Source organism: Mustela putorius, unplaced genomic scaffold (assembly GCF_011764305.1).
Source record: "Mustela putorius furo isolate JIRA1106 unplaced genomic scaffold, ASM1176430v1.1 tig00000174_pilon_pilon_pilon, whole genome shotgun sequence".
Lineage (NCBI taxonomy): Eukaryota > Metazoa > Chordata > Mammalia > Carnivora > Mustelidae > Mustela > Mustela putorius.
The window spans coordinates 17,374,125-17,501,967 of record NW_025421304.1 but is presented as its reverse complement, the minus strand read 5'-3'; the positions used below and the strand labels follow the sequence as shown (position 1 = coordinate 17,501,967).

General features: G+C 43.3%; 1 protein-coding gene across 4 annotated transcripts; it reads right to left on the bottom strand.

Annotated features, from left to right (window-relative positions):
* Positions 1-14,684: 14,684 nt before the first annotated feature.
* NUP93 (nucleoporin 93) lies at positions 14,685-124,252 on the bottom strand. 4 transcript variants are annotated; one of them, XM_004744218.3, is made up of 23 exons: positions 124,135-124,220; positions 122,213-122,283; positions 105,032-105,224; positions 90,984-91,101; positions 52,387-52,449; positions 47,325-47,453; positions 37,727-37,801; positions 35,591-35,680; positions 33,937-34,076; positions 29,351-29,483; positions 27,747-27,904; positions 26,163-26,328; positions 25,801-25,894; positions 24,827-25,018; positions 24,125-24,251; positions 23,939-24,011; positions 23,606-23,650; positions 21,904-22,020; positions 21,006-21,124; positions 20,051-20,168; positions 19,523-19,606; positions 17,941-18,069; positions 14,685-14,950 (listed from the first exon to the last, which is right to left on the bottom strand). In XM_004744218.3, the coding sequence occupies exons 3-23, from the start codon at positions 105,208-105,210 to the stop codon at positions 14,840-14,842; spliced, it is 2,460 nt and encodes an 819-aa protein (XP_004744275.1). In that variant the 5' UTR covers positions 105,211-105,224; positions 122,213-122,283; positions 124,135-124,220; the 3' UTR covers positions 14,685-14,839. The 4 variants fall into 4 exon arrangements, 3 of the variants coding, with proteins under 3 accessions (XP_004744275.1, XP_004744274.1, XP_004744276.1); XR_006605578.1 differs by lacking the exon at positions 122,213-122,283 and having other exon boundaries at positions 17,817-18,069; positions 124,135-124,252; XM_004744217.3 differs by lacking the exon at positions 122,213-122,283 and having other exon boundaries at positions 124,135-124,252.
* Positions 124,253-127,843: the final 3,591 nt, after the last annotated feature.

Here is a 127,843-nt window from a genome sequence, read left to right as displayed (position 1 = left end):
AGTTGAAACCTGAAAGTCGACAGCAGAGTTGAGTTACTGGGGTGGACGTCTGCTGTACCACCTGGGGGAAGGCGAGCGTGCGCTGATGGTGCTGCTGGGAGCATGGGGGACAGGACATGGAAGCAGCCCAGCCTAGCTGTGGAGTGAGGGCAGCAATGGGAGAGACACCCCTGGAGGAGGAGCAGGGTGGGGACGGCAGGGATGGGACAGAAGCCTGTCTTGAAGGATGAGTCACTTCTCCGGAGGCTGGGGATGGATGGAGGCCACGGCCAGCTCCAGGCTACTGAGCTTGGCTTATGCTCATGTGCCAGCCATCCTCAGGAGGGACATGGAGGGACACACTTTCTCTCCCTCTCTGCCCTGCCTCTCAGACTTGGGCTCTCCGAGATGCCTAGAGTTCTCTGGACTCCATGACCTCCAACACCAAGTCAGCCTTAGTTGACTGAGAACTTACAGAGGGGCCTGCCTGTCCCCTCATGCTCCAGTCCAGAGGGGCCCAGGACAGGTGTGCCCAACTGTAGGTCAGGCAGAAGGAGGCAGGTGGAGATGCTTGGACTGTGTTGGAGTAGCAAACCGTGTTATGGAGTTACCCGCCAAGATGACGGTGCTTGAACTGGGGCCAAGAGCCCCACGCAATTGTGGACAAGTTTTTATATCTAAGTGCATTTTTCTGGGAAGGGGGACCTAGATTTTGTCCAGCTGGCTAGAAGGCAAGCCCATGGGTGCAGGGATCTGGGCCTATCTTGTTCACTGAAAATCCCAAGCAACTGGAACAGCACAGGGGAGGTACCCAACAAATGTTTGTTGAATGAATATTGAAGGGGAGTCAGAAGCAAAGAGGACAGAGAGAAGCTGTGATAGAAACCCTCAGCTGACAGAGGTACCCCAAGTCAGGGCTGCAAGGGGAGGCTCCCGGGCCTTCTCCCAGCTCAACCAGACACAGAGGGGAGCTGGGGATGACAGGCCCTTAATGACAAACCCAAAAGGTTATGATCACTGTGTAGCTTTTTGTAAAGTTCATGTATCTTCATGTGTTCTCCTTTTTTAAAAAGACTCTTCTTGGGGCTCCTCTTAATGACCCCTCAGGCCTGCCTACCCCCTTCGCAGGATCTCTAGCCCCACTCAGAGAGGCTTCTGGAGAAGCGTGTCCTCACGCCCCCACTGGCTGACAGTGGGGCGGAAGGCTCAGAGGTGAGGACTCCAGGTCAGTTTTCTACCTTCACTGTGGCCCTCACTCCAATCCGGTCAGAGAGAGGCCGGCAAGTTACTCATTCCCCCACATGGCGCCTCTGGGCTGATCTTATCATTCTCTCACCTTTCAGCTGCCACTTGATGGGCAAAAGTCACAGTGGCCCAACACCCCCTTTCACCAATCCTATACACCCTGTCCCTGGAGCAACTGTGGAAATTTCCTGATTAGCATCTCAGGAAAGGAAGGGGCCAGAAGGGGCCAGGGCTGGTTTCCAGCAGCACTGGGGTCACAGAGAGAGGGGCCACAGATTTGCGGGGTGACCTTGGACAAGTAACTTCCTCTCTCCATGAAATGCAGACCCGGGTCAGCTCCAGGGTCCCTTCTGGCCCCAGAGGGAGAATCTTGCTGCTTCAAAAAATCTTTTCTGTTCCTCCTCTTCTCTCTGGGGGTGAGGTGGGAGTTTTATAAACAGGACCCTTTAAAGGGCTTAGCAATGTAACGAGCTGAAGAGACCGTCAGGATACCTTGCCCCAAAGCCCAGACCCCAGGGAAGGGGATTCTTGCATGTGGGAGGCATGTCATCCAATCAGAGACACCCTTCCAGGTGGGGGCCATGGTGATGGCTCAGACTTCAGCTTCCACAAGGCTCCCTGAGCCCTGCGGGGCCGGGAACCAGGATTCAGAGTCTGGTGGAGCCCGAACTGATGAAAACCCTGGGACTGAGTCTCAAGCTCACTCAGGCTTCAGTCTCCGTGTGACTTCGAACAAGTCACCTGCCTGGGATGAGCCTCAGCAGCAGAATGGAATCAATGGCTGCATCGGTGTGAGGTATGACTCAGCTCGTCAGTGTCACTCCCAGCTGGAGCAGTAGGGGTCCCTGAGTCTCCCCCTTCTCAGGGGGAAGGGGGAACAGAGGCAGGAAAAGGAACTAAGGGCTCAGTGGTCAGGAAACTCCGCAGAAGTGAAAACCCCAGACACAGGGCTGAAATGGTCAGGACAGGGGGTTTCTGCTATAACCTCTGGACCTCAGGGGCTCCTGTCTTCAAGGTCACAGAGCCACTTAAGCATGTATTGGGCTCCTCCTGTGTATCAGCACTGGAATTCATAGCCTTGCCTGGAAGACAGGCCAACTAGGTGATCATGGCAACTGCCCGGGAGAGGGAAGGGATTCTGGTATCTGGGATCAGTGCAAGGGAAGGCGTGTCCAGGTCTGACGCACACAATGCCATGGGGATCAGGGGTGGAGGGAAGAAAGGGGGGAAATATAAGGTGTTTCTTCATTCACACACATTTATTGAGTGCCTACTGCATACCATGCCCTGTGCTAGGTAAGGGAGGCACCACGGAGAACAAGACAAAGACCCTGCCCTTCTGGAGCTCACATTCTAGTGGGGAGACAGACAGTAAACAATACTTATAATACATTTAGTGATAAGTGCTATTAAGAAAACTAAGCTTAAAAAAAAAAAAAGTTAGGAGGGACATTTAGGCCTCTCTGAGAATGAGAAATTTGAGCTGAGCTCCAACCATGAGAAGGAGTCACCCATACATGATAGGTATTAGTTTGGGGCTTCCAGATGGAGGGTAGAACATATGCAAAGGCCCTGGGATCAGAGTGCAGTTGGAGCTTCAAGATAGCATAGAGGTCGTCGGAGTGGTGGAGCAGAAGGACCCAGGAGATGGGGTGTGAGACATGAAAGGGGGAACATAGGGCCTCGGAAACTAGGGTCAGAAGTTTTTTACTCTACTATGGGATGGTCAGATTTCTAATTGTCAAAGATCACTTTGGCTGTTGTATGGAGGATAGATGGAGGGAGGCAAGGCTGCTAGTCAGGGGCCACCGCAGGTGCCCCGTGGTGGTGGCCAGGCCAGGGAAGCAGCTGTGGGTGGTGGGGTAGTGAGGGGTGTTGGGAGATGAAGTATATTGTGAAGGCAGAGCTGACAGAACCAGCACATAGATTCACGAAGGGCAGGCATTTGACAGAAGAAGGGGCCATGTGGGGGAAATGGCAGCATCATTCCTGAGCAGGGAAACCTGGTAAAGGCCAGGGGAAGGAGCCTGGCTTTTGTCCCAGAGTATTGGACGCCATCTATTTCTGGAAAGCTGCTGGGGAGCAGCAGTTGTGGTGTGAGCCGTGCAAGGTGGGAAGAGCAGGGCCGGGGAGGGCATGGAGGGGCCATGGCAGCAGCCCAGCGAGGAGCCCTGGGCTCTCCCCTGACTGCGCTTGGGCATCTCACGGGAGCCCCTAAAGAACACAGACTCTCTTGCTCCACCCTGGAGAACCTAGGGGCCTGGGGCAGAGGAAGGGGTGAGGGGCTGGGCTCCGGGTTTTTGGAAGGCTCCCCGGGTGATCCTGAGGGGCAGGCTGACGGAGACCCAGGGAACCAAAGGGACCAATCTTTCACACACAGACCTTCCCCCCACCCCAGCCCACCACACGTCGCCCGACACCCGCATCTTTGGCCGCCTGGTCCCACGAGGCTCGCCCGGAGAGGATGGGTATGATGCAACCCTGGTGTCGTGAAATAGCCGGGTAAGAGGATGCGCTGCTCGTCGGCCTGATTCACAACACCAGCTGCAGCACCACACCAGCAGTCCGCCGGCTTCCTGCTCTGGATGCGGCTCCGCGGCTCAGGACAGCCTCCCCGGCAGGTGGCCAGTGTAGAACCGGGTTGGAGCTGCGAACAAGGGAGGGAGGCCGGGTCCCTGCCCGCGGGGGGCTTACAGACTGGATGGTCAGGGAAGGGGAGAGCACACACACACCCTGTCCCGTGTGAGGGCAGGGCAGGGGGCAGAACAGCTATGGAGGTGCTGGGCCCTGGGAAGGCCCTGGGAAGCCAGAGGCCAGACCGCAACCCCTCCAGCAGCCAGGCCCAAGAAACAAAGATTTCTCCCAAGCCCAAGCGTGCCTCTGGCAGGCCTGGTTCTTCTACCAGACAAATGTTCTTAGCAGTTGGATACTCAAGTACCATGAAGCTGCTGGCAGCTAAAGCAAAAGAGATATTTGATAAGATATTTCCATTGTTAAAGGAGACTCCTTGTTCTTTTCCTTCATGGTCAGACATGCCTTTTTTTTTTTTTAAACTGGTTGAGTCAACATTTGTTCTACAAGTAATTGTAGAAATTAATAATGTATTGGACACAGTCTGACTAGTTTGGAGGATGCACAGAAGGACAAGGCATGATCACCATCCTCAAGAGGCATATAGTTCATCAGAAGAGGCAAAGCCAAAGGCATGAGGGCATGAATCCTGGATTCAGAGGAGGGACGATTGCCTCTGGTTGGGGCAATGGAGTGGGATATATGTAATAGCATAGTCAGAACAAAGGTCAAAAGAAATAAGCAATCATTTAAGGAGGGAGGGTGTTATATGTGAGCTTGGAGCTTCCTGGCAGGCAAGGCAAAAAGCTCGATTATGATCAATAGTCAATGAAAGAGTGAGATTTCATTTTTCCTCCTCTTCCCTTTCTCATAAAGAAGAGGAATCTCTAGCAACAATTTACCCCTCCGTCCAGGTTTAGCTGAGCAGATCACCAATGCAGGGCTGGCCCAAGGTCAGTCCAGTCACACCAACACAAACAACAACACAAACAATTTTTGTTATTCTAACAAAAATTCAGTCCTGTAGTAACAGATACAACTACATGTCCTTCTAACCTGATGGCTCTGCCAACATGCTCCAGGAGACCAAGAAGCCAAACCCATTGTCTCTCCTGCCCCCAGCTTCTCTCATAAGACCAGTGTTCCAACCCCTGAGCTCTAGAGACTAACCTTTCATTTTTAAATACATCTTTAGCTTTCCTAAGTTTACTGTAACCCCTTTTGCTTTTCTTAAAAGCAATATGAGAATCACAGTTATTCTGATGGATTCTGGATTCCACAGTGTATTTCTAATCAGAATACTCTTCCATGGGTCTTTTCAAGGAGCCCAGGAGCTCCCAGAGCCAGGATCAAGGGCCCTAGAATCAAAGAGCTGCCTTTCAGTGCTCAGCTCCTCCATCCTGCCCCCCAAGCTGGGCCCAGCCCTAGACACATGGAGGTAGTAGGGAGGATGTGAGCCTGGCCAGGATGAGACACCTGGCCTTGGCTCTGCACCAGGATGAGACACCTGGCCTTGGCTCTGCACCACCTACCTTATGACCTCAGCCCTGTATGCCTTAGTTTCATCATCAAATGGTTAATTCCTCTCAGCCAGTGGGCTTTGTGATGATCAGGAGAGGGAATGAAAGACGGATTTTAGAGGACATTAATGGAGCTCTGCAATGTAAATAATAATGTATATAATTTTATCCCAGCTCTTCAGGTACCAGGAAAGAAAAGGGGGAGAAAACCAAACCACCCCCCTGCCTGTTTACGACAGTGCTTTCTGGTAAGGGTAGCTGCTAAAGCTTATTAAACAACAACAACAAAACTGGGGTGCAGGAGAAGTGATAGGAAGAGTTGCTCAGGATTAGGACTTAGAACCCCAAAGAGAGTTGGCTTTGGTCTTTTGCAGTCATCAGAGCTCAGGCTTTGACAAAAGTGGCATGTAAAGGCAGGACACATTCAGAGAATCCTAGAAGCTCAGAGTGGGACAGGCTCCTCCCTCCACCATTGTCTCTTCACGAATACTTCAAATAAGCTGCTGACCACCTTCAGGTCTCAAGGCAGAATCCCGAGGGATCTCCTGCCTTGGTTACCCTGCCCCCAAGGGTTGGGTGCAGGGTGACAGTTGCCACTGAGGCTGCATTTGTGCCAATGAGGGGAGAGGAGTTCCATCCCAGGGCAATCTCCCCTCCAGATTGGGTCCTCTGGCTGGGTGGGGGTCCCGCAAGGTATGGAGCCCCAGAGCAGGGAGTTTGAGGGGCTAGGAATGGAAGTTGCATCCTGACCCCTAGGGAGAGGTTAGCAGAACCATGGAGCATATGCACTAGAGAGGCTCGGGGCAAGCCCCGTCAAGGCATGTGTCTGCCGATGGTGGACGCAGGAAGGCTGGGGACAGTTGGACACTCACAGGGATTCAATCACAGTTGTCAGAAGGTCATTCACTTGTGCTTTCCTGCGAAACGTGTGCCCTACCCACCTCCCCAAATCTGCTCTTCAACGGATGTTAATTTTCTCTGGTTAACTACCTAACATGAAAGACTGTGCTGGGCAGCTGCCCTTGACCTTGTCCATGATGGGCAAGCTGACCCGAAGGGCTCGAGTGCAAAGTTTATTTTCCCCAACCAGTCAGAGTTTTTATCTTCCTATTTAGTACACCTTAGACATTCTAGGATTTACTGAAAACCTGTGTTGAGAAGTGGGGGAGGGGCTTCCATACTTAGAAAGGCCTAGAGTTTGACTACTCTCTGCTTTCAGCCAGAACAAGGGTTCTTGACCCAGGGAAAATAATCTGGGGAGCTTTTTAAAGAAAACGTCAATCACTGTGTAGGCCTCTCCCCAGGCCAACTAGTGCAGAAGCTCAGGGTGCAGGGCCTTGAAGCAGGGCCTCAGGTATCAGTAGTTTTAAGAGCTCCCTGGGTGATTTTAATGCATAGCCAGGGCTGAGAAGGGCAGAGCCAGAACTAGAAGCCTGAGGAAAGATGCGTTGACAGAGGCCATGTGCAGCACAAAGTGTGGCTCTTCTTCATAAAGGTAAGGCTGATTCAGAGTTTGTTAAAAACTATCTTCTGCATTGTAAAGGTTTTTAAAGAGCTGTTTCTCCTGGGTAGACATGGGATTACAAAAGCAAGCCTCCAGGCTTTTGGGCTGAATTTACTGCCCAAGGCCAGCAAGTAGCCTTTAAATGACTGATTTGTATACAGAAGTGTGTGCCCCCAAATCAGACCACCCCCCATCTCTTAGCCTTGGGACCACACCTCCCCCAGGGGCCCCCCAGTCCCACATACTCACCTCTTGATCAAGATGCTTGGCCAGGAAGGGCTGAAGAGGAGGCCTGGCAGGTCTCCACTGGGCTCCAGGGCCCTTCAACTCACCTGAGTCTTGCTGTTGTGCCTGCTTCAAGAGGGTGGGAGAGATTAACAGCTGCATGACCCGGCTGGTGGGTGCTGGGCTAGAAGGGGAGCCAGCGGCGTTCACTGTGTCCTGGGGTAGCATGACAGCCACAGCCACACCCTCCCCCCATGTCTACGGGTCTGAATCCTGGTCACTTGCAGATGGCTCCCGCATCCCCCAGCCACAGGAAATCCTGCCTGGGACCTTCTTTAGCTGGCTTTGTCTTGCGGCATTTCTTAAAGCTTCCTATTTCATTATGGTGGGCCTGTGAGTGTGTGCACACACACCTGCTTATCTCTTTCCCCAACACACTGTGAGCTCAAGCAGGGACTGAGCCTCAGTCTCAAAAATTGCTCCAAAGCTCTTAGCCCCAAGGCCTCTGTTGGGGGTTGATTGGCTGAGGGAAGCTACAGGAAAATGATCTTTGTTATGGGTCTCACTCCAGTAAAATGCAACCTCCTTGAGGGCAGGGACCTGCGTTCATTTCACCACTGTGTGCCTGGGGCACAGGGTAGACGCTCCGACATTCTCCACTTAGCACTGAAGTCACTGAATCAATACGAATAACAAGCTGAACTTGACCTGTCAATGTCTGTCACCTAATAGCAAAGTTTTAGCCTACCAATTTTGACCTAATTTTTTTTTTTTTTTTTAATAAAGGCCATCCCTGAAGTAGGGGTAATTGATCTACCCCACACCCAAGTGAAGAACCTGTTGAGAAGGACAGAAGCCAATGGCAGAGGATATACCTAGAGCCCCAGAGACCTGTCTAAAGGAGGCTGGGAGCAGGGCAGCCAACATTAACTTTTCTGGAGGGTCCACGCTGTGACCAGCAATAGGAAGGTGAGTTCTAAGAACTCTATCCTGGCCTTCTACCTGAGCAAACTGGTTTAGAGCCGTCAGACAACTTGTCCTTGGTCATTCTATCACCCAGAGGTGAAGAAGGGGCTTGGGGCTGCTTTCCCATCTTCCTTGCCCTGCTCTCTCCCTGCCTGCCCTGGTGCTGAGCTCTTTCCCTTTCCCGACAGAGCTGTTTTTGGAGTTCTGGAAATCCTTCTTGGGCAGTTTGTGCTATTGATAGCTGCTGGCCACCAGAGGGCCACATCCCAAACATCTGTATTTGAGGAACAGAAGTGCCCTCTATGGTTTGGTTTAATTTTCCTGAAAAGACAAGCCAGTTTATCTGTCAGGCAGATAGCAAGATGGCTCACAAGATGGACCCACAGTGGGTCCTCATTTGGGTGGCATTTTACAAGGTTCCACAGTAGAGCCTCTAACTCTGAGACCCAGACAGACAACAGGGCCACTATCTGCCTCCAGTACCCTCGACAGTTTCCCTCACTTACTTCCTGCTCTGGGAGGTGCTGCAGGGTCCTGGGAGAGACCATTAAACCCAACAAGGGGGTGTGTGGCACTTGTATGAGGCCCCAATTCCCAGGTGACTCATCAGGAAATGGCTTGCCATAAGCTCCAAGGACCAGAGCAAGTTGAGGGACCCCATGCAAACGGAGTGGGCTGAAACTGTCCTGGGAAGCCCCTTCAGGGACAGAACACCAGGCCACTAAGCTCCTGGAGCAGAATCACTCCAGAACTTCTCACCAGGACAAGGTCGCCCCCTCGTGTAGAGAGATGAACACCTCCCACCTCCTCGGTCATTTGCATATTCCCAAATGGAATCTCAAGCCCAGACCTTGGAAACACACCTCCAGGTCAAAAACGCAGGCAGATACTGTCCAAGAGAGCAAAAAACACCTGTCCTGGGGCACCTAGGTGGCTCAGTTAAAGCCTCTGCCTTCGGCTCAGGTCGTGATCCCAGTGACCTGGGATCAGCCCTATATGGGCTCTTGGCTAGGCAGGGAGCCTGCTTCTCCACCTCTCCTCTCTCTGCCTGCCTTGCTGCCTACTTGTGATCTCTGTCTGTCAAATAAATAGATACAGTCTTTTAAAAGTAAAGAAAGGAAAGAAAGACTGAAAGAAAGAAAGACAGACAGACCTGTCCTGTGACCAGGCCTAAGTCTCTCCCACCATCTGACCAAAACATAGCCTCTAATCCTGCCTCCCCTTCTCCCAAGGCCAATAACTGGCTCTCAACCCCCCTTTCAAACGCTTTCCACTGAGAGTCCCAAATAAACAGTCACAGACTTCAGCAGTTCCCAGTCCCAGAACATATGCCACATGCTGGGATGATCACCAAAGGCTCTTATCATCACCCCACCACACCTCCAGCCAGACACCTCCAGCCAGACTCTGACCTTCCTCAGATCCCTGACCAGGGGACTGAACTCGTAGACCAGCAGGGGAACGCCAGACTTCGGAGTTGGGATGGGAGTGCTGTACTTACACAGACCCTTGGGATCTTCACAGACCCAGGGACCTGAGTAGGCTATAGCCTTCCGTGCAAGGAGTGGAGAAGGGGTCTGGCTCAGTCACCCCCAAAGGCAGGGAAGAGGCACTTCGGCCACCTTGTGAGGAGCCCCAGGCTGTGTCTCAGCTAAGAACATTCCCAGGAAAGGAGGCCCAAGAAAGGCTTCTGCTCTACTGAAGGACTGAACAAAGGGAGCACATGGCATTTTGGGAGAACATGCCAGAAATTTACTGGCTTTAGACAGAGGTGGTGGTGAAAGAACCATCCTAAACAGAGTAAATGCAGCACTTACTTTACAGAGAGGAACATGCAGAACACACACTCTCTCCCACCTCTTCCTTCTCCCCACAAACACCACACAGCGACAATGTCAGAAAAGCAAAGACAAAAGGAAATAGAGGAGTAAAGAATTCTCCTCACTGCGTTTCTAATGAAAGTTACTGACCGAGAGAGAAAAGGCTGTTACTTTGCCTCCTTCTTCTCTATTTATATAATACACATTTGAAATTCCTGATGGAAAAATACCCAGTAGATGATAGCAGCTGGGGTCAACGGGGGCCCACAGTCATCCCACGCAGCCAGCCTGCCTGGCTCTTCAAAACTGAATTCCGGTTACTGCCCTCTCTCAAGTGACTCCATATCGGACTGTCATTTCCACGGCCCACAGAAGCATAAACAGTGCAACAAATCGGTGTAATCCAATTTAGCTGGAGATCTCCTGGAGCCTTGGCCAAACCTGGACGCCTCCAGGCAGCAAAAGCCAGCAGAGGCTAGCTTGGATAGGACAGCCAAGTAAAATTGGGACATCCTTGTAACTAAGAACCTATTGTTTATGGGAAATTTAAATTTAATTGGGTGTCCTGTATTTTTGCTAACTCTGGCCCAGATGAAGGGGACTTCCTTAGCTGTCGACCCTGCAGTTTGGATGCCACTCAAGAGCCTGTCGAGCCCAGGTGGGCTGGGGCCTCTGCAGGGGCCATGTTATGTCTGTTTCGCTGCTAGAAATCCTCTCTGGGATCGCTGGCTCCCTGCTTCCTGCTCAAAGAGAAGCCGCTGTCTGAAGCAGTCTTTTACCCTCCCATCCCCCCAGAACAGATTCTCAAAAATCCCAAGGGTAAAGGCAGCAAGGAGGAGAGTACGCCAACGCAATGCTCGGTTTTGGCCAGCCCTTCCTACTACTCCTTTTTTCCTTACAATCTGGTCTTTATTGTTAACAGTAAATCAGTTTTCTACCCTCTTCTTCTCAACATCTCCCTGCATACTGTGCAGCTCTGCACCTTTCCTTCTTTGAAATATCAGCTCTGTGTCGTCTGACCATAAAAGACATTCCTTTCCACCTTCTTTCAGGTTGAATGCCTACTAAAGGTCCTTAACTGGAAAAAGGGAGTCTGAATCCAGGCATGTGGATGTGGGGAAGGAGCTGGCACAGGAAGCCAAAGCCAAGAATTTGCTTAGCAATCCATTGTGGGCTATATACCCAGAAGGCACACAGAAGTAATTTCAAAAATCAAGGTTAGGACAAAAAATTCTTCTCTCTTCCTGGCTTAGCAACTTCAAATCACCCATATTTCCACTTAGGTGATCATGACAAAGAGAGGAAGTGGGGGGAGCCCAAATTCTTAGACTTGTGAACAATTTTGGGAGGGGAACATGATTACCCTGTCTATCCCGAGCGATGGAGCAGGGCCCAGCACATGCAGGGGCTCTGGAGCTGCTGAGCGGAGCCTGGGCTGGCACACGGACACCTGGGCCTTATTCAGCCAGGCCCTGGATCCTAGCCAGCCACATCAGCCGTCTATAAGGCAAGAAGTGCAGATCATTTGAGTTTCATTTTCAGAACATTTTAGTTATTGGTTTTAAGTTTCTTTCCACCAACCTTTCCAGTTAGAAACAAGTAGCAGGAAGACAGATGTCTTTCCCTCTCTTCCTGCCCTGTGAGGGTTATTAGTTTACTGAGAAAAGGTCAGAAGATGGGCTGGACACAGGTAACTTCTGAATTCAGCCTAGAATGAAGAAAAGGGGGACATTCAGGAACCCCACCCCCACCCTCCAAAGCCTCATTTTTCTTGAGGGCTACACAATTCCTATTTAATGAGTTGCTGTCTTGTTCCTGACATTTCCAAAATGCAGGTCCAAGAGCCTTATTTTGTGGATATACAGTGAGCATTTGAATGATAGTGTAACATGCACATTTTCTCCCAGTCTTCTGGACACAGGGCCCAAACTCTATGGCGGACTAATGCTGAATGAGAGTCTAGTCAGTGGGGCCTGTCAGCACTTTGGCAGGCCTCGGGCAACCCACCAGCCTGGGGTTTGATTCAGGCATCTGGCATGCTGGAGTCACTTCCTGAGCGGCGTGAGGAAATTTGGCAGTGTTGCGAACTACCTAATGAGCTAGACAAAAGTTCTGATGCCTAATGGAGAAACAAGGACTGTGGAGAGCCAGTCTATGGTGGTAGGATGCTGGCAGATGTGCCCATAATTGCTAGATTTAGTGTTAAGGGTTTGGCCATTAGAGTTTGCTCAAACAGAGCAGGCAGTGGGGATAATCCAGAGTAAACAGTCCTTAATCTGGGGGGGTAAATCTGCAAATATTGGGTACTGTGGGGGAAAAGTCTACAATACTGTACATAAAGTAGCCCAAACCCTATTTAAATGCTGTATCAAGAGTCACCACAAATAGCCGTCCTGCCATGAAGTCTCTAAGGAGGCTGGTCAGTTCCAGGGGGCGGGGGGGCAGGGCCTGTACTTTTCTGCTCAAGGATGAGGCCATCCAGCTCAGAAGTGCTAAAACCAAAGGACCCCCTCTGAGAGAGCTCACCAGTTCCTCTTGTTTTCCCTTTGAAGTCAGCAGCCAGAGCTGTTTACTTCAAAATAAACAGATAAATAAAAGGAGCAGAATCCTTGAAATCCAATCTCAAGGCCTGTGAAAAGGACCCTGATTGAGTCAGTACTTCCCTTTGAGTGTCTCAGTGAGTTGATTATGAGCCACTCTGAGGTAGACACTAACCCTGTCAGTATCCAAGTGCCCTTGATTTTGTTAGAAAGATTGGAATCTCATCCCTGCAAAAGACTGGAATCTCTGTGTCTCTCTGCATAAGCGATCCTAAGATCATGGACCACCCTCAAGGGAAAGGCTTTAGTTCCCTGAATGGGTGAGCGGAAAAGGACTTTTACCTAATGACCTGTCACAGGATGATTTCTGGGCACAAGCTGTAACCATGGATACGTGGGAACCTGTTATGTTGTGGCCTTGCAAACTCAGCCTCGGACTCCTGCGTTTCTACACCAAACAGGCCATGCATCACCACAGAACCAGCCCGTAGGACAAGCACTGGGATTTGCTTTGGGAGTCTGGCCCTTCTGGTATGAACCCAGTTATCTTATTTCTCCTACTGACAGCTCTCTCTGGGCAAGTCCTCAGTGCAAACCAGAGACAGCATTCCTCTCAATTCCCCACAGCTCCCCCAGGAGGGCAGTTCAAGGTCTCATCCACAGGTGGAAGGTCAGAGGACCCAAACCCCTATGCAGGGCTCACTGGCTGTTCTCAGGTCTGGAGCTAGCAGAAGGGCATGATGCAAAGAAGGGCAAATTCACAATGAATTCTCATGGTGGGTGTGACGAACAAGTGGTGAGCCGGGGAGCAAATGCGTATGTGAAGGACTTGAGCCTCCTCTCGGTGGCACTGTCACAGGTCTGTAAGGAAGATCTAATATTTAAAAAAAGAACTTGAGGTCACACTTTATGCAAAGTCCAGAGTACTCTTGTTGTAAAGCACGGTTGAAGCAATTGTAGAGACTTGTTTAAAAGATAACTCAGCACCTATCAACAGGGTACAACTTGCTACATCAAGTCAGTCTCCTGCGGGGCTCATCTTCTGAGACTTTCTTAGAGAAGCTCAACTGGAGGCAAGTGCTCTAGGGGGAGCAGGTGGGACAGGAGGCAGGCAGACGCAGCCCCTGCCGACCCTCAGGCCACGTCCTTGATGGATCAGGGATTTCAAATGATGAAGAGCAGATGGTCTCATTATTATTCTGGGAAAGATTTAACAGTTTCCCAAAAGGCAAGCTAACAATTACTTTAACCACTACAGGACAGCGAGGGTATCCATGCCCCGTGATGAGAGAGAAACTTCTCTCCAGGTGGAAAAGCACCTTTGGAGACTCTGGGATCTTAATATCGTCCTGAGAGTGCCGGCCTCAGAAACAGTTGGTAAAACCAGCTCAGCTGACCGCTGCCTGATTTCCTGCAGCTCGCCTGGCCCATACAGGAACAGTCATCCTTCTCTCTAGTTCAGTACGCGGTTCAGGACTGGTGGCGGGAGAAATAGAGCCCATGATGGGGGACAACCTCTGCTCAGGGACCAGGCACCCTCAGTACTGACGCCCAACAGTGGCCGGATTCTGTACATCCGTATTCAGAAAGCAACCTATGAGCTCACCTGGCCGGTGGCCCTCCTGAGTGAGAAAGTGGGAAGGATGGGCTGTCCAAGTAGAGAAACCGACCGCCAGAGAAGGGAAAACCGAGCTCTGTGAGAAGTCTTCTGGAAGAGGGGAGTGCACAGGCCCGCGCAGGCGCCTCAGCAGGGCAGCTGCGGAGGGAGAAGCTCCGAGGTCTGCCCTTCCTCACACTCTAGCTGAAATACCTGTGATGCTCCTCTTTAGAAAAGTGGTTTTCCTACGTCTGTTTCCATCTCCAGTGGGATTTCTACAGAACAGCAAACTAATTAATCCTGGAATCAGAGCAGATGATTTGGAGGATGGTCTTAGCCTCCCTGGACCCCAAGGCACACCCAAGAGAAGACGGGGGCATGGAGCTTGTTAGTTCACATGGATCCTAACTTGCCCAAGGCTGATGGTGGCTTTCACAAATGAAAACGTAAAAAATGAACCGTGACCCTGCCATATGGAATACTGGGTCTAAACAAAAGCAACTCCCAAAGGCTTCATTTCCTTGCGCATTTTGGGTGAATTTTTAATCATTTAAGGTCAACTTTAACCAAATCACAGATGCCTATATAAGCCTATCATTCTCTGGCCCAAGCACTAGTGAAGACATTTCCACCCACACAAATAAAAAGTTTTAAAAAAATGTCAAAGTAAAAACAAAACAAAACAAAATAATGAAAATAAAAGAATGTGAAAAGAAATACAAATCAAAGAAATTTATTAGTGCTGACAAAAATACATAATACAAAACAAAACAAAACACAACAGAAACAAAACCAGAAACTCCACCCCAGTGGGCCCGTGCGCCTGAGGTACTGACAGCGTGCAGTCCCAGAAGCCCCTCAAAGCATGGCACTTAATTCATGAGGACCTCCATCTGCACCAGCCTTGCATTGGTGTCTCCAGACGTCCGGTAGGGTATCATCCCAGCAAAGGTGATCAGGGCTCGGGCTTGGCTTCGGAGTTGCTGAGAGAAAGGGAAAAGAAGAGAAGAGTACTAATGAACTTCCAAGTCGGGGCACTACCTGGGGAGCAACCACCATGGTCTTCCATGTTCTACCCCTTGGTGTCAGGGCCAGATTTACCCTCAACTGTCACACAGCCCGCACGGTGTAGAGGAAGCAAAGGTTGTCCGCTGGGGCCCCAGTCCCCAAGCCCTTCTACTAAGTAAAAGACAGATGTGGTTGCCAGGCAAGCTGTCTCGCCTGCCACGTGCGACTGTCTCTGGACACAGCTCTGAGCTTCAGACGGCCCGCTTTACTGCTCTGCGTCTCTCACTCTCTCCTGGCTGGTTTCTGCCTACCTGCCTCCAATCTGAGGTTTTCAGGCCCCCACAGAAGTATCCAGTCCCATTCCAGCTCTCTTTCTCTCCTGCTTCTTCCCTTTTCTTTCCTTTCACTCCTCTCATTTGCTCTCTCCTGACATAAGTGCTGGGCCCTTATGCTGGGCAATAATATTCATGAGATTCTTAGATGTTCCAGGAGGGAAAAAGATTTTAATTCAAGTCATTCCAGTAACAAAAAAAAACAAGACAAAACAAAAGGGGATAACTTTCACTCTGATTTGCAAATGATAAAACACTATCTCTGGAATAAAGAAACTTAGAAGAACAGCTTCAGGTTGTCTCCTGTTGAGACATGTTCCATGCTTATAGCAGCAAAAAAGGAGACCGTATCTGGAGTAGAAAGGGAGAGTCTACAAACACCTTTTAGACCATTAACATGACTTTTAAGGAAAACCCAAGGGTCACTTACTAGGCTTCCTAAAGATCACATAAGAAGAAAAATTGAAAGCCAAGGTGTTTTTGCCTGATAACGTGAAATAAACTGACAACAAGGATATGTCTTAATTAATATCCAAACCAAAAGAAATATTTACTTTATGATGAAGAGTACCCATCAGATTTTCTTTAAAAGTGTATAAAAGGGGGCGCCTGGGTGGCTCAGTGAGCTAAAGCCTCTGTCTTCAGCTCAGGTCATGATCTCACGGTCCTGGGATCGAGCCCTGCATCAGGCTCTGAGATCGAGCCCTGCATCAGGCTCTCTGCTCAGCAGGGAGCCTGTTTCCTTCTCTCTGCCTACTTGTGATCTCTGTCTGTCAAATAAATAAATGAAATCTTAAAAATAAATAAGTAAGTAAATAAGTAAGTAACAGTGTATAAAAGTGTATGAGCTTTCATGCCTGATTTGGAGTGACTTTACATAAACTTTACAGGTGTTCAGCAAAGGGGCTCATCCCCTTACCAAGCAGCACTGCACAGTAAGTCAGGAAGCCACTCCTTGGGCAGCTTTTACACAAAAGTCTCTTCTTGACCCTACTCATCCCTATCCCTCATAAAAAAGGAGTAACGGGTGAGAGGAAGACAGAATGGCTTTATTCGCGATACTTAAAAGACTAAGTGCCTAAAAAAGAGAGATTAAGACACACAGAATGTGAGTTCAGCTGGTCTTGAAACAGTTCCTTTCAAATATGGGACAAAGGCCTGCTAGGCCACGGCTCTACTCTGCAGCAAAGCCCTCCTCTGGCCTGTGGGCAGCACAAAGAGCACCAGAAACGCCCACCACTTCCAACACTCGCCTGCCAAGGTCCAGGCACGGTGAGCCCACTTATTTCATGAGGACCTCCTGACATTTACTGTCAATGTGCTTCAGGATCCTGCCTGCCAAGGGGGGATGGCAGACTGGCGGCTGCCTCAGGGCACGCATGGATGGGCCTACCACCAGCGGACCACTCCAAGCACCGTTCTCCACGCTGCTGAAGGTGCAAAGTTCCGCCCTCACTCACTAGACGGCAGTACAGTGACGACAGTGCCTGTGGAGTCACAGCTGAGAGCCCAGACACCCTTGGAGGTAGAAGACTAGATGGGGAAGTCAAGGGAAAGGGACTGCTAATTGAGTCAAACACCTTTTTCTTTTCATCAAATCAACCGGACAACACATACCATGAGTTCCAGGCCTCTACCCGGACTTGGCTTGACCCTCAGGCAGTGGAAAGGGACACTTACAGATACGGCTCCTTCACCTCCCCCTGAGGGGACCACAAAAGCAAACTGCTTCCTGACTCTGGGCCTCAGTTCCCTCAGCTGTAAAATGGGGATTAACAATTGCTACCATTGAGACCTCTCTGAGGTCACTGTAAGGCTCAGAGGAGAACAGAAGCAAGGGTTTGCATCAAATTCGTGTGTTGGCTGGCCAAAGTATTTATAGTTCTGGGGAAAGTGCTAAGACTCATAAAATAACCTTCCTATTTTAAAATGCATAGGACATTCCTATGGAATCACTACAAACTAGTATTCTGTTTGCGTTTTTAAAAGGTGATATTTGCATGGAGCACTTGGGTGGCTCAGTCGGTTGATTTCGGCTCAGGTCCTAATCTCAGTGTCATGAGATGGAGCCCTGCATTGGGCTCTACGATGAACACAGAATCTGCTTAAGATTCTCTCTCTTGGGGCGCCTGGGTGGCTCAATGGGTTAAAGCCTCTGCCTTCGGCTCGGGTCATGATCCTGGGACCGAGCCCCAAGTCTGGCTCTCTGCTCAGCAGGGAGCTTGCTTCCAGCCCCCCTCTCTCTCTGCCTACTTGTGATTTCTGTCAAATAAACAAATAAAATCTTAAAAAGAAAAAAGAAAAAAAGATTCTCTCTCTCCCTCTGCCCAAGGTCACCCCCCTCAACCATGGCTTACATGTGTGCTCTTCAAAAAAAAGAGTGATATTGGCAGACACCTGCCCCCCTCAAACCCGCTTTACCCAAAAAAAAAAAAAAAAAAAAAAGCTTAAGAGCAGCAATCCCATTAATGTTCAATTTCTTTAGAGAGACTCCTGACAAAGGGTTTACCCAGCTGCTAAGTGTAAGGAAAAGGAGCATCTGGGATCAGGAGCAAGCGTCTCATGAGGTGCTATGGACGGCAGACCAGAAAGGTGGTTCTCAGCGATGGTTCTGATCCATGCTGGGATCTTACAGAATCACGGTCCTCGATGACTCGCTGGGGCCTGGATGCCGAGGATGGACTTGTCCCCTTGAGCCTCTTAAATTGTGTGAATAAGATGTTCATGGTGGCAAGAAGTACTTCTGAGAGGTTGTGCCTGATCTGCACAGAGAAAAACACATAAAGTAAAGGAAAAAGAACCAAGTCTTGGGGACAAGAAAAAGTGTGTGTGTGTTGGGGGAGAGGGACACACTTCAGGCAGGCCTGGGCACACCACTTTCCATAGCTGCCAGGTAGAGAACTACAGAGTCACCAAAAAGTAGCCAAAGGCACTGAAATGTCAAGTGTGAGAGCAAAACTCAGGCAAGGCTGCTCTGGTGAGGTGGGTCACTCTTCTGCTCCTTTCTTTATGCCACCTCTCCTAAGTGAAGGCAGGAGCCAAATGCATGCTGACATGATCTGACCACCATGTACACTTGGACTGGCCAGAAGAGTGATTACCAAAAGCAGTCTGGATTTCAATGTCAGTAGGTAGGGAGGCACACATTAGTTCTCTAGTCCCCACCACTCCCTACTATCTTACACCTGCCAGAACGTTTCCATCTCAGGTGCACAGCCCTAGCAGAGTCCTTGGGAGTGCCTACAAAGGCAGTGCCTAGGAGGTGTACCGCTTCAGTCCCCAGTGCAGTGAACGATCCATCCTGGGGGAAGGCAAGTAACAAAAGGGCAAGGGTCTGGGGCGGAACTGACAGCAGGTATGAAGGGCAGGTGGGAAAGGGGTAAGACCTAAACTGGGAGCACCACAGCTGGCAAAATGGGCAGAAGCTGGCCTCCCTTTTTCTTCTGAAACAGAAATATGCTTTCACAAAAGGTATTTGCTTAGGGAGTAACAGCTTTAAATGGAAACACTATTCATGACACCCCAGAACCAGGCAGTTGCCCTGAGTGTCCATGGTTCTACAGAAGAGTTTTATCTCAGCTGCATGGAGAGGCCAGTCTGGATCAGAGAAACCACAATTTCTGGGGGTAGGGTCTGGGTATGAAGATTTTTTTTTAAAGCTCTCCTGGTAATCCAGTGTGCAGCCCAACTGAGTACTCTTGAGCTAGATGATGGCAACGTGCTGGAAACCCTTCAGAGGGACAGTGGCTCTGGGTGTCATGTGCTCATGATAACTGAGTCCACGGTCACTGCTCTGCTTCTCAAAACAAAACAGTTCAGAGCAGGGAAGGAAGGAAGTACATCATGGAGCATGTGTCAGACACTCAAGGGAACTATTTAAAGAAGGTCAGAGTTCAGCACCAAGACACCCTCTAGAACAAGTCAGTAATATGGAATTAAAACAAACCTCACAGGACCAACCAGAAATCTGTTCCCCCGAGAATGTCTAATCACTAAAGCGACTGTGTTTTCTGAGTCAGGAATTTGGACAATAATCTGATGGAGACAGGTGAATTCACAGAAAAACCAACCCAGGATATCTGAAATTGGACTTGCCTTTGAAAAGTCAGTCTAGGTGGTTACAAGGACTCTTACCATTATCAGCTATATTAAAACAAAAGCTTTCAGCAGAAATGGAGGGAAAAAAATCCATAATGCAGGAAGAAAATGACTCACTTCATCACTGAAATTTCTGAAAGCAGCCACTCTCTCTTCCACACTTTCCTGATTCAGGGGCACCAGCTTCAAACGATCAATTATCTGTTTAAAACAAAACGCCACCAACCGCTTATGATACAACCATCACAGTCATTTCATCTCCTTAAACACAGTCAGCAGCAAACATGTTATAAAGGGCTTCTTAGTAGAAAATGCTGCTTCCCCACCACACAAAGGCTTTGATTCTAATTTGCTAACTTAATTCCTAATCTCATTTTCTGAGGCAATTACAAAATTCAGAGATTTCAAGTTACTTTCAGAAGCCTCTGTTTTCAGACTAATGGGGAAAGGAATAAGGGAGAAAAGAGGAAGAAAAAAGAGCAACACAAAAATTCCCTTCCAATTCCTAGGATCATGCTTGTCTTCTTTGCTTAACAGGCAAAGAATGTGGTAACATTTCCTTTGTTTTAAATGAATCCCATGAAGTGTTTTGAATTTCTAGGGCAAATATTAACCTGTACTTCAAACACCCCTCTTGAAACTTACATCAAAGGCTCTGTCGATATGACCACTGTGATACTCATCAAAAAAGGTGATCAAGTCCAACAGAAGATAGAATGTGGAGTCCACAAATTTATTTGCACTGATTCCCTGAGCCCTATACCTGAAAGACAAAAGGGACAGGGGTAATTATGAATTTCTGCGCAACTTCTAACTTTAGAACAGCATTTGAAAAGTGTCAAAATCTATTGAAATCTCTAGATGAGGTGAATTAAGGAGTAGAAAGTAGTGTTTCTTTTCAAATGGCCAAGAAGTTGACAGTGGATTTGCAAAGAATCCATCTATAAATATTCTGCATGAAGCACACTTCTCTGGCCTCAGCCCCCACCTCAAGCATCCAAATCTCCAGAAAGGATGAGAGGTTCTGATGGGCCAAAAGCCCAGCAGCTACCACTGAGGGGCTGTTTATTAAATGAATTGTTTGATAAGGAGTGTTCTTCCGTGCTCCCCCAGGAAAGCATCTCCAACCCAATTTTCTCTGGGACACTTTATCAGGAGTATCTGTAGAGGGCACAAAAAGTAATGACTGTTACCTCAGCCTGGGAGTTCCATCAGTTCAAGTCCGATAATCCAGTTATCTCACCAAGGAAGGAAGGTACCTTCTTAAACACTGGCCACTACCACCTTTAAGAATTCCCTATCGAGCCATCGCTAGCTTTGTCCCAGAATGTCTTAGAGACGGCTGTTAACAGGCAATAGAGGAGTACAATGCCTAGAATTAAACACTTAGTGCAGGATTAGAATGTTGAGATGTGCTTTCATACCTGCTTTCCGGCAAAACTCTGAAAGTCTGATAGTGGGAAAACAGAATTCTCAACAGTCCTGGAGGGATGGAAAGTCTCTGGGAGACTACTTGATGTGACTAGTAGAACTGAGGGTGCATTTGGTGGGCACTGTCACTGGGCCCCCGCAGAGCCTCAGAGCCAGCTCTCAGCCTTACCGTTCCGCAATGGAGAGTGCCATGTTCTTCAGCCTCTCCTTGTTGGACTGTGGTGCGCTAATCTGGGGCACGACGGGGCTGAGTAGCTTGTTCATCAGCTCCAGCACCTTGTCAGCATTCTGTCCAATTGTTTTAAAATTAAAGAAGGAATTGGTTAAATCATCAGTAAAAGAGAAAAGGAAAAACAAAATAACCTGAAGAAGGAACTTTCTGATATGATGGATAAAAACGGTTCTGTATCTTATTCTGGATGACGGTTACAGATATATACCCACGGAAAATTCGCCAAGCTGTACACTTAATGTTTGTATATTTTTCTACATCTTAATTAGAACCCAATCAAAACATCTTTAAATTTAAGAAAATGAATTATAAACCTTCTTTTGGCCTACTTTTCTCAGTTTACAAAAAAAAAAAGAACATAATCTTTTTTTAGGCCACACAATGATCAGCAGTCACCATATGTTCTTAATGTCGAAATACTTATTCTAGTTCTCTCAAAACGCCTCAGCTGTCATTTCCTTCCTTAACACACAGTGTTCACCAGCATGTCTGTGGCTACCAGAAGGGTAAGCAGGAAGGCATTTTCACCCAAAGTTTCACCATCGAAATGTGATGGACGTTTATTCTGCTGCCAAATGAGACTAGAGCTCACAGCCTGCAGGATATCCTTGCTATATGTTACTCCTGTTTGGCCAGAAATACCTTATGGGCAGAAATAATTCTGTAAAATGGGAATTTCACCCTGACCAGATCACTAGCTGCCTAAGCACTAGGAGACAATGCCTCAGCAGGACAGTGGTATGGTACAGCAGTGCATCGTCAAAACGTTTGTGCATTTAATGCCAAAAGGCTGACAAATCTATTAAGTAAGGAGAAGGAAAAGGGCACATTTTACCTTGGCAAGGTCATAGAGCTTTGCTGCTTCTTCAAAAAGTCCTTTATTTTCTGCCACGGAAGCAACTTTGTTGATAATAGGCTTTGTGTCACTAGTAAACTTATCTATGACTCCAGGCTGACAAGACAAATTATGGAGGGGAGGAGGAGGACAGGAGCACAGAGCTGTTATTTTAAACACAGAGAAGCAGTTGGAATCTGAAAACTACTTTTACTGAAAATGCTCGCCCTGGGCAATGCATATATGTCATCAGCTAGACTCTGGCTTTCTTGAAGATGTAAGATCCTATTAAACACATGAAAGGAACCAAGGAAAGGACACATGGAGCAGGAGACTCACAGGCAGCACAGAGGAGCCTGCAATAAGACATCTGTGCTTGTTAATTGTCCAAAATGATCCAGAGGGTAGGTGAAATAGCCAATGATCTTACATTTGCTGATGAGTAGGCACTAGGTGGAAAAATCAGGAGACTCACATAAAATATCGGAAAGATTTTGGATTTCCTTTCTAAGACAGATGGCAAGAAACTCAGCGCTGAAAAAATATATGGCAAGGGGTGTCAGGATATTTTTTAAAAAGATCGCCATCCACAATCACCAGCAGCCAATGGTCAGGAGCATGTAAGAGGCCTTAGGAAGCACAGAAGAGCTAGGGTGGCCTCTCCTTCTACCAGGGAGGCAGCACAGAAGAAGAGTGAAGAGCATGGGCTCTGGGGTCAAATTCCAGTTCCCCTTCCTACCAGCTGTGTGATCTCAAGAAAATGAGCCTCTTTCGCCTCCATTTCCTCACTTGAAAAGCACCTTGTTGGATTATCATCATGGTGGCTAAATCAGAAAACACCTGTGCAGCGTTCAGCACAGTGCCTGGCAAATGTCACTGCTCAAGAAGCATGGCCATTGTCACCGGCACGGTCACTGGCCTTTCTTCTGAGCTGGAGAGTGTGAGCCCTGTGAGATCATCCTGAGATTGCTGGGTCCAAGCCACCCATTTTTACCAGTGAGGAAAGTGAGTCTCTGAGAGAGGCCGGTGTCTCCCCAGGGCCACAGGGAGAATGTCCGAGGCAGATGAGGACTGGTTTCTGACACCCAGGCCTCTGCCCCTCCTCTAGGCCTCCCCAAGCGTGTGACTCGGTGCAGGGAATCACTAAGGCTCACAGGCACAGCTGTATCTCTGGGGTCTGTGTGAAGTTCTGAGCCCTCACAACCACCTTCTGAGAGAGGTCAAGCACATTGCTAACTTTGCTATCTGGGGACAGGAGGTGCACTAAACAATTTCTTTCCTTGCATATCTTCTGAGCCAAGAATGGCAGAAATGTGGTCTTCTCGGCTCAAAAAATGGCAGGTATGAACAAATGAGTCCTTGGGACTTAAAAAAGCCATCTAATCAGAGCACCTGGCTGGCTCATCAGAAGGGTGTGTGATTCTTGATCTCTAGGTTGTGAGTTCAAGCCCTCCATTGGGTGTAAAGATTACTAATGACAAAAAGCTACCTCATCATCAATTTATATATTTTACAGAGAAATACAAATGTGTGTTAAAATCAAGGGCATTATTTGTAGCCCGTGATTTTCATTCTTCGTTTTTTAAACTAAGTAATTTCATTCAGATTTGCATCTTGAGTCCTGAAGTCTAACTACATTCTTTTGACAATTATACAACCCTAACTGCCAATTAACATATCACTACGGGTGCATTTAACCCACCTTTCTACTTCCATCATTCTCTAGTTTCCCAAGGATCATATCGAACTGTGGAGACAAAAAGTTTACTCAATTTACTGGGAAAGAATATATGCATAAGCCCCAATTCTCTGGAGATGTAGGAGGGGGAAGAAAAGAGGGGAGGTAGGAAGAGTTTTACATAAACCAGGACGCAGTGAGATTGAATCAGTATTTTCATTATCAGAAACCAAGAAACCCAAGAGAATGGAACCCCCCCCCCGACCATATCCAACACAGCCATGCTGTGGGGACCACACAGTAGCATGCGCATGTGCACTGCAAATTGTGGGTGGGAGAGAAGAGGGACTGACCTACCTCTCGACTTTCTATCACAAGCTCACTCACGCAGCGCAAAAACATGTTTTCTCCTTGACTATCTTTCTCGTCCCTGGAAGGAGACAAAAGCAACGTGGTTCCTGGCATGGCCTTGAGGCTTCTGATAGTCCTCAGGATGCCAGAAACCAAAACCAGCTCAAGTAAATGGTCAAAATCAAGTTTTACCTGAGGAAGTAGAAGTACTGGAGTGCCTCCCTCGGGTCTGTAGACTCAAACTTGCGGGTGTAGAGCATAAGCAACCTCACAAAGTTCAGCCGCCGGACGCAGGGAGGGTCGCCGGGCTCGTGGCTGACTGCACCATGGGGGACAGACACGGTCACACCCACTGCCACTATGACCCAGAAGCCAGGGGCTACAGGAATCCAAACCCCCAGCAGCATCTAGTCCTGCAGCCTGGCCAACACTTGCCAATAAGCTTCAGTACCCTGCACTCCATTTCTTTCCACAGAGTGTGGGAAATGACATTTTACAGTAAATTGCTAGAACACTGGTTTCAGGTTATGGTGTGTGCTCTGGGGCGATTGTGCTGCACCACTAAGAAATCTGCAGGCATTCATCCACATTTTTCTCCTGCCTCTCTTCTGACTCTCCCCTCCCACCCAGGCAGTCATTCACAGAAGGGGGCTGCTGGGGTGTCCAGTTAGGGCCGTAACGGGAACATGACTCCCGACTCTAGGGACTGTGTCTTCCACTCCCATTGAACAGAGAGCCTGACTGGCCACAGGGCTGGCACTCTGTACAGTGCTGTCTACAATGTTCCAGAAGGATTCAGACTGTTGGCCCAGATCCCTGCCGGCTGCAGTTACGTGTCTGCTGCCGCCTGATGCGGGGTATGTTAGGGTGACGCCATTGCGGACAAATACTCACGGAGCTGAGCACTCTGTCCTGAGGATTTTAGAAGCAGCTTCAGCTCGAAGAGCACCAGTGCCACGTGGACAGCATGGCAGCGCAGCCGCTCCATGCGGAAGAGGAAAGCAATGGCAGCTTCGAACTGTGCCGTCAGGAAGAGGACTTGGAAGTAGAGGAAGGGCTGCTGGTTCACCGTGAAGTGGGACTCGCCTGCGGGCCAGGAGACAAAGCGGACTCAGGAGTCAGACAATCAGCAGCCCCGATCCCAGCAGAAGCCCTTGCTGGAGGGATGAAGGGGCCCTGGCAGACACAGTGGACTGTGGACTGCCGTGGGAACCACGACCTGGCTCCACAACCTTCTCCAGCCTTCACAACACAACTGTCAAGTAGGGTCATGCTGTAAAACCCAGACCACCTGCACTAGGCGGGAGAGCAAGAGAGTACAGGCCCTAAAATGCTACATAAAAGAGGCTGTTGCTCCCCTTAACCCTGGTAAGAGTCACTCAACAAGGAGAGGAAGGAAGATTTCAAAGAGGCTTCCATTCACTCAGATTCACGGGTGTGGGAATTCAACAAATGCTCACCATAGGTCGGGATCTTTTCTTCCCCAAATTCTTACCCAGTAAGGAAGGGGAGCTACTTCCCCCTCATCTGTGCTCAGATACGGACATTACGAGACCCACAAGGAAGTAACAGCCAAGTCCTCGCTGTGTCTGTCCCCGAGCAAAGCTCTACCGGGGCAGTTCAAAGAACTAGGGAGAAGAGCTTACGGTATGTGACTGTATACACTGCTAAACACTGTATACACTGCTATACACTGTATACACTGCTAAAAGCTCACATGGCCTCTACCTGAATTCAACAATCACTGTTTTGTTGTGTTAGGCTTTGAAGATCCAGAGTTCAGAGATGAAGGACCTTCCCAGAGGAAAGCTAAGTTGTGACCTTAGGGTGACCAGACAGAGAAGGTGGTTCTGTTCAGGATATCTTACCATAGTCTTCCAACAACTGTTTCTGGAACTGTGAAAGCGTGAGTCTGTCTTGTGGGGAGCTGGTGCCATCGTCATCGAAACACACTTGGTTCAACTAAACCCCCAAGAGAAACACACACATTGGTACAAATTACTTCCTGAGCCAGGCGTGCAGAGCTGTGGCTGCTCGGCAGCTCAAGGCTGTGCTAATGGCTGTGGTGACTAACGGGGAATCAGACAACAGAAAACGGGGTCAGGAGACAGGAAGTCTACTAGCCCTGGAGCCTGCTGGCATCACATATTAAGCAGGTACGAGCTGCATGCAGAACGTGAGCAGAGGGAAGGGGTGAATGCCCTGCTCAGGCAAGGGAAGCAGCGCCTGCCTTCAGCCACAGGTAGTCCTCGGTCTTATCAGCTACTTCGCTCTGGTTGTCAGTGATGTCACATCTGCCAATGATGCAGTACACAGCCCGCTTGTAGGGGTCCGTGTTGTTCCTGAGGGCCCTGCGGTAATGCAGTCGGAGCTTGTTCTCCGTGGCGGGAGACAACCTAAAGACACAAAGGCAAGGAACACATAGATCCACATAAACACTAAAGACCCTCAAGGGCATCTGAAAGCACCCAAGGCCCCAACCATGTAACAGAGCTAGGAAGGCTTCCTTCACAGACACTGTCCCCAACTGTAGCCCCTGGGTACCACACTATTTTGACCCGCCATGCCGCTACCAGCACTTGCATCTCCTTGCCTACCTACCATCTTCCTCCTGTCAAGACCTTCAGGAAAAGGTGAGAAATGCTGGGGAATTAATATTCCAGCCCACTGTGCAGCAGTCCTCAAGCTGTGACAGACATGAGTGAGCCCTTCCCTTACCTGTCTTAGCTCCCCTCTGGCCTCTTCACTCCCTTGTACATGTCAGATCACCTCCCAAATAAACTAGTTACACTCAAATCCTTGTCTCAGGGTCTTCTTCTAGGGAAACCCTAAGCCATGAACCCTGCACTAGGGTTCTCTACTATAAGCAAGACAGGGGCTTATGGTTTAAGATGATCTCTGGACATGGCATTATTGACCCTACCTAAAAAACTACTTGAAAAGTAACTCTAGGGACGCCTGGGTGGCTCAGTGGGTTAAGCCGCTGCCTTCGGCTCAGGTCATGATCCCAGCGTCCTGGGATCGAGTCCCACATCGGGCTCCTTGCTTGGCAGGGAGCCTGCTTCTCCCTCTGCCTCTGTCTGCCATTCTGTCCGCCTGTGCTCGCTCTCTCTCCCTCTCTCTCTGACAAATAAAAAAAAAAAAAAAAAAAAAGAAAAGAAAAGTAACTCTAGTATTCCACAGGAGAAAATGGAGTGACCACCATTTTCTCCTTCAGATACATGTACGTATATTTAAAATTGGATTTGAATGAGTAACAACTAAAGTCTAATTACATTAACAAAACCCAGAGAAAAATTAATCCCTAGCAGTTCCTTAATGGAAGAGAACTAAAGACAAACAGAAATAACCCCCTGGCTTAGTTTCAGTGATTACATTTCAAAATTACTAACTTCTCATTCTAGCCTTCGAGCTACAAAGTATGTGGCAACATTTTCATAGTGGGCCAACTGGAAAAGCACCACATGTTAAATGAAGTGGAATACAACAGTTTCATTTTATAAAGCACGCTTGAAATGCCTGGGATCCACAGAGTGGTCAAATCACTCTCCCAACCACAGTCCCTCCCACTGGGGTACAGAGAAATGCCCAACACACACACACGTAAGTCTAGACAGCAGTATCAGAACGGTGCTCTTTTAATGTTCTCAACTGCTATTCCCAAGACAGCTCCACTTGCTTTCTAAACTTCATTTTTTTTTTTCTAAGCAGGAGCTTATTCTGAGTCATGCACGGGTCAAAGGGCGATGCCAGTGGGGGCCGCCCTGCTGACTCCACATGGCTTCTTCTGGATGCACCATCTTATTCACCATACCTTCTGTCCTTGCTGTTCATGTACTCCTGGAACCAGGTTTTAAACTCTCCCAGCTGGTGCTGGGCTCGGTTAACCACCTGTGAAGCGGCAAACAGGTCCCCACAGCGCATGCAGTAATAAATTAATGCCCACACAGGATGGCCTTCCACCTCTCCATCCTAGAAGAGGAAAGATGCTCAAATAAACAAGCAAACGAAGCTAGCTGGCGGCTTTCTGATGCACTCACCTCTCCTCACATTAAAGTCATTTCAATTTCAAAACAGCCCTGCTAGGTGCGGACCATTAACAGCATCCTCCCTTCCTGTTTTACAAACAAGGAAGCTGAGGCAAAGGGATATGAAGTAACCTGTCCAAGGTAAGCTGGTAAACGCAGTCTGGCTGTAGAGCTTTTCTTCAAGAGCATTACGTGCCCCACGTGACTGACAGCCAGCCTGTGGGTTCAGCATAGAATTCTAGTAGCCAGTATCTGGGTGACATGTTCTGTGACAATTCACAGACACTCATCCTTACAACCCCCGCAGAGCAAGGGCTGAAGATGTTTACTGAGCAATAAGAGACCATCAATATTGCACTTGAGTTTATAATATGTTCACTACTGAGACCAGTCAGATGGATACTGGCACTCTCAATCATTCCTCAGTTCATCCACTGATTGAGTACTTTGGTTCTGGACACAGTATTAGGCAGACACTGGGGAGCTGAGAAGGCAACCCCATTCCCAGTCTCCCTGAACTTGAGCTTATCTATCCTCAAACAGGTTTTGTCATCATCTTGGCAGACTGTGATTACTTTTCTCTCCACTTCTCCCCAACTCCTCCGGACAGGTGGGTCTCAGATTTCCTTTCTCGGTCCCTCAACCACTCCCCCCACTGGACTCTTTATAAAACCGGATCCAACTGTGTCACTTCTAAACCCCTTTGAGCTCTTTACACTGGTACTGCAGACCTACACCTGCTGGCCAGATGTTTGCCAAGCCCTGCCACACGACTGAGATGCGAGATACCCTTTCCTGCCTCCACGTATGTGTTCATGCTGTTCCTCCAATTGAAATACCCTTTTCCAAGACCTCTGGCAGATAAACCCCTATCCTTAGAGGGCACTGCGAACCCCATATCCTTTACAAAGATAGCCTCTTCTGTATCCCACCACCCTTGGTACAAAGCTCCAGTTTAGTGCCTTGCACATGGTATAAAAATGTAATTCCCCCAACTGGACTAGGAGGGGCTGAACAGTCATATTCTAGGAACTATATCTAACTCCAATCTTTCAGATGTCTGAGCCAGCAACCTCAACAGTCATCCCTGATTCTGCCGGTCACACCCACATCCAAGTCTTCAGTAAGTCCTACGGGGCCTCCTTTCCCAATACATCAAGAATCTAGTGACATCCTGCCCGTCCCCCCACCTGTGCCTTCCCCCGCTCTGAGTTGAGCAGCCAAACCCAGCCTAATACTAGCCTTCCAAGGCTCCTGAGCCTTCCTCCTAGCCCCATACTCTTTGCCATACAGCAGTTTACACATGTCCACTTCATTTTAACTGCAAATGCCTATCTGAGAGAGACTGCTGCAGGTGTATAACTCAACACACGGAGAAAGATGCCAGTACCTGAAGTCCAGGCAAGGGAGCCGGAAGTTTGATGTTCAAGAAACTTCGAACCAATTGGTAAGTCCCAGGCACCCCGCCTAGCTGGGCCTGATGCAAGTTTCCAAAGACAGTTACAAGGGTATAATTCTTATAACTGGAAAAATTGAAAAGAAAAAAGAGAGGTTGAAAACACATATACATATCTGTGTACCCGCTACATCCATGCCATTAGACTGTGCACTGCACAGGCAGGGCCCGGACTTCAAACCTCACACAGAAGAGGAAACCACACATGTGAAGCAAACTGTATCATTTGTTCAGTGGGGAGCAACCCATTGTAAAGATTTCTCATCACTGTGGATACTCAGAAGAGTCCCTAGAGGAACATAACTGTTGGCTTCCAATGCATTAAGGCCTAATATGCAGATTGCTTCCGCTCACAGCTGAATGTTTTGGTGGATTCTTTTAAAATTTTTTATCTTGAAAAATTTCAAACCTACAAAAAATTAAAAGAACAGCCCAATGAATGCTCCTATACCCTTTACCTAGATTCAGCACTGTGAACATTTGTGTACACATTTTTTTCTCTAAGTAGATTATGTACATATACATACACACACACATATATATACCACTTTTTTCCCAAACCATTTGAAATCCATAAAAACAAAACAAAACAAACCCTTCTGCAAAAATACAGAAATAAGGGGCTACCTCATCTGTAAACACTGCACCATATATCTCCAAAGAATGAGAACATGTCCCTACCCAACCTCAACACCATTATGACACCAAGAAACCGAAGAGTAATACAACATTATTATCTAAAATATAACCCACACTCAAATTTCCCAGTAACATCCTTCATAGTGTGTGTGTCTCCCTCACATCCAAGATTCAAGCGAGGAAATGCGTGGCACATAGTTGTCCTGCTACTTCCAGTTCCTTTAATCTAGGGCAACCCTACAACCCCTTTTCACAACACTGACCTTTTTTTTTTTTTTAAAGATTTTATTTATTTATTTGACAGAGGTCACAAGTATGCAGAGAGGCAGGCAGAGAGAGGAGGAAGCAGGCTCCCCGCTGAGCAGAGAGCCTGATGTGGGACTCGATCCCAGGACCCTGAGATCATGACCTGAGCCGAAGGCAGTGGCTTAACCCACTGAGCCACCCAGGCGCCCCAACACTGACCTTTTAAAAAGAATCCAGGCCAGCTGTCTGGTGGCATGTCCTATAAGCTGGACAATTTCCTCATGATCTGATTCAGATTCAACTTTTTTGCCAAGAATCTCACACAGCAGATGCTGGTACTGACCACGGAGCCCCACCACGAGGCAGGTAATATTCGGTTTGATCACTTGGTTAAAATTGTCATTCACCAGACTTCACTGCTGTAAAAGTACCTTTCTCTTTGAAACTGGTAAGTACCCTGTGGGTAATACTTAGGAGTCATGTGGATATTCTGTTTACCAACAATCTTCTACCCAATAATTTCAGTTTCATTTGCTGCCCCTACTGAACCAATTATCACACTGATGGTTGCCAATGATTTTCTATCATTCCCTCTTTGCTTATTTGCTAGCATGCATTTTTAAACCCTGCAGATCCCTAAAATCTGTACCATCTTTAAAGTGCTTCCACACTAAGATGAAATGGTTCTAGTTATAGATACCCAAATGTGGGGTTAATATAATAAAGAACTTTCTAAATATATTTCTTATCCAAAGCAAAACAGACTGACTCAAAGTCAGGTGCTCCATATGCACAAAGATATTCAATACCGGATTAAGTAAAATAACAGAATGAGAGTATGTGAGAGAGACACAGTGAGAGAAACATCTAAATGTCAATTACCGCCCCCCCCAAAAAAAGACTCAATGGAATTTGACAGTTACCAAAAATTATACTGACAAAGAATTAAAAAAGCAAACTACATAAAACCATGTATTGTACACATTTGGCTCATAAGTATAAAAAGAAAATAAAACAAAATATTCATATATCAAAAATGGGGGAAAAGGAAATTGAAAAGGTACAGGAGCCTCTGGATGTGGTATAGGGGGCCTCTCCCCTTTCTGCAGGCCTTTTGGCATTTCCCTCAATTTCTATAAGCATGTAGCATTCTTATAATGAAAAATAGACAAAATTCAATTTAACAAATGTAGTGGGTTCCCCCATCACTGGAAGTATTTAAAAGCAGAGGCTGGAAAAGAGATTAGAGAACCAAATCCTGTGGCAGCTGGGACAAACGGATACCCACTACAGTCTCTTCTGACTTAAATTAAAACAACCCATGTGCTGATAAAGGCCTAAGTTAAAGAAGCAGTCTGAATTCCTTTAGGGCTTGAGAAAAATATAGCCTCCTGTTTCAAATTTGGAATGCAGCAGGGAACAGATCAACCAACCCTGTATTTTCTCAGTATTTTAAGCCTTATATGTAAAAATCATTTGGGACTGGGTCTACTTTGCCATGCTGTCAGTAGATCTGCATTGGCAAAAATTCTTTTAAAAAGGGAGTATAACTGGAGCACCTGGGGGGCTCAGTCTGACTCTTGATTTTAGCTCAGGTCATGATCTCAGGGTCGTGGGATCAGGCCCCACATCAGGCTCCACACGAAGTATGCTTAGGACTCTCTCTCTTTCCCCCTCTGTACCACCCCCCAAAACTCATACTCTCTTAAAAAAAAAAAAAAAAAAAAAATCATCTTGAAATAGTCCTTTTATCAAAAGAGAACAATGAATTCTTAAAAAGCCTGGGTGGCTCAGTGGGTTAAGCCGCTGCCTTCGGCTCAGGTCATGATCTCGGGGTGCTGGGATCGAGTCCCACATCGGGCTCTCTGCTCAGCAGGGAGCCTGCTTCCCTCTCTCTCTCTCTGCCTGCCTCTCCATCTACTTGTGATTTCTCTCTGTCAAATAAATAAATAAAATCTTTAAAAAAGAAAACAAAAACCATGCCTCGGAGCACCTGCGTGGCTCAGTGGGTTAAAGCCTCTGCCTTCCACTCAGGTCATGATCCCAGGGTCCTGGGATCGAGCTCTGCATCTGACTCCCTGCTTGCGGGAGGCCTGCCTCCCCTCCTCTCTCTGCCTGCTTCTCTGCCTGCTTGTGATCTCTGTCAAATAAATAAATAAAATCTTTAAGAAAAAAAAACAAAAACAAAAAACATGCTTTGAGGGAGTGATGCCACTAGAATGAAAGGACCATAAGGTTACAATAATTGTGGACAGGAAACTTGCAAGCAGCTCCAGTGCTGCCGAAGGAATTAAGGGAAAAAAATAATTATAAAAAACAAAATTAAATAAGTGAAGTGAAAAGAGTAATAAATGAAATGGGATGACTTACCAGACACAAAACCAAGGAATGCTCGATACCTCTGGTAAAGTCAAGCATGAATGTTAAGGAGTAGATTTACTAAAGAAAAAGTGGTCACAAGCAGTCATATACCCATTAAAAAATAAACAACAAAAAACAAACAACCCTAAAGATTCTTATATATACTAAGAAATTTGGACTCTTTTGCTACATGTAGCAGTACTATAATATACATTAGGATCTTTATGACTGCAGACCAATAACCAAAATTTACATTACAAACATTTAGCAAAAGCCTAACAGAATACTTTATAAACTCTTTTGTACCAACGCAAAAAAGAATAAAAACAAAACAAAACAAAAACATCTGGAGGTCTGGATTTTTCTTAACAAGGGAATGGAAGCTAGTGAGTTTATGTCTGATGGTGTTCATCTCAGGTAGCAACTGTATAATTACTACAGCATTCGGTATAAAAACCTATTCTCTGTGGTACCAATTCTGAACTAACTCAGCTCATTGACAAGGAAATCTGGGACTTTCTAACAAGGATTACTTTATTGCTAAAGGGCACTGGCAGCTACACAGGCTCACTGGAAAGAGCCGCCATATAGCAAGTGTATTCAACCCTGCTTTCTCTTTTCCAATGAGCAGAGAGGGGCCCAGCAGCCCGCCTCTGAAATAAAGAGGGTCTGTTGCACACTCATGACAACCCTGCTGGCAAATTCAGAGCTGGAAGGAGTGTCTGCAGGGAGGAAGGAGTGGCACGGGCCCTACCAGTGAAGGGGACAATAGTTAGAGTACAAGAGCACAGGCACAACCCCCTCGGTGACCAATTCCAGTGAGTGAAGAGGTGGCAAAGTGACCCAGGCACAAATCACAGGCATTAGCAACTGGGAAGGATCCAGAAGCATAGGGATTAATGGAATAGAGCCAGAAGGAAAATAAAGGTTCATGGACTGTTCCTAAGGCGTGAAGGTGGTAATACTGCCAGGTGTAAAACTTAAAATGCTCAGAGAAAACATTAGGGAATAGGATCCTGACCTAAGGCTGTGGCCTAATAATCCTGATGTCTCCATACTGAGGGCCAGAGAGCAGAGAAAGAGAAAATGAAAAGTCTAACAGCACTCCCACTGGCCATGATTTTATACTACTACAGACCCAGCGCTGGCAAAGCAGTGCTTCTGAAAGCAGGACTGGCTCTCGCTATGGAGCCCTCAGCCCGAGACTGCGGAAGGCCTGAGAATGCGCTGACTTGTGGGGACTGTGAAGCCAACCGCGCCCACTGCCACCTTACCTCTGCTCGAGGTATGCCAAGGCCTGCTTCACAAACTCCATGCGCACCTCCACGCTGTTGCGGCTCTTCAGGGCATCACTCGCCGGCACCAACAACACATCTGTCATTTGTTTCACCATGGTCCACAGGTCAGAGATGTTCTGCACGTAAAAGAGACTGCACATGACAATGCTGCAGGGCCGGAGAAGCAGCCTGGCTCTTCACGGCTCTGAGCTCAGAGGTAGAGAAGGCAGGGCAAGGGAGAGGTTACCAGTTTCTATCTGAGGCCCACAGGCTCAAGCTCGCACGCAAGACACACCTCAGCCCTGCCGCGCGCCCCTGTCCCCAGCCGGCTTTCAGAGCACTGACTGTGCCAGGTCCACCATAACCATCTACAGGATGAAGACCGCACAACAGTAAAAGCAACACTGAATTCCAGGGGGTCATCCCTCACAGAGGGTGAATACATGTATGACTGTCCAAAGCCCTAGAAGTATCAACTGAAGTAGCTGCATTTCAGTCCTTACAAGGTTGTTTGAGTTTCTTAAGGCTTAAAATACAGAGTTTAACCTAAATAATACAGGTTTTGTCTCCCAGAGACTCTCCAGGGGCCACTGGTGTGACCCCACCTTTGTGTCTCAGCCTCCCATCCTCCTCCCACCCACTCCCTTCAAGAGACGCCTCCGTGCCAGCCTCCCAGGACAGCAACGCCATTCTCTCCATGTTATCACCACACAGATGGGACTCCCTCTCCCCAGAATCCTCCTGGCTGTAAATCTCTCCTTAAAAATGGATTCCCTAAATGCTCTGCAATATTCTAAAGTTAAGAATCCTGGAAGACAGCACTGACTGGAGAAAAGCAGGTGTACACTTTTTCCAAAGGAGGAGAGAAAATCCTGTTCTGTCTCCCACAGAAACTAAAACTGTAGAAAATCCACCCAAATGTGGCTCTTTCTAGGTGGAGATGGTAGATGGATTCTTAACTTTTTTCTTTGGATTTAGTTGCACTGCTTTATATTTTACTGTCTAAAAAAAAAAAAAAATCAGAGGCATCTTTAAGGACCATAATCTTTCTCCTGCTCCCCATTGCTTCCATTTTATCCTTCCCTCTTTTTCCCATTCCTCCTGGCCACCTACCCATCCACCCATCCATCCACTTTCTTCCCCCTAGGGGGAGAAAATTGGCCACAGATTAGAACTGGGGGACAGGAATAAGCAATAAAGATGGGGAGTCAGGGCGGAAGGGAAGCAGCGGCCTATAAGCACGCACCTAAAGACCACGCCTGAGTAACGTTGAAGGGGCTCCCTGATGTGAAAACCACATCACCTTTACAGTTCAGCTCATGCAGAACGGTCTGGTAGTTTGAGGAGAAAAACTGGTGAGGGAACAGTTGAGTCCTGACTGGACTTCAAAGCAATACAGCTCAGGGAGACCTCCTGTGACCATTAATTGATCCCGGCTGGGCCTTCTAAAGATGCATTAAAAATACATGTACGTGGCATCATCATCAAAATCCACCCAAAGTTATTTAAAATAAAACTCTGAAGGACAGTTAACATTTTATTCCACGGAGCAGGGCGTCTCTTGAGCACAGCTCTGCACCATCAGCGAGCTGCTAATCCCATCTGAACAGCTGACAGCAGCATTTCTCCCTGGGTTAGCTCCGGGCACTACCTTATCATCCAGCTCCGCCACCGAAGCACAGAGTTCCACCAGGTTAGGCTGCAGGTGTCCATTTACAATCTTCTCGTTATAGATATAAATCTGAAATAAAAGGCAAAATAAATGGCACAATTTCTATTTTCTCCTCTCCTTTTTAAAACCCCTTGAGGCAGTTCTGAAGCCGGTTTCTGCACAAAGATCACGAGAAGCTTCAGCCAACCTTTCCTTCCTCAGTATGGCTGAGCCATCCATTCTGCCTGGAGGGCTAGGCCTCTGGCCAGCTTCCCAGATATGCCTTTGAAATTCATGCGGCAGCACCAACACAACAAACAGAGCTGCTACCCTGGCCTTCCTAAGAGCTGAAGAGTGGAAGGAGGGTGGTCTTGGTAGAAGAGGACCACAGGCAATGCCGGGCCTCTCTGCCCACCAGACCCTCTGCCCCAGCAACTGAGGGCCAAAGGGGAAGATGAGATATTGGGAAGACTTCCATTGCTGCTGCCAAAGAACCTGAGGCAGAGTCTGGTAATCCTTCTGGCAAAAGGACTGAAAGGCCCCAAGCCAGGGCTGGTGGACTGAGAGAGTAGTGTCAGGCTGCAGCCCTCCACGCGGGTTAGAAGAGCAGCTGCTGCATGTCCGGGATACCAATTTTCTCCAGGAAAGAATCCCTGCTCCTTAGGAACATTTTCTTTAAGAAAAAGTAACTACGTGATGTTTAAGGTATGGGAAAACCACTCTTACTTTGATTTTTATTTAAAAAAAAACTACAATAGTGATGGTAAAAACTTGTAGGTTCTATACTCTTTGCATCTGAAGTCCCTGTCCTACCAAGCACTGAACAAGGTAGTGAGATTAGACAAATCAGGACCCCACTGAACCTTATTTCCCTCTACTTTATCTGGGGGGATGGTATCATGTAGCCTCCAGGAGCATTACAATGATGAAATAAAATGGTTTTTAAACTACAACGTGGTGGTTATTTACTCAATGTGCATTTATCAGGAGCCTTCCCTTTGCAAAGTACTTTGTTCAACACAAAGATTCTCTCTCCACTGAAGGGGACAACCCTATAAAGAGATATATGACATGGTATCCTAAATCTAGAAAATGTTAGTTTCATGGAGTCTTAATTTCAAAGATACAGAAGAGACAGTTTCTCTACTCACAAGCTTATTATTTCATTAGACCTGAGCTCTGATGGTGGCTGTGGCAATGGGAGGAGTCATCCACATAACAAAGGTGAAATTTAAAGGATGGATGGGCGCCTGGGTGGGCCAGTCGGTTAAGTGTCTGCCTTCAGCTCAGGTCATGATCCCAGGCTCCTGGGATCAAGTCCCAAATCGGGCTCCTTCAACCTGCTTCTCCCTCTGCCTCTCTCTCTCTCTCTGTCTCTCATGAATAAATAAATAAAACCTTAAAAAAAAAAAAAGATGGAGATGCAGCAGGGAGAAAGAGAGAAATCTAAATCTGTTTTCCCTTCAATCTTGACACTATTTTGTGCAGAAGAACAGCAAATGATAATGAAACACACAGGCAGCCAGCACGGTTTTACTCAAAAAGTCAATTCCAGGTTTGTCCTGTCTCCTCAGGGCAGTTTCAGTCCAACAGCCCCTATGCTTACCACTAAGCATCTCAGTCCATCTCTATGCTACTGCATAACCATGATATACAACCAGAACCACAACCCCCCAAATACATGAGCTTCTCCAGGACCATATCTGAGAATGGTAAGTGCACCATGCTTACCAAAGCAGAAAAGCATTTAGAAAATTTCTATCAACAAGGGGTGAAGAAAGATTTCTCATAATACCATCAGCCTACCAGGTAACTCAGTTAATAGAGAGCTCCATTCGCTAAGAAGTGCAATTACCTGAGGCTTTACTGTACATGGGCTACTGCCAAATGCAAAATGTGATGCGTTGGTCAGTGTAGAGGGCAGATTTCCATTTCCCTAAGTCAAATGTGAGGCATTTTGTTACCCAATTTGATGGAATTCTCCAGTGACCCAGGTAGTAAAATATTAACCATCCTCTGAAGGAAAACCCAATTTGTTTTCAAGGTCTGACTTTCACATAAAGTCTTGGTTCTCTTTTACTCCCCAGAGTGCTCACATAAAACTTTCCTGGGTCTGATCTCTGAGAGCATGCTCACCTGCCGGGCGTAGGCCATCTCAATGCTATCCAGAGAACTTCGACCAGGGGGTCCCACATCACTGATGTAACTTGGCTGTAGGTAAATAAACATGCAGCGTTGTGATTAAGAACATCATTTAATCATGTAAAGAAAAAAAAAATCTTACACTTGTCTTTAACAAAGCTATGAGAAGTCTCTTTCATACTAAGACTTCTTCAAAATGAGGAATTAGGGGGTTTCAATAGGACAAAACTCTCATCCCATGAATACACAAGAAGAGAGCAGACATGAGACCCAACTCAAAAAAAATGGGAGGCTAGAAAGGCCGTAAGGATATCTCAATGACTGCTCCTGGAAATTCACATCTTTCCAACAATCGAATCAGTTTCAAGCCCCATTTCCACCCCATCCTCTCCCTCCATGTCTTCACACCAATGAAGCCATTATTATCTGTGGGCCTCCTGTTTCCATCAGTCATATCAGATAGCTGAGAGACTAAAGTGTAAAGGGTTACAAATTCAGACATTTCTTTTTTTTTTTTTTTTTAAGATTTTATTTATTTATTTGACAGACAGAGATCACAAGTAGGCAGAGAGGCAGGCAGAGAGAGAGAGAGGAGGAAGCAGGCTCCCCGCCAAGCAGAGAGCCTGACGCGGGACTCGATCCCAGGACCCTGAGATCATGACCTGAGCCGAAGGCAAGAGCCTCAACCCACTGAGCCACCCAGGCACCCCAATTCAGACATTTCTAATCTAAAACCCACCCTAAGAGAACAGCTGCTGATTAACTTTATATATCTGAAGACACAAAGCTGGTCTAAGTTGGGCAGTCATTGATTCATTCAGCAAACATTTGCTAAGCGCCTGCCACATGCAGAGCTGTGAGCAAGTCCATCCCCACAGGGATGACAACAGGGCTGCCCATGGAGCCTGGTCCCAAAGAGCTTCCCATCTATGGGGAGAGTTAGACACAAACATATGGAAAATTTTATTAGACTTTTTTTTAAAGAAAGACTAAAGTTAATCTTGAGTTAAGCCTCGTTTCCTACTGTGAACAAGTATGGGTCAAAACTAGGTATATCCTATTAGGTATATTCTTAAATTTCTACATTAGTTTATACTATACTATAGCAAATTCTTTTATGTTTCTTCCATTGAAAGAAAATTCAATGCTGTATTCTCTAAAACAAAACGAAACCAAAAAAAGGAGTTTAAAGCAAGCAGGTTTTCTGGGAAACCAACAGAAGACAGCAGGAAAACTTCTTGGCACTAGCAAAGCTGGCAAAAGGAGCATTTGTGTGGGCAAGTGCTGGGAGTAGGGTGCAGAGGAGAGGGGGAGGAGGCAGAAGGGTGAAGTTCTGAAGAGTGGGTGCTGAGCTGGCAGGACACCTGGGTTCCGGGAGGGCCACTTTACTCCCTGATTTGGGGCTCTGGAGCAGAGCGCATTCTCTTGGAGCCTCAGCTTCTCCTCAGTCGAATGAAGCAGGTGTCCCAGACAACCTCAGACGGTCCTCCTTGGCTCTGATTTTCAGCAGTCACTGCTATTAAAAGCCTGAAACAGTTTACTGACCTTGGCAGATGCTGCTATTGACTGACCCAATGATCATTTCAAATCCCCACCTCTTACCTCCACTCCCTGCCACCTTTCCGTCCAGCGTATGGGGTTTAAGACACCTAATGGTGTGTTGGTCAATGTTTTACCACCGGCTTGGGGAAGGGGCCTGAGGTGTAGTGAGTGTCTGCTGGTTTCCGTGATGTACAGATTCCCACCATGGCAGATGTCAAGCTATCCCAAGGAGTATCAGCTAGACTGTCAACTTTCTGGAAGTTTACCTCTACACACTATTGAATATACCCTTCCCCGGCTTCTGCTGCAGGTGGGATCGGCAGTGAGCCCTAGTTGTGGCCTATGAGATGAAGTACAAGTCTGCCGTACATTTTGTGGACAGCTTCTGCTCTTCCTGATGAAGGGAAAATGAAGAGCGTGGAATGGCCTTTCAGGCCCCCTCGGCACTCCCCAGTGTGACAGGACACACAGAGCTGCGGCAGCCATCCTGTGAGCTAAAGCACGTGAGGTGCCACGGAGGGTGGCATGCACAGACAGCCAGGCGCTGGGCCCAACAGCCGCACACAACAACTGAATGAAGGCCCACACTCTCTCCACACCCACAGACTTCTTGTTAGGCGAGAAAAAAGAAACCCTTATTCAAGCCGCCAAAACTGGTCTTCTGTTACTCACAGCAGAAAGCATTCCTGTCCGAAATACAGAATTAGTGAGAAGCACCAGGTGACAATGACGGCTACAGTTACCGAGTACTACTGTGCACCAAGCACTGTCTGAATTCCCACAACCCTTATAATGCACTTTTACTATGTCAACTTTACAGATGAAGACACTAAAGCAAAAAGCAGCTTGCCACGGTCACTCCAACAGGAGGCGAGGCAGCCATGGTCAGAGCACAGTCTGGCTCCTCCGGGTCAGTCAGAGCGCCCCAGGGCAACTTTCCAAGGACAGCCATCAAAGACCGAGAGGGCCGTGGGTAGCAACCCTGGCTCCACTACTCACTACCACGTGATCTTGCTCACACACAGTGCTTCGTTGGAGCCTTGGTTTCTTTAGCTGCAAGACAGGAGCGGTAATGGTAACCACCTCGGGTTTGTGACCAAGATGAAGCAAGGAGAAAAACAGTACTTACCTCACAGCACGGTTGTGAGGAATAAGTAGAAAGAACTCAGCACAGGGCCAAAAGCTGGCCCCAAAACACTATTGCCATCTTTTAAACAAAAACATAAACACAGGAATAAACCCTACTGGACCGATGTGGACACTATAGAAACTAACCTAAAATATTTTACTTTGTGCTGGCTGAAAATTCTCATCTCATTTTTCTAAAATAAACACATATTCCTTGAATGAACAGAACCCTCCAGCAGCTCATCCTCTCCTTCTGTACTAATTCTGAGTGTTCCCAGTAACACAGAGTCGAGGACTGTTCTATTAGCCAGACAGCCACCCTTCTGGAACAGAACCAACCATATGAAAGTTGATGATCCCAAAGTCTTTTCAAAAAACAGAGCACTAAATCTATTAACTTCAGTAGCCTAATTGACTAGGAGGATAAAAAGGGGAACACAACACTAAAACACTTCTGCAAGGACATAGTTGTTTCGCAACATATACATAAACAGCCTTGAGAAATATGTTCCAGTACTAAAACCTAACTTTTAAAATTATCCATTTAAAAAGTAGTTGGTTTTCAGCCTTCAAATTTCCATTTAAATTAATTTTGCCTAATGTTCTTGTTTTCAAAGTTACCTTTCCTTCATTTGCCCTTGGCCACGTCTCCATCACACAGCACAGAAAGTCAATTATCCCAGCCACAGGATGTGTACACGCACATTCCTGAGCCCAGGAACCAGCAAACATTCACTGGAATTTCAAGCCCAGGAGCTGCTTGAAAGCTGGGAGAGTGAGTAGCTGCCAGTATGTCGCGTGGGAGTAACATTCCAAACCCCTTGGACACTTGGGTCTCTTGGCACTGGGGCCTGATGGCACCACGATAGGAACAACTGGAGCAGGGAATCAGAGACCAGAAAGGCAGGGAAGATGGGAGGGCAAGGCCACAGAGGGCAGCAAGGGGCTCACCCAGGAGCCTGGAGATACAGTAAGTGAAGAAAACAGCAGGGAGCACAGACATGAGAAGAGTCTTCTCAGAGTAGACAGCAACTCCAAAACAGTAAGAGAGCATTCCAGATCAAGTAGGAAGTGGCTGGAAGATGGCAGCAGGGAATCATTAAGTTTTGTTAACCAACCACTTTTGTGTAAAGAATATCCAGGTCGGTTAAGTGTCTAATTTTTGGTTTCAGTGCAGGTCATGATCTCCCGAACAGAGCCCAGCATTGGGCTCTCTGCTAAGCAGGGAGTCTGCTTCCCCTCATGCTCTCTCTCTCTAATAAATATATAAATCTTTGGGGGAAAAAACCCATCTACTGCCTACATCTAATACTAATGCAGGCATCAGATAAAAACTGACTTTTAAATACTGTTTTAAAAGTTGGCTAAGATATATAAAGGATTCCCAACACTGTTCAAACCCCGTGTGCTATCATGCGAGCAGCACAGCACTGGGGGTGTTCCTTCCACTAACCACAAGCAAGGATGGCACAGGGGTTCCAGAAGTCTTTCTTGCTTCAAAGCACATGGTTTTTATTCAGACCACAACTTGAAAAGTTATTAACAAATTTTCAATTCCTCTCTTCCTTTAAAAATTACACCTCTTTCTTCAATCATATCCTAAGGAAAGCAATTTCCCAAACTGAATTTGTGCTATAGAAGCATTATTTCCTTTCTGAAAACTTGTTAGAAACAGGTATCATTGACATTTTGTTGCTCTTCTCAGGAGGCTTGGAGGTAAATGTTTTAGGAACTCACCATATCCTAGTTCATTTTTGCTTTTAAAAAAAGTCTCAAAGGGTGCCTGGGTGGTACAGTTTGTTAAGCCTCTGACTCATGATTTTGGCTCAGGTCGTGATCTCAGGATCATGAGATCAAGCCCACATGGGGTTCTGGGCTCAGGATGGAGTCTGCTTAAGACTCTCCTTTTGCCCCCCCACAAACCCTGTTGCCACACTCTTGCTCTCTCTAAAATAAACAAATCTTAAAAAAAAAAAAAAAGTGTCAGCTTTTCTTTATATTAAATTATCCAAATGTGAACATTTTCCTTCAAATGTAAGGTCAATTCAAAATGATCAAAAGCCTCCTTCCTAAGTAATGACACTGGGTGCCAACAACCTTACTCTTGACAACAGAGTGCCTGGAGAAGAATGGTTTAGATGGCAAGTCATACTTCTTCAGTTATTTCTTCTACTTGTACACAAAAATTCCTTTCATTCCTAAAGGTTCTTTATAAATTGAGAGAAAGCCCCAAAAAGGGACAGGTCCCTATTGAAATGATTAAAATAAATTTCACGTGTAGCTTACCAAGTACTAGCAGCCACCATAAATACTGCTCACATGTGCAGCGTGTGCACTCTCTGCCGTCACCCGGCGAGCCCCTTCACCCAGGTTCTGCTTTCCTTATGACACTTCTTCCAGAGTGGCCATTTATAGGAAAGACACCCAGACCCAGAATTCCCAAGCCTCTGGCCTTCACACTTTGTGATCTCCTATAAATAAGGTAGAGGAAAATGCCTGCCCAAGTAGAAATAACATCACCTTTCCATTATTTTGAAGATTATAAGGGAAAAGCCTGTAGAAATGGCTAAATTGTAAAAGGGCAAAAAAAAAAAAACCAGGTATGGCAAGGATATGGAACAAATGGAATTCTCACCTACTGCTGGTGGGAGGGTACATGGATATAACCATTTTGGAAAATTGTTTGGCAGATTCTACCACTGATGAACACACATATATCCTCTGACCCAGCAATTTCCCTCTGAGCTGTACTCAACAGAGATACAAACATATGTTCACCAAAAGACACGTACAAGAACGTTCACAATAGCACTATTCATAAAAGCAAAGAACTGGAAACTATCCAAATGTCCATCAACCCAAGGACAGATACGCAGATTGTAGTGATACTGCTCAGCCATGAGAATGAATGGTCCGCAGCTACATGCAATGGTAAACAGAATGTTCAGCAAAAGAAGCCAGAAAGTAGAGGACATACTGCAGGATTTCATTTACATGAAATTCAAAAACAGCCCACATTAATCTATGATGTTAGAAGTCAGGACCAGGGTTCCCCTGGTGGTGATGGTTGAGAGGTAGTGACTAGAAGGGCACACAAGGAGGGTTGTCCGGGTACTGGTAATAACCTGTTTCTTCATCTGAGTGTGTTCCATTTGTGATACTTCACTGAGCTGCATACTTGTAATGTATACACTTCTCTTTATATATGTTATACTTCAGGAAAAAAGTTCAAAGCAAACAGCAACAAACAGCATAGGTCCAGAAAATGGTACTTCCTTAGAGGACCTGAAAGGAGAACCATCTGCATCCCTTGCCAGCTTTTACAGCAAAGCGATCCATTCTGCTAGGTGTCACAACAGAGAAGAGCAAAGTATTGATAACTCTCTTCCAAGGGGACTCGAGGTCAAGGAAGAAAAAGTCTACTAAATAGACTAATCTATTTTTAAGAGAAGAGCAATCAAAAAAGAACATCTCATTAGCAGCTTATAATTACTTCCAAATCCCAATACAGACCACAACCTATTAACACCATTTTAAAAAATGAAGTTTATAAAACCATGAGCTGTTCCACTTACCTGTCCAGACTCACAAGAAATTGGGAAAGAAACATTAGGCTGGCCAAGGGTTTTATACAGCTCTTCTTTCCCAAAGATCTGATCTTAGTCTTGGAACCTAAGAAGTGTGCCACCGTGTCCTTAATGAGTAATTTCCTAAGACAAATGTCTTTAGTGTTTATATGGAGGCCAAATTAAATAGAAAAAGCTGGTTTTTAAATCAGGAGCACATGTGTGGATACGGGATGTATGAAGTTATCCTGTAGGCATGACAATGCCAAACTTTTCACATTTGATCCAGACATCAATGGAACGGTGGTACAGAAACCAATAGTCCTGGGTTTCACCCGTTTATTATGTGTCTCTCTGAGCCTCAGTTGTCCTAGTTCTTGTGAGAAAAGAATCTAGCTAGCCATGAAACAAATTCCAAGAAAAATGCTTACCAAAAAACATTGAAATGTCTTACACTATAATTTTTACAACATTGTAATTTTTAATCTGCACCTCTAAATCATCTGAAATGACTTGTTTTTATAACAATAGTAAGGGATGACCATTATGCGTCAGGTGTTTACATTATCACTAATCTTCCCAATAATCCCATTTTACCAGTAAAGATACTGAAGGTCCGCAAGGTTAAGTCCCTTGAACAAGGTCTCAGAACTAGTGAGTGCTCAGAACTAGAGCAAGGATGTGACCCCAGGTCTGTTTACTCCTCAACACCAGAGTCATAACTGCATGGCAAGTCATAGCTCCCCCTTGGCATAAAGGCAGACATGACAGATCAAGCAAGATGCTCTTTCCTGCCAATCCTGCGATGCAGCCTCAAAGTCCCTCTCAGTGAGGGTCTCCAGGGTACATGAAGTGAAAAAAGCAAGATACAGAACAGAGCGTAGAGAAAGCTAACTTTTGTATAAGAAGGAGTGGGGAGGATAAGAATGCACAGTCTCCTATATCTGTGTTCATATGAAGAAACACTGGAAATACACATAATAATAAGTAGTGATTACATCTGGGGGAGGCAAATCGGGGAGGGAAACAGCTTTTGGGGGACAGGGTACTTTAATTCTTGAATCACATAAATATAATGCCTTTTTAAAAATCATATTTTAGGGGCACCCGGGTGGCTCAGTGGGTTAAGCCTCTGCCTTCAGCTCAGGTCATGATCTCAGGGTCCTGGGATCGAGCCCCGCATTGGGCTCTCTGCTTGGTGGGGAGCCTGCTTCCCCCTCTCTCTCTGCCTGCTGCTCTGCCTACTTGTGATCTCTCTGTCTCTGTCAAATAAATAAATAAAATCTTAAAAAAAAAATCAGATTTTAGAGAGGAGAAAACCCTCAACACTACCACCAATCAATAAACACTGGCAATTAAAACAAACCCTATTTAACATACCCTCTCTAAAATCAGTTTCAACATATCTCTAATACTTCAGAGCCCAATGATTTGTTCAGCAAGTATTGCCTGAACATCTGTTCCAGGCATTCATCTAGGCACTGCAGGGATGAGTAAAAATAAGACAGACAAAATCCTTACCTTCATAGAGCTTACCTTCTACTATGAGAAACAGGCACTAAGCAGTATAAAGACATGAAACATACACAATGGTACGTGGAAGGAAATGCTGAAAAGAAAAATACAGCAAGAAAAAGGGCTACAGGAAGTGTGGAAGAGAGAGGGGCTAGGTTAGAATTCAGATCTCAAGGCCTTGAAGGCCTCAGTGAGATGGCACTGAGTAAATATCTGAAGGAAGTGAGGGAGGTAGCCACACAGCTATTTGGGGGGAGAACATTCTCAGCAGAATCCAATAGGAAGAACGGAGGACCTGAGAGAGGAGCAAGCCTGCCAGCTCTGTTCAAGGAATCTGTTAAGGAGCGAGCATGGCTGCAGCAGAGAGAGCAATGGGAAGAGTGGGATGAGGTGAGCTCGGAGAGAAAACACCACCAGGTCACATGGGGACAGAGAGGTCATGGTGAAGACTTTGGCTTTCACTCCAAGGGAGGTAGGTGTCACTGGAGAATCCTAAGCAGAGGAGTGACCTGATCTAACCTGTGTTTTAACACAGTCATTCTGGTTGTGCTGAGAAGAGACTGCACAGGGCAAAAGGAGGAAGACTAGTGCAGCTGAGCAACTCTAAGCTGCCCCCATCCCCAGCCAATCGCCACCTGCTCGGATTCAAGCTCTTGTATAATCTTCTCCCCAGGAGTATAGGCTGGATTTAGTGACTTACTTTGAACAAACAGAGGGGTTAAGATACCACTTTCATGATTAAGTCATAGAAAGACTGGTTTCTATCTAGAGAGTACTTTAGATCTCCCTCAGATATCCCATTCTTGCTCCGGGGTAAGCAAGTTATTATGTTGTAAGCAGCACAACAGAGAGACCCATGCGACAAGAACCTGATATCCCAGCCAAGGGTCATAGAAAACCTGAGGCTTGCCAAGAGCCACATGGAGGAAGCTTAGGAGTAGATCCTCCTGGAGTCGAATCTTGAAATGAGTAAAGCTTCAGCTCACACTCTTAAGAAACCCTGAGCCAGAAATACCCAGCTAAGCTAAATGCTTGTTTGCAGCCACTATGGTTTGGAGTAATTTGTTGGACAGCCATGGAGTAAATAAAACCAGCAGTTAGAGGCTAGTTCAATAAGCTGAGAGAGGTGATGGTAGTTTGGACCAGAGTGTTAATGCTGGAGGTGTAAGAAGTGGGTGGAGTCTGGATGTGTAGGGGAGAGTCAGGTTAATTGGACTTGCCAACATGTGAGACAGACTAGATGGGGAAAGGAGAGGACAAAAGTGAGTCTGAGGTTTTTGATCCAAGTAAGTGAAAAACTGGAACTGCCCTTTATAAAGATGATAAACTCTGTGAAATGAGAAGGCTGGCAGGCTGGCATGGGAAGGAGGTGGTGTATAGTTGCTCTCATGACCCAATTACAGACATGGAGAGCTTGAGATGGCTAGGACGCATCCAAGGAGAGCCAAGGACACTAGACAAATGAGTTTGGGGTATAGGCCGGCAAGGTAGACCTGAATCTTCAGCACCGAAATGGCATTTAAAGCTACAAACCCAGATGAGATCAACCGGGCAGTGGCAGAATGAGAAAACACAGGTCAAGGATTGCGCCCGAGGATGCTCGAACATCTCGAGGTTGAGGAACCCGAGGAAAACTCAGCAAAAAAAGCTGAGCAGAAACAGCCAGACAGGCTGGAGGAAATCCTGGCAAATGTGGGCATCCTGGGGGCCAGGGGAAGAAAGTGTCTTCATGGGGAGATGGTGATCATCTGTGCCAAGACTGCCAGTAGTTGAGTTTATAGCTAAGCATTCCTGACCTCACATTTTTACTGGTAGTGGCTTATCTTTTGGATTCAACTTACCTCACTTTCTTGAGTGAAGTCCAAAGCATCTTCTCCTGATGCCAGCAGAGTGTGGAGAATTCGCTGTTTTACTTGCTCCCACTCGACCAGCATGGACTCTCGATGGTACTCCTCAGCCATGCCAAAGGTCTGTCAGAGAGGAACAGAGGCAGATGACTCATACAGGAAAACAACATAACTTCAAAGTTACTATTTCCTTCAAAGTTCAACAGAAACTCAAAGCCCTTCCAATGATCATCTTTCTGTAAGCAGAGCAAAAGCAACCAACTTAAAAATTATTCTTAAGAGTTTAACGCATTAAAAATAATTGTTTTAATAGTGGTAAACACTTGTAAGATTTACTTCTTAAACCACTTTTGAGTGTACCGTTCAGTGCTATTAGTACACTCAGACTATTGGGCAGCTACCATGGCCATACAATTCCACAGCTCTTTTCATCTTGTAAAACTGGAATCCTTTCCCTAGTAAACAGACTCTCCACCCTCTCCTTCCCCCAGGCCCCAGGAACCACCACTCTACTTTCTGTCTCTCTGTTTTCAACTATTTCCAGGCTCTTTATAGAAGTACAATCAAACAGTGTTTGTCTTTTGGGATTGGCTTGTTCCATGCAGTATAATGTCCTCAAGGTTTGTCCGTGTTGTAGTATATGCAGAATTTCCTTCCTTTTTAAGGCTGAAAAACATTCCATTGTGTGTGTACCACATTTCGCTGATCCATCCATCTATCATGGACACTGGAGTTGGTTCCACTTGTTGGTTGTTTGAGTAATGTTGCTATAAACGTGGATGTTCAAATTTCTCTCCTAACTCCTGCTTTCAGTTCTTCAGGGTATATATACTCAGAAGTGGAACTGCTGGATCACGTAGTAATTCTGTGTCTAATTTTTTGATGGATTGAATAGTGTTGCCGTACAGGATGTACCCTTCTACATTTCCACCAACAGTGCACAAAGGCTCCAGCTTCTCCAGCTTCTCCACAGTTTTTCTTGGTTTTTTCTTGGGGGGTTGCCATCCTAATAGGTGTGAGTTGATATCTCATGGTTTTGATTTATTTACATTCCCCTAATGATTAGTGCTTTTTATGTGCTCATTAAGATAAATACCTCTTTAAACCTCTGAAATTAGGCTACATTTTACAAGTGATTAGCACATCACAGTTTAAAGTGAAGTACTTTTCCTTGGATTATAACAATCAGTGGTTTTTAGTAAACATCTAAGAAGAGACAAAAACAAAAGATTGTCTCAATGTCTTTATTTTTTAAGAGACAGTAATATTTTCATAAAAGGAAGTAAACCAGTAAAAGAGAAGTGGCACCTTCTACGATTAGGTCTCCTACCACTCTACTCAAAGTGATCACAGAAAGTCTGGCAAACCTCGAGCCTGTCTAATGCTAATACTAAAGGTTGCTGCCAAAACAAAGGTGCTCAGAAAGAAAAGGAAAAAGAAGAAGAAAAGAAAGGAGGGAGGAAGGGAGGGAAGAAGACAAGACAAAACAAAGCAAAACTTTCTTGAAGGAATGAAAGCGACTTATAGATACACTTATTCTTACCCTGTTACTCTTTAACTGGCAGACCAGGTTTCCCAACAGCTTCAGCCCACTTCCCAAAAAGCCATTTCATTTACAGTCAGACTGGCATCTAATTAGGCAGCACCAGGGGAATGAGCATTAGTAATGCCTACTTTATTTTTGGCAACGTAGATAATTTATAATGATAATATCCATATACATGAGCCCTGGGAAACTGTCAGAAAAATCACATACACTCTTCCTACAAATGGGATGTTTGAGTATGGACAGTTACTTATTAAAATCTGGAAAAGACAGATAGCAAACACATAAAAATGATTGGGAAGAAGGCTAAGGTCGCCTGCAAGTCTGATTTTGGTCCATCTATCAACGAATCCCTTCTCTAGTTATGTATTTTGAAGAGACAAAGAGAAATGACAATCACAAACTTTAAAAACAGTCTTCTACCTGGTTTGCATCTCGCTGGAGTCAGGCAGAATGGAGTGTTCCAGTCAGTTAGACGGGAGTGAAAAAAAATACCCCGGGGGGGGGGGATCATTTTCTCTTATTACACTAGTGAACTTCAATATGAGAGCTATGCATTTTGCATAGAGAGAAGTATACCAGAACAGAAAGGCGGTATCATGCATAGGAGAAGGGGTGGTTTCCCTTGAAGATATCCAGAAATGGTGCACAAGTGAACCACAATTTCTTCTCAACTCTTCCTATTTAGTGGTCAGACCAACAACCTCTTCAGCTGGGAAAATGAAGGGCGATGTGGCACGAGGACAAGGGTGGGCAGAACTAGGGGGGTGGGGGGAAGGCTGGCAGACCACTTTCTGAGCATGCAACAGGAGGGGAGGCACGGCCTAAGCTGTGGTACTGACCCAGGACAGCAGAGTGACACAGGAGTTTTTCTTAAGGTAAGTCCTCTGGCTGGGTAAAGAATGGCCTAACAGTAAAAGTAACTGAAGGAAACTGTTTACTATCCAGACACGCTGTTGATGAGACAGTGGGCTCAGACTTCCAAGTGTCATTTAAGGGTTAGACTGACAAGAGTGGGAATTAACCAACACCTGTTAATCAGGCTGCCTACCTATGTGCCAAGAACTGTTGTTTCAAGAACACAGGAAGTACTCTGAAAACTGGCAGCTTTCTGGGCTCAAATCCTCAGATATATCTGAGCAGTGCCAGGCTACTCATTTAGAAACAGCCCACAACCTGAATGAACAGCACTGTGGTTCCTTTCGTCATTAGTGTGATAAGGAGCTTCAAATAAAAATAAATGGGCCAACATTAAAATTCTCTTCCTTTGACCACACAACCCCTAGCTTATCTTAATTACATTCGAGCTAATGAACATCTAATTTGTGGGCTAATCAGAGATGATCAGCCACCCATCTGCCCTATTCCAGCCTATTCCCTTCAGACCCACAACCGAACCACCAGATTAGGTGCAAAGAAGAATGCCAACTAGGAGAGCTAATGAATGAGATTCAACAGAGCTACTCATTGACAACGAAGAGTGAAGTTCTGAGGCAAGATGAAAGGTAGGAACAGCAGGGACAAGGAGAGGGATCCAAAGGAAGAGAAAAGGGACAACCTGGAAGGGTGTGTGGATGTGTAAAAATTAAAAGAAGGAAAGACAAACCACAGAAAATGACAAAGCAGTAGAGAAATTATAAATTACATGGGACTCTTTCAGGTTAGGTGTGGACATCTACCTCTCTGCAAACAGTGAAGAAAGGAAGGCAGGAAGAGAACTGGGCAACTGAATTAAAAACAGGTGGGGAACACTCAAACCCCTTTTTCATAAAGGGAATAGGGAAATATGCCTTGACTTCACACCCACTTATTGAGCTGTTGCTGGCTTTTAGAAACTCTACATATGTTCTGATAATATTGTTCTGTTTTTGCTGGGACGCACCAAATGGAAAAAGATAGGACACATTTGTGGTTTTGAAGCTTGTTTTCTTGGCATTTCAGCAGGACATTGGCAAGTTATTCAAACATGAAATTACCACCAAAATGCCAGGAAGCCGCTCACCTTTTGTTTGAAAATAATTCTTGCTCAGTGGTAGTGTCCTAGTGTCCAGACAGGTGAAAGGTCTCTCCCACAGGCCAGCTCCCAACACCGGAAAATCTCCCTCACAAACACATATGCACACATTTTGCACTGTGGTGTGTCACTTAGATGTTTTGGCTGGCTGCACATTTAGTCTCAGTATGGTACAGTGTTCAGAGACTGCCAATTCCAGAAACACATTCCGCAGGGTAAATGGATTAATAAGGCTCAGTGGCATTCGACAATCCTAATTTAATTTCACTGGTCCTTTACAGCAGGAGAATCGATGTTGGTGAGTAACTCACTCAAAGTGTGAAGAAAAAAGCCTTAAAAAAATTTTTTTTTTCAAAACTGAATCAAGTGAATTTCTCTATTTCTAGGAATAAATACTATTGCCAAAAATGTACTTAATAAAATTTTAGTGATTTTTTTTTTACTCTGATAATTAAACATACCAATCATTTAAATTAATGCCTTTGGAACCTCTTCTTATAAATTAGAGTTGGCAAGCCTCCAGCTGCCCTCTCTCTCTCACATCGGCCATCCTGAGACAGTCCCCCACCAGCACAGAACATTTTAATAAAGCACACTGACAAACAGTTTTTTATTTTATTATTTTAAACTACATAAGTAATACATAAGTATATTTCACTTGATATAGGAGTTATAAAGTAAACAGCGGGACAGAGGTTTCCCCTTCACCCCTATTCACTTCTACTGCAGACAGACTAGAGTGAACCCTCCCCAGCCTCCTTCCTGGGGAGAGCTGCATTTTTCAGAACCAACTTCACAAGACTGCTAACCTTCCTCCCCCACTCCCCAAAGGACTCCAGTGGCCTTAAATAAAAAAAAAAAAAGAAAAGAAAAAGAAAATCTTACTCCGTAATGGGATCTTTTGGAAAAGTTTTATCTTCTAAATCTTGTCAGAAACAAATAGAGATAATGCATGTTAACGAACAATCTTTGAGTATCTTGAGGGAATGCCTGATGCAAAAATATTGCTCCACATATAATGGCTGCTCTGGCTGACTTCTTTATCATCCTTTGGAGAGCCAAGCTGGTTTCCTTCTTATTTTTTTTTTAAGAGCTTGGGAAAATTTTTAATATAAAAGGTAACAGAGAAAGTCAAATTGTATGAAAAAAGGAAAAATTAAGGATAATTATCAATGATCATAATTGCTTTTCTGAACTGCTGATTCAACAGAAATCAAAATACCGTTTTATATACCCAAACGATGAAACGAAAGAATTGTCTGGCCTTCCATAAGATTAATTTGATAATTAATTGGCAATTCTGTTTCAGATGCATTTCAGTCACTAAATATAAGTAGAATTACAAGCATGATTATCTTCCTCAAAAACAGTTCCCATAGAACTCCCTCTGGTGAATTAGTACTAAGTAGGAGAACTGGGCCTAGACACAGGCTCCTGCTTCCAGAACACTGCTGCCCTCACAATGGTGTCCATCCTCATTTGGGTTCCTTTCTTACCCTCTTCCGGGACTCCTCAATGGCAGACAGCAGGGCATTGTCCTTCTCATTCTTCAGGAAGCCCTAGGAAAGGGGGAGATATGACACAACTTAGGTTAAAATCAAGCTTCAAATAATCAAAAGTACACTGGAGGGGAAAAAAAGCCATTAGGATATCTGCTATCCTGCCTACCTTCACCCTGACAGAAATTTCTTGACCCAGAAACATCAAAATAGATGGTTTTTCCAGGTGTTTCCCAATTTTTCTTTCATTTTTTAGAGCACATGATGATTATTAGAGGCTACAGTCTCCATGAAGCAGTAGCTCAAGTCCCACATCCTGTAAACATACAAAACGTGAACTAACAAAGACTGCCCTTCAGTATTTCTGAATGGCCCAGATTATAGACACAACTTTGACTACACAACAGTCATAGTTCTTCTAACTACCTTTAGTTTATATTTCTCTGTTGCTTTTTCAATTCATTCTTCAGTTTCTTCCTAACATTACAGAAGCAGCACCATCCACTTGTCTGGGTATTTTCCACTTGTTGGTCAATGACTGGGATACTCCCCAAAACCAACCAACCAACCACACATTTCTGAGGGAGTTTTGCCATGTGCATTCTCTATTTCAGGCCTGATGACATTCGCTGCTTGTTTAATACAGATGGGATGACCAGAAGACCAAGACTGGTTTGATATGCACAGAATAAATGCCCACAAAATGCAACTACAGAGTAATACAATGACAGACTTAGTTCCAAATCATGGTGCCTCTGTTTACTGATGGCATGAATTTAGCCAAGTCACTCAAACTCTCTCAACTTTAGTTCACCTATATATAAAATGAATATTAAATGAGATATGCAATCAAGCGCTTGACTCAAGGTTCGATACACTTATTAGAATCAATCAGATGTAGGGGTGTCTGGGTGGCTCAGTCTGTTAAGCATCTGACTCTTATCTCAGCGCAGGTGTCAATCTCAGATCATAAGTTCAAGCCCCATGCCCAGCATGGAGCCTATTTAAAAAAAATAATAATAATCAATTAGGTTTAGATCTATTGGTGACATCAAAGAGGGAAATGCCCAGGAACATGAACTCTCTAGGGGAATATAAAACAAAGGAGAATTCAGATAAAGTTTTAAAGACATGCTAAATTTTAAAATCATCATTTGACAGTTTTGAAAACTTCCTGTCATGTTTAGTTAATTTCTGATCACCTAATATATATTAACAACTACAACATTTTAATATTATGTTATTCAAGCAGTCCCAGATATGAAATTGCCGAATCTCTAAAACAACACAAAACAAACATGGGGGGGCACCACAACTGGAAATATAAATTTAAATAAACTATTAATCTTCATAGAGTCCCCTGATTTCTTATGTACTGACCCATGATTCTCCCACACCTGCTGTCACACCCCAACCTGGCGTGCTCCTCCAGGGCAGTCCCTGAGGCAGCTCTCGGACAGCTCTGAGGGCACAACATTAGGACTGCTCCAAATACCCACAGTGCTATTTGGTGGTGGGGTAGGGTGGGGAGAGGCGTTACTCACTCACCTACTAATAATGCAATAGCCTCAATAAAGCAGAGCACATAAAGTTAGGACCCCATATGGTCCACACAGAAGGAGGCGGCTTGTTATCACATCCTTGCTTCTGGCCATCTCTTGGGAGCCAGACAAAAGATGGGGAGGATTTTAAAAGATCCCATTTATACCCTTTCACAGCAAATCAATCAAGTCAACAAACCTTCATTATAATTTTACTTTCACAAGGCATCTTTAATGACTAAAGCTAAAGGTTTTAGAATCACAGTTTGTAAACAAAACTATGGAACTATCTATCATTGCATGCTGCTCCCAAACAAATGGTAGGCACAGATTATGTTTTGTGGCACCTTTTCCTGGCTGCTTCTATGGGAGGTGGATTGTCTCTGCAAGCCACCTTTGGGGTAAGGGTGGTGGGTGATAACCACTGCCCAACAAGGCCTAGTCCTATTTTTTTCTTTCTAGTTGGGGGATGCTGTGCCAAGTGGCCCATGCCCTTTCTGGGCTTCCTCTGCTCTTCCCAATGATCAGCCTGTCCCATTCCTTTGAGGTACCCATAGATACATGTAACCAAGAGTGCGCGCGCGCACACACACACAATTAAAACACAAATGCAAAGCAATAACCAGACACGTCTGTTTAAAAGCAACTTAAGAAACACAATTCAAAATTTTCTAAGAAGTGAAATATCAATCAGTGATGAAATAGAGAAAAAAGATATTGCTTTAGGGGCAGATGATTCTTTTTGAAAATCCTCATTATAAACCCCCATTTCAAAAATCTCATTAATAAGTAAATCAAACACCTGTGCATGAGAATCAGTCTTTAGACAGCATCTACCTATGAACAAAGACCATGAGCCATTATGTACCTCAGAAATTGGGCTCTCTTGGTAGCACAAGCTGGGCCCACAAGACATACAGAGTTTGGATTTCAATTTTTTTTTAATTGTATTTATTTATTTGACAGACAGAGATCACAAGTAGGCAGAGAGGTAGGCAGAGAGAGGGGGAAGCAGGCTCCCCGCTGAGCAGAGAGCCCGATGAGGGGCTCCATCCCAGGACCCTGGGATCACGACCCAAGCCGAAGGCAGAGGCTTTAACCACTGAGCCCCCCAGGTACCCCTGGATTTCAATTTTTCACCCTTTATTCCTCTCTAAAATAGGCCACATATCACATTTTATTTAAAAAAACAAAAAACAAAACAAAACAAAAAAACCCACACACATTAGTGGCCTACCTTTTGAAAAGAATCTTTAACAGAACGTATACAGCCAGAACAGTGCCGGAGTCTGGGTGCCATCTAGTGGCAGTTACTCTCTTTGAAAGAATACACACCTTGAGGGAAAGTAACAAATTAAAGAACTAAATAGTTGGGCAGAAAAATACCTGCCAACACCCAAGTTTCCCATGGATCTCTCCCTTGACTTCCCTCTTCCATGTGTGTTTCCTTTCCTTCCCACTGCTTCTGGGAGGTGCCTCTCACACCCCACATCCCAGAGTATATTTTTAATAGCCATCAGAAAATGGGTTTTCCATAGGACTGAAGGAGTGAAGGGGAACCTGGGAGGTGCCTTTCTCAATGAAGATCCTGGTCACAGACAAGACCCAACACCCCACCTTCACTAGGAGATGCCAGCTGTCTAACTGTGACCCTCAGAGCACCGCATCACTAACATCCCCTCTTCTTGCCAACAAGCACTTTTAAATTGTTCATAGTCTCCCACCCAACCCGTCTACTGCTGGCCCGCTCAATAAAGAACATTCCATAAACATCTGCAGGCCTGCTAAGTAAGATAACCACTCCTGACTTCCCCATCTGTATACTTCTCCTCACTGCCAGAGTCCTGGAAACAGATCCTCTCCTAACCAGCTCCTTGAATGGGTTTTGGTTTCAAGCTTTCTGGAACATATAATAGCTCTCATTCAGGAAGCAATTAAGGGCCAGATACTGCTCTAAGCAATTCAAAGACATTACTGCTAATCTTTTAAGAGTATGAAAGAACAGACATGATCACTCCACTCTCCTCTCACCTACCCCCTCTTCATTTTACAGGTGAGAAACAGAATCTCAGCATTTAACTAATTGGACCACAGTTTCCTAAGCAGGAAAAGGAAGACGCAGAATTCAAAGAGTTCCGACCCTCAAGAGACCCATCGTTTCCAAGATAATAAGGGAACACTACACTTTCCAATCAAGAAAATAAGGAAAAACTTCCTTTTCTCTCTAAAAAGAGAGAATCTGGAAGGAAGCAAAATACTTTAAATTTGTTTTCTTCATTATCAGTTCCCCTTTACAAATGATGAATTTGAAGGCTCAGAGAACACTAACTCTTAGACCAGTACTAGTAAGGACTAACCCTTTCACTGTTACAGGGATCACTCTGCGCTAGACGTGCAATACACACATCTGCTTCTAGTCCTTGCTTTTAGGTCAGTACTAAACTGTTTCTCAGTGTTACTTAACTGGATCATACATTAAAGTATGTCCTTAATTAATAGAGGTTTAAATGTTGAAAGGGCCATTCAAGATGGTTTCTAGAGCTTTTACCAACTCCATAATGCTGTAGGGCCACACTAACATCATCTAGTTTGTAGACTCCAAATTTTCTGACCTCTTTTCTACCTTTCTGCATTCTATTATATTGTCTCTATGACAGCAAATCAAGGTAGAATAAACAGATATTTTATGATTGCATATTTATTCCTTTCTTCCTCCAGCCTCATATAGTTAGGGAAGGAATGAAACAATAAATATTGAGTTCTTGGCAGTCCTTTAGAATGATGTTTTTCAAAATGTGGGTCAGAACTCGTAATTGGGTCATGAAATCGATCAGCATTTTTTTAAAGAAATGACATGCAACAGAGATATGTGGTATAGGTAAATACTGTTTTGTGAAACTTTTCTTCCAATTATGTATACATATTTGTATGTATGAAGTGGGTCCTGGTATAAAATATACCTCTTACTACAGGTCACAGACAAAAAGCAGAAATCACTGTTCTAGATGTCAATTCTTTGGCGTCCCAAAATAATATTACTATTTATTGCTGTGGAACAAATAAACACCATACATCTGCCCAAGCAGTAGCTCCAGCCATGTGTTCCATCTTTTTTTTTTTTTTTTTAAGTAGGCTCCTCGCCCAGCATGGAGCCCAATGCAGGGTTTGAACACAGGACACTGAGACCAAGACCAGAGCTGAGATCAAAAGTCAGATGCTTAACCAACAGAGCCACCCAGGCACACCCCATGTGTCCCACCTTTAACAGAAGAAGTGGGTTGCCCTGTAATGCACAAAGGTTTCTTTCACTATCTGAAAGTAGAACATTCCTTTGAAACTTTTCATAAGCCAAAAAGACATAAAGCAAAGAAGCAATTGCCATGAATACATAAGAAAAAATTTTTGAGTGTTCCCAGACCCCCCAAATAACCTCTCTTTAGCTTTTCTGACACCTAGAGTACATCTTATTAACGGGTGCACAAAATAAAACAAGATAAAGCACAGATGCTCACAGGTAGAGTTCAGAGCTATGGCGGCTTCGGCTGAGATGCTCAGTGTGGCCGTCAGTAGAGGAGCTTGGGTGCTGCCACTCTCCCTGCCGCCGCTCTCCCTGCTACTCCTCTCCCTGCTACTCCTCTCCCTGCTACTCCTCTGGGCATGTGCTGCTTCTATGCTACAAAACAAAAGCAGAAGGCTTTTTTGCTTTTCATCTTTTTCGTAAAAACAGAAGTCCACTTTGGATTTCTTTTGGTTAGCAAAAACAGGTACTAACGTAGGTCTTCTGCAAAAGCAAAGTGGCATAACACAAGCTTTTGTAAAGTACAGGGGATACCTCTACTAACCAAGAACAACCCAGAACATAACCACAGGTAACCCAATTCTCCTATCAAACGTGCGGTTACATCTCAGGGACCTGACAGCCACATTGGCTTTTAAATGGCTCACGCTGGGAAAGAAAGGCATGAAACGGCCTTTTTTTAGTCACCAGGCAGGCTGGGTTTCAGAATACAAGTGGCAGCTAACTCCTACTGCAGAAGAAGGGAGTGGGCACAAGGATGTTTGTTTTTGTCAAATGGCCAAATTCTCTTAGCTTATTTGCTTTCCAAAAGTGAAAACTGTAAGAAATAAGGGTCTCTGTGCGAAAAATTTCTGTATCCACTTCAGCTAGGAAAGTAAGATGGCAAAACAAGAGCTTACAGTGACTCTTTCACAGTTCTTTGCTTCCCACCCACAACAAATAAGTGATCTGCTGGACAGTTAGTTACATAAACAGTTTGAAGATTTTGAACACAGATTTCCTGACCATTAAAAAATAAAACAAAAAAGATAAAATAATTAGTCTAGCTTGGCCCCACAAAGCGAAAGCCATATTTTATATGGTCCTCAAAACACAAAAGACAATTCTGTGTCTCCACTCCTTCAACAGATCAACTGGGAATCTACTCTGACAGAATTTAAAGTGAAGCACAGTGGGCCACAGTGGGCCAGACTTTCTGTGAGAAGGTATCTGACATAAGACAAAAACACACAGTGAGTGCTTTAAAAGTTTTGTATCTCTCATTTAATACATAATGATATACCAACATTCCAAATCAAACTAACCCAAGTTAGCGGTGACAGCAGAAAATGGTCATCGTAGATGCAAAAAACATTGCCAAGATACAAGCAACAGCTAGGAACGCAAGGAAAAAGTAAAAGAAAACCAAGCAGACCAAAAAGGAAACTTAAAAACCAGAATAATCAAGAGGGTCTGCTCCAAGGTGGAAAGAACACTTCTGAAAGGCACTGCAAGTGGCCGTTAGAACTTGAGATATTTTAGGGTCTGATTTCTAGAAACAACGGGGTGTGAGCTATATCCACTATGTGCTTCAGCTCATTCTAAGGAAAAATACCTCCTACTCCCTTAACCTTGCCTAAATGTCCCTTCTTCCCAATTTCTGAACAAACAACCTCTTCTGAAACCTTCTCTTGGGTGAAATGTATAGAAGGTAAAGCTGCTACTTCAGGAGAAAGTGAGGAAGGACAAAGCGAGATGCTGTGTTCAGACGGGCACAACAGAAGCCCTGCCAGTGACTCAGAGGAGCCGCGGGCTTATCAGATGGTGCGGACACGCTTTTCATTAGCTCCCTTTGTGGCGCCTACAGAGAATGCCTCAAGGAATTTTCAGGTGCAGAGAGATGTTCATTACTGATAAAGCCTAAAAGATGAACAGAGAAATTTTTTAATTTAAATTTAAATTCTTAAATTTAAATTTAAACATTTTCAAGATTTGGGGGACTTTCATATGGTTTTATAGCATGTTTGGTTATTTTATCAGAGTAGTATTTAATGTAATATAGTAAGAATGCACAGAATGTCAGTCTAAAACACCCAAGAGACAGTGAATCTCCTTTTGCAAGGAATACAGACAGAACAGCAAATCCAGGCTTTATTTTGCAACTCAGGTATTTAGAGTAAATCCCAAGGCGTGTTTTCTACAAAAAAAGTTTACTACTTCAGACTGTTTCTTCACAGACTGCATTAAATTTTAAAAAGTAGATACATTAGGGGCGCCTGGGTGGCTCAGTGGGTTAGGCCTCTGCCTTCAGCTCAGGTCATGATCCCAGGGTCCTGGCATCGAGCCCCGCGTCAGGCTCTCTGCTCAGCCGGGAGCCTGCTTCCCCCTCTGTCTCTGTCTGCCTCTCTGCCTACTTGTGATCACTGTCTGTCAAATAAATAAATAAATAACTTAAAAAAAAAAAAAGGTAGATACATTGGTATCTTAAAAAAAAAAAAAAATAGTGCTAAGCCAGTGGCTGACATTACCAACTGTAACATATTTTTAATGCTGTTGTATGATTTCTCACTGTGTATTTATGCAAAAGCCTAGCCGCTCTCCTGCAGCAGGTGGCAGCAGACCCTGCAAGAGTGGCTGTGGAGTGCCACCATTTGCCAGCTCAGGAGATCCAGAGGCCTGCTGGCAGCTCTGGAGCCACAGGTGGCAAACCTTGTCACTATAACATGGCACTGCATGGGCAGCAGGCCATCTGTCACTGTCAGGCTGCAGGGTCCCATTTTGTACATGGTTTCTACTACTGGGCTAAACAAAGGGTCACACAATTAGGTGATGGATTTGGGCCCATTAAGGCAAAATAAATCACTTGCTCCCAAAATTCACATTGGTTTAAAGGATGGTCTACAAATTCGCACAGGTTAAAGCTAACCCAGTGTTGGTCCAAGGGGATTCTAAACCTATGAACACACAGCTCTAAGAAAGTGCCTCTCTCTGGACACACCCAGGGCTTTCCGGGCAGCACTGACTTAAGTGTGCTGGCACATCTCATCTTTTCAAGGGCGTGTCAGTCCAGGAGTGATGAAATTCCATCTAACTTGTATCTTCTGCAAAAGCCACAGGCCTCTGAGAGAGCCATTCATACAACCCCACCTAATTTCCTTTTGTGGTCCCCTTCCTATTATCCTCCCCAACCCACAAAAAGAGGAGGAGGAGAAGGAAGGGAGAAATAACTATTGCGTAACAAAACCCCAAGTTCCAAGACTTTCAGTATTGGGTAAAGAAAGAATGTAAGAGGCAGGACTCATCACGACCCAGAAGGGGAGGTCTTTGAGGACGTGGATGTGCCATTCCTGTGTGTGGCAGTGAGGGGTGCAGAGGGCACAGCACACATCCCTTGTCAACACATAACTACAACAGATGCCTCTTCCTAGTTCTCCGCCAAGCCATGAAGCTGGTGTCCTGCCCTGAGGAAATAAGGCTGAGGTTAAGAGCTGGATCCTTTGTGAGGTCAGTTACATATCTTGTGCTACTGCTACAAAAACGGTTGTACCCTGTTAGGGAGTCCGGGGTATTCCCGTTATTTGTTCCCTATCTCTGGCCTTCCAGGAAAGGAAAGCAATCTGTTCAGCTCAGTCACTGGGAGACTACGTGCAGAGGGTAAGAGCATGATATAAATGACTAAAAGAATAAACGATGGCCATTTAGGCACTAGTGAGGAAAAAAACATCTTCAGCAGAACTCTCCCTTCTTTCCAAATCCAGCAAAGCCCTGCAGTGACCTTTTGGGACTGCATAAATAACTTTCCCCTGCTGGTCCCAAGAGGTCTGGGGAGAGGATGTGGCTTGCTCCGTGCTGAGTTTCACCACTTCATGAAAAACAAGCCCCAGCCTGCGTGCTAGGGAGAGGGCCCGTGATGCAGCAGGATGCGCGGCGCTGCAGTGGTTGGGCCTCTGGCGGCCATCCTTTCTCTCCGCTCCTAGAAGTGAGGCAGGGAGGAACAGGAACACTGGAAGCCAAGGCAGAGGGACAGAGGGCAGCCAGCCAACTGTTCTCAGACTGCTGAGGTGGCCCCATGGGAGAAAGCAAGGACAGCAACTCTGAACACTTTATCTTCCTGCCCCACCCCCTGCCCCGGTAAAAAACTGGTACACTTGTATGGCTAACCTTTGAGGACACAAGAACAGGAGGAATCTAAAGGGAAAACTTCAATTTAGTTTTGCAACTGGGATAAAATAGTATGTCTGGCTTTAAAAACCAGCACCAGAACCCTCTCCTCACCCAATGGTACGAACAGATCTAAAAAATACTAATGCTATAGTTATTTGAAGTGATGGTAAGAGAAGGAGAACATATATTAAGGGACAAGAAAAATGTTTTACTATGTGTTTGGGGAACTGATTTCCATCTTGGAGACATCAGTCCACAGTCAAAGAACTTTGGGTACTAAAACCGCACTGCAGTATAAAACGGGAATGCATCAATATTGGCCTTTCATCCTGGCCGACACCCCCTGCCACTGTCCCTTAAACCCACCCTAAAAGAACGCATTAAAACAACCCTGTATTTTATCAGAAAACACAGATCCCCTGCTTTCCCATCTAGTGTCTTTTCCCTTCGGAAATAAGATTTGGGGGCTATGAGAACAGACAGCAGAGGTGTGTCTCCAAGCTGGTCAGGTGGGAACCAGGCGGTTTTTGCCAGGGTGGTTTCCACAGATCTCGGAATTAAGTTCTACTTAGCAAGCGCAAGGAGCGCTGTTAGTCAAGACAGTGTGTGGGAACCACGTGTCCTATTAATTCCCTGCCGGCACACGGTGTCAGTCATTCACACTGCAGTCGAAAATCACAGCTCCTCCTGCTCTGCAGCACTGCTTATGCTGACGGGACTGGAGCACTGATCATCATGGCTGTCAGGGAAAAGGGAGGTCTGGTTGTGCTGCAGTTTCTTCTTATTCAGAAATTCTTTTCTAAACATTTGTCTAGAGTCCACTAAAACAAGCAAGAGACTCATCTATAACTTCCGGTTGTCTTACACAGAGTTTGTCACGGTACGCCTCTGCTCCGCTAACAGTACTTGGGATTCTACTCTCTCTCTCAAACCTTAAGTTTGGAAACATTTTGACTTTACCCTGTCAGAGCTGAGGGAATACCACAGGATACACCACTCACCGTTCATCATCATGGCTACAGAAAGTAGAAAACACCGCCTAGCTGGAGTGGCAAAAGCAAACTACAGAAGGAGAGAACAAGACCATTTTACGAATACAAATAGCCTGAAACTGACATGGAGCTAAAACCTTTCGGCCAGTCCTTCCATACTAGGAAAAGGGCAACCCTGCACTAGGGGACCCCTCATACCTACAGCTGGAGGAGTGATCTGCTGGGAGGGCATGTCAAAATGCCCAGCTCCATCCCAGCTCAGGGCAGATGGATGTGATGTCCATGCCTACCTCAGGAGATGAGTACTTCCTTCTTGGAACTGAGCCAACATGATGGACGACCGAAAAGCTCAATTTGCAGAATGTGTTTTATTTTTAAATGTTTGTTTATATATGGTAAATCTGTAAATACATTATTGACTATAACACAGGCCCAGGAAGACTCCAGGCACAGCTCAATTAAGTCATTTCTGGCAAGACTGAGAAGGAAGATCTCTGTGAGTTAGGCTGCTCAAGTAAAGACAGGCTCCACTGAAAGATCAATCCATTAGGCCCATCAGTCACCAGCGAGCCCACAAAGAGGAAGATATGGAGTCAGATGCAGACAGAGGCACAGCACAGCACAGATAAGGGAGTCAGGTGGCCTGAATTTGGGCCAAAATCAACTGCTTTGCAGATGTATGACCTTGAGAAAGTTGTTTAACTACAGAAAAGCCTTGCTTTATCTAACTGTAAGATGAGCTAATTACCCTTGATCAACTTTGAGGCCAGCTCTGAAAATTCCAACTCCAGGAGAGAAGGGAACAGGTAAGAAATTAGCACAGCCATTACCACTATGACTATAGGTCACTTCAAATTAATCCATACCTGAACCATAAAAGAAATACAATAAACTTTGTTTCTGAAGGCGGCAACATTTATTTTACATATCAAATAACCTAAGCCCACGTAGAATCAAAGCCCACCCAGAATCAAAGACAAATAACATCTTTTCATAGGAAGACTAGTTTCATCTTGCCATAAAGGAGACTCATACTGTCCTCTATTTTCTAAAAATCCACCTTATATTGGAAGGAGTTACGTTTCTAAATTAAGAAAAAAGAAGAAGAAAACAGAGCAAGAGATTTCAGAAATGAGGATATAAAATAGCTATTTAAAATTTATTTTATCCTTATCTCACCAATTTCTTACAAGTAACAACCGGAAGCTATTGAGATATAAATGCTAATTAAGTCTTTACTTCAGGAAAACCTCAAAATTTCTCTCTTCTAACAGAATAAAAAGTAACTGCAAACTGCCAAAGCAGTGCTACTAGAGGGGTCTCCAAACTTGACTGAAGAAAGATGACTGGTGCGGTGCACCTCTTATCACAGCGTTCCTGGGGACGCCATTTTACTCCTTGCTCACTGCCATCTTAGTGCCACAGAATGCTTCTAGCGGGCTGGCCGACATGCTTGCTTATCTACATTATGGCACTGCCAGAGCGTTCAAAGGTTTGATATGAATACATTTTTTTTTTTTTTTTTTTGTAGCATAAGAGCCCTCCCCTGACTCTTTACTACCAGCCAGGCTAAAATTCCATGAGAAAACAGAAGAATTTGCAGATAGTAGAGATTTGGGAATCCCCTACAAGTACCAGAAAGGAGAGCCTCTTCCCAGCAGCCAAACTTGAGTAGACCACGGTAGAGGCAAAGAAACTGGAAAGCAACTGGGTCTCTGCTATCTCCCCAGAGTACCACATATACGGCTTCCATAAAGCCAGAGAGAAAGAAAACAAGACCAGAATCTTCAAGTTTTACTTTAAAAATTTCAAAGGGAGGGTTTGTGACACCTTTCATGCCATCCAACCAAACATTTTATGCAAGCAAAGCTGCAGTTAAAATGGAGTTCTAATCTGTTGCCCTGAAACTCTTCCATTTCAAAGAGCAAGCCTTATAAAAACCAAGGGAAAAGAATCCCTTTGCATTCTACCATACACCCAAACAATGAATATAGTGAATGTCCTTCCCAGGGTTAAAATAATTATATTGAGATCTAGGTTTTTATACTACAACCCTAAGATTTATGGAATCTTTGTAGGATTCTGGACCGGGCTTAGGATAACTGATCCTTTTTATTTCAGTGAAAAGACTGATATGAAAATCTTCCTCTCCCTTAGTTTCAAAAACATCTATTAATTAAAGAAAACCAGCATTCAGTGAGTAGGATGAATAACAGCTAGTGCAACAAGACCTGGGAGAACAGCTGGCTTTATAAATTTGATATCAAGTAAAAAGGATTCTCAGACACTCAGTTCTGTAAGATTCAACTCCTGAAACGGCTACTAAAGGATTTTGAGCAAATTCTTCATGGTACAGTTTACTGTAAAATACACTTACTACAAATTCTTCAGGGATAAGTGCCGTTAAAAAATAAACACAAAAATCAAAGTTAAAATCCACTTATTTCCTCTCAGTAACAGCATAAAGGAACAAAGGAATAAGCCAAGTCAAATCCAATTAATTCTAAGAATCAAGAATTATAAGCTTACAATCACAAACAAGAGTTTTCCATAAGTAGCTTTGAAGTCACAACTATTAATTAACAGAAGGCACTAAGAATTATCCCCATTAATGAGAGCGAAAGTCTCAATCTATTGATTGTTTAGGACAAAATCTCGTTTTGTTACAACATCTTTTCTTATATATTTCAATCAGCCACTAAAGATCATTAACACGGAAGGGTTTTCTTTTAAAAACAAAAAACAACACAAAATCTAAACTAAAATCTAGCAATTTTCTTCAGGACTGGAAAATAAACTGTTTGTAAAAGACAGTGGAAAAAAGCCTAAACTCTTAAATATATCACATTTGGATTTTTTCTTCTCTCAAGTATCATTTTCACCTTCTGACTGGTGATAAACTCATACCTTTCATTAACTTAAATTACCAGAGAAGAATTAATCAAAAGCATGTGTTAAAAAATCACTCCTAGAACCTCTATTTTAAACATGCACGTACCACACTTGGTTTCTGACACACACATAAAAACATACATCCAAGAACCTGTCTTACACCTTTAATATCTGCAGCATTCATTCTAAAGTCTATTCTGCCCATTCAACCAAAGACAAATTTTCAACCTCTCCTCGCTATAGGAGTATATGAGAAATACTTACTGTAGACAAAAGGATTCCATCTTCTTTCTGGGAATATTCTCCACCCTCCTAGAGAACTCTTCTATGCAGTGTGCAAATTCATTTTCTGAGTTTTACAGTCACAAAGCTCTTGTGCCACAGAACCGAATGTAAATGAAATGGCCCTGCAGCTGCCTTCAGAGCGCAGCTCACCTCAACCATGATACAGCTAATTGTTAAAAATGGTGGCTGAGACATTTTCCATACATTAAATTAAGGAGCTCTGATGAAGATGCTGGCATCCACCCACTTCAGACAAAGGAAAATAATTTGCAACTGTACCAAGGCACAGATAATTGAGTCATCTCCCATACAGGGTCAGTGTTAGAGGTTTCCTCCATCTTTACAAAATGCAAACCACAGCTCATTGTCTCATCTCAGAAATCAATTCCTTGCAATGCTGCACTGGGTCAGAGTTTTAAAGGAATCTTAGTCGTGGGTAAATCCAGACCTTCAATGCCAAGACAAGAAAAATTCTCAGTACCTCTCCCTTCCCTGAGCAGCTCTCCTCCATTCCCTACTTGACAGCTCCTCAAGTCTTCCTATTGTTAAGAGTACAGAAAGTCCCCCACCTCTGAAGGGAGCTAAATCTCTCAACTAGGTGAGCAATTTCCAAGTCCCTGCTTCAGAAAAAAGTCCAGACCCTACAGGTCCCATGATACAAATACATTCCTTGGGATAAAAAGCTATACATCACTGCCTTCTCCTGTTTGTAAGGGAAGACAAAAAGCAAGCTGCTTTTCACTGAATCAAAAACACTTTCATCTCTGATATTAATCAAGGTATTAAAAGTGTTATAGGCAACATTTATAATTTCATTACCCTCCAGATAATGCTTACACGACTTAGGAAGTTTCCATCTCATGTATAGAAATCACATTCTCTACACCAAAAATGTGAAATATACTTAAAGGACTTATACTCTTTTGAGGATAAATTTAAGAAAGAAAAAGTAACTATCTTAACTGAAATTGCCTACATTTGATAATACTTAAAAAGTCCATATCTTGGGTGTTACTATTTAATTCTTCTCATTTAAAGCCTTATGCTAAAGCATTTCCTGTGAGATAATCCTAAATACCTCCAATAGTACTTTTTCCCTTCAACAAAATATAAATGACTGAAATAAGGCATCCTACACACACACACACACACACACACACACACACACACAAACACACCCCTAAAAATCCCAAAGGATCTGATTTTAGAAAAGAAATTCTATTTTAATGCTTTATCTCATATGAGAATTCTAAACTTTACATGCATCTTTCAAAAAAATCCTAAAGAAAGTCCATACTACTTACTAAAGATGAAGTCTGCAAAAATCCAAAATAACCAACTATTTAAATCTTTAAGCAAATACCTCTGCCCCACCCAAAAGATTTTTTTTTTAAAAGAAAAATATTAGAATGACAAGGCACAAATCTGAAGAATTCTCAGGAGAATTGAGTACTTTTTCTATCAAATAAGTTAAATCCTCTGAATTTACCTTGAAATTTTAAACAAGCCAAGCCCTTGTCTTTCAAAGGTACTGCAACAACATGCCGTCACTCTATTTACTAAGGTGCATTTATCTTAATTTCTTTACAGAACAAACAATCCTACCTGCAGCTCTCAAATTTTAGGAGTTACAGACCAGTCGATGCTGTTGGTCACGGCAGCTCTTCCATACCTTCTCTGTGGGATGAGCTCTGATGGAACCAGTGCTCAAGTTTTTCCCATTCCAGATAGCCAGAATTGAGGGGGTAGGGGGTGAGAAAGAGGAAGGGAGAGAGGAGAGGGAGAGAGGAGAGAGAGAAAGAAGAAAAAGGAAAAGAGAACACTCTGCAAATGATGATATGACCGAAGCTTTAAAGAGTCCAATTAGACAATGAGATGGCAGGGTCCCCTTATAAAGGGTACACTGCAGCCCCTGGGGCACAGCATAATCATTCGTGCTGCTCTACACAAATTCAGAGAAGTCAGCCTTCAGTTTGAAAGCACAAACTGATGGGAGTAACAGTTTATAGGTTACAGAAGGGTATTTTATTGTTAACGGACTGTACCAAGTTAAGATTTAAGAGGGGGAGAGACAACATGAGCCAAGGAATGCTATGATACTTTTTTTTCCCGACCCAAGCCACTGCAATTACTCTGATGTGAATTTTTGATGACTTCCGACATCTTGCATGGTTAATAATCGCTTCAGCTGTCATGTTTGGTTAATGTGGAAAATGCATTTGCTGCATTGTGATGCAGTGCTGTGGCCACAGATTGTAACACCAGTTGTGAAGCTGGTCCCTTAACTGAGCAGCAGGAATTTGCACATGCCATGATGCTAAAATAAATGGTAGTTAAAAGATTTTATACAGCAGCAGACAGATTCTGCCATTTTAGCTTACAGAATGTGTAGATCCAACATACACAAGCATCTCAGATCGCTGTGCCCTCGTCAGTTGTACCGTCCTTCAAACAGAACAGTAAATTCACCATCTTAAATGTTTGGCCTCTCAGTAGTTAAAAGATTTCAATACTGTTTAAATAACTATTCAGATTAATTATAGCTTTGAACAGAACTGAGGCTATTTGCATTTCAGGAATATACAGCCAATGAAACTGTCAGTGACACAGGAAAATGCAGACCTTTTATTAACATATGCTCGGCTCAACTGTCACTTCTTTGTACAACATTTAGGGAAAAATATATGATGTGTAAGTAATGAATATTCCCATTCTACTGTAATGGTTTTTAAAAGAGCTCCTCAGACAGGGATTTTTTCCCCCTCCATGTTTTAATGTACAACCTGAAAATTAAAGACTATATTAAAATACCAACATACGCTTTTCATTGTCACTAAAAGAAACTCAATGCAGCAAACAACTGTGCAATTGCAGGAAAGCTTGTGAAAAAGCAAAGATCAGACCACACGAAGAACCAGGCATCCGACGATTAAACTCAGGCCAGTCAGGTAGGAAACCGTCATTATGGTGCAGATTGAAAAAAAAAAAAAATGCAAGAAAGACCCTTCTATCTTCAAAAACAAAACCCACAAACCCTACAATTGCAATCTGATGGTTGCAAAACCAACACCTATACTGCAGAACCAGAATGACACACAATATTTGGCAATTTTGTAATATATTTTTATACAAATATTAACTTGGCTACTTAGCATCTACAATTTGGCTCTTAAAGCTTCTTATCCATCTATAATCATCATTTTGGTATTTAAAGAAGCAGAACCAAGTTTTGTTGCTTTAAAAGAAAATTAAAATAATTAACTTATATTTCTTACATCAGAACTTTAGCCAATTAAATGCTGAGAGTTGAAATGTTGCAGACATTTCTGCCTTTATTAAAAAAAATAATAACCAAAAAAGAATGAACATAGGAAAACACGGGTATCTGAACAGTGCATAACAATGGAAGAACTTCTGCTACTAACATAAAAATCAACTCATGATTTCCTTTGTTTTATTCATTGCGATAGCACCAAATGCGTAATTTGGAGGTGCATGTGTTAACAAGCGCTGTAAAGCGGAAGAGCACTCTAGTTTTGTTTCTTCCCCTAACTTAAAATTAATTAACCAACAGTGCTATTAGGTGCCATAGCAGATGTTACAGTAGTTGTAGCTAACATTCAACAATTCGAGCCTTTTTTTTTTTTTGGTTCCAGACCCAACACAAGGTACCACTAGCAGCTCAGAAACTGCACAAGGAAGGAGGGAGGGAATGTGTGTTGGGGGTAGCTTTGAAATTAACCAGGCTCAGCTTATGCTCCAATTACTGAACAAAAGACAATCCTGGGGGACCGCTCTCTGAACCAGTGAAAGAAGCAAACTCTTTTGTTTCTGATCAAATAAATACTGCACTGGAGCAGAGTCGGTATGCAATAGGAGTCTCTGCCTGGGAATGGAAGGGGCAAGGAAAAAAAAAGAACCCCCAAACCCCTGTGTGGTTAAGTCAAACCATTTTAGTGATGGTTAAAACCTACTCCCGAGGGAGACATCTGAAGTTCACTACAGGGAAGTAAGAAAACCCCTCTTTCGTTATTAAAATTAAAAAAACAAAACAAAAAGAACCCCACCTCACTAAGTCCCTATTAAGACTTATTTCTCGGATAGCATGGCCAATGAATAAATTAAGAAGATATTTCTTTACGCTAGGATCAATTGTAAATCAGCTCAGACTGTCTTCCTCCAATCTATGAGTATGCCAAGGAAACCCGATGAGTTGCAGGATATTTTGACTACAAAGGACCCTAGAGCACAGGGTATAAAGAAGTGTTAACTAGCCTGCCTCAGACTCCAGGTGCCTGAATATGTTATATGGAGGTCATAAACAAAAATACTGAAAAGAAGCCATCTTACAAAGAAGGTACTACTCCACTAGTTTAATCGCTGGCTGAACATAAAGTGATCAATTCCTAAATGTTTACTCAGTAGTCCATTATTTTTGTTTTGGCTTTATATAAACCTAAGCACCAAAAACTAGATGACAAAAGGGTAGGTTATTAAATGGAAATACTAAATGAAAATAATGTCCAGTCCTTTTCATCAAAGGGATCGACACCACATTTCAAAATCTTCTGTGCACTGCACCATTCTTAACTACGACAGCTAGTTGTACATCAGATACACACTATATAAAAAATCCAGACACCCAAAAGTGTAAAGACAGATGGAGCTTACTACCTGAAGTGGATTAAGGTCTCTGTATTTGAGAGATACCCGAATTTCAGGTGAGGGCCTGAATTCCCAAACAGTAAGTATTCTATGCAAAATCCAACAAAGCATAGTTCCTTAGAATTCCCGGTAATGAAAATCTTCAATAGAAAAGCTTCAACTTTGTGTTTTCTATTTCCATTTCTCTACAGATTCTACCAATCTGTCCATTAAGGAACATATACAGGAGGAAGATTTTTCCTAAAAAAAAGTAGGACACTTTATCCAACTTAAGGTATCCAGATTCCAAAGACTCTCTGACCTTCAAGCAAACTGGTTTAAAAGATTTCTAAATACGAAAAAAAAACAAAAAAAACAAAAAAAAAACCCAAAAACGGAGGAGGGCTAGTTCCAATTTCCTTAGGCCTATACTTGAAACACACCAAGGATGAGACATTTTTGAAGGTGTGGCATCAGTACTCCTTTTTTCCTACCTGTTATCGTTACTAAATAAGATTATAGAACAGAAAAGGGAAGCCACTGAAATTCTGTGGTTTAAGCAGAATTATAATTATAATCGCCAGGTGAGATTATCATGTTCAAGTGAACAACTATAAAACTCTGATGTATCCTGACTATATGCAGGGCTTTATCCAGAAATCAAAATCTGACAGATCCCTGGTGAGCTCTGTTCTACCTTCTGCCAGGTTTCGTGGGGCTGCTGGGAAGATAAAGTAGTATCTCTGGTGGGTAAGTGCTTTTAAGAGTTAAGAATGAGAGGCCACGTGAGGTTGGGCAATTACTCTGTCCTACCCCCCAGCCTTCTGAGGCATAGATGGATCCTGCTTCCCTTCCCTGCCATCACCAACCTTCATCCTGGCTCCTTTCTCCTCGCTGAGACCTTGTTCCCTTGCCCCACACCATACAATTCCCCTCCCATACATTTACTTTTACTGCCACAATTCTTACCTCTAGAGCATGGCTCTGGAAAATTCTGTCTGGAGCTATTTCCTGAACAGCGCTTCTTATCCTATCTCTAAATGTTTCAGGGGCATTTCCACGGAGATGTCTTGCCAGAACATCAAAAACTGACATGAAATCTCAACTCTCAATCCAGTTAATCTTCCTAACTTCTGTGCCTCGACCAATAGCACCAACCCTTCTCCTCCTTACAAACTTAGTTATTTCTGAACATCCTTCTTAAGCCCATCAGGCACCAAGTGTGGCAGATGTTTTATTCCAAGCATATCTCACACATCTTTTCCCCCTGTGTTTTCTCACCAACCAACCTGGTTCTGATGTCATCACTATGGCTGGATTATTACAACTGTCCCTGAACAACACCTCAGCAGGTATCCCTTCTACTGGCCAAGCCAACTTCCATGTGTTTCCACAGCTCCCTCCCTTTCTTCTTGACATTTACCTGCTCCAAAACTTTCAACAGCATGTACTGCCTACACTGCACTGCTTGGCAGTCACTCCTTCCACATCTAATACCCTCCCTGACAGATTTCATTTCTTAGCACAAAACTTCTGTTCTCACCTCTCTGACTTTGGTCAGGCTATTACGCTTGTATCTTCTTTCACTTCAAGCAAGCTAAGACCATGTAATCTTTCAAAGGCCCATTCAAACCCTGTCTGTTCTAGGTGGTCTTCCCCAACTACCCCAGAATTCCCTCATCATTACCCATTCCTCTCCTCTCTGAAGTTCCACGTCGAGAACCTCGTATCATTCCCACTCAATTCTGCCCATGATTTTATACTCTCTTGGACAATTTGATCCTATTATAGCAATGTTAGTTAATCTTGACTCTCCAGGTAGAAGACAATGAACTTCGAATAAACATAAATTCATAATTATCACCTGTGCCTACCACAGTGTTGTCCTTACTGGCCACTCAACAAACCCATTTCATTGATTTTTATCAGTGTTCACTAGACCCGACCCAGGTAGACACAGACAACGACTTCAAAGAGCTAAATACTACTTCTGCGTGTTGTTTGTTCTTTCAAATCTCTTTATCTCCCTGAGATCACTGCAGCCTTAGGTAGTAAGACAGATGCTGAGGTGGTTCTTGGCCAATGTGCAGAAGCACCAAACTCTTCTCTGTGACTAAGCATCATTACCAACAGTATTCAATTCCCAAAGTCGGCTTCCTTCTCAGTTGCATCCAGTGCCAAGGAAGTTCAGGGAAGACGAGATGGTCCTGGCCCAAAGTCAGTGGTGTGGCATTCACAGCTGATCTGTCCTGACAAATCAGCTGTGAATGAAAAAGTAATCTGCTAATTTTATCAATGACACTTCACCTTGAGTATTGTTTTAAGTGAGGGCAGCTAGATTTAGGCAGTCAATAAAAAAAAAAAAAAAAAAAATCAGCTGATTTCTGCATGTGATTATTTAGCAGTAAAACAAACTGAATTTCCTTCTCTGTTGCTCACGTGCAAACTTGCCTGTCCCAGGGTCGAAAAAAGGGAAAAGAAAACAGGGAAATGAAAGCTCCCTCTGCACTGAGGAGCTGATGAGCTTCTGCTTCCCCAGAGCAGCGTTCTGCCTCTGGTATGCCTATAAACCGTAAAGGGTGGGAGCAGGGTTTAGAAATAGGCCAAAACTTAAAGCACCAGGGTGAAAGTAATTTCAGAAATAAGATTTTCATTTTAAACACTTTCTCAGGAAGCAGCTCCCCAGTATATGCAGTTACTAATGGGAATAGGATAAAATGGGAGGAGAAAGCATCTCTCCTCAAATATGCCTCCAGGGCAATTCACAGCAGTCCCAGATTTCAGAAAACTCAGAATGAGAGCTCTGTCCATCTGTCTGTCTCTCTCTCTATCTCTCTCTCTCACACACACACACACACACACACACACACACACACACACAATATCACAGTACTTACCAGGCCTCCTATTTAAATAGAGAACAGTGATTTGGCAAGAACTTATAGACTATATGAAGTTCTACCTCAATTTTTTAAAAAAATGAAATAATAAAGTACATGAAAACTCAGAGTCACAGCCATGAAATTTCAGGGGTAATTCATTTCCCCTGTAGCACAGATTAAGAAAATAAGGGACAGAGAAACTCAGATTCTGGCCAATGTTACACAGTGACCTGGTCTAGGTCCTGGGTTCAGGTTCTAGGTTTCATGCTACAAAACTCTTTGCACACCACTATGGGACACTGTACTAAGCAAAGCTGCTCAAATATGTATTTGAGCCTCAGATTCCATGGAATCTTAAGTTATCACATGGGAATAATGGTGGAACAAAAGAAGGGCTTCTAGCTTACTAGTTCTTATTACCAATATACTTTACACAACAGATGTATTTCTTACCAGGTTGATTGTAAATAGAATTCTGTTAAACAAATTCTATTTTAAATTCAGTAGGGAAGCTGTTATTTGAAGGAATACTAAAGCAAAATACCACCCCAAGATTTCTTTTACAAATGCAGATATTCAGAGTTTGGATTTGCTTACTGGAGCAAGGTTCATCATATTATTACTATTATTTTAGAAAAGAGACACTAATTTCATGCAATTTTTTTCTGCACACATTTTTTCTGTTATTAATTGGAAAACACTAATAAGATGGGAAAGTGGTTAAAAAAAAAAAGATTCCTCAATAGAAAAAAAAAAAAAAGGATCACTAAAATTATTCAATCCTCACCAACTCAAACAGGAAAAAACTGTATTTATTCTGTCACCTGGTCAGATTTTCAAATTCACTGCCATACAAAAGAGAGTTCTTGAAATTTTTCTATGAAGGAAAATTATAGGCAGGATTCTATTTTCCCATTAATCCTTATTATAAAGTTAAATTTGGCATTCCTCAGAGTAAAAACTAAATTTTGGCATTAAGACCTAATAAAATTATACTAAAAAATGCAAGCCTTAAGAAAATTATAAAAGAAAATAACAGAATAGAAATTGTATGAGAATAGCAACAAAATGAATGTGAAACAGAAAACATGGCGATGCCCCACAGGATGCCGGCCATGCAAGAGGGGCCAGGAGAGGTGAGAGGAGGCCTTGCTTTCCACTCCCTACGCTTCAGGTCAGGAGAAGACAACCAAGGCAAGCCAGACAGGTGGCCCTGTCTACACCCCAGAAACTTATGCTGTGTTATAAGACACGGTCAGGTTTTCATCTCTGTACTTCTCACCTCTACAATAGGAACACAAGGATTTGCAATTCTAAAACAGTTTTATGAAAATTAGCCTGATTTTAAAATCTGCTTTTCCCACACCACTCTTCTCTCCACCAACCTTCCAGCAGGGACACGGGTAGAAATCATTTTAAAAACAATGGTCCAGTTTTATTAATGTGCTTCTCACCACTAAGTCCTCCAGCAAATTACCCCGGTAACTAAAACACTTCCAGTTCTACTGCTTTGCCATCTCACATCCTTAACAAGTTGATACCGGGGCATTCCTAGTAGCCAAACCCCCTCAGGTAAACTTAAAACCACTGAAACACTATTAAAGATGGCAACCCTATTATACCCACTTAGGGGGCTTAACAAAGCATCATGCACAGGGTAAAGTACTCAACATAGGTTTACTGAATAACCTATAAATTGTTGAGGGCTATTATTCAGGAGCTCTAGAAATGTCTACACACATGCAGACTGTCAACAGCCTTCTGATTATGGTGCTTCTTAGCAAATTTACACCTAGAAGTAATCAGACGTGTTCCTGTGAAGCTGGCTACCTATACAGTATTTGAACTTAATCTAATTAAATTCTATTTAAGCCTTACTAATGAAATGAGAATGATGAAATATGAGTAAAATGCCTCCTTAAGGCTATTCACCTATGATTTCTAAAAGGAAGAGGTAATGAACTCTACTGGAAAGCATACTGATGTTGGAGTGAGAAGTGGGTTCTGGGTAGTACCAGATTTTAGTGACACAAGTACCAGCAGATTTTAGTGACACAAGTCACTCATTTCACATCTCAGTTTCCCCATCTGTAAAATGGGAAACTGCCACCAGACCTACCTGAAGTAAGAACACTATGTGTATCTTTAGCTGCCTGTACAACGGAATTACTCTTTAAAACAAAGAGAAGCCATTTCAAATGATTTCTAAGACACAGGCTTTGCACATTTTAATACATTTTTCAAATATGCAGACTGATTTAGACATTTCCAAGGAAATAGTTATTCTGCCTCTCTGCTTTCTCTCATGGCATCTGTTGTTACTAGCAGCGAAGGAAAAGTAAAATCTAATGTCATTAACAGTAGACCCAAGATCCCCAGCACTCACTCAATGCAGGAGGACATACAGGGAAGCAAATGAAAAGGTAAACAAAATGAGGATGAGAGAAGCTGAAAAGAAAGGCAGAGAAAATCGGGTTAATGAATAAAAACAGCAAGTCCATCTTTCATCTCTCCTGGCTCCTATTGATGGCAGACGGTGTATTTAATCTGCTGAGAGACCAGATTTAAGGCCTCCCTTTGGCATAGTCCATCCATGAATTATTAACATTTGCAGAAGCAACAGCACATCCGCTCACAGCGATCAGAGAGGATAATGATGATTAACCAAGATGGGATTATTAATCCCTTTACTTCCCTTTCCTGTCTCCCTTTCTCCTTTATTCCCCTCTGGGCTCTGACTGCTTTTTAGGCAGTGTATTTTGAGCTACAGCCTCAGTACGGGAGTCAATACCTCCACAGTGGAAGAGTAATCAATGACCAATTATAAGTCATAAGTTTTTAATATATACAAGTTTTCCAGGTATATGTTATTGACGACTGTGTCCCTGATGAAGCAAAGATACCAATAAGGATGGTTATAAATTCTTTATGGACGCAAATGCTCAAAAGATAAACACACTGCTTTGCAGGCTCAAAGCTCAGGGTTGGTACACAGGTGGATGAAGTTTACAAGTTGGCAGAGATGGGTAGAAAAGCACAATTTACCTATACTAAACTTGTGTCATCTATTAATACAGATGATCTCAAACTGGAGGGCTTGTTAAACAGATTCTGGGCATCACCTCCAGAGATTTGGATTAAGTAGATCTGGGGTGAGGCCTGAGAATCTGCATTTCTAGTAAGTTTTTTGGTGATGCTAATGCTGCTACTCTGGGCTCCACACTTCAGAACCACCACCAAAGAGCTTCTTTCTGTTTGTCAAAGGCATTCGGGGTATGAGAGGAATGGAGAAGGAAATTAAAACCAACCTGAGGCAGAAAACTAATACAAAAACAGAGATGAGATTTGCAGCTCCTTTCTCTTCCTATCTCCCAGGGAAAAACCTAGATGCCTGAAGGGCTCTGCAATATGTCTGCTGCTCCAAAATAAACCCCGTTCCATAACACTCCTCCTCCCCCACCAAAAAAATGAGCTAGTAGGATGAATAGTTAACAAATGGCAAAGAACACATATGAAACTGGGAGCTAGATTAATTTATAACTTAAGTCCTAAAACATGAGAAACAAAATCAAATATTCCCCTTTCTTTGGTCATTTTCTTCCCCATCACTCCCTCTTCTTAGGATTTGGCTTTAATGTATAATCAATCTTCAAAAAGAATGAGTAAGTCGTAATATCCTCACCCAAAACCTTAGTTTGGTATGTACAGAAAATTCCCACACACCCTCAATATCAAGCTGAGTCAGGCACCAAAAGAATGAAAGCAGAATATTACAAGAAGCTATTAGGAAAGGGCCCAAGATAAGGAAAAGGGACCCATTAGAAGAGCAAAACATAAGCAGGTTAAGTAGATGGATAAAACTAAATACCACTTCTTTGGGGTTTGCAAAAGCAACTGAAAACACAAGTAATGAGAGCACATAAGGAAAAGGCAGCCACTAAGGCCAGGCTCGCCCAGAACCCATCTTTCCACCTGGCCCAGCTCAACCACACACCTAACCTGGGTTCACCCCACACTGGAAGACAGTTGCGGTGTTGCACGCTGTGAGGCTGCAAGAACCATTCTAAAAGCCATGATTTCACAGCTAAGAGATGCTCAGAAAAAAGGAGGTACATTCAACCAACAGCAATGGCTGCCCCTGACAGGACAACTAGTTTAAAGGGGTGGGAGGAAGGAAAGAGGGAGGGATGCAAGGGACAGAAGGAAAGCGAGAACGAGAATGAAAGGAAGACAGGAGAAAAGAACAGACAAAAGGAATGGAAGGGAGGACAGCCTAAAGGAAGGAAGGAAACTGGGAGGGAGAGAGAAAAACTGGCAAAAACAAAAACAACGAGAAAACCTCCGGCCCTAATCTGCTCTAAACCCTGATAGTCTAGTCCACCTAAAGTTCCAAATATGACATATGCTCTGGTTTGCCACTTCTCATTTGCTTGCCATCAATGACTTACTCAGACAGCACAGACCAGGCTGATGGCTCTATCCAGAGCATCAAGTCTCTAGAGACCAAGCCCCTTCACATAAAAGGACATCTGGAAACTATACAGGGGCAGCAACCAACATCGCTAACATTTTTGCTCCAAAGTGTACCTCGAATGGGAAAAGTGAGGTCTGCCACCATTTGGTCTATGGCATTTTCTTCCCTACAACTGATTAGTTAACCAGTAAAGCTTTCATATGGGAGGGAATAAATGGAAAATGTCACTTCAAAGAAACAGGTAAGAGGTCTAAGAGGAAAGACAGGATCAAACATCACGAGATGACCAGTTGGAAAAGGACTAGTTTGGTGTCTTTGCAAAAAAAAAACCAAAACAAAACAAAACAAAAACCCGATAATAATAATAATAGTAATAATCTGGAATTTACCCAACCAGTCACCCCCTGATACCTTCCTCACCCAGGCATGATAATAAGGATATAGGGCAAGGAATTAAAAAGTATCCAAGTTCAAGTTCCACTCTTTAATAGTAAGAAATATCTCCATCTTGGTTTCAGTATGGTCCCCTTCTAAATAAAAATGATGCCAACACCCATTCAACCCAATCCACTTCGAGGAGTAAGACACTGATGGGCAAAACCTGCTGCATGTATCACACAAACGGAAGACGTATTATGGTGCACCACTCAACGTTCACATATTTCTGGCCTGTTACTTTCCCCCTGTATCTTCCAAATTAGGACAAAGTCATAGATAACCATTCTTTCAAATGGCTGGAGGGGAGCAGTGAAAGGACATAATAATTATTCATAAAACCAGCATGTCTCAGATCCCTTTTCACACATTAGGGAACTTTTCCATTACAGAATAAAGGAAAAGACTATACATCGTTCTATAATAATTAACCAACTCTGAACTACAAGGGTCATTTTAATAGCTGATCTCTAAGACATGCTTCATGGACTAGTTCCTCATCTCCCTGTTAAATCACTTTTCCTTGTCATTTCAAACAGATGTTCCATAGCCTCAAGTACCTAGTCCAAACAATTTAACACTTCTACAATGGTGGCTGTTCTGACAACTTCGAGAGGCAATGTGGCAGTCAAGACAGCGTACTTGGGGGCCACTTCCCAAGTTCTCTGAATTGAGCATGTCTTACTTTGTCATTAGGGGGGAAAGTGATTTTCTCTCCCAAAGCCCTTCAGTTCCCACTCACACTCTCAAAATTCCAAATTTAATGTTTCCTTGTCATCTAACTCCCTCAGCCCTCACCCTCTCTTCCAGTCAAGAGCGTCCAAGTTGTAAAAGAAGAGGGGAAAAGTCATTTGCAGACAGTGATTACTTCTCCTCCAACCATCAGCTCTCTCTGTAAGCAGAACACTTTGTCAGCCCCCAATTCTAACTCCATGCTAGGAGAGCGGCACCAGGCACATGCTGAGGGCCACTGATGTGGAACTGCCTAACTGCGAGCTACTCTGGAACACCACCACGCCTTTTCAGTTCCCTGCTTGGTCTTCTCTCCAAAACTCTGTTACGTTAGTCTGCATTTCTTTACAAGCGCCAGTCAGTCCAAATGGCACCAATCTGCATGACTCCTGGTCACCTCACTTTCATACTGTCTCCTGGAAGTGAATGAGTAATTTTGCTGCAGAGAAATTCTTTCCTCTATTCTGGAGAACACACAAAGTCAAGGGCCTTGTCTGTGTCTATAAAAACCAAACACACATAATACCCTTAGACAGCCAAATCATATTATAAGATGCAAGATTTCAACATCCCGGCACACTGCCAGAGCTTAATGGCCAGTCAGACGCTAAGTAAGGAAATGGGTCTGCATTAAACCTACAAATAAGTCAACAATCAATAGTTCAGTATTACAGTAAAAAACCTGATGTGCCCTTTAAATTGCTTCTAGCATCATTCTTCTAACTCGGGCTCAGCTTCAGAAGCAAAACAAAACAAAGATGATCAAACAAGAGGCTGAACACAACCTATTTTCACAAGCACAAAGACTTGGTATTTCAAAACTAAAAGCTGCTCCAAGATTTCACAGAAACCCTTTACAGTATACCTGTAGGGCAGCAAACCTGCGAAATAATAGGCTGAGCTTTAGACAGTAAGTTAAACTGACAGCTCAGCAAGCACAAAACTATGGCAAAGAAGCAAGCACCTGGAGATAAAGGGATAAAGGACGTTCGGCCTTCCTGCAAAACTCACCTCCCCCACCCTTCCCCAAACCAGCCTGGCTTCCTATAAAGGTTTAGAAAGCATGTTCCAGCTCCTCCCCACAGTCAACATTATTTTGCTACTAAGTGTATGTAAATAAGACCACTGCCCATGGCATCCACTCACTGTGGGCCTTCTACTCTGATTTCTTCTAAATGAGCAATCAATGAACAATATTTCTATTAAATCACTTCCACTACTTTCCTCTTTCAATGATATCTTGAAAATTCACTTCTTTACTAAACAGTCTTGATGCACAATGGAATTTAAAATCCAGGGGATTAAGGGTAGAGTACTGAACTCAAACCAACAGAAGGGAGTTCAAATCTGGCATATCCAGCCTCTGTAGGCCTTCGGTTTCCCATCAGTGAAATACGGTTAACAACAGTATTTACTTCAGATGGTTACTGGAAATCCAGAAGTGTTTTAGTTCAAGGTCTTGGCACAGTAAATGTTCAATAAACCTTAGCTCTGCCTCCTCTTTTGATTTCGCTGGGAGAAAACAGAAGACAGGAATTCAAACTGTAGTGCCTCAATTCACTGAACAGCAGGGACATTTAAACTAAACACAAGAAAGGAAGGGAGGTAGGGAAGGAAAGAGGAAAGGGGAGAGGGAAGAAAACACAACTATTTAAACTAGTCTATTCAAAGTGTGGTTGAGGGGCGCCTGGGTGGCTCAGTGGGTTAAGCCGCTGCCTTCGGCTCAGGTCATGATCTTAGGGTCCTGGGATCGAGTCCCGCATCGGGCTCTCTGCTCAGCAGGGAGCCTGCTTCCTCCTCTCTCTCTGCCTGCCTCTGCCTACTTGTGATCTCTGTCTGTCAAATAAATAAATAAAATCTTCAAAGTGCGGTTGAAGGAGTACCAGACCCCAAATAGCTGGTGACCAGTCTGCAGCAGGGAAGTAGAAAAATGGAGAATAAGCATTTAGAAACTTTTTGAGTAACCTGACAGAGTAATTCTGCCTACTAAATTTAATTTCAAAAACTAAGGCTTGTATTTTGCATGACTCTTATTTTTTTTCCTAGTTAATCCATTTTTACTGCATTTTCCTGGAAGTATATCTCTCAGCCTGAGATGAACTGGGGGAAAAAAACCCAAAGCTTGTTTGGAAGGCACTAATTCAGTAAGGACCTTCTCAATGAAGAACACCCATCCCCACACTCATTCAACATGAAGACCTCTGGGGCAGTCTGGGACCTCATCACAGAACCAAGTGCTACTGTGAATGCCCAAAAATATTCAATCTTTAAGGATCCACAACGCAAGGCACGTGGGTGGCTCAGTCAGTTAAGCTTCTGACTTTTTTTTTTTTTTAAGATTATTTATTTGACAGGGAGAGAGAGAACACAATCAAAGGGAGTGGCAGGCAGAGGGAAAGGGAGAAGCAGGCTCCCTGCTGAGCCGGGAGCCCTGCGTAGAGGTTGATCCCAGGACCCTGGGATCATGATCTGAGCTAAAGGCAAAAGTTTAACCAACTGAGCCACCCAGGCACCCCAAGTTTCCAACTCTTGATCTCAGCTCAAGTCTGGATCCTAGGGTCCTGAGTTCAAGCCCCATGTGGGGTTCCACACTGGACATGGAGCCTACTTTAAAAAGAAAAAAAAAAAATCCACCAAGTCCTGTGCTAATCTTCTGAGACAGATATGTACTGTGGATAAGAAGGAACCAAGTAAGAGAGAACATACTCCCAGACAGCATCACACTAGAGTATGTGGTACCCTGAACAAATCAAGCATATTGTAACATTCCATGGCCATTTCTACCTGTCCTGAAGATAGTTCTGGCACGCCTGGATGGCTCAGTGGGTTAAGCCTCTGCCTTCGGCTCAGGTCAAGATCTCAGAGTCCTGGGATTGAGCACCACATCAGGTTCTCTGCTCAGTGGGAACCTGCTTCCCCCTCTTTTTCTGCCTGCCGCTCTGCCTGCTTGTGATCTCCCTCTCTGTGTCAAATAAATAAATAAAATCTTTTAAATAAATAAATAAATAAATAGACAACTTTTTCTTTTTGAAAGAAAACGGAGTAGAGAAAACTCTTCCTCATATCCTACTGCTCATGCCATTCAAAGAAATAAAGCAAATCAGGCAGCGATAATAAAAATCAGCCGGTAATACTCCCACTTACATTCTGCTGACTTAATACTCCCCTTTGTTTCATAAATGAAAAGAATGGCCCTGTCAGTCCTGGTTGTAAATATGTTCAAAAGACAAGGCTTCCCAGGGCGCCCGGGTGGCTCAGTGGGTTAAGCCGCTGCCTTCGGCTCAGGTCATGATCTCAGGGTCCTGGGATCGAGTCCCGCATCGGGCTCTCTGCTCAGCAGGGAGCCTGCTTCCCTATCTCTCTCTCTCCCTCTGGCTGCCTCTCCATCTACTTGTGATTTCTCTCTGTCAAATTAATAAATAAAATCTTAAAAAAAAAAAAAAGACAAGGCTTCCTTCTATATAAATTCTCCGAAGCTGTGTCCGCCCAGTCTTGCTCAGCAGACCCACTGCAGTGCTTCGAGAGCAGTGGCTCTCTGAAAGGCAGCGACAGGATTCAGTTGTGGCATCTCGGCCTCACAGCTACTCCGCAGTGAGAAGCGAGGCCTCATCCTTCTGTCCTCCGAGATAATTAAAGTGGTGCACGCACTGCTGCTAATCGCTAGTGTTGCGAACCCAGGGCTGTCAGAATTGAGGGCCTGAACCTCAGCTTGGCTGCCAGCAACCTGAGCTGGAGGGACTCACTCAACCTCTCCATATCTGAAGTGCACAACGGAAGCCAGGCATCTGGGAAATGGGGGAAAGCCTAAAAAGAAAGCAATATATATACACTGAGCTCTGCAGCAAAAGAAATCCTAACACAGGTCTTGTCAGTAGAGGATACTGCCCATCCTTTCTCCCAGCTTCTGTTCCTGGTCCCCAACAAACAAATAAAAAGCAAAACCAGGAGTCTCCCCTGTCTGAGCCTCTTCTCACTTCCTTCACAGAATGTGGTTTCTTAGTGGAGACAGTGGGAACCTGGTTCCTAAAGTTTTGCATCTGAGGGGCCACACTGTGCCACCCCAACAATGCATGGAGCCACATCAGGCTACAGGCCTGGAAAGCTTCAAGATCGAACATTCTGAAACGGAAACAAGAGATCACAGGGTGCTGCAGCAAGCGTATCTAAGTGGTGCACAGGGTCAAGAGCTGCCATTTGAGAACGACAGCCTGGTCTACAGTAATGCATTCGATATTCGACAAGGTTTTAACCCCCTTTAAATTACATCCGCTCCCGTATCAAACAGCTCAACAGATAAAAAGACATGCCCATTTCTGGTTCCTGAAGCCAGCAACTTAAAGACATCAGCCTGCAGATGACACTATGTGCCCCCCACCTCCAGAGTGCTGGGGCTTCGACAGATATCGACAGGTTAAGAGAGCTCATGAAGGAGGGAGGGCATGACTCAACCTGGTTCAAAGGCACCAGGGCCAGGCCCATATGTGAAGTGCTCTAGTAAATTGTCAGATAAATATTTTAGCCAATGGCTTCTTCCAAAACACTCTTACAGAACCGTTCCAACTTCTTTCTTCTTTAGCTGGTAATTGATATTCCTTTGCTCACTACAGGATATAAGAAACCTCTGAGAAGACAAAAAAGCCTGTCATTTCCTGCTTGCTCAGAATGCATTCAGCATCCATTTACTTGCTTGTTCTGAAAGCCCTGCATTCAGGAGTAAGTGTGAATGGATAAGTAAAAAGGCTGAAATCTTATATCCTTGGCTCACATAAATGCAGTTTTTCACATTTTCCACAGACGATGCCTTTAACACCCATTTTTATTCCAAAGTCACCATTTTTAATTCCATTCACAGGATACTTTAATGTAATTGCATACTTTCCACCAGACCACAAAGCCTACCTTTTCCCTTATCACAGACAGGCAGAAAAATTAAATCATTTCAGTACTTACCCCAGCAATCAGTATCAGACTACCTAATTACAAACACAAAACAGGACGGTACATTAATCTGCCTCTGGGAAGACACTATTTTTTCTTTTTTACGTGTTTACTGGTTTTCACCTCTGAGATTTATACTGGGTCAGGGTTTAATGACAGGGAACAGCAAATATATTTGATAAAGAAGCAGGGGGTGATGAGGACACTGCAGTGCTCACACAAGAGACAAAGCCTGGTACCGTGAAGCCCCTGAATGAGAAGACAGGGCACAGTGAGACGTTACGTCGTTTTCATCTGCCGTTCAGCCACTACAACTGAATGCTGGCCTAAAACGTATGTCACATTTGTTCCAAGGAAGTGTTTCTAACTAGCAGGCTTAGGATCCAGTGAGAACTGGGTTCATTATCTAGTGAACCCAAGAGCATTAACTATAGCTTGTTTAATTTAAGTCCAGGATAAGCTATGAAAGGGCAAGATTCAAATATCCATTAAAGTCTTCTAAAAACTCCAAAGAAAGGTTACCATGAACTTCCTGCTGACTCTCTTAGGAGCAAGAGGAATATAAGCAAAGAAAAATAAACACAAATGCTTAACTAAAAACCTTCACACTGTTAGATGCTCTTAGATTTTTATATATGAAAACATTTAAAGAGCAACATTTTATTCCTTCAGAGTCCCATCAATTCAAAATTCCTAATCATCCCATTTGGGCCAGATCACCACTGCAGAAAAGCCTGCTCAGGCATATTAAGAATAAAAACAACATGGGAGCTAGGTATGTTTTGCCTACTTAAAACACTTCTCAGGACTGTTATACAAATACAAACAGATGTTAACTCTAACTGAATGAACCTCATCTCTTCCTCAGATTTACGAAAGCAACTCTGGTAAGACCCCTCCCTGGTATCCATGCTTAGAAGTTTCTAGGAACAAATGAAAATGACTACTTAAAAATAATCGCGGAGTTCAGGTACTGTTCATCCATTCAGACTGCACTTTCCTGCAGCAAATCTGAGCTAGGGAAAGCTTACTGCACTTCTCCCTCAATATTAATATATTGCCAGTAAAATTCCTGACAAGCTGCTATTAGCACACTAATCATTCTAGGCAAGGCTGACCCTCTTTCCAACAAACCGCCACAGGATTTCTGGAACCAATTCCCCACTAACAACTTGCAGTACTACAAACACACAATTAATAATCAACACAACCACTTTTCTGCTTAGCTGTTATATATAGCTGCGTTTAAGCAGCAGTCTCTTAATTCTGAAGATATAAAATTAAAAGATAATCCATGAACATAACAATTTAGGTGATAAGGGGTTTCACAAGCAGTGATTCATTTTCGTACTTATACCAAAGCTATTTAGTTCTTTCTGATTACTTAAAAGATAAGCTAAGAGTGGTCTGAGCATACTCTACATTGCCAAGGCTAAGGACAGAAAAAGGAAGGAAATAATGAATATTTTATTATGGATATAGTGTGGTAAACAAAACAAGTTTCTTTCTTTCTTTCTTTTTTTTTTTTAATTTATTTGACAGATCACAAGTAGGCAGAGAGGCAAACAGAGAGAGAGAGGGGGAGGAGGCAGGCTCCCTGCCGAGCAGAGAGCCTGATGCGGGACTCGATCCCAGGATCCTGGGATCATGACCCGAGCCGAAGGCAGAGGCTTTAACCGCTGAGCAACCCAGGCGCCCCAAAATAAGTTTCTAACAAAGTGAATTATTACTGCATCATTATCTTGTATGTGATAAACCAGTTCCCCTGACTCCAATTTTTTATAGTTATTTTATACTATTTAAGATATCTTTTGCTCTCAACTGCAGGACAGGACAGATTTCCATGTGGAAATTTACAGATTATGAAGACCTTCAGTATAGGATCTTTCTCTCCTTCCTTTTTTTTTTTTTTTTTTTTGGTAGAAGGGGCTGAAGAAATAAGAATCACTTATCTAAGATTTGAATGGGCTGCCAAGTTAATTCTAACAACATAAGCTAAACTTGTTTACTTTGTGGGGAAACATTTGGAAAGTTTTGTTTTTTCCTAAGCAGTAAAACCGACACACTGTATTTGGAGGCTGCAGGGAGAGAGATCTCAGAAGACCATGCGAGAGGCGGTGTGTAAGGGAAGCCTCACAGGGTTAGACTGAAATGAGGGGTCAGACATTTCAGAGGCGCTACTCCAGGCTAAGGAAGGTGATAACCAAAGTCCTAACATATAAAAGAAAAAGAGTTAGGCAAACCTGCTGGCTGAAGTGTACATATGCGTGTGCATGCGCGCACACACACACACACACACACAAAGATAGCTTCTCCTTCTGCAGGAAAGTATCCCAATTTAGTCCCACCTATACATACTCCAACCACGAGGTATTTAATACTTCAGAAAAGTGGTTTCTATTTTTAAAATGTCTCTACAGAAATCTCTTAAACACATTACAGACTGTTAGCTGTTTAGAAACAGCAACTGCCATTTAGCTGAATCAGATATGGGTCCTCCCACAGCCGGGAAAGAGGAATGTTAAGGGTAAGATCAGATACTTGGTTGAGCTCTGCAAGTCACTAGAACAACTAGCAGTAGACGCCTTAGCTCAATACTCCATACAGCTGTGAAAGAGTGAGATTTGATAATGTCTCATTAATTATAGTTAATTTAGTCTTGAGATTTCTGGCACTGTAAGCACGGTAACGGTAGCGGGTTGACATGTGTCCCCCCCACCCAAAAAGATATGTTGAAGTCCTAACTCCTAGTACCTATGCATATGACCTTATTTAGAAATATGATCTTTGCAAATGTGACTAAGTTAAGGATCTCAAGATGAGATCATTCTGGATTTAGGGTGAGTCCTACACCCAACACTAGAGTCTTTCTAAGAGAAAGGAGAGGGAGACTAAATACACAGGAGATAAACCTTGTGGAGATGGAGGCAGAGATTGGAGTTAAAGAATAGCTGGTGCCACCAAAAGTTAGAAGAGGAAAGATTATCCCCGACAGCCTTTGGAGGGAGCAAGGTACTGCCAACACCTTGATTGTGAAGTTCTATACTCCAGAACTGTGAGAGGATTAATTTCTAATGGTTTAGGCCACTGAGTTTGTGGAAACTTGTTGTGGCATCCCTTGGAATCTAATACAGGAAGTTTAGCAATAATATTATTATACTTTGGTTCATTGTCCTTCGGAAGTAATATAGCCTAATGCAGATAAAACTGCAGCTATTTTTTATGGCCAACTCAGGCAATTTCTGCACAGCCTTCTTGAAATATACATGTAATCTAGTGAAAAAGCCCACAATATAGTTGAACTGTGTAAATCTGCCCTTTATTACTACGTGATACACATCATCTCTGGTTCATTAGGTCTGTTTAGATCATAGTAAAGATGTGCAATCTGCCGTTGGTACTTTTTTTCCAAAGACATAAGTGAGTGAGTGGACCTCTGTGAGAAGACTTGTGCTTGCAAGCACCACAAAGGCACTTAGAGCAGTCCAGTCATTTCCGTGCCATGCCCTCTTAAGTCACTCTTCACCTCTTTTACACAAATGTACAGGCCCTCTTCATGACCATTTCCAAAAAATAAAATCAATAAACATTTTTTAAAATTCTCCTAGCATCAGCCACACATATATTTAAATAAGTCTTTTTTAATATGTTACCTTCACCTTCGCTGGCTGCAACAATCTTTCAAAACTGCATTCTCAATGCATGCCAACATCATCGATTATGACAAACAACAAAACAGTTAACAGTGGAAAGCCTGTATTAATTTCAAGCTTTCCATCAGAAACAGAAGGGAATATAATCAAAGTCAATGTCTGCCAGACAGAAAAGGATTACACATGTATCTACATATGTATCTATACATGCAGAAATGCAAACAATGGATGGTACAAAGTCTTGGACAGTATCTGTCAAAGAATGCTTCAGCATTTCCTTCTATGAAATTATAAATTGAGATCATAAACTCACTCTGATTGATACTTGGCACATGGGATTAGGATGCATTCTCATCTCAAAAAAACTAGTTGGAAAAATTTATACACAAAAATCCATTAGATTTATGGTATGTGAATCCTGTATCTCAATAAAGCTGTTAAAATAAATGAGGGAAAAAAAGTCCATGAAAAAATATATATGGCTGTTCTAAAAACAAACAACTGAAAATGACTAAGTTAACTCTTCTTGGATAATCAACACATGATGAGAACTAAAAGGAAGACTGTTCCATGCTCAGGCCGAAAGCTGACTTGGCTCTTACATCTGACTACTAAATAAGAAATCAGGCAAGGATATGTTGATGTGTATGGGGGGGCCTAAGCACAGGTTAGATGAGCTCCACAATACAATTTAAAACTTCCAATTCCTGGGGTGCCTGGGTGGCTCAGTCATGAAGTGTCTGCCTTCGGCTCAGGTCATGATCCCAGAGTCCTGGGACTGAGTAAGCCTGTTTCTCCTTCTCCCACTCCCCCTGCTTGTGTCCCCTCTTTCGTGCTCTCTCTCTCAAATAAATAAAATCATTTAAAAAAAAAAACAAACCCAAAACAAAATCCTCCAATTCCTATCAATAACTAGAACCATCTCAGATTAAGCCAAAGACTCAGCCCTTTAAAACTTAAATTTTCTCCTTTAAGCCTTTGTAGCCAAGATGAAATCAAGAGAACAATTATTTTGAAACTAGTAAGTTCTTTTTTTTTTCTTTGAGAGAGCACATGCACAACCCGGGGGGAAAGGGCAGAGGGAGAGAATCTTCTTTTTTTTGTTTGTTTCCTTAAAGATAGCTAGCTAGCTATTGATCTATTTTAGAGACCGTGAGAGAGAGGGAGTGTGAGCTGGGGGAAGAGCAGAGGCAGAGGGACAAGCAGACTTTGTACTGAGCCTGGGGACAACATGGGGCTTGATTGCACAACCGTGAGATCATCACCTGAGCTGAAAACAAAAGTCGGACTCGAAACCAAAACTGACTAAGCCACCCAAACACCCCGAGAGAGAGAATCTTAAGTAGGCTCCAAGCCCAGCACAGAGCCCAACCAGGGGCTTGATTTCACAACTCTGGGATCATGACTTGAGCCAAAATCAAGAGTCAGATGCTTAACCCACCAAGCCACCCAGGTACCCCAAAACTAGTTAAGTCTTAAATCTTTACTTAAGGACTAGATGACCAATTCCCAATTAATCAAAAGTTACCTTGGACTGACTATTTTGCATTTTTGAAGCTACTCTGGAAAAGCTCATGAGGTAAAATTTTGAAATGAATGCATCCTTCCTCTCAGTGTTCAAAGATTTTCAGTGTTGCAGGACCAAAACTCATAGCCATATTCATTCCAAATTAAGAAATCTCTTTGATGTAACCGAGCATCCACTGCTGGGAAACTATCTAATGGGGGTGCTGAAGGAGAGTGTTCATGTACTACACAGAAGGTTAGAAGAGAAGATCGTCATGATTTGATACATTTATAATCCTGTCATTAATATCTCAAAGTAGAAAACTGGAGTACCACGTCATAGGGACTTCACAAAGTATATCACTAAATGTGCTGAGTATTCCAAATATGTATGATAGATATGCCAAAGAACATTTAAAAGCAGTTGGTTTTAAAAATAAACAACTTTTTTGGGGGTGCTGGGGTGGCTCAGTCAGTTCTGCCTCCAACTCTTGGTTTCAGCTCAGATCATGATCTCATGAGTTGTGGGACGGAGCCTGACTGGGGCTCCGGGGCTTGGAGGGGAGTCCACTTGAGATTCTCCCCCCATCCCTTCCCTCACACACACATGTTCAGGCATGCTCTCTCCCTCAAATAAATACATGGATTATTTTTTAAAAAATAAAAATAACTTCTTTGGTATTTTAAACATTAAAAACACAAGCCTTTCAGCTAGTGCCATTTCTTCCACACTATTAGGGATATTCCCCAAAATGTATGATTATTCAAATTTATTTTCTAGCTCTCTTCCTTTTGCCCACCTCATCCTTATTAAAAGTATTCGTTTATAGCAGTAAATAGAAGGTACAAAAAGGGACAGCTCCAAATAAGCAAAACAAAAACAAAAAAATTTTGAGATTATATGGAACTGAAAAGGCATCTACAAGATGACAAGCTAATATGATTTAGTACACATAATTTTAAAAAACTAGAGACTATGGGAACATATTGCTATAGTTAACTCTCAACAGAAACACAGGGTTTTCGGTTACTGAATTGGAATAAATAGAGTAGAACTGTGGCCACTAGGGGCGCCTGGGTGGCTCAGAGGATTAAGCCTCTGCCTTCCACTCAGGTTGTGATCTCAGGGTCCTGGGATCTAGCCCCTGGACAGGCTCTCTGCTCAGCAGGGAGACTGCTTCCTCCGCCCCCACCCCACTCTCTCTGCCTGCCTCTCTGCCTACCTGTGATCTCTCTGTCTGTCACATAAATAAATAAATAGAAATCTTTAAAAAAAAAAAAAAAAGAAAAGAAAAAAAAAAGAACTGTGGATACTAGGTAGATAAAAATAGTTCTTGGAAAGGATAGTGGGGTAGAGAGTTAATTCAAATTGAGCCCGTATAATAACATAATTAGTACCCATAACTAATAACACAATTAGTACAATGATTTGCCCTTGTAGAACCTACTTCTTTCATCTCAAAGGTAAATCAATGATTAAAATGGTAGCTCACAGTCCCTTCATTCTAACATGAATGTAGCATCCCAATTCCTCAAAACTAAATGAATCTTGAGTTTCTTCCTTAACAACATATGTGTGTGTGCCGCACACATACACAAAACAGTTTCTGATTAGATTAAAATAGTAATCAATTATGTCAGTGGCATGTTAGGTTAAATGAGACTGGAGTGCTCTATTAGACCATTTCCTGGTGCCACTAATGCAGCCAAACACTTCCTAGAAATCGATGAGTAGGTTTCAGTAAATAGTACTCTAAGTTTTCCCCAGCTCTTTGCCAACCAATACAAGCAAGATGTAGAAAAGAAATGTGGAAAACGAGGAGTAAAATTATTTGAGATCCAGCAAAGAAAGCAAGAGAAACTTATAACTAATTTCTCTGTTCCTGGATTAAGCCCAAGGAAGGAAGAAAAATCTGTTCTCATAATTACAATAATCTAAAAAGTGCAGGTTGGAATTGCTTTCCTAAATTCAGCCTCTCAGAGCACTCTTAAAGTAACCTATGTTCCCCATTATACTTCCAAAGCAGAGTCTCCCATTCTGTTAATATCTCAGGAAGAGAATTAACAAAGAAATCTAGAATTCCTAAATGAGCTGGTCAACAAATGAGCTGGTTAAGCAGGCCTTCAGCCTGGTTTGCATATCCAGGGTTCGACCTACACCAGTCCTGCAAGCCCTTACCTGAATGTCTGTATCCTTCACAGGCTCAAGAGGCTCAAAGGTGGTGGCCGCACTCAGACTCTCCAGTCGCTGGGAGATGTGGGATATGTCAAGTCCCCGAGACCCAAGGAGAACTGACCTATAGTACAATATGGGGCAAGGAGAAAAAAGCAGAATTAGGATATCGAATATGCTTCATAAAATACCAGAGACTATTTTTTATTCAAAACTTATGTACTGCTCACCTTTATATGGTTTTTTTATACCTTTCCATAAAGCTCTATCACATAGCGAAATACCACAATATTGCATGTGGTAATAAGAGAGAGCTCTGGTCATGCCTGAATTAGAATAAAATTTGCCTAGAATAAAATGACAGTATACTAACAAAATGATAGGCTAGACAACTCCACATATTTCACAGTAAAGAAAATCAGGAGGTAGATGCTATTTTCACCCCCCATTTTACAGATGGGGGAACTAAAGGTGCAGAGAGGTTAAGTGACTTCTCCAAAGTCACAGAGCCAGAAAATGCCAGAGCCAAGTCATCAGGCTCCAGAGAACAAACTCTTAACCACTGTCCTATATTCACAGCCTCTATAAAGACAGATATGTGAACACAACATCTGAGAAGCTTCAAGAGTAACCCAGTCTTAATTTTATTCATCAGTTGAAGAAACTAAAAGTCTGGGGCCATCGAAGATTTGCAAAGGGCAGCTGAACCAGAATCCAAGGCTGGTTCTCCATGGCTTCTCTTTAAAAGACAAACATCATATCTAGTACACCTTCAAGTTCCCGCTCTGCTGCCCATTCCAATAGTACGGGAGCCTGTCACCGAATAAATGCTTTGAAGAGAGGTGGGAAAAATACAACTACCTTTACTTCCACTTACTTCAGGGAACGTAACAATAGAAGAGTTTTTTAAAAAAATCAGTCTCACTAATATCTTGAACACTCTCTTGGAAGAAAGAAATTTAGGGGAATTAGATGCTTAGACTATTGTTTTTAGATGACGATTTAGTATCCCAAAACCCGACTGACAAAGTTTACATTCCTTCGAGGAACTCAGAAGCTACACCAACAGGAAGCACAAGTAACCCAAAATCTATGGCTTTGACACCTAAGACTTCTACTTCTGTACTAACAGACTTTTTAGAGAAGAAGAAAGGACTTTGTGTTTAGTTCTATTCTACAAGGTACTACAGAAATAGGTGATGTGCACCCAGAGGGCTCCCTGCTGTAGATTTTTGTCTCTTCCAATGTAGACAAGTCAACTAGAATGCCATCTCTGAGGCTTCTCTTCCAGGCTACCCTGTCAGATAAATAATCTTGCCTCTCTGTTCTAACAATCCTTAAAGCTAACCTTCTAATTCAGTAGTTCCCAGCCCTGGTTGCACATTAGAATCACCTAGTCAACTTTGCTCCCAGTGATTCTGAGTAGTGCTGAGTGAAGCCTGGAGCACGGGTATCAGTGTAATGCCTCCCTCCTTTTTTAATAATAGCTTTACTGAGAAATAATTCACATACCATACAATTTACCCATTTAAAGTATACAGCTCAGTATGTTTTAGTATATTCACAGAGTTGTAAAGCTTTCACCTTTTAGAACATTTTTTTACAACATTTAGGACATTTTACAAAATTCAGCACATTTTCATTAACCCCCAAACCAATCCCCTACCCACCAGCAGTCATTTCCCATGTCCGTTCCCAAACTACCCCCAACCTCTGAAAACTATCAATCCATTTTGTTTCTATAGATTTGCCTATTCTGGACATTTCATATAAACAGAATCATACAACATGTGCTATTTTGTGACTATCCTCTTTCACTTAGCATAATGCTTGTCAAGATTCATCCATGCTCTAGTATGTATCAGTACTTCATTTCTTTTTATAATTGAACAGTATTCCATTATATGGATATATCACATTTTATATTTACTAATGTATCCATTCATCAGCTGATAGGACATTTGGGTTGTTTCCACTTTGGGGCTATTATGAAAAGTGCTGCCACGATAATTCATGTAGCATTTTTGTGTGAATACTGTTTTCATTTTTCTTGGATATATACCTAAAAGTAGAATTGCTAGATCATATAGTAACTCTGTTTAACCTTCTGAAGAACTGCCAGATGGTTTTCCAAAGCAGCTACACCATTTTATATTCTCATTAGCAATGTATAAGAACTCCAATTGTTTTCTACACCCTTGCCAATACTTGTCATCACCTTTTTGATCATAGTCATTTTAGTGGGCCCTCCTTATTAAATAAACCCTTATAGAAAAACAATTCTAAATACAAAATTAAATAGTAAACCTCCTTGTACCCATTACCCAGCTTCAACAATTAACATGTCATAGTCAACCCTGTTTCACCTATATCCCTACTTCTTTTCCTCTTTCTACCACCCAGATTATTTTGAAGTAGATTCCAGAGAATCCCCCAATTATTTAATAATTTAAATTTTGTGTTTTTTTCTGAATGGGATACAAATAAGATCTCTACTTGTGAATGATATGCCTCCTAAATCTTTTTTAATCTATAGTCTGCTCTTTCATCTCATTTTTTCCCCTTACAATTTATCAGCAACTCTGGATTATTTGTCCTGTAGAGCAGTACTACTTAAACTTGAACTGTACATGTGAATCACCTGAGAAGCATATTAAAATGCAGATTCTGATTCAGTAGGTCTAGGATGGGACCTGAGATTCTCCATTTCTAAAAAGCTCACAGTTGATGCTTCTCCTATTGATCCATGACCTACACTAAAAGTAGGAAGGATACAGTTTCCCACATAACAAGTTTTATTGACTGCAACCTCGAGATGTCATCTGACATGTTCCTCCAGCCTCTGTATTTCCTATCAATTGAAAGTAAGCTCTAAAAGGTTTGATCAGATTCAGGTGTCATTATATTTGGTTAGATTACTTGAGACTAAAGATTACTTGAGACAAGAAGTCTGTAATGTCTGGTTATTTCTTTTGGAATGTTAGCAGATACTGATGATCACTGCTTAAAGATACTAATTCCTTAGAGGTTGCAAAATAGTGGTGCTCTTTTTTTTCTTTTTAAGATTTATTTATTTGAGAGAGAGAGAAAGAGAGTGCGCGTGTACACGCACACATTGGGGGAGGGGTGAGAATTTCCAGCAGACTCCCTACTGAGTGCAGAGCCTGACCTGACAACCCAGAGATCATGAACTGAGCTGAAACCAAGAGTCGATTCTTAACCAACTGAGCCACCCAGGCACCCCAGGCATTCTATTTTTATTAGCTAGAATATTTCCTTTCAGAAAAACTCTTCATCCATTATGTGGTTATTCTGAATAATGAGATGGTTCTCTAGCATCCTCAGAGTGACTGGTGAGTTTCCTTTTGGTATCCTTATGAACTCATGAATTTAAAGTCATAAACATATGAACTGAAACATATTAAACACTTACTGTTGTGTTTCAATCCACTGCAGTTACTATCCTTATCATCCTCAAACTGTCTCCTCCACCAGTAGAAACCTTTTAAGGATGGTTTCAAATTCTCTTGACATAACTCAAGTAGGCCTTAGTAACTTCCCTATCTGGTATGACAAGATATTTCATGTTCATCTCATACAGACCTGGAGTCAACCAAGACTTCAAAGAGCCCCCACTGTTTTATTAAAAGATGGATTTTAGGGCAGAAGACATGAACAGACACTTCTCCAATGAAGACATACAAATGGCTATCAGACACATGAAAAAATGTTCATCATCACTCGGGGAGATTCAAATCAAAACCACATTGAGATACCACCTTACACCGGTTAGAATGGCCAAAATTAACAAAACAGTAAACAATGTGTGTTGGAGAGGATGTGGAAAAAGGGGAACCCTCTTTCTTACACTGTTGATGGAAATGCAAGTCGGTGCAGCCACTGTGGAAAACAGTGTGGAGATTCCTTAAGAAATTAAAAATGGAGCTACCCTATAGTAGTGCAATTGCACTACTGGGTATTTACCCCAAAGATACAGATGGAGTGAAAAGAAGGGCCATCTGTACCCCAATGTTCATAGCAGCAATGGCCACGGGCACCAAACTGTGGAAAGAACCAAGATGCCCTTCAATGGACAAATGGATAAGGGAGATGTGGTCCATATACACTATGGAGTATTATGCCTCCATCAGAAAGGATGAATACCCAACTTCTGTAGCAACATGGATGGGACTGGAAGAGTATACTGAGTGAAATAAGTCAAGCAGAGAGAGTCAATTATCGTATGGTTTCACTTATTTGTGGAGCATAAGAAATAACATGGAGGACATGGGGAGATAGAAGGGAGTTGGGGGAAACTGGAGGGGGAGATGAACAATAAGAGACTATGGACTCTGAAAAACAATCTGAGGGTTTTGAAGGGGTTGGGGGTGGAAGGTTGGGTAAGCCTGGTGGCGGGTATTATAGAGGGCACGTAGTGCATGGAGCACTGGGTGTGGTACATAAACAATGAATTCTGGTACACTGAAAAGAAATTTAAAAAATTAAAAATTAAAAAAAAAAAAAAAGATGGGGGGCGCCTGGATGGCTCAGATGGTTAAGCATCTGCCTTTGGCCCAGGTCATGATCTCAGGGTTCTGGGATCGAGCCTCGTATCAGGCTCCCTGGTCAGCGGGAAGCCTCCTTCCCCCTTGCTCTCTGCCTACCTCTGCCTGCTTGTGATCTCTCTCTCTCTATCAAATAAATAAATAAAATCTTTAAAAAAATAAAAAAAAAGATGGATTTTTAGAGGCAACTATGTGGGTACTAGGACTGCTCAGTGCTACACTGTTTCTAGGCTTTCTCCTAAGTAGAGCTAGAAATGAAGTTTTTACTTTTGTTTCAGTTTTCTTAAGATAAATTACATGATGAGTTTATACTAATAATCCCAATTCAAAATTTAAAACACAAAATTTTGGGTTAACCTCACAGATTTTCTTTCTACATCTCCTTTCTCCCACACCCCAAGTCCTAGTTTCAGTATCTATAACTACTTATTTGCTTTATCCTACACTATACACACAACAGTCTCAAAACAGCAGTAACAACACCTCCAACATGATAACTTATGACAGATACCACTTGGAACTGTTCCTCTCTCTGTAGTTATGTCACCAACTGGATTAAACTCTTATTTTCATTTTTTAGGAACTCCTTTTTTAGTTTGTTTTATAATAATGTAAAATATTTACACAATTCCAAAGTCAAAAAAAAGTCCCTGTCTTCTCCACCTTATTTAAGGTTACTTAACCTTTTGTTTGTTTACCTTCTGTATAAATCATGCCTTGTTAAGAAAGGGGGGAAGAAAAGCAAGGAGGAAGACCAGTCTGAGTGACTTCTCAGGAAAGGTAGTAGGATGGGGAAAAGTCCACAATACCAGCACAGGGGAGGGGCAGATTGGCAGAGTTTATGTGAAAGAAGAAAAAAGAACCAAAGAAGAAAAACTGGAAAAAAAAAATTTTTTTTTCTGAAAGCAGGAAGAATGTAGAATGGAAACAAATGGACAAAAGGTAGAACCTCTGTATATACAGTACCTTGTTTTATGTATTTGGCAATAGACTCATGTGAATATTTTCCATCAGTTTAAAAGATGAACTTTAAAACTCAAAAAAATTTTTTTAATATTTTATTTATTTATTTGACAGAGAGATCACAAGCAGGCAGAGAGACAGGCAGAGAGTGGGGAGGAAGCAGGCTCCCTGCTGGGCAGAGAGCCCTACAGGGCTCATGATCTGAGCCGAAGGCAGAGGCTTAACCCACTAAACCACCCAGGCACCCCAAAACTCAAAATTCTTAATACCCAACAAAGATTTACATTTCATGAACCTCTAAATCTGAATTCAAATGAACAATCTTGAAAATAATTATTAAAGCAATTGCATTGTGAGCAGTGACTAAATTATATTAACAAATTAAAAATTTTTAGTTATAATTATGGTGCTGTGATTTTATTACTGGAGTCATAACTTAAGAGATATATTTGAGGGGTGCCTGGGGGGCTCAGTCATTAAGCATCTGCCTTCGGCTCAGGTCATGATCCCAGGGTCCTGGGATCAAACCTCGCATCAGGCTCCCTGCTCAGCGGTAAGCCTGCTTCTCCCTCTCCCACTCTCCCTGCTTGTGTACCCTTTCTCGCTATGTCTCTCTCCGTCCAAAAAAAAAAAAAAAAAAAAAAAGAGAGAGAGAGAGAGAGAGAGAGATATATTTGATGTCTAAAATCGGTTTCTAAATCTGAGTGGGATTACAGCTGAAACAAACAGGGTCATGATTTAGTAATTATTAAAACTTTGATGGGTATGTAGAGTTTCAGTAAACTTTTGTCTCTTCTTGTCTGTTTGTTAAACACTTTAAGTAATGAAATTATTTAAGAAAAGAAAAAGTCCTATGAATCCACTTACTAGAAGTAACTGTGAAATTAACAGGATTTGTAGGGAAAACGAAGCTACTAGGTGAGAGTATGCAAAGCCAGACTGTGGGAAACTATATAAGGACAAATGAGTTCAGTCCTTCATTACAAAACAGCTCCAAGGGAAAAGATAAGTGAGCACTTACCAAACAAAAGAAATTTAAGAGATTTATCAAGGGGTCACAATAAATACATACAGCATATTGGGATTCTGAGTCAAACAAATTGGTAAACATTTAACATATGAGATATTTGAACGGACTAAAAATTTGATATTAAAGTATTATATTTACTTATATTTTAGATACAGAATTACAGTTATGTTTAAAAATAAAGGAATTCATTTTTCGAGATTCACTTGGAAGTATCTGTGGATGAAACAGTGTATTGGCTGGGATCTGCTTAAAAAATCATTAGATGGGGAATAGAAAGGAAAACTGTCCCTGATTGGTAATTGTTGAAACTGAGTGTTAATATTCAAAATCTAGCCATCCCATGGAACACGAGATACAGGCACTAAAAACTCATGAATTCAAGAGAAGTAAAACAATATTCTGAAGAAAAACTAAGCCACAAATTGGCTTGTTTTTGGAAAAAAATAGCTCTATAGAACTGAAGTACCCTGACTCTTCATAAGCATTTATTCCACTTCCTTAAAAACCTCTTCAATATAAATATATATATTTTTTTCTTTTTTAAGATTTTACTTATTTGTCAGAGAGAGAGAGCACAAGCAGGGGAAACAGAAGGCTCATGTCTGAGCCCAAGGCAGATGCTTAGCCGACTAAGCCACCTAGGCGCCCCTCAAAATATATTCTTGGTAATTAAAAAAAAAAAAGTCTTTATTTTCTGTATCTGATGCTCTGACAACTGGGGCCTTGCTGATATTGGAAGGGCTGTCCCTCCCAAGGTTAGCTAATTCTGAGAGGCGAGTACAAATTTCAAATGCAAACTAATGAGTCCAGAGACCAGACCCCAACCACCTCCTTTCCTGGGCCACTTTTCACCCCATGGCTAGGTACTAGACAATCAGAGTCAACTATACCTCAGAGCCCACTGAAGTTACTCAAACTAGCCAATCCTAAGTTTGTTGACCCTGCCTTGCCTTACTTTCCCACAGAAACCATAATACAGGCTTTGGCCCACATTTTCTCCTTGCTCTCACTGCATCCTGACTGACCCCAGTGCTGACCCATGATGTGCCCTGCCTCATTTCTGGACAACTGTGGATAGAAACTCTCTCTTCATGACAGTCATTTTCTTTTCTGCATGTCTTACTATACCTGATTAATGCAATTCATCAGGTACTTTTAAAACACCTTCTTTTTTTTTTCGAAGAAAATGGGGCACCTGGGTCGCTCAGTAGGTCAAGCGTCTGCCTTGGGCTCAGGTCATGATCTCAGGGTCCTGGGATCAAGCCCCGCCTCGGGCACTGTGCTCAACGGAGAGTCTGCTTCCCCCTCTGTGCTCATACTTTCTCTCTCAAATAAGTAAATAAAATATTTGTTTGTTTTTTAAGAAGTTTTAGAAGCAGGAAAAGGAAATTATTTGATTGGCTATAGCTGAAAGCCTAGTTGACTGTGATCAGTTTTCCTCAGATTTGGATTTCTTAACCTTGAGGCATTCATAGGCTTAAATTTTGGTTTGCTTATTTAGGTCACCAAAGCAATAAAACCACTTTAGTGTAATGACTTCCTTGTTTAGTTAATTTAACATATGATATTTATTTTTTCATTTATTATGTAAACACCATTTTTCTGGATGCAACTCATGTTTGAGGATTAAAAGTGTGTAGAAATCTTTTTCATTTCAAAGGTAATAAATATGCAAATAAAACTATTAAAGTAAAAACAAACAAAAAAACCCACCTTTTTTTCCAGTAGATCTGTATATACATTTTTATCACCTACTTTTTTGAAACAGCTTTATTGAAATACAATTCACATACTATACAACTGCCCATTTAACTGACTTATTTAGTGGTTTTCAGTAGATTCAGAATTGTGCAACCATCATTAAAATTGACTTTTATAACACTTTCCTCACCCCACAAAGAAACCCCCAACCTATCAGCAGTTGCTCCCCATGACCCTCAATCCACCCACCCCACCTAGGAAACCACTAATCTACTTTCCTTCTCCATCAATTTGCCTATTTAAGATATTGCACATAAATGGAGCTCGACAATATGTTGTCTTTTGTGACCAGCTTCTTTCATTTCTCATGTTTTCAAAGTTCATCCATGTTACATGTATTAACATGCGTATATTAACAACTCATTCTTTTTACTGCCAAGTAGTACTCCATTTTACGGATATGCCACATTTTATTTATCAATTGATCAACTGACGGACATTTGGGTTGTTTTCACTTTTTGACTTACCAATAATGATGCTATGAACAAATTTTTATATGGACAATGGTCTTCATCTATCTTGGGTATTCCTATTCCTTAGGAGGGGAATTGCTGAGTCATATGGTCACACTATTTAGCCTTTTGAGGAACTGCTGGACTATTTCCCAAAGTGGCTGCAAGACTTTACATCCCACCAAAAGTATATGACAACCTCAATTTTTTCCACATCCTCAACACTACTAGGGTCTGGTCTGTCTTTGAACTACAGCCATCCTAGTGTGTACGTGAAGGGGTATGTCAAGGTGGTTTTGATTCACATTTCTCTGATGGCCGGTGATGTTGAGCTTCTCATAATTTGCTTGCTGACTGTGCGTACATCATCTTCGGGGAAATAGTCCCTTACCAGATAAGTAATTTGCAAATATTTTCTTCCATTGTGTGGGCTACTTTCTCACTTTCCTTTTTCCCCCCCTACTTTCCTTTTTTTAAAAAAATATTTTATTTATTTGTCAGAGAGAGAGCGCGTGCGCAAGCACACAAGCCAAGGAAGCGGCAGGCAGTGGGAGAAGCAGGTCCCCCGCGCTGGACAAGGAGCCCAACGCAGCACTTGATCTCCAGACAGTGGAATCATGACCTGAACCAAAGGCAACTGCTTAACCGACTGAGCTACCTAGGCATCCCTATTTTCTCACTTTCTTAATAGTGTCCTTTGAAGTACAAAAGTTTTAAATTTCAATGAGGTTCAATTTATCTATTTTTTATTCTGTCACTTGTACTTTCAGTTCATATCTAATAAGGTTCTGCCTAACTTCAGGTCAGAAAGATTTATACCCATGTTTTCTTCCAAGAAGATTTAAAGTTTGGGCTCTTACATTTAGGTCTGTGTTATTTATTTATTTACAGTTATTTATTTACAGTTAAGGTGTCCAACTTCTTTCTTTTGCATATAGATATCCAGTTGCCCAGCATTTGTTGAAAAAACACTGCATGCTCTTGCCACTTGCTGAAAATCAGCTGATCTCAAATGCATGGATTTATTTCTGGACTCCTAATTCTACTCAATTGTCTATCCTCATGCCAGTGCCACACAGTCTCGACTATGGTAGCTTTGTTTGAAGTTAGGAAATTGGAAGTGTGAGCCTCCCAACTTTCTTCTGCCTTTTAAAAGACTGTTTTGGCAACTCTAGGTGTCTTTTTATTTACACATAGATTTTAGGATCTCCTTGTTAATTTCTGCAAAAAAGCCATCTGAAATTTTGATAAGGATTCCACTGAATCTGCAAATCAATCTGGGCATATTAATATCTTAATAATATTAAGTCCTCTGATGCATGAACACTGGATGTATTTCGCCTGCTTTCTTAAATAAGAGAACTGCACACTTTTTCTCCACCTTTTATTTTTTATTTTACTTCACAATATGTTCTGGAGTCGATCTATGGTACTGTATATTCTCATTCTTTTGTATTACTAAAAAATACTCCACTAACAAGATGTACCACATCTATTTAACCAGTCCCCTACTGACGGATGTTTGAGTTTTCAATTTTTGCTATTTACAAATAATGCCACAATGACTACCGTTGCGCACACATCTTCCATACTTTTGCCAGTGCATCTCTGGGATAGATCCCGGGAAAAGGGATTGCTGGGTCAAGGGTAAACCCGCCTGATACTGCCCAGTTGTGTCCGACAGGTGCCATATCCCCGCCAGTGACATGTGAGAATGCACCCAGTGCCCAGGCAATTTTAAAGTACACCAGGGTTGAGAGCCTTGACACTTAAAAAACTAGCTATTAGAGAATTCAGAAGAGAAAAGTCATCCGAGTAGGTGGTGCCTGCAGTAAGTGTCCAGTGAATAGGCAGAAGCTTCGATGGGGAGAGGTAGATGGAGAAATGAGGAAAAAGGGCAGGGAATTTAGGGTAAGAGTAAGGCTTTATAAATAAAGGCTAAACCAGATACTTCCTAAGTGGAAGTATCTAAAGGCTAAAGTGGAAGTATCTAAAGGGTGGAAAAATCTAAAGGCTCCTTGCCTTCCACCTGCCTCAATTTCCATAAACCACACAGCCTCTCCTGGGCAAAAAGATGGAGTCAAGGCTGGAGTCAAACACTTTAGTCCCGGGAAAGTAGGAGGACAAAAGGTGTCATCAGTACACACAGAGAGGAGAAATAAAGTCAGGAGGCCTGGGTTCAAGTCTCACCTGCCTCTTACTGCCTGAAAATCTTAGATGCATCAGTTTTCCAAGACTCATTGTCTTCCTCTGTTAAATCTGGAGAAAAATCCCTGCCTCACTCACCTCTCAGGCTTGTGAAAACCAGTTAGGAGAAGGTCTGTGACAATTCTGGGGGAACTGAAAAGTGCCATACAAATGGAAGAGATTCTTACTGAGCAAGCTGATTTGAATTCTGGCTTGGCCACTTGCTATGTGACGTTTCTCAATTATAAAACAGAGATAATAACACTTATTTCACAGGGTTATTTTAAGAAGAAATTATATAATGCATGTAAAGTGTTTGGCACAGTGCCTGCCAAAGAGCAAGTGCTCAAAAAGGTTGCTTAGTAGTATTACCACAAGTAAAGTAGTGATTGACTGTAAAACTTTGGGCAAATAAATGTTCATATATGCTTCACATGAACATGGAGAAAAGTGTGAAAGAAGCAGCAAATCAGTAACACTGGTTACCTTGGGAGATAAAGTTAAGGAAAGAGAGTGATCGCTGGCTTTCTCTTTGTACAACTCTAAGATGTCTGGCTTCTGAGTCTGGAAAAATCCAATGAGGCATCTCTGATTGGGAAAAAAGGGGGCTGCAATTGAAAATGGGTACCCAGGGAGGGCTTCACAGCTGTTGATGATATTCCATGTCTTCACTGGGCAACATGCAATTCATTTTATTATTATTTACACCAGGAGTCAGCAAACTTATCCTGTAAAAGGCAGACAGTAAAAATTCCAGGCTCTGCAGGCCATACGGTCTCTGTCATAACTACTCAACTCTGCTATTGTAGCACAAAAGCAGCACAGACAATACATAAATAAGTGTGGCCATGTTCCAATAAGACTTTAACAGGCAGCGGGCTGGATCTGGCTCATGGATCATAGGCTGACAACCCCTGATTTACACCTTTATATATGTTATGCATAGTCTTCTTTATGTGTGAAGAAATTTAACAATTTAAAAATATCAAACACACATGCAAAAAAGCTTTCAAATCTGCTCCTCAAAATGAAAAATCCAAAAAGTATATTTAAACAAATGAATTCAGCACAGAACAATTCAATCTTAAATCTACAATCTAATCTTAACTAAAATCTTAAAGACACATTTTCTTCCAAAATTTATTTCATGTAAATTTTTTTTTCCTACTCAGTTCGCTCCTCTGCCTTCACCCTGTACTAAAATATTCACATCACACTTTATGTCTGCCTATCAAGGTGGAAAAATACAGTCATCAGCCCTTTGGTTTCTTTTTAAGCACCTGCCCCACCCTATACCCATTCTTTCAATGTTCCAACTTCTTCCTCCCTAAAATAATGAATTTAAGGTAGAAAGAAATGAGGAAGAATGGAAATTTACAAGAAAGAGAGCATGACTGATAATTGTTACCAAGAAAACATTTTCCCTTTTTGCTCTTAATAGGCTGTAAAGCTGATGCAATTAAATTATAACTATAGCAACTCAGCTGGCATCACGGTCCTTTTGCTCCCGCAGCATCCTTGCACACAAGCATAGAGCCTGCATGCTCAAGACTGAGGGTAACTGCAGGCAGTCAGGAGCAAAAAAAAGGAGACTGCAGGAGTACAAGTAAGCAGAGATGTCTAAAGGCTGGTGGGGTTGTTGGTGAACAGGGGCAAATGGCTGGATTAAAAAAAAAAAAAAAAATCCCTGTCAGGGTTCCTCTGATGTGTCTTTGCCAACACCAATGGAACCAAAACTAACTAGTATCTTAAAAAATAAAATTCTGGGGAGACCTACAGAAGAATTCCCACAACATCCTTACTAACTCAGCGAAGCAGCCAAAGCATTCAGCTTTCAAGATTAGTTGGGAAAAGAATGTAGCCTTTATGCTCACTCTTGTGACATATATTACATACCCAAAATAACGTCCCCGTGGAAACATCAGCACTTAGATCTTTCTCAAGTTCAAGCAATGAAGACAAAGAAGACAAATGACAATTTCCCACATCTCCCACAAAGGATCTCAGTGATTTTCCAGACCCACTGAGGTCACAAGTACCAGCACCCTTCCACCCTCCCCCGGCCCTTCCGTCGGGGCTAAAAGAGCATGTGCTCTGGAGCCAGCCTCCCTAGCTTTGAGTCTTGGCTCAATACTCAGCTGTGCCATCTGACAGTTACCTGCCCTCTCTGAGCCTTAGCTGTTCAACTGTAATCAGGGGACAACAGTCCTAATATTCGTTATGAGGATCAAGCAAACTCTGAAGTCTAGCCAAGTTTCTGACACACAGTAGTCATCAGTAAATCACAATTCTTATGGAAAGCAACAAGGTTTTTTTGTTTCTGTCTCCCCAAATTAAAAAGTTCCTTGAGGCATAAACCATGTCTAATTCATGGATGTAGCCCCAGAAATAGCCCAGGACGGGCTAGTGGGGCCTCCAACACGTAACTGTGAAATCAAGAGCCCATTACTGATACTGTATGACAGCAGACGCCACTGGCTGGCCAGACAGACAGACAGCCAGCATTTTTCTTCTGCTGCACTCTTGGGGTTGCCCACTCTCCCATTCCATGTTCACCTGGGAGGTACTATGTGTCCAAGGTCTTGGAGAAGCAGCTTTGGGGGTCGCTAATGATGACCAGACAGAATCACCCCCACTTGGATGGCTCTTCATCACTGACTGCTCGTCAATTTCTTCCAAGTGCACTTAAAAACTATGCTAATCTCTGAGTGCTTCCAGGCTTTGAAGGTAACACTTATCTGTGTAAACCACACTTACTAACAGTAAAAGGAGCCATTTATGACCCAATGGTCAGCAAACTCAATCAGGAACTACTATAACGGGTTTCTGTGTGACAAAGCTCTGTATCCTTTCCCATTCTGATCATCTCTGCCTGTGATGTGGGCTCAGAGCTTGGTGAGGCAGACAAGCTGGAAAACCTGGGGGCAGGGAGACAGAGCAAGGCTGCTGACCTTCTTACAAAAACCTTCCTGAATTCCCAAGAATCAGGCTTGTGTGTCATTTACAGACTGCATCTTAATTCAAGGGAGGAAAAGAAGAATCGGATCCTACCCCTGAGCCACCCAGCAGCAGCACAGCCTCCCCACCAGTACTCACGCCTTGACATCTGCTGTCTCCTGGGACGTGCGTGTGAGGGTACGGGAACGCAGGCGCTCGCCCGCCTGCTGGATCTCCTGTAGGTTCCGTTCCACATGGGGAAGCTCTGAGATGCCCTCAGTCTCGGCAGCAAGCTGTTCAGCTTGCTGAAGGAGCTCACCAAACCCCTCAGTATCCATTGGAGTTGCAGATCCTAGATGGGGAAGGAAAAGAAGAGACCTAAATCAAGGAGTGGACAGGCTTCGAATGCTGCCCGAGTCTGTTATAAGGTAAATGGAACACGAGGAATTTTTGTAAACACACAAGGAGACAGCTCATCAACAAGCAGGATATGTTCCTGAACAGAGCCCAAGAACAGGCCTGACAGAAAATGAGTCAGACTGTGAAGAAATAGATCATTTCTGTGCATATTGACAACCCCAAGATTGATTCCTGCCACCAGAACAAATACAAAGATACTAAGCTACAGACCAGAATTCCTGCCTCCTTCCATAGACTCAAAGCTGACTAGGAAATGGAAACCACAGTGGTGACCTCTGGGAGCCTAAAGAACCACCACCCTGCACCTCCTCTTCTTCCACCTTCCTTAGAAAGACCCCACCAGCGGTACCTGGGTGGCTCAGTGGGGTGAGCCTCTGCCTTCGACTCAGGTCATGGTCTCAGGGTCCTGGGATCGAGCCCCACATTGGGCTCTCTGCTCAGCAGGCAGTCTGCTCCCCCCTCTCTCTGCCTAACAAGTAAATAAAATCTTTAAAAAAAAAAAAAAAAAAGAAAGAAAAGAAAGAACCCACCATCCAGAGGATGGGGCAATTTACAAGGCCCTAATCTCATATGATTCTCAACAACTCTATGAGGCTCCTGAGTGGACAGGAGAAGCAACTCAAATCCACAGAGCTGTCAGGTGCCCAGGGTAGTCTCGGTGGCAATGTGGTTGGACGGACACAGGAACACAGGTTTCCTGACTAATACTGTTATTCTTATATACCTGCTCCTGCACTTTTTAAAAGTCTTTTAAAATTCATGTTCGAGTGTCCATTCACACATTCTTTAGCTTACAAGGTTACTGAGCAGAGATCTATGTCTGCTAGTTATGGATGACATTCAGGACATTATAAGACTTTAATTGTTACTATATTTACTACTTTTAGAAATGCCATTGCTGGGGTGCCTGGGTGTTTTGGTCCATTAAGCATCTGACTCTTGATTTTGGCTCATGCCATGATCTCGGGGTCCTGAAATCAAGTCCCTTGTCTGGCTCCATGGTGGGCGTGGAGCCTGAGTAAGATTCTCTCTCTCCCTCTCCTGCTGCCCCTCCCTTACCCCTCTCTAAAAAAGAGAGAAAAAATGCCGTTGTTACTAATAATTATACTAATATAAATAGCAGCTGGCTTCTAGACCATAAATATTAACAAGACCACCTGTTTCTCCAACAGAGTAAAGTCCTATGAACAGTGTTGCTATTTAAAGGTTATTACACATTTATGAATCTTATACTGTACCATCCTTGTGTAAGATTCTTGACCAAGAGTATGTTTTCAACTCTACCACTACTTAAATCAACAGAACATAAACAGGATCAGCATCTTTAAAAAAAAATTTACATTGTTAAAAGGTCAACAAAATTACTATTTATGAAAAACAATTCAATTCTTTAAATAGCGGCTCTCCTTGATCATACTTTTCTTCATTTTAAACCCATGCCTTGCACTGCACCTCTGAAATACCACTGCTCTATAATAGTAGTTAAAATCATGATATAATACATAATTATATCCCAGCTATAAAGCAAAGGTTAATGTTAAAAGGGCACGGCTATCACCATAAATCCACAGCAGGAGAATGAGAACTTTTTAAAATGGACATTGAAAGACATTAACTTTAAAGGTAAAGGCACAAGGTTAAAACAAAAGTAGCTAAGTGGGGGTAAACATAAAAACACTTCAGTTTTCTCTAACCTTTATAGACAAAAAGTCATATACACACTAACTCTTTTCCTGAAGTTTCTAGATAATCATTGTTTTGTTTTGACCCAGTAGCATGAGGCTGTAAATGGCCATCTTTACCTACAGGAAAATGGGGCCGGCAGAACAAGGAACATATTCTCCTGAACAGAAAAAAGAAACGAGTATTTTAAAACAGATCCTGTCTGATAGAGAAATGGTTTTCCTCAGAAACCAACAGAAGCCAATAACATTCTACCAACAGAAACAATGATTACTCACTAGAAACGGGAAAGAAAACTAATATGCTCCCCCTTATCCCCCACCCCTTTTTACTGTAAGATAAAAATAATTTGTCTAACAGAGCCAAGGAGCAGGAAATACTTCTTTTCTTTAATAAGGAAAATTTTAGAACCCCCCCAAATAAACAGCTGAATGAAACAAACCTAAAAAAGAAAGAAAAAAACAGGAAAAATACATCTAACATTCTGCATCCAAGCCAGATAAATTCAGACAAAGGAAATGTTCAAATGACCTTCTCAAATGATCTGCCCATACAAACACTTATAGAGTGATGAAGCTGAATATAAATAATAAGTGCAAAATAAAAGTCATGATTTACTTTAATATGGTCCAGTAAATAAATGTTTTAAGATTTATTTATTAAAAAATAATAATAAAAAATAAATGTTATTTATTTGACAGAAAGAGAGCACAAGCAGGGGAAGCCAGGGCAGAGGGAGAAGCAGGGAGCCGTGGAGCTGGGAGCCCAACGTGGGGCCTCAATCCCAGGACCATGGGATCATGACCTGAGCAGAAGGCAGACGCTTAACTGACTGAGCCATCATCCCGTGAGCTCTGATCTTTGTCAACAAAACCTGTTCCTTGGCCTTCTCAGCGTACAGCCGCCACTCTTCAGCTGTTTGGGCCAAAATCCTTGAAAGCCTCATCCAGACCACCAAAGCCTTTCAAATCTACCTGTAAAATGTACCCAGAATCTACTTCTTCCCACCACCTCCACCCACTCAAGTCACTATCACCTCTTCCCTGGCCTCCTGGCTTTAGCCCTTGCCTCCTATAATCTATATGAACCTTTCAAAGGATCCTTCCTCTGCTTAAACCTCTTGTACAGAGTGAAGCCCTACACAACAGCCTTACCTCCTCTTACCTTCCAGACTCCTCTCCAGCCCTGTCTCCTTTTCCTTTCCTGGGCTCCAGTCACCCTGGGGCCTCCAAGTCAATCCACCAGTGGGTAAGGGAGGCACATTCCTGCCCTAGAGCATTTGTACTCTTTGTCTCCTCTATCTGGAATGCTCTTCTCCCAGATACACTCAAAACTGATTCCCTGTCTCTCTGTTTCAGCTTAAACTGTCACCTTACCTTTGATGCCAGCTTAGAACAAAATACTTAAGAGTATAATCTGCAACCACCCCTAGCACTCCCTTATCTCCCTTACTGTCTGTCATTTCTGCTAGAATGTAAGCTACACAAGGACAGGGATTTTGTGTGTTTTGTTCACTGATATATCCCAAGCTTCTAGAACAGTGCCTGGCACACAGTAGGTGCTCATTTGTTGAATAAATAGGAGGAGCTTTATTCTTCCATTTGTGGATAGTCTGTTCTTCTTGAAGGCTTCCTGCACTCTCCTGCCAAATCAGCACCCACTGGCAAGCAAAGACCAGAGCAAAAACATTCCCTTCCGACTACCAACTGATACTTAACATTTCTGAGGCTGCACAGCATAAGGCAGTGACAGTATAAATGGCATGAATTCAGATCGCACTTGGTCCAGACTAGTACTTTCCCTCTAAATACCCAGACAAAAACCAACGGTATTTTAGAGGGAAAAAAACAGACAACACCCACTCCCCCACCCCTGCCCGGCAGTTTTCAGGTGAACAGAATTCCAAACCAAAAGAATAAATACATGTACATAAAGAATTTCATTATACAACTTCAGAGAAGAAAACAAGCTTGTTCCATGTCTGTCTGAGAGAAAAGAGCTATATATTTAATATAATACTTGGGAAAAAACTGGATCTGTCCTGCATTATATATAACTCACCCAGTAGAAATTAATTTATAAGTTATTAAAGTTTCCAAACTGTACTTTGATGTAGTCATCATCCCATTTCATTAAAATTTTTAAATTTATGGTTAATTTCATAAATTTAAGGACAATTCTTACCTCCTCCACAAAAATAATATCAATTCAGTCATAAAATATATGGGTTAAACCAACCAAATATCAGTTTTGACTCAGGAAACTAAAAGCTGATCATGAAAACAACCTCACTAGCTTTGTCCAAGAGAGAACTTGAGGGTGGGAGGAATGAGCTTTGTGTTGGAAAATCTGGACAGGACAGAGATGATGCCAGCTGCACCCTTGATGAGCTATGGAGGCGGAAGCCAGGAAGAAGCCGCCCGGAGGACCCAAGGAAGTGGAATGTAGAACAGTCAACGCAGCAAGATTGGGGCTAAATGGGAAAAGGCTGGCACCAGGGCTCCTCCGCCATCAATGACTGAGGCTGACTGAAGATGCCTTTGGAAATCCTGAGAGGTGCTTCAGAGAGCACCACAGGGTACTAAGGCCCTGGCATCAAACCTGTCCCATGCCACTTAGCAGAAGTCCTACTGAGCCTCCACAGGCCTCCTCAAACACCACAGCAAACAAAAGCTTTTAATAGGAAAGCAAAGGTATCACTGCTGTTAGAAAGCAAGACTGGGTACTCTTGGGGGGAGGGGGCCAATGTGACAGAAGGGAGAGTTCTGAGAGGCTGGTAATTTTCTGGGTTTTTTTTAGCTGAGTGCTGCTTAACAGTGTGTTCACTGTGAAAAAATTCACTGAGATGGACTCAGGATTTGTGCACTTTTCTGAATGTGTATCACACTTCAATAAAAAACTTACTCCTAAAATGAAAAATAATAACCCATGGCTTTTCAGAGGCTACAGTAGGACACCCATGATGTTAGAAATAAGAAATGCTCTTTGTGCCAAGTTTCCATAATCCAGATCTCTTCACCACATGCAGAGGATGCTAAGAAAATTAACCAGAGAAAAAAACTAAAGCCCACAAGGTTTAGAGAACGCCTTTACCTACAGCTAAAATCAAGAGCTGAGCAGACTTCCAATTCTTCAAATTAGCCAGCACTCACCTGTCATTCAGTGTCCAAAAACTGCCCCTTCTAGGCACATAGACATTCTTAAATGAGAGGGGGGAAAAAGTCTCTAAATTGCATATAGGATGAAATGAACTAGACAAAAAGGCAGAGCAAAAATGCATCAAATAATTTCAGTTCACTTGCTATTAATACATCTTAATTATGAAAAAGATGGTGATTTTCACATTCTCAATATAACTATGTTAAATATTTAATCAAGCCAGAAAAGAGTAGTGTAGTATAATAAAAAATTTATTTGGTCTTTGTCCTAGTTCTGGCACAAAGTTCCTAAAACCCTTAGATTATCCTGAGGTTAGGAGTCTTACCTCTGGGAATGGAAAAGGGACTACAGATGAAGCGCTACAAAAACTTTTTGAAAGATGAGATTTGATGAGCTTCCGGGCTGGGGACCACATGCTGGGTCACACACTCCACTCGTAGGGACCTTCCAGAACCCGCCCTCTGTATCTATCAGACTGCTCACCTGTATTCTTTATAATAAACTGGTAAACGTAAGTATAAATATTTCTCTGAGCTCTGTGAGGCTCTTTAGCAAATTAATTGAACCTAAAAGAGAGGCTTGTGGGAACCTCCCATCTACAGTCAGTAGCTCAGAAGCACAGGCAACAACCTGGCCTCCTGACTGGCTTCTGAAAGGGGCAGGAGTCAGTGGCTACTCTTGTGGGACTGAACCCTTAACCAGTGGGATCTGATGCTGTCTCCAGGTACACAGTGTCAGAAATGAGTTAAACTGTAACAGCCAGCTGGTGTGCAGAAAATCTCAGAATTGCCTGACATGTGGAAAACCCACACATCGGGTGTCAAAAGTGAAGCTCTATAGTGGTAAAGCAGAATAGTGTTGAAAGTGAAGGAAACACACCAAGAGTATCTTTCCCTTGCAAATGGATAATTAAATATTCAAACTGCTAACACTTCTAGATCATTTTACATCAGTATTCTCAGAGTGGCCCCTTCAGGATTTTGCAGATGGTCTGATTCTTAGTTTCTTACAGTATTCATACTTATTGTATTAAAATGTCTACACATCTGTTTTCTGGTATTAATTATTAGTTCATTAGTGTCTTTTCTTCTAAAGCATCAGCCACAAGTAGAACACGTCTTCCCACTTTCCCAGGGCTTTGTGGGCTCCCAAGCTGGGGAACCACTGAGCGCTTTAAAGACCACTGGGTCATCACAGAAATGGCTATAATGCACTAGCTCTCTTGAAATAAGCCCATGCAACTTTCAGGATATACTTCCAAAAATCAGCACCTTCAGTGCCTCAGAGCTGAAAGAAAACAAAGTTAAGTATGAAAGAGCCTCATAGTCATCTATCCTAGACCTGTCTACCAAGCTTTTCCCAGTTTTTAGCCTTTGAGACTGGCATCCTTGGGCAAGGGTCAGCAAGCTTTTTCTGTAAAGGACTGGACAGCAAATTATTTTAGGCTTTCGGGGCCATTCTCTGTTGCAACTGCATAATTGTGCTTGAAACTGGATAACACGTAAACAAATGAGCATGGCTGTGCTCCAATAAAATTTTAATCATGGCCAGTCACATATGAATTTCGTATCATTTTCACCTGCCACAAAATATTCTTCTTTGAAATTTTTCCCCAAAGATTTAAAGATGTAAAAACCCTTGTTAGCTTCTCAGGCCTACAGGTTATAGTACGCCAACTCCCACTTTGCCTACGGTATCTGAGCTAGACTTGGTACAGTGCTTATCCTGGTTCAGTAAATCCTGGTTCAGCGCTTACTGGCTATGTGCCCCTGGCAGAGCCACCCTCACTAGACCTGAGCAGTTAAAACACTGTGTAAAGATTAACACAACAGGCCCATTGTCATTCCCCTCCCCTCTTTAAGCTGTTTATTTAAAGACTATATTTGGGGAAAGAAATCTGTTTCGTACATGAAATCTATCCAGGAAACGTTCTTTTGACCTAATGCACAGAATGACAGAGACAACTCTCTGCCCTTTTCTAGTGCAGAGCAACATATCAAACCCAGGTGCATTTTTCCTTTTCCTTATCCATGACCCACAATGCAAACAGGACAGTTACCCAAGGAATACGAAGGGGTAACAAAGAGATGAAAAGAAATAGCAAGGACCTCTGTCTTCCCTTCAGTGTTAAAGGAATCTCTCTCAGTTCACTGAGCGGGCAAATGACACCAACTATTTTCCCTGCAGAATTTCAGTACACTCAAGCAATACTTGTAAGTACCCACTGTGAAATTCTAATCTTACCACACACCCAAATATACCTCTTTCAACTACAAAGATCCTGCAATCTAAAAAATGCACTTTTAACACTGCTATATTTTCATGGATGCTGTCAGAGAGGGGAGGGGATTTTTTATATATGTCAGAGGAAATAACTAGGGCTAGTCATACCTCTTTCTTGAAAATATACAACAGTGTTATTCTTTTTGCAATTATTTTTAAAAGGTTTTTGTGACAGTAAGACAAAATATACACACACAAACAGATATATATACACATATATTTTAAACAGAATGGGAAAACAGGAGAAGACTGGACTTTGAATCTCCTGGTTTGAATCTACTATGTTCACTTACCAGCTGAAAGTGGGTCGATTTACCCCTGGGATAAAATCCAAATCTCTCAATTTCCTCATCTATAAAAAGGAAATGATAATCCCTATCTACTTCAAGGGGTTGATGATACACAGAAAGGATTTTATAAACTCTACTGATTTATATCATTGTAAAACATTCTTTTAGCTTTTATTCCAAAGTTGCCAATTTGGCAACATTTTGTCATTTAATTATAAATATCTCTGCTTCAAAAATCTTCTAGGAAATATTTGATACCAAATTATAACTTATTTAAGCACAACTTCGTATCATTCAGTAAGAACTTCTGGAAGACAGTACAATTTTTAAATGTCTATTACCCATTATCAAATCTGATTTTTATTAGAACTCCACATTTCCACAGCAAAGGTATGATTCAAAAGAAATTTAGCATTGAATTTTGAGTAAAAATCTTGCCCCCAAACCTTATTAATTGGACTTGATAGGATTAAACCCCAAGAAAAGTGTTCAATATTCAACCCCAAAGATTAATAAGGGAAGCCTCGCTTGAGGTATCAAAAGCTTAAGACTGATTCTGCTTTCCTCTCTTCTTTTGAAAATGTAAACTATGATTAGATGACTGTATCACTCCACTTTTTGCTGTATCTGTCAGCTGTCATTTATAACAACAACCAAAGAGAAAATTACATCTTAATAGATACTATTGTTTCAGCCGCCTTTAGGAAAAGGAGGAAAAGGAGCGAGAAAAAAAATCTGTTGTGGATAATTCTTTCAAGTCCTGTGAGACTAAGTAAGAGAGTTGGATGTAATCATTATTCAGAAGGTAGACTTCTGGAGAAAACAAAGAACTAAAATATCCTAGACAGAAGAGAAACTAAAGACCTGGGTGATTCAGTACTAGTACTGGCCTGCGTTGACTCAGTGTTTGCAGTTAAGGAAGGCAAAGTATCAGCTTTCCAGATACATAAAAGGCCTCTTGTATTTCATCTCCAATGAGCAGAGGTACAACCTGGCATTACAGAGAAACATGAAGTATCCACATAGGGAACTTTCTGATAAACTCTCAGCTGTCCAGTGGGCTGTCCAATCCAATAGCAGAGAAGCAGCTGGGCCTGGAATGCAAGACCTGTGTGCTGCAGCCTGGCTTTATTCCACACCAGCCTCTGACCCTGGGGCTAGACCTTCCCGGGCCCTTTCCCCTTTCTGGATTCCAGTTCCATCACCACTAAGATGAGGGGGTTGGCTCAGGTAACTTCTTATTTTTTTAAGATTTTATTTACTTATTTGACAGACAGAGATCACAAGTAGGCAGAGAGGCAGGCAGACAGAGAGAGGAGGAAGCAGGCTCCCTGCTGAACAGAGAGCCTGATGCGGGGCTTGATCCCAGGACCCTGGGACCATGACCTGAGCCAAAGGCAGAGGCTTTAACCCACTGAGCCACCCAGGCGCCCCAGCTCGGGTAACTTCTAAGACTTGCTCTTCATGAACAATCTACAAATGCAGAATATTTTAAGTTTGGTTTTTAAATTCACTTCATGTGTCCTTGGAAGGAGCAGCCTCATTTTAGTGGTGATGGAAACTGTCTGTGTATAGAACCTTATGAACAACACCAGCCTCATCTTACAACTGGCATAAGCAGGGGAAGATCACCCAGTTAGCTTCTAACTCTAACCTCTTTGGCTCTGGCTCTTCTCTCTAAACCAATGTTTCTCAAATAGGGGCAATTTTGCCTCCCCAGAAGTCACCAGCAAAATCTAGAGCATTTTTGGTTGTCACAATTCAGGGTGACAGGCCATAGGCTACTGACATCTAGCAGGTAGAGGCCAAGGGTGCTGCCAAACATTCCAAAATGCACAGCATAGCCTCTACAACAAAGAATTATCTAGTCCCAAATAACAGTGCTGAGGCTGAGTGGCCCTGCTGTAAACCGAAGAAGGCTTCTTGTCCTGAGGGTATGACACCACATAAAAGGTACCAGGAACACCTGGAAATATATGCATACTGTTTTTCTTAATATAAGGAAAGCACTATAGCTTTAATTGGATTCTAGTAAGTCTGAGTCTTCCACCACCACGAAATAATCTTAAAACCACCATATTATACAATATTCTCTCATTTGGGATTTTTATGGTGGTATATTCACATCCTGGTATATCACACAGCAACAGAAAAGACTGAACTACAGCTACATGGAATATGGATAAATTTTGCAGACACAATGGTTAACTAACTCAAGCAGCCGAACTTATTTAAAAAAACAAACATACTGCAAGATTCCATTTATAGGGATTTTAAGAACAGAAAAACTAGATCTATGTGCTAGAAATCAGAGCACTAGTTATTACAGTGTGGGAGTGACTGAATGGAAAGGAACACAAGAGAACTTTCTGGGTGCTATAGACCGTAATGGTTCCCTCCAAAATTCCTATATCGAAACCCTAAGACCCAATTATGATAGTATCTGGAGAAGAGGCCTTTGGGAGGTAATTAGGTTTAGATGAATTCACGAAGATGGGGCCCTTCTGAAGGGATCTGTGTCCCACTAGAGACACCAGAGGCCTTGCTTCCCACCCAGGCCCCTACACTGCATTCATCAGGAAAGAACAGATGAGCACATAGTAGAGAGCAGCCATCTAAAAACCAGGAAGCAGGTCCTCACCAGGACTCAACCACCATGGGACTCTGATCTCAAGCCTTCCAGCATCCAGAACTATGGCAATATAAACGTTGGCTACTGAAGCCACCCAGACCATGGTATTTTATTCTGGCGGCTTACTCTAAGCGCTGGGGTACTGGAAATGTTCCATATCTCAGTATAACTGGTGGTCACGTGAGTGAATACGTAAAATTTCACTGAGCTATACACTTAAGGTCTGTTCACAGATAATTCACAGAAAAGCAAGAAACATAAGCACAGCAAGAAACTTAGCATCATCTCCAGAAAGCAATGGGAAGAGTTGGGACTTCTCATTTTATACCCCTCTGTCAGTCTGAATTCTTTTCCATAGCTAGATGTGACCCTGTCTAATTTTAAATAACTTGTTAATTTCTAAATTGCTCTAAACCCTTTGTTTTAGTGTGTTTGTCTGACCACTGGCCCCAAATCTTCAATGGCAATGACTATCAAATCCACAATCCGACCCAGAGCTTCCAGGCACCGTCTTTGCGTTTCCACTCCAGCACATAATTGTCACACCTGGCACATCTCAAAATGATGCAGTCACCCACCATGACCACCCCCCCCCCCCACTGCCTTCCTCATCTCCTCCTCTCTGTCCCCTGGCTTCTTTCTCTCTCTCTCTGTTACTTGGGTTCTTACTCACCCTTCTCCTTTACATCCATACATGACCTCAGAATGTTTATTTACAGATTTTTTCCACTCTCCAGGCTCAAAAATCCAACAAGATGCAGATACATTTTTTGAGAGAAAGGATAGGTATTCCTCATCACCCAAACTCAGGAAACCAAATACTTTATATTCAGCTGACGGGACATCAGTCACTCTCCAAACTTGCTATCCAAACTCTCATTACCTAACAGATAGTCACTCTCCAAACTTGCTATCCAAATTCTCATTACCTAACAGATTTAAATAGCAAGGGATAGTTGTATTTTTGCAGCATCTTCTAACTATTGCTTTCTTCCCCCAGCTTATTCAGATATAATTGATACATAACATGGTGTCCGTTTAAGATATACAGCGTAACATATATATTTCTGCATGTACTGGGAAATGATTACCATAATAAAGTTAGTTTAACCTTGATTCCATCTTCCTCGCCATCAAAGGAGGCCAGACTTCCACCCTTTTAACCCAAGTTCTTGAGACACTAGGACAGGTCTTCAAGCTCCTCCCACCCCACATCACTCTGCTTGCTGTGGCCGCCTCAATCTTTCCAGCACTTTTCCTAAGTTGCTGCCGCCCAAAAACCCTCCAAGCCTTCCACTCATAGAGATCCAGGTGAGGCAATACTTTTGATGACACCCTATGTAATAGTTACCCAATCTGCTCTGCCCCAACCCTCTTTATGTATGCCATGCTGTATGCCCTTGCACATGGCATTTTTCCCAACTAGGGAAAATGTACCCTGAGCTCCAGCCAGCTCCTCCACTCTCTAGTGGGGTGACTGTGGACAAGTTAATTACTCTTGCTGGGCCCATGTACGAAATGAAAAAAGAGCTACATCTCCACACAGCAACCACTCAGCAGACCTTGGCTATTATTATTATTATTATTACCACTAGTTCAACTACTGCCTACCAGATGTTTTTTTCCTCAACACCCACCCCATAAAAGCTCCCCTCACCGAAACTCTTTCCTACTCCATTCACTTATCTGTGTTACAGTTTTCCATGTGGCCAAGCTTCAGTTTTGGTGCTCCCCGGGGTTTCTGCAACCTCCTTATTTCACTTTGGAGTTTTGGTTTTTTCCAAGGGAGGGCTTTTTTTTTTTTTTTAAGGTCAATATGTAGTTGTCTGCTGGTTATTCTGCTATTTTTATGTGGGGACAAAGATCAGGACCTCTTAGCTTACCATTTTGCTGATATCTCTCTTCTTTATTTGTTTTACATTACTGTCTGTTAATATCTAGACCCCCGAACAGCCTGAAGCTTAAAGCATTCTGCAGCCTTTTTTTTTTTTTTCAGCTCCAGCAGTGTTCTCAAACAGTAGCTAGATCCCCACAGTCACTGACTGACAGAATAAACTTCTGCAAACTTTGCCAAGAATAGCTAATTGAAATAGGGAAACTGAAGGGACCCTATGAAAGACTGTTCTGCTGCCTTTACTCTTGCTAGGACCTACACCTCAACCTTACACATGCCTTATAATAAAGATAATGTATGCCATCCTTGTACAGGTCAAGGAGTTAAATGATTTCTCTGGAGTCAAGGAATTAATGATTTCTCTGGAGTCTTCCAGCACAGCAGATAACATCTAAAGAGCGACCAGATAGGGATATCAAGTATGTTTTCCAGACCACTGGACCACCAAGACCCCAGGCTCCAGGGCACAAGAGACTTATGGAAGACACCTAAACACTCTTCATTTTAACCAGTTCCCAGATGCCTAAAAAGACACAACAGATCTCAATCTTTAATAAAAACCCCAGCCCCCAAACAAAGATGAGACTCACTCTTCTTCCCTCTCTGAGTCTCTTAGACAGTCTGTACCTACACTCTCTCTGTCTTCAATAAACCCTACTCTTACTTCCTCTCGACTCACATTTGATTTCTATCCCATGCAAAGGTCCCTGAAGGGGCGCCTGGGTGGCTCAGTGGGTTAAGCCGCTGCCTTCGGCTCGGGTCGTGATCTCAGGGTCCTGGGATCGAGTCCCGCATCGGGCTCTCTGCTCAGCAGGGAGCCTGCTTCCCTCTTTCTCTCTCTCTGGCTGCCTCTCTGTCTACTTGTGATTTCTCTCTGTCAAATTAATAAATAAAATCTTAAAAAAAAAAAAAAAGCTTGCATCTTAAAAAAAAAAAAAAAAAAAGGTCCCTGAAGGACCTCCTCTGGGTCCTTGGACCCAGCCCTCCGGCACCATAATGATTCCTTATTTTTCAAATTCCTATGCTGACATTGTAACGGCCACGAAAGTTAGAATCCCTTCTTCCTAACTTCCTGTCAAAAATATTTATTAAGCCTCTCCCACGTACTGTTCAAGGCACTGGAGATGGAACTGTGGAAAAAACAGGTAAGACTCCCAGACTCAAAGAACTTTTATGTCAGGAGCGAAACAAACAAACAAACAAAAAAAGACACATGATGCCAAGTATTGATAAGTGCTACAAAAGAGAGGGAGATGTGGTAGAGTGCACAGTGGGACTGCTTTAGCTGGAATGTTCTATGAAGCTTCTTTATAAAGGAAACCGTTAGGGCGCCTGGGTGACTCTATCGGTAAAGCATCTGGCTGCAGCTCAGGTGATGATCCCAGGGTCCTGGGACTGAGCCCCATATTAGGCTCTCTGCTCAGTGGGGTGCCTGCCTCTCCCTCTCCCTGCAGCACCCCCTGCTTGTGCATGCTCTCTCTCTGTCAAATAAAGAAATAAAATTTTTAAAATTTTTTTAAAATAAAAATAAAAAGGAAACCACTGAACAAAGACCCAAATCATGTTAGGAGTCAGCTATACTGATATCTGAGGAGAAGAATGTTCTTGCAGAGGAAAACAATGAGTGCAAAAGCTTCAAGACAGAAGCATCTGTAGCACAGGTAAAGGGCCTGCAGCCACATGGCTGAGGTAGAGTGCTGGGAGAAGGGTTAGGGCAGGGGCTAGATGGTACTGACTTCACAGCACAAGGTAATAAGAATGTTGGATTGTAGTCTATATGTGATGGGAACTACAGAAGGGTTAAGCCTTTTTAAAGGCTCGTTCCCACTTCTGCATGGAGAAGAGACGGGGGAGGAAGGGCACAGAGTAAAAACAGGGAGAGCAGTCCAGAGACTGCTCAAGCACCCAGATGTGATACCTGAGAGTAGTGTGGACCTGGATGACAGCGATCTGACTCATGTATACATTTTAAGAATAGAGTCTGTGTAGATATAAATCACTTATGTAGTGTGAGAGCAAAGAAGTCAAACACAAGGCCAAGGTTTTACGTATGAGTAACCTGGCAACACGAAGGTGCCACTTACTGAAATGAGGAAGACAGGGAGGGGAGCAGATTTAGACATCAGAGGGATATTATGATGATGACATTAGATTATACAAGCAAAGAGTTTAGATTATACAAGACAAAAAGTCCCATGACGGGAACTCACACATAGCCAGAGCTCAGGAAACGAGGGTTATTTTCACTGTCTTTGGCTCCCTCTCCTAGAGTTCAGGTCTCTTCTTTCCTAAAATAATTCCTCGCCTGGGTGGCTCAGTGGGTTAAAGCCTCTGCCTTCGGCTTGGGTCATGATCCCACGGTCCTGGGATCGAGCCCCACACCGGGCTCTCTGCTCAGCAGGGAGTCTGCTTCCTCCTCTCTCTCTCTCCCTGCCTCTTTGCCTACTTGTGATCTCTGTCAAATAAATAAATAAAATCTTTAAAAAATAATAATAATTCCTCATCAATAGGGGAAACTGGGTGAGGGGCAATGGAGTACTCTGTACTAATCTTGCATATTTTCTGTAAATCTAAAACTATTCTAAAATTAAAACTTATTTAAAAAAAACCAGGGCATCTGGGTGGCTCGGTCAGTTAAATGTCTGCCTTCAGCTCAAGTCATGGTTCCAGGGTTCTGGGATCCAGCCCCTATGTTGGGCTCCCTGCTGCCCAACTCGTGCTCTCTCTCTCTAATAAATAGGAAAATCTTTAAAAACAAATAAATAATGGGGCCCCTGGGTGGCTCAGTGGGTTAAAGCCTTTGCTTTCAGCTCAGGTCATGGTCCCAGGGTCCTGGGATCAAGCTCCGCATGGGGCTCTCTGCTTGGCAGGGAGCCTGCTTCCTCCTCTCTATCTGCCTGCCTCTCTGCCTACTTGTGATCTTTGTGTGTCAAATAAATAATAACTTTAAAAATAAATACATAAAAATAAAAATAAATAAAATTTTTTAAAAAATCCCCAACCCCACATGCTCCTCTAGCTCCCACTCTCTTTATAAAGAGACAGCCATCCTTTGTCATGCCTCATCCATTCATCACCCACTACAACCTAATTTCTGCTCCCCCCACCCCCGACTTCCTGAATTCCTCTGCAGCCACCAATGACCTAACTGCTAAGTCCAATGAACTTTCAACCCTTCCTCTTTCACAGCCTCTGAGACCCTGACCATTCCTTTCTTCCTGAAACACTTCTCCTCTGACCTGAAGACACCGCCTTTTCCTGGTTCTCCTCCTGCTTTTCCAGCTTTTCCCTCCTCTCAAGCCTCCTCTGCTGTGGCTTCTACATCTACCCATCCCTTAAATGCCAAACTTCTATCCTTGGACCTCCTCTTCTCACACTGCATATTTCTTTGGATAAAATCCACCACTGGCCATGGCTTCAACTAGAACAACTACCAGTGGTTATTAATCCTTCGAGTGGCCATCGACTCGGCAATGCAGAGTTCTAATGTTCTTGTACACACGTGCACACAAAAGGACCACACACACATTCTCCATCAGGAGGCTCATAGGACCCCCTCCCCAGAAAGGTCACCCGAACACCTCTGAGGACTATCCAGGCCCAGATGAGAACGCTTATTTATCAAAACTAAAGTATGGTAGAAGCTATTCTGTGTCTAGCCAGCTCTCTCACTTGAGCTGGTATCTCCAATTGTCCCCCTGACAACTGTGCGTGGGATGACCCACAGGCACCTCAAACTACGTATGTCCCAAACCCAACTAATCACTTCTCTCTCCTCTTGGCCACCAATATTACCACATCCTCCTCCTGGGTTTCTAGTCTCCCAGTAAAACAACTGGCATCCAGCAAGCCAGCCAGAGACTACCTAGGGAGTCACTTCAGGGTCCTCTTCCTCCATTCCTGAACATCCAGCCAATCTCCATATCTACATTTCAAACCTTTTGCAAAAGGGAATCCTCATCTCTTTGGCCCCTGCTCTGACCCTCATGCTTTTCTCCTAACTACCTCAATAGTCTAAGCCTTCTGCGTTCCTCTAACTCACCCTCCTCTGGCAAGAATTCTTCCTGAAATTCTCCCCTGCCTTAATCCCACCAGGGATACCGTCTGTCCCCTCCAGAAGTGCTTGTGATCTGACACTGTCACCCTTACCATCCACATCTCTCACTACCCTCCCCCAAGAGACCCTAGTAAGTCTCTACTCCTGGGGGCACCTCATGCTGTCTCCTCCCTTCATACTCCTGCATATATAACTGCACACTCTGCTATCACACTCCAAATCTATACTGGCACATGCAGAATGCCCATATATCCTGCAAAGTCAACTAGGGCAGTCCTCCCCACTCCAGGCTCCTCCCATACTATTCTGAACCTTCTATTACTGTTCCTCTCTGGTGGAATAGCTGTAATTATTTCTTCCCATGTCTGTCTACTTCTCTACATGGCCAATTCCTGTAGGGCAGACTGCTCAGCTTTGAAGCCTTAGCAGCCATATTTGGCATTAAATAGGTACCAAATAAATGTCTGATTAGTTAAAGTGGCTTGGTCCCTGAATACACCTTAGGCTCTCGCCTCTGGGTCTTTGCTGACCATTCTCTCTCCTTGGAACATCTGTATTTCCCCTCTATCTTATTTTCTACTTCAGTCCATCAGGAAGCAGATTCAGACACTCAAGCTTACCACTCCTCCACCTGTTCCCACCTTAGGGTCTTTGCACTTGCTCTTCCTGTTCCAGGAATGCTCTCCCACCAGACATTCCCATAACCCACTCTCTCATTTCAATCAGGTCTCTGTTCAGCTATCCTTGTTCTATTTAAAAAACAGCCCTGACACTACACTCTGTATCTGTGCCTTTATTGTCAAGGGAATTCTCCACAGGAACATCACTTCAATGAGGGCAGGCCTGTTTCATTCACCACTGTATTCCCAAGCCTGTAACCGTGCTGGAGCATTCCTTTATTTCATATTTACTGAGCACTTACTGTGTGCCAGATCTAGGTGTTGAATGTCTATCAAGGAACAAAATAGAGAAAAATCTTCCTCACTTCACATTCTGGAAGGGAACGACAAACAATATACAAGGTAAATAAAATATAATTGCCAAGAAGAACAACTAAAGCAGTAAAGGAAAATAGGAACTGGGGAAAGCCTCACTAGGTGACGCCTGAGTAAAAACCGGAAAAAAAGTGAGGAAGCAAACCACATTATTGAACTGCAAGCACAAAAGCCCTGTGGCCAAGCATGTCTGACCCGTGGAAGGGGAGGATAGAAGAAAATAAGAGTGGGAAAATAACAGTGGGTCAGATTATGTGAAGTCATGTGGATGGCTCACTATAAGGTATTTATCTTTAAATGAGATGGAAACCCATTGTAGGGCTTTTACGTAAAGGAGTGATATGATCTGACCTGTGTTTCAAAAGAACCCTTCTAGTTGCCATGCCAAAAACAGGGCATAACTGCAAAGGCAGAATTAGGGAGACCAGATGAAAGACTATCTCAATAATCCAGGTTAGAGGTGGTGGTGACCTGGCCCAGGGTGGCAAGCACTGGATGTGTGAGAATGAAAGACAGCAGTCAAAGGTGACTCAAAGGTTATTAGTTAGAGCCTTTTACGTTACTCGGAAAAAAACAGCAAGAGCAGTTTGGGAGGGGAGATGATGGGAGGCTTACTAGGCCTATCCTGACATGTTCAGTCTGAGTCCCCTATCAACCATCTCAGCTGAGAAGGAAAAGAGGCAGCTGGGCATTGGTCGAGGGAGAGGCCCCCGGATGGAGATACAAATACAGGATCTGTTAGCCTAATATATACGTATTTAAAACTATGAGCTTTGGGGGCGCCTGGGTGGCTCAGTGGGTTGGGCCGCTGCCTTCGCTCGGGTCATGGTCTCGGGATGCTGGGATTGAGTCCCACATCGGGCTCTCTGCTCAGCGGGGAGCCTGCTTCCCTCTGTCTCTCTCTGCCTGCCTCTCCATCTACTTGTGATTTCTGTCAAATAAATAAATAAATAAAATCTTTAAATTAAAAAAAAACAAAACTATGAGCTTTGAATAACAATTCACCATCAATGAAAAATCAAAATTTCCCAAAGAGAAATGCACAAAGAATAGATGAAAGAAAAGCTGCGATGTCCAAGGACACGCTCTCATGTTCCGCAGACAGAATACAAAGGTGACCCTTGCTCATACTGAAAGGCATTTCAGCCAAAACAAAAAACAAGTGACAGGGGCAAACCGGTACCAGCGGCTCTGTGAATGGGTAAGCCTAACTTTGACCTAAAAATCCCTGGGGTCCGCCCCGTGACTCTTTTAGAGAGACTCGGGTATTGTCTTTGCAGAGGATGAGATGTTATGAGACCCAAGAAAGTGCAGTCTACCTCCAGGTTCTCATCTCTAGCATGTTCCTAGATGGGGAGAAGCATTCCCCTGATGCCGGTACAGAAGACAGGCCAAAGGCTGGGAGAGGCAAGGAGGGTAGTCACCCTCGCCCGAAAGCCCCCCGCCCTGGGAGGGCAGGGTTCTACCGCAGGAGACGAGTGAGCAGGCGGAGGGCTATGGCGGGGAGGGGTAGGCTGGGCTCATAGAGCACTGGGTAGGGGGTGGGGGCGTGGCGCGCCGCGGCAGAGCGCCGTAGTTGCGGGAAGTGGGGAATCAAGGGGCCAAACCTCCATGCTTAGAAAAAGGGCAGAGAGAAGGTATTCCCAGGGCGCTGCCCGACGCTATAATGGGGGACAGTTCGACAAGGCGCTGAGTCGCCGGCGTCAGGCGTGCTCGGCTGCCATGAGGCGAACGGGAACTGAGAGCAGCGTGACTCCGAGCGTGGGGACCGGGCTCCGCCCAGCCTCGGAGCCCCGAGTTCAAGGACAAGCCCCCAAGTGGCAAGGACATGGAGAGAGGACACCCTTACCTGACACTGCAACCTTCCCAGCCGCTCCTTCCCGGCTGGAGAACGCGGCCGCCGCTTCTCGCGCCGCTCGCCCGCGCTTCCCGATTGGCCGAGGCCGGCCCTCCCAGAAGCCCTCGCGCGGCGCTCAGACAAATAAACTTTATGGAGACCCGCGGAGGAGAACAAGGACAGGGGCGGGGTTAGGGGCGGGCCCTCTGCTTGAGCTGCCGCGCCCCCACGCCCGGGGCCACGCCCTCACCCTTCCCTAATGGTTAGAGTTGGCTCAGCAGGGAGAAAGCGAGTGCACAATACCTTGGGTGGATTTCTTACCCTTTACTGATCGCCATCATAGTGACAGGTATTCTTCAATGCGCTGGTGGCACAGTGGCGACCGCGACAGACAGGATCCCTGCCCTAACGGAGTTGTCAAGTTGGTGGGAGAAACAGACTGTAATAAATAACTGGCAGTTTGTAAGGAGGGCTATGACGGAATGAGCAGGATGATGGGAGAGAGAATGCCTTTGTGGTCCCAAGGCCTCTCTGAAGAGGTGCTGAGCAGAAATACAATGATGAGAAAGGGTCAGTCTTGCAAAGCCTTGTTTGCAGAGCATTCCAAGCAGAGGAACAAGAGTGAAGGCTCCATAGGTAAACAAGCTTGGTGTGTGAAGAATAGGAATGCAAAACGTTACAACCTCTTTGGAAGAGAGTATGGAGGTTCCTAAAAATAGAATTTCCATAGGATCCAGCAAGTCCACCTCTGGGTATATACCCAAAAGAACTGAAGGTCTCAAAGAGGTTTGTGTACACCCCTGTTCATAGCAGCATGAGTCACAAGAGCCAAAACATGGAAGTAACCCAAGTGTCCATCGACTGATGAATGGATAATCAAATGTGGTATATACATATGATGGAGTATTATTCAGCCTTAAGAAGAAAGAAAATTCTGACATACCCTATAGCATGGATAAAACTGGAATAAGCAAGTCACAAAAACATTAATATTATGATTCTATTTATAGAGTGCTTAGAATAGCCAAAATTATAGAGACAGAAAATAGGGTGGTGGTTGCCAGGGGTTGGGGCAGGGTGAACAGGAATAGTGAGGTTTTGTTTAACAAGTTTAGTTTTAGTTTTACAAAATGAAGAATTATGGAGATGGATAGTAGTGATGGTTGCACATTATGAAAATCTTTAATATCCCTGAACTGCACACTTGACAATGGTTAAGGTAATGTATGTTATGTGTATTTCAACAGAAGAGTAAAATTTTTTTAAAGGATGTGGAGCAACCTGGACCATCACATACTACTGGGGAGCTGGAAATAGGAACAATCGCTTTGGAAAACTGGCGAAATATATGAAAGCTAAATATATATGTACTCTCTGACCCAAGAATTCTACATAGGGATGTAGGTATGTATGTCTGATCTTTCTATTCCCAGCATAAATGTGTACCTATTTTCACCAAAAACCACATATGACAACATCCATAGCTTCCCAACCCAAAAGTGGAAATAACTCAAATGTCCCTTAATGGACATTTATACATTTATACATTAAAGGACTGCATTTATACGAAGTTCAAATCAGGCAAAACTAACTTATAGTGACAGATGTCACAATAGTAGTGTTTTTTTTTAAATTTTATTTATTTATTTGACAGACAGAGATCACAAGTAGGCAGAGAAGCAGGCAGAGAGAGAGGAGGAAGCAGGCTCCCTGCTGAGCAGAGAGCCCGATGCGGGGCTCGATCCCAGGACCCTGAGGACATGACCTGAGCCAAAGGCAGAAGCTTAACCCACTGAGCCACCCAGGTGCTCCAATAGTAGTGATTTTGAAGGGCAGAAGGGCTGTTGACTGGGAAGGGAAATGAGAGAATCTTCTGAGGTCTGTCAATGTTCTGTTTCTTAATCTGGGTGCTGAGTTCCTGGACGTATTCACTTTTTAAAAATTCATTGAACTGCACATTTAATATTTGTGTACTTTACAACACATATATTATTCATTACACTACAATAAAAAGTATAAAATAAAGCAAAATATTCTCTACGCTGTGGAATGTTCAATGTTTTGCTCTTGAGAAGTCATAACGCTTTCCCTCCCTCAACTGTTTCCAGTCTGGGACCTTGTTTTATTTCTCTGATTTTCCCCACAATCCCCAGCATGTGGTGCTGGGAAGGAAAGCAAGAAATATTTCTTAAATGACAGACAAAACCCAGCGCCTTGATTGCCCCCTATCCTGAACCTCGCTGCCAGAGATGGGTTCTTAGTGGGTGGCAGCAAATTACATAAAGCTTCTGGAACTGTGGCTGAGTGATCAGCGATATTCTAGACAAGTCATTAAAAGCTTGAAAGGGAAGCTTCTCACTATGCACGTCAGACGAGTTTTTAAGATTTGTGCCCTTTACTAGATGAAATGACTTCTCAATAAAAAGATAAATACAGTTCAAATTAAAGAAAAAGTGATTCACCTCTAATATTGCACTTGAACCTTGCAACAACCCAGTGTTGAGCAGAGTAGGGCTGGTCATCATCACATGTTCTGCGGGGAACCTAAACTCCAGGAGGATTAAATGATTTACCCAAGGTTATACAGGTTGGTAGTGGCAGACCAGGGTCTACACTCTCTAGTCTTGGGATGTCGCAGCCAGTGTTTCCTAGTCCAAGAAGGTCGGAGGTGAACTTAGAAGCCTTCATGAACTATGATAAGAGCTATCTAGTGAATTGAGATTGGAACAAATACCATGTTCTCATTAACCAGCAGTAGCTAACTATCAGATGACATCGTGAAGGTGGTGGGATTTATTAAACATCTGGTTGTTTTATTTGTTATTAAACATACTGACTGTTGAATGAAAAAACCCCATCCTACACATCTCTGCATTGCTGCTGTTTTAAAACAGCTTTGCCGACATCTATCAACTTTGTTGATGTCAAATTGTGCAATTTGTCACTGATGCTGCATTTGCCAAAAGAAAAGTGAATTTGATTGACAAGGCCCCAGGGCTTCTCTCTCTTCCTTTTCAACATTCCAGATGTTTAAAAAAAAAAAAAAGTTGGATCCACCCCCAGGAAGACTCATCTGTGGGTGAAAAATATGCCAAAGGAGCTTGAGGGATATGGTTTCAGTTTCTGTAGAAACTTTGCCTCCGAGAGACCCCATCTTCTTGATTGGTTCAAATTACCCTCCGTTTTCGATTGCTGCCTTTCAATGGAACCATCTGTTTTACAGCCCATCTGTCGGGGGCTCTGTTGTGGTTGATTATTAGATGTGTTTGCAGCTGGAGGGGTGGGGGGCGGACTTCAATGACAAAAGATAAGTGTCTCCAAGAATGAAAGTGGGAAATCACTTTTAGAAAGCAGACTTCAGGGGCGCCTGGGTGGCTCAGTGGGTTAAGCCTATGGCTTCGGCTCCGGTCATGATCTCAGGTCCTGGGATCGAGCCCCGCATCGGGGCTTCCCCTTCTCTCTCTGCCTGCCTCTATGCCTTCTTGGGATCTCTCTCTCTCTCTCTCTCTCTCTCTCTGTCAAATTAATAAATAAAATCTTCAAAAAAAAAAAAAGGAAAGAAAGAAAGAAAGCAAGCAGACTTCAGCCTTCCCTGCAAACTCGGGAGAAGATTAAGATTGGCAAACAAACATGGTGAACAACAGAGGACGTGGATGACTCTGGGGCTTTCCACCACTTGTTCTCCCTTCTTTAGTAACCATACCCAAGAATACCAAAGTTT

Excerpts from the sequence above, each read along its gene's own strand:
- NUP93 (XM_004744217.3), bottom strand. The coding sequence starts at position 105,210 with ATGGATACTGAGGGGTTTGGTGAGCTCCTTCAGCAAGCTGAACAGCTT. Across the intron at positions 52,450-90,983 it reads TGAAGGATACAGACATTCAG|GGCTTCCTGAAGAATGAGAA; the intron begins GTAAGGGCTTGC and ends CCCCTTTCCTAG. Across the intron at positions 19,607-20,050 it reads ATATCGACAGAGCCTTTGAT|ATAATTGATCGTTTGAAGCT; the intron begins GTAAGTTTCAAG and ends TGTTTTAAACAG.